Raw genomic sequence first — 144,179 nt, forward strand, 5'->3', positions numbered from 1 at the left:
CACTTGAACCATTTACACAGCCTGATGAAATGCCCAACCAAGGAAGATGTTAGCAAAGGCCGTGGAATTGACTTTTCACTCGTCAATTGCATTTGCTTGATAGTTTTTAATGTCGATTTAAGGAAGTCTATATCTCAACAAAGATCGCTAATATTTCACACATCAGCATACATCTCAATAGAGATCGCTAATTCTTCAAACACACAAATTTTAAAGATTGCATCAAAATAGCATTTCATTCAAATACCAGAAATATCAGTTCTGAGAAATTCAAGGAAAATCAAATCTATTCCTCCAAATCAAAGTTTTTCGGACCCTTACAAAGCTTCATTTTTTAACATAAATAGCCCTAAATCTTTTAACTCTAACCTAGAGTCAAAGAAACCATATGCTTTGAACTTTATAAAACTAAATAAACAAAAGCCACAAATAGGATGACAACTCATCCATTAGTCGATCAAGACTCTGTTGTGGAAGAGGCAACTGTCGATTTGTCCTGCTTTTCCACAACACCACGCACATTACGCCACTCCACATGCGCTGCTGAAAAGTTCAAGATAACCTGAAAGTATGGAAGTCCAATATGTTGGATGCATAGCTTCCAAACCCCCTTATCCATATTCACCTGCGACACTTTAGCTTTATATGCATCCAAGTGATCATAGCAAACTGTGAGCATCGACTCTATTCTAGCCACCTTTAAAAAATCATCCGTGGTTAAAGATTTCGTTTCCTTGATGAGTTGTACCCTCTCTTTGAAGATCTTTGTCATGTCTGCAACTCCTTCAATTGTCTGGGCATCTTTTTCATGAGTTGGATATCAATGCACTTTAGATCTTTCTGCATTGTGTCAATTAGATCTTTCAACCATTTAAGTAACCTTGCATATTCCTCATGGTCTTGTTTGATGATAGAATTTCTCCACTCGACATTTTTCCTTAACACATAAAGCACATTATCATCCAAATTTTCAACAAGTTTCTTGGTTAAGAACTTCATCACGCCAAACTTTTTCACATCATTCATTTGTGCTAACATCGCCACCCACTTGGTCCTTTCCTTCTCCCAGGTAACAACTTCTAGCTCTAACTCTTTACTCACGGTTTCAGGATCTCCATACACTTTAACCAGGCTGGCAATATAATTTGAACACTGTTGTACTATAAAATTGAGCCATTCATCGAATATCTCTGCTACCATGTGGCTCCTCTGAACCTGATCTAACAACTTTTCGTTCACCAGTGATTTGTCATCCGGTACAGGGGCTGAGGGCTTGGATGGTGTATGGCATTGATGTATTCTGCCATTTGAGTGATGACCTGTTTCAGCTCCTTTTTATCTTTCTCATCCTTCCAAGACCTGGATATCATCCTCTTTGTGGAGGATTCCAGGTGTTTAGCGTCTACTGCCCTCGAAGCAACCCCCAAATCAATTTTCTCCACTGTAAAATCATCTTCAGTGGCCTTCTCTGAATCTTTGCCTGAGATGGGTTTTGCTACATCAGCCACCCAATGACTTGTTGCCTTGTCCACTTCCACCATTGCCTGCATTTTGAGCTTCTTTGGTTTAGCTACCTTCCCGAGGCACTTTCTCACCATATCCTCCATGGGAATTGTGATAGGGACAACATTATGTTTCTTCCCAAATGACGCTCCTATCCATCGGGGGAGTGCTGGGAGTTTATTTAGAAGGTGGAGGTGTCTGAGCATCCAAGGAGTCAATTATAGTCAGAGTACTCATTGGGTTTGGCTCTCCTTCTAGTTCTATGCTTGTATCCACATCTTGCATTGGAGAGTTATTCAATACCTGTTGATCCATTATCACTTTGGTTTCTTCAGTCGGATCCAAGTCTACAACAATTTGGTTCACCACTAGTTCTTTGCTCTTCTTCTTGCTCCTTGAGTGAGTAACTCCGATTGCTAAAGATTTTATTGGGGACCTCTTTGACCTTTTGGGTTGAACCTCTTCAATAATTGGCCTTGCGTCACCTGCAATATCAACAACCTTGTTAGAGGTAGAAATAGGAAGGTGAGTGGTAGCATGCGGACCAACTATTAGTTCATGGGAAGGCATGATTGATCCTTTTCTAAATTTCTCATCCCTTAGCCATTTTTTTGTTTTCCTTATGACATTAAAGGTCCTGGCCTGAATGTTTTCTTCTTCTCTCCTGTCCCAGTCAATCTTACGAATCGACTGTCCTTGAATCTTCTCACTGAATTCGGGATCTAAGATATCCTCCCCTATTTCTTCCTGCATACCAGTCACATTAATGGACACTTTCATGGTAATCACTTGCTGTAAAGTGAACCTTGACCATAATCTCTTTCTTACTTCCAACTCGTCACTACAATTTTCCCAGTAGTCCTCCAGCTGGGGTTCATGAAAGAAATGGTCATCCATATTCAGGTTTTCCACAACATACCCCCTGTTGTCAAACTTTCGCCTGGCAATGTAAGGCTGCAAATTCATTTTCTTAAATTCCAACTCTAAATTCAAAGCATCAAACACCAATTTAAAACTGTAATAACCAAGTTCAATTGGGAAAACAACTCCGGAGTTACCCTTTGTTCCTAGCTTTTTGTCAATATGAGCCAATTGTCTGCTCACTTCAATGAGTATGTAGTTGTCAAAGGCATATCTAGGTAATTTGAACGGTTCGCCCTCAAAACCGCCCACTCAAAGATAGGTAAATCTGGGAAACTGAATGAAAAAGCTTTCATATATGCTAATCAATTCCATGGTTTTAGCCAACATTCTTTTATTAACATCACCTTGCAATTCAAAGGCCAACCCCCCTGCAAAGACAAAATTCTTTGCATATTTTTTTTGTTGCAGTAAAGGGTAATAGTCATAGACCTTCATGCCATCCACCCAAGGCTAATTATGCATTCCTTGCCAATCTCTAGTACATGCCAGTATGTAGAATACATATGAAGACATGTAGAAGCTAGACATACCCACAAAATTTCTCAAACCCTCATGGAGTCTTTCTGTAATCACTTGTGCCCAGTCAAGGTAATTTTCACTTGCTAATAACACCTGGATATAGAAATACATCCAATCCTCCCAATAAAAGGAGTGCGAGTTCCCCTTGAGCCTGTGTTCAGCAAGATAACAATATCTCATACTTCTGTAATGAAGGTTTCTCTGGTAAGGGGATTTGGTAACCGAGACCCACCCTTTTGCACCTTCAGAAACTAATTTATTGCAATAACACTTCTATATGTGCTTTTCCTTTCTGAGAAAAATCCATATGAAGTCCCAATTGACCAATCCTCATATGGCTCCTTATGTGGAATCCCCATTGAATCCATTACTGTCTCACTGCTAATCTCCACCAACAACTCACCGCTACTTGTTCTAATGCATATGCTATCAGTGTCATATCTGTTCATGCACGCTATTACCAAATCTGGACAGGGAGCAACGGTTGGAAAGGTTGTAGCTTAAATCTGACCACTTCTTACTATCTTCTCCATCATCGAACCAACTTCAGGGTTTCTGGCCCTTTCTAAGAAATCTCCCAGGTTGGCTTGAGCCAAAGAGGTGTCGTCCAACTCTGGAAGTATTCTCACCAAGCATGATGTCCGACCGAGTTTTGGAAGTATGGGCCTCATTGAGGCCACTTTTACATTAAACAACAATTCCTAAACATAATAGAATTTTATTCCAAAACAAAAGATCTCTCCTACTCTGACCGACCTTCTGAGTAAAAACACAATAGAGGGAGATTATCAAAACTCACATGTAACCACCATGAAATATGTGAAACCCTCAACATAATGGAGCTGAAATTACCTTCAATTTCTCTGGCTCCTTCAATAATAGCATCTACAACTTCTATAATTTTGAGAATTCACAAGTCTTTTTAAAACAAACGGGAAAACAGCCGAGAAAGATCTACACACGCCTCATAATGATTCATTCGAATGTGTGAGGTAACAGTGATATGAGAGGAACCTGACACTTTCTTAATTACCTATCAACTTCACACAAATGGTTTGTACTTTTCATGATTTCTTTCTAAATTTAGAATTTTAAATTATGAGATGTCGGGAATATTCCTTTTTGCCATGCCACCTTCAATGTCATTAAGATCTTTATAGCCAACTTCGAATGAACCTTTTGAACCTTGAAACAACTCACGAAGAGTTCAATGGTTCAAGTTTAATTCGATGAGACAAAACAAAGAGTTCTCAACCTGCGGCTCAAAACAACACCAGGAACGAGCAAAGACCTTTATCAAACAAAAAGGGAAATGTTGAACCTTGAACCTCGAACTGATTTTTAAACAGTTCAAAGTTCAAGTTCAAAACCGACTTAACACATTCACACTTGCTCATTGAATAACATTACATATGCACGACTAACGCAAAATGGTCAGTTGAACCTTGAACCAAGGGTTCAAAGTTTAATACAAATTACAACAATATGCTTGCCTTACCATAATGGAAAGCCACAAAAAACATTATTTAGAGCGTGCGTTGAACCTTGAACCTTTGAACTATGAAAAGGTTCAATGACTTAGGTTCAAAGAAAGGAAACATAAGGCCGAAAGAGGAAAGAAACACCAAAAGTGATCTATGAGTTTCAAATTTAATGGAAATTTGAGGGGATGTTAAAATTGGCTCTGACTAGGGACTGGGACGACAAGGGACCTAGACATGAACCCTAGGATCTCCGGTTTCGCAAACAAGCCTTATTCAAAAAGGACCGAAACAACACAAAAACGGAATGGAAACAAAAAACTAAACAAACCAAAACTTATGTACAAGACTCATGAGGGACTCGCGTTTACAACTGATATAGCTTCAAATCCTGCCCATTATAGGTCAGGGGAAGAACATAACCATCTTGATATGCTAATTTGAAAGAGTTAGGGCCTTTTACCTCTTGAATTACAAAAGGTCCTTTCCATAAAGATATAAACTTCATATGCATCCCTTTTGGTTCCCTTCATTTGTCCCAAAGCAAAACCTAATCACTGAACATGAATTTTCCTGGCCTAGTTCGCCTGTCAAATATTTTCTTGACCCTCATTTGATGTTCTATGATCCTCAACTAGCTTGTCTCTTTCTTCATCAATCCTCATCAGATGCATAATCCTTTTCTCTAGGGAATCCTGAAAATATACATCCTCAATGATAGTCTGTAACTTGGAAGCCGCAAGTTCTAAGGGAAGTTCCACTTGAGCACCCACGCCATATACCAATTCAAAAGGTGACATTCCTATGGTTCTTTTTGGAGATGTATGATATGCCCAAAGAGATTCATACAATCTTTTGTGCTAGTCTTTAAAGCTTTCACTCACCAATTTCTTCATAATATTAATGAGATTTTTATTACTCGACTCCGCCTGGCCGTTACCCTGAGGATAATAATCTGAGGGCTGAGCGAGAGATATCCCATGATCATAACAAAACAATGAAATCTTAGCTGAAGAGAAGTTTGTTGCATTATCAACCATAATTTTCTGAGGAACTCCAAATCGAACCAGAATATTTTCTTAAAGAAAATTATAAACAATCTTAGAAGTTGTCTTCCGTATTGGAATAGCTTCAACCCATTTGGTAAAATAATCAGTGGCTGTTAGTATGTGTGTATGCCCTGCACTTGAGGTAGGCATCAAGGGACCTATAAAATCCAAACCCCACTGTTTGAATGGTTCATCCACAACTACTGGTCGAAGAGGTAAGGCTGCAAGCTACAGTTTACCTGTGAATATTTTACACTTTTCACACCTCACTACCCATGCATATGCATCTTTGAACATACTTGGCCCATAATAACAATTTCTCAAGATCTTGTAAGCTGTTACTATTGATGAGAAATGACCACCACATGATTCATCATGAAAGGTCTTCAATAATGACTCTTGAAGTGACTTATCCACACAACGCAAGAAAGTTCCATCCAACCCCTTTTTGTACAACACATCATCAAAAATGACATATTTGGCAGCCTTTAGTCTCAGGTTCCGTTTTTCTCTTGGAGAAAGATGCACAAGACAATCCCCATAAGTTAAGTAATATGCAATGTCTACAAACCAGGAATCTTGAAGCCCAACAAATAAGACTAAGGGCATCTCCTCAGTCGTTTCATTCTTGCTTTCAACAATCAACTTACACAGGTGTCGTCCCCTCACTAATTTTGTTGGTTTAATGTCCAAGTTAAACTCCTGAATCTTAGATACCCATGAGGCTCTATTATTCATTCCTATATCCCGTTGTGTCAAAATGCTCTTTACTGCTAAATGCGATGTATAAACAATTGCGTGAGAATGAAGAATATAGTACCTAAACTATTTTACAGCTTTCACGACTGCGTACGCTTTCTTCTCCATCGAGGAATATTTCAATTCATGTTTCTTCAGGGGAACACTCATGAAGGATATTGGAACTTCTTCATTATATTCATTCTTTTGTAGCAAAATCCCTGACATAGTATACTCCGAGGCATAACAATAAATAATAAAATCTTTCTTAAAATCTAGTTTAACCAGAACAGGTGCCTGGGCAATGGCCTCTTTTATTGATTCAAATGATTTCTTCCCCTCTTCATTCCATTTAAATGCTTTCTTTTCACTCATCAAGTTTACAATGTATCGAGTGGTTTTCGCAAAATCCGGAACAAATCTCCTCAGAAATTTACCTGTCCAAAGAAAGATCTGACTGCAGTTTTGTTTGATGGTAGACTTAACTGTTGAATTGCCTTTACCCTCTCAGGGTCTATTCTCACTCCTTCTTTAGAGACAATGTGACCAAGCAATTTACCTTTTTCCACCCCGAATACTGACTTTTTTGCATTCAATGACACTCCATGTTCATGACATCTTTGCAACACTTGCCTCAAATCTTTCAGGTGATGCTTTCTTCTCTTCGGGAAGACAGTTAAATCATCAAGATATACAACAATTATCTTGTCTTTCAAATGACCAAAAGATAAGTCCATAGCCCTCTGAAAGGTCATCCCTGCATTGATCAGACCAAATGGCATCCTGTTATAAGCGAAAGTACCCTAGGGAGTAGTAATGAAGGCAGTTTTATGTTGGTCACTTTTTGAAACACTGATCTGATTATAACCAGAAAATCCGTCAAGCATGGACATCATTTCCAAACCTTAAACCGTTCGCAAAATATGATCCATAGCAGGTAATGGGTAATTATCTTTGAGACTGGCATGATTCAAGTTCCTAAAGTCTACGCAAATTCTTATTTCCCCATTTTTCTTCCGGACTGGGACAATGTTGTTTATCCGTGTAAAATGGTGAATAGGGTATATAATCGTGGCCTTCAACATTTTATCTACTTCCTGAAATATTGCTTCAGCTACTTTAGGATTAAAAATTCTAATATTTTGCTGGAAATGACTCACACCAAGTTTCAAAGGAATGTGATGTTGAAATTTTCCCTCGCAGAAGTTTTTTAGGTCATCGTAACACCAAGCAAAGACATCTTTTTATTCCAACAGGAGAGCAATGAACCTCTCTTTCTCTACATGTGTGCAACATTTTCCTAGATTTATATACTTGGGATCTTCCTCAGTGCCAATGTTAATCCTTTCATAACCTCCAACATCTTGAACTGCATGAATCTGTTCATCTTTTCTTTTCTTATAAGCATCATGGCGATCAAAGAGACGTTCTAAAGAGACCAACCCTTTAGGAATCTTATTTCCTTTTAACTACATAACCCCATCAGTTAGCTCTTTGGCTCGCTCTGGTGAAAACTCTTTGCATTATGCATCTGACCCTTCAAAGAATGTACTAGCAAATGTTTCTACACACTGCATGAAATTGTTAATTTGTTTATCATTTTTGAAGACCCGCCAAAACTCAAAATTATCAGGTACACTAGGCCGATATATCAACTCAACTCGATAAGTATCATTGGTAAATTCAAGTCGAGGGATCAATAAAGAAGTTGGTATTGCTAAAGAATCCACTTCGAAGTTTTGTTCTCTGGGAATGGCCTCAATAGAAAATGCATCAAAATCTTCAATTTCATCCCAGACTCTATTTCGGTAATGCTTCAATCTCTCATTTTTTACATTGAACAATCCTCTGACGTGTTTCATAATCAACTCCGCATCTCCCTTGACTTGAAGAATCTTTACTCTCAATTTCTTCGCTTCAGCTAATCCCAAGAATAAAGCTTCATACTCAGCTGTATTGTTTGTGTTCTTGAATTCTAGTTTGAAAGAAAAAGGAATGTGAATACCAGAGGGAGGAATAAGAACTACCCCTACACCAGAACCTGACACCACACAACTCCCACCAAACTCCATCAGCCATAAATTTTCTTCTGCCTCTGGTTGTGACACTTTTTTCGCAGCTTCATTATTAGATAAAATCATGTAATTTCCAAATTGGCACTCATGATACAAAATTTGAGCCTTTGGGTCATCAGAGGGAAAAATGGCGAACTTAGATTTAGATTCAGGTAGCAAAATGACTCGTTGTTTTCCTATAGGAATAGTGGCTTGAGACCAATCCATCTTTATCTCACCTCCTAAGTCTCTACAGAATGTACGACTTAGGAACATGCCATAGCTGGCAAGGATATCAGCTATTAGAATAGTTAGCTTTATTCGAGTGAGCTACAAGGACTACTTGAGCATCTTTGATCTGTCCTAATAGGGGTATTTGTTTGTGATAAAATCTGAAAAGATTATAAACCCAAAAAACTAGTGCAAATGAATAGATATCTAAACTATGAATGCAAATGATACGAAATCAAAGTAGCAACACAGAGTTAGTCTCCAAGAGAGTAATGCAAATGCTAGAAGAAAAATAGCATTAAGAGGATGAAAAATCAAGAGATAAAAAATACAAGCCAGGTAGCATGCTTTTATAGACCAGGGAGAGGGAAGAGGTGGCAATACCGACCAATCAAGAGCAACCATCTCTCGGACTAAAGATAGCAAGTATCTTCCCAAGATAGAAAATGGATGCACACATGTAGGAAGGTGACACCTCACAACCACTCACCTAATTAAGCATGATTTATTAACCTAAGAAAGATTAAAAGAAGTGTAGAAAAAACCTAGGAAATAAAAACCTACACTAACACCCCCCATAAGCGAAGCTTAGGTGGATGTAGAAATGGGTCCCGACAAATCAAGCCTGATGAGGTACCCATGTACATAAAATTCCCCCAAAAAGAGAGAGAAAAGAGACCCCCCCCAAGAGTAGAGAGAGTCGAGACTCCGAGTGAGAGGAAGAAGCCCCCCAGAAGATGAAGCATCTCGCTGATAGGGAGGCAGGGCAAGGTGGTTGCGAAGTGGCTAGAATGTTTACTAAATGAAAGGTTCTTGTTGTTTCACGGTGTGGACACCAAAATCAGAGTGCAACAAGCTAGTAGGAAACCTAGCAACTCTCCTTGTTCCACCTCCCTAAGTCAAACACTTCCTAGTTGCTCAAGGGCTTCAACTCCATTGTTTTAGTATTCCTTCACAAATGCTACAAAACCAGCTTATGGAGTCAAACTCACCAAATGTGTTGGATTCATGCAAGGTTCACTTATTTCAACTTGATTTGTTGGGTTTTTTTGCTTTACAACCTTCTTTGTCATACCCGATTTGACAAAATCCAAGTTTTAGGCCTAAAACGGGCTACTAGGAATTAGCCCTCCTTTTGGGGTTTTGTGCTCGCCCTGCTCTAGCGATGGACTTCCAGAAAAAAAGAAGTTGATATTCGAACACCCTTTTGGGATTTCTTGAAGATTTTCTAAGTCTCAGGGTCCCTTAGGCCTTCTCCGTGACTGTCCCAAAAATGGGTGCAAAAGGAGGGTTTGCAAGGGTTTTAATGGCAAAATCAACTATAGGCAAGAAACCTTCAAAGGTGAGTCAGGAAACCTTAGTCCTACCATTTCACATACCAATTAGGCCATAATAAAGTAGATTGATACCTTCAAAGGCTAGAGAACAAGATTTCACAAAATGCACATAAGGAGAGTGCAACAAATGACAACTTTTCCATTTCTTGCTTTCTACAAACACATCTTTGCTTAAATATAAATTACATTCAATCATGTAAAAATGTCTATCGTTAGAGACAAAAGAGAACCATCATTAGCCCTGCACAAAAGCATTAGGCAATTTACAAACATTGTTTCATTCACTGTCAAATCTAAATATCACTGCACTTTGCCCTTTCACTGTTTTTTCACACTTTGACCTGCACTTTACCACTGTCAAAAACACCTTTACAAAGGTCTGATTGGTGCCTTTCTATCACTGCTCTATCCTTAGTTTTTTTTAGTCCTTCATACTTGCTAATTGGAAGAGGAAGAATGCAATAACAACTTCATTTAAAATGCTAAAATCAGTCATAAATGACTGTGATAGCCTGTTGGGCGTTACAACTTTGCCTAAAGAGATCATTGCTTGATCTTGGCAAACACAAAACCCATGGGTAGGATCTAACACCACTCCTTTTCCTTGTTTACAAACAAATTGAGAAGAAACCAGGCTTTACACACACCAATATATGGTGGAGAGCAAGCAATTGAGTGGATACAAACTCCAAAACAGTGACTCACTGTTTTTGTTACAATTTACACAAACTGAAAATGAAACCTTCCTTCTCTTGGCTTAGAAAGACTCTTAGCTTTCATCTACAATCTTGGACAACAAGACAAGTCTATCCATCTGATGAATGCATTTGCTATAGAAGAGCAAAGCATCAAACTTCTTCAAAGACCCTAGCCAAATGGCACACTTGCCTAGGGCTTCATGGCCACAAAACTCTTTACACCTGCACTTTTGAAATCAAAACAAGTATGTACATATCTTACAAGTTGACCAATTGGTTCTTGGGAAGCCATGATCATTTAGGGCCTCAAGAAGCCAAGTTGGTCAAGCATCCTTGCCAATTTCCTAGACAAGGCAGTGAAACTATCAAAACCAAATATTTTTGCACAAAACTCAAAACTTGATGAAATTAAATGCCACCAAAGGGAAAAGATTCAGGAAAAATGAGAGAACATGAAAATGCCAAAATAGTACGGACAAGTACAGCAGGCGTACGGACTGCTGCTCACTTGGAGTCAAAACATAGTGAAAAACAAGGAACTTTTAGTGCAAATTCTCAAATGCCTAATAATTTCGAATGAACAACCCTTACAATCATTCAAACAGGAGATTAAATACCTCTCCCAGTTGGTTAGCCTCCTGTAGGGACTGGTACATGTCCAAGAGCACTTAAATTTGACATCTTGATGCCTAAATGACAACTTTTGGTGCCTAGAAAATGCAAGGTTGATCTCAAAGACCTACAATCAACTAAGAGCACTACTCACACCTATAAACCAAGCATAAGACATGTCTAAGCACTTTCAAAACAAAAACCACATTAAAACTCACTTTTCCATCATTTTGCCAGGCAACTCCAAACTGGCAACTTTGAGCAAAAAGATGAAAACAAGAAACCAAAACCACACAATGAGTTCAAAATTCATCCAAACAACCTAGAACAACTTCAAAAACATCTTAGACAACTTTCCAACTTAAAATTAATAAAAACCAAAATTGCTATCAAACTTGAGATGAAAATGAGACCTAGGTGCTCCTGCACCATACTCCCCTGGTGACAAAGAAGTCATGTGACTCCTTTGGGCAAAAAAGAGTGAGGAATACCAACCTTGTTGAAGCCACTTTCAGGTATCCAAGTGGCTTCAGAAGCTAGTTGATCTTTCCACTTGATCAAATGTTCAAGGTAGTCATGCTTTCTAGTCTTCTTGATGATTCTGGAATCGAGTACCTGTTCAGGAATGGGAGAAGAAGAAGAGGAGAGAGATAGATCAGAAAGGGAATGTGAAATGTCTGAAGCTCTTTGAGTCTCTTTTGGAGGCTACCCCTTGAAAGGTACCAAATCTGCAACATTAAAGATAGGAGACAAGGAAACATCAGCAGGTAAATCAATCTTATAAGCATTTGGACCATACTTAGCCAAAATCCTGCAAGGTCCAACTCTTCTCATCTGTAACTTGGTAGGAACTCCCTTTTGCAATCTAGACTTGTTGAGATGCACCATCACAAAATCTCCAACTGAGAATTGGACATCCCTCTTTGAAGCATCCACCCTTGCCTTGACTCTTGCTGTGGTGTCCTGCAAAGACTGCTTAACTTGTTCATGGATCTCTTTTAGAGATTGTGCCATATCCTCTGCTGTCCCACTAACATTTTGCAAGTTAGTCACATCATGTAACTCAAAAACACCTCTTGGATGCATACCATAAACAATCTGAAATGGACTCTTACTAGTGGATCTGTTTACACTGTCATTATAGGCAAACTCTGCTTGTGGGATGAGCTGATCCCAGCTTTGTCCATACTCCTTGGTGAGACATCTGAGTAGATTACCCAATGTTCTATTCACCACTTCTGTTTGGCCATCTGTCTGTGCATGGTAAGCTGAGCCAAAAGACAAGTTAGTACCCAATTTCTTCCACAAAGTCTTCCAAAAATGACCCAAAAACTTAACATCTCTATCTCATACAATGCTAAATGGCAAACCATGTATTCTGACAACTTCTTTAAAGAAAAGGAAAGCAATATGACTAGCATCATTAGTAGTTTTGCAAGGTATAAAGTGAGCCATTTTACTAAATCTGTCAACAACCACAAAGATATTGTCATACCCTGCTTTTGTCTTTGGTAAACCTACAACAAAATCCATGCTGATGCACTCCCATGGCCTAGAAGGAATGGGAAGTGGCTGATATAAACCAGCATTAGTGCTATTACCTTTGGCCTTCTGACATACCATACATTGTTCAACATACCTTCTAACATCTCTCTACATCTTAGGCCAGTAATAGAAGTGTTGAACCAACTCTAAGGTCTTGTTGAGACCAAAATGGCCACTCAAACACCCATTGTGTTTCTCTTGGATAAGGTTCTCTCTCATGGAACCTTTAGGAACACATAGCTGTCCTCCCCTGAATAACAAACCATTATGCAATTTATAGTCAGCATACTCACTATGGAAATGATTCTCAAAAGCAAGACAAACTTTATAAGCAGCAGCAAAATCATCATCATTAGGATACAAATCTTGAAAGCAATCAATACCAATACTCTTAACTTGGATCTCCTGAATAGTCAACAATCTCCTACTTAAAGCATCAGCTACTTTGTTACATTGGCCTTTCTTGTGCTTAAGAGTAAAGGTATATGCTTGTAGGTACTCTACCCATTTCACATGCCTATGGTTGAGTTTATCCTGAGAATTCAAGAAATTGACTGCTTGGTTGTCTGTATACACACCAAATTCTTTAGGAAGCAAGTAATGCCTCCACTTCCTGAGTGCCTGCACCAATGCATATAACTCTAAATAATAAGATGAATACTTTTTCTTTGCATCATTCAGTTTTTCACTAAAGAAAGCAATTGGTCTGTTATCTTGACTCAAGATTGCACCTACTGCAAGATGACTAGCATCACATTCTATAGTAAAGAGTTTATCAAAACTAGGAAGGATTAACACTGGCTGTGTAGCAACTCTAGTTTTGAGTAACTCAAACCCCTTATTGGCTGCTTCTGTCCATTGAAACTTGACCTTATGACCACCCTTTATTGTATCTAACATGGGTGCACAAATCTCACTGAAACCTCTGATAAACTTTCTGTAAAACTGGGCTAGACCATGAAAACTCCTAACTTTACTGGCTGATTGTGGGGTTGGCCAACTTGTTATGGCTGCAACTTTAGATTGATCCATCTTAAGATCTCCACTGGACACAACAAAACCAAGATAGACTAGCTCTTGCTACATAAAATCACATTTCTCAAGATTTATGGTTAACTGCTCATCAGATAATCTTTGTAAAACAATGGCTAAGTATTTCAAATGCTCCTCTTTAGTCTTACTAAAAATGAGAATATCATCTAAGTAGACTACCACAAACTTACTGAGAAATTCCTGCAATACTTCATTCATTAACCTCATAAAGGTACTGGGAGCATTAGAGAGTCCAAAAGGCATAACCAACCATTCATAAAGACCCTCATTTGTTTTGAATGAAGTTTTCCACTCATCACCCTCTTTTATTCTTATATGATGGTAACCACTCTTTAAGTCTATTTTTGTGAAATACCTTGCACCCCCTAAACAATCCATCAAATCTTCTATCCTAGGAATAGGGAACCTGTACCTTATTGTGATTTTGTTGATAGCTCTAGAGTCCGTGCATAGTCTCCATGTGCCCCCTTTCTTAGGTGCTAACACAGTGGCTACGACACAAGGACTTATACTCTTTCTTATTAATCCTTGATCCAATAACTCTTGAATCTGTCTAGCTACCTCTTTGTTCTATTCAAGAGTCATCTTATAAGTTGCTTTGTTTGGCAAAGATGCTCCTGGTATAAAGTCAATTTGATGACTAATGGCTCTAGGAGGGGGTAATGTTGTTGGTTGTCCATCACTGATGATTCCCTTAAAGCTATCAAGAATTTGTTGCACTTCTTGTGGGATCTCAACTTGTTTTTCTTTCTTCTCCTCCTTAGGTTTCACTACAAATGCATAACCAATCCCATCTCCCTCTTTCATGATTTGGATGAACTCTTTCCCATTGACTAATAACACTTTAGGTGCTTGTGGTTTGTTGTTCTCTGTCTCTTCACTAAGGGACTGAATTTTGTAGACAATGCCATTCTTTTGAAAGGAATATGTGTTTTTTTCACCATCATGGTGTGCCCTTCTGTCAAATTGCCAAGGTCTACCCAATAGTAGATGGCAAGCATCCATAGGAAGGATGTCACATAGTATCCTATCCTTGTATTCACCTATGTTGAAGTCTACCCATGCTTGTTCAATAACTAGGACATGTTGCCCCTTGTTCAACCAGGTTACCTTGTAGGGTTCACTGTGCCTCATTCTAGGTAGGTTCAATTTGTTGACTGCCTCCTCTGAGATAATGTTATCTATGGAACCTGAATCTATAACCACCTTACATACCTTGCCCAATATTTTGCACTTTATCCCGAACAATGCTCTTCTCTGAGACACTTCACACTTGTGAGGTTCTTGCATCAATACTCTCCTCATCATTAGACTCTCACCATCTTCGAGTGCTAGGTGCATTGCTAGAGTTCTTGTACTACTTCCTTCCTCCTGAACATAGTTCACTCTCTTTTCACCTCCATGGGAAGAACTAGGCTTTTCTGGACACCTATAAGCAGGATGACCCAATTTCTGACAGTTATAGCATTTCATTGTGGAGAAGTAAGAACCTCTACCTGGGCCACTAGACCTACCCCTTCGTGGGTTGCTTGATCCCCTACCCCTATAATTGGGCTTGCTCTGAGAATCCCCGCTTTGCTCTATAAGCTTAGATTCTCCCTGGGACCTTTGATCTATGTGTCTTCCCCCAAAACTGCCTCGATGGCCTCTACAATCTCTGCCTCTTCCTCTACCTTTGTTATGCTGCTCTTGCTTTTTCCTACTCCTTTCCTCTACCTTGAGTGCAAGTTGATAGCACTTTTGGACTGTTGTAGGGCACAACAAACTTAACTCTTCCTGTATGTTCCATCTCAAGCCATTGAGATACCTAGCAACCTTGACATTTTCATCCTCTTGGATCTTCAACCTAAGGCATAGCTTCTGAAACTCCTCAGTGTAGGTATTGACATCTAATTCTTTTTGCCTAAGGTTTTGCCTTTTCCTATGAAGTTGTATTTCATAGTCCTCTGGAATGTAAGTCTCTTTGATCTTGGACAACATTCCCTTCCAAGTTGCTATGGGCTTTTTGCCCTCTTTCTCATGTTCATCCTGAATGAACTTCCACCATGTTAAGGCAGCTCCTCTCAACTTGGATTTAGCCACCTTCACTTTTTGGGCCTCTGTCACACCATCACATTCAAAATAGTTCTCAAGCCCCTCAATCCACTCCATGACCACTTCTGGGTCCATTTTACCACTGAATAGTGGGACTCCTTCTAGTGTTCTCCCACTCATAGCCTTCAAGGCTTTCAAAAAGGGTTCATTCTCTATCACAGGGTTTGGTATAGGGGTTTCATCCTCTATAGCTAATAGCTTACCCCCGCCTTCTGTTCTCTCTATCTTATTGTTGGCTTCATCTGCCTTCACTTCTACTTCACCCAACTTCTACTCTAGGAGGTCTAGCTTCAATTTGAGTAACCTATTTTCTTCTTCCTGGTCTTCCACTTTCTTTGCTAATTCTGCATTTGTCACCATGGTTGCCAAATTGCTTCTTGTTCCCAAGTGTAATTGAGCTCTGATACCACTATGATAGGGAGGCAGGGCAAGGTGGTTGCGAAGTGGCTAGAATGTTTACTAAATGAAAGGTTCTTGTTGTTTCACGGTGTGGACACCAAAATCAGAGTGCAACAAGCTAGTAGGAAACCCATCAACTCTCCTTGTTCTACCTCCCTAAGTCAAACACTTCCTGGTTGCTCAAGGGCTTCAACTCCATTGTTTTAGTATTCCTTCACAAATGCTACAAAACTGACTTATGGAGTTAAACTCACCAAATGTGTTGGATTCATGCAAGGTTCACTTATTTCAACTTGATTTGTTGGGTTTTTTTGCTTTACAACCTTCTTTGTCATACCTGATTTGACAAAATCCAAGTTTTAGGCCTAAAACAGGCTACTAGGAATTAGCCCTCCTTTTGGGGTTTTGTGCTCACCCTACTCCAGCGATGGACTTCCAGACAAAAAGAAGTTGATATTCGGACACCCTTTTGGGAGTTCTTGAAGATTTTCTAAGTCTCAGGGTCCCTTAGGCCTTCTCCGTGACTGTCCCAAAAATGGGTGCAAAAGGAGGGTTTGCAAGGGTTTTAATGGCAAAATCAACTATAGGCAAGAAACCTTCAAAGGTGAGTCAGGAAACCTTAGCCCTACCATGTCACATACCAATTAGGCCATAATAAAGTAGATTGATACCTTCAAAGGCTAGAGAACAAGATTTCACAAAATGCACATAAGGAGAGTGCAACAAATGACAACTTTTCCATTTCTTGCTTTCTACAAACAAATCTTTGCTTAAATACAAATTGCATTCAATCATGTAAACATGTTTGTCATTAGAGACAAAATAGAACCATCATTAGCCCTGCACAAAAGCATTAGGCAATTTCCAAACATTGTTTCATTCACTGTCAAATCTAAATATCACTGTACTTTGCCCTTTCACTGTTTTTTCACACTTTGACCTGCACTTTACCATTGTCAAAAACACCTTTGAAAAGGTCTGATTGGTGCCTTTCTATCACTTCTCTATCCTTGGTTGTTTTTAGTCCTTCATACCTGCTAATTGGAAGAGGAAGAATGCAATAACAACTTCATTTAAAATGCTAAAATCAGTCATAAATGACTGTGACAGCCTGCTGGGCGTTACAACTTTGCCTAAAGAGATCATTGCTTGATCTTGGCAAACACAAAACCCATGGGCAGGATCTAACACCACTCCTTGTCCTTGTTTACAAACAAATTGAGAAGAAACCAAGCTTTACACACAGCAATATATGGTGGAGAGCAAGCAATTGAGTGGATACAAACTCCAAAACAGTGACTCACTATTTTTGTTACAATTTACACAAACTAAAAATGCAACCTTCCTTCTCTTGGCTTAGAAAGACTCTTAGTTTTCATCTACAATCTTGGACAACAAGACAAGTCTGTCCATCTGATGAATGCATTTGCTATAGAAGAGCAAAGCATCAAACTTCTTCAAAGACCCTAGCCAAATGGCACACTTGCCTAGGGCTTCATGGCCACAAAACTCCTTACACCTGCACTTTTGAAATCAAAACAAGTATGTACATATCTTACAAGTTGACCAACTAGTTCTTGGGAAGCCATGAGCATTTAGGGCCTCAAGAAGCCAAGTTGGTCAAGCATCCTTGCCAATTTCCTAGACAAGGCAGTGAAACTGTCAAAACCAAATATTTTTGCATAAAACTCAAAACTTGATGAAATTAAATACCACCAAAGGGAAAAGCTTCAGGAAACATGAGAGAACATGAAAATGCCAAAACAATATGGACAAGTATAGCAAGCATACAGACTGCTACTCACTTGGAGTCAAAACATAGTGAAAAACAAGGAACTTTTAGTGCAAATTCTCAAAATGCCTAATAATTTCGAATGAACAACCCTTACAATAGTTCAAATAGGAGATTAAATACCTCTCCCAGTTGGTTATCCTCCTGTACAGACTGGTACATGTCCAAGAGCACTTAAATTTGACATTTTGATGCCTAAATGACAACTTTTGGTGCCTAGAAAATGCAAGGTTGATCTCAAAGACCCACAATCAACTAAGAGCACTACTCACACCTCCAAACCAAGCATAAGACATGTCTAAGTACTTTCAAAACAAAAACCACATTAAAAACTCACTTTTCCATCATTTTGCCAGGCAACTCCAAACTGGCAACTTTGAGCAAAAAGATGAAAATAAGAAACCAAAACCACACAATGAGTTCAAAACTCATCCAAACAACCTAGAACAACTTCAAAAACATCTTAGACAACTTTCCAACTTAAAACTAATAAAAACCAAAATTGCTATCAAACCTGAGATGAAAATGAGACCTAGGTGCTCCTGCACCACTCGCAGCCCCAGCAAAGCTCGCAAATGAAGGAACTTGCTCTCAGTGAAGGGTTTGGTGAAGATATCAGCAACCTGCTTGGAAGTCGGACAATAGAAAAGGTCGATGACGTGGCCATGGATGAGCTCTCGGATGTAGTGCATGTGGATCTGGTTGTGTTTGGTTCATTGATGATGAAATGGATTCCGTGAGATCTGAATGGCACTCTGGTTGTCACAAAATATGACTGATGGCCATCTGATCTGGATACCAAACTCAGTGAGGAGATTTTGAAGCCAAATGGCCTCAGTGGCAGCATTCACAGCCCCCCGATACTCGGCCTCAGTAGAAGATAGAGCAATAGTAGACTGCTTCTTGCTCGACCAACAAATAGGACCTGAACCAAGTGAGAAGATGTAACCTGAAGTAGATTTGCGATCTTGAGAATCGCTCGCCCAATCTGAATCTGTGTATCCCACCGAGTCAAGCTCAATGCCCACTGCGTAGTGAATCCCAAAACTATGAGTACCCTTAATGTAGTGAAGGATTCTCTTGGCTGCTTTCCAGTGCAGCTCATGAGGCTCCTGCATGAATCGAGAGACCATGCCTATAGCATATGAAATGTCAGTTCTCGTATGAGTCAAATAGATGAGACTCCCAACAAGCTGTCGGTACAAAGTGCCATCAACAAGTAGAGAAGAACACTGAGCCTCAAGTTTGACTCCAGAAAGAAAGGGAGTCAGAGCAGGCTTACAATCAGCCATATGAAACCTCGAGAGCAAATCTAGAGCATACTTGGATTGGTTGATGGTGATCCCAGAAGAAGACTGGTAGATCTCAATCCTGAGAAAGTAATGCAACAAGCCCAAGTTAGTCATCAAAAACCTATCATGAAGGGCATTTTTGATAGCCCCAATAGTGGATGAAGAACTCCCTGTGATCAACAAGTCATCAACATATAGAACCAAAAATAGGAGTGAATCATCCTGTTGCAGAATGTAGACATTGGGATCAGAATGGCACCGAGTGAACCCAATTGATAGAAGGAAGGAGTCCATCTTGGCATACCAGGTCCGAGGAGCCTGTTTGAGGCCATAGAGATACTTCCAAAGACGACACACAAGTGAAGAATCCTGAAGGAACCCCTATGGCTGCTCCATGTAGATCTCCTCCTGAAGGTCACCGTGAAGAAAAGCACTCTTCACATCCATCTGGTGCACTTCCTAAATTAGCTGTAGCAATGGCAAGAACAAGTCGAATGGAATTCATTCGAGTAACTGGCGCAAAAGTCTCAGAGTAGTCAATACTAGGAACCTGGGAGAATCCTTTGGTGACCAAGCGAGCCTTATACTTGTCAACCAACCCGTCTGCTACAAGTTTTGTCCGATAGATCCACTTACATCAAACAAGTTTTCTTCCCTTAGGAAGAGGGATGAGATCCCAAGTGTGGTTCCTCATTAAGGAACTATACTCCTCCTACATAGCTGTATCCCACTCAGGAATACCAGAAGCCTCATGAAAAGACTATGGATTTGAGGCAGTAGCAATGAAGACATGTGGAGCACCCTCGAACTATGAACAAGTCCGCCTGGTGTCTGATGGATCCCCAACCCAATCACCTGCAGATTGCAAGGTCTGTCTAGCCCAAAGTGGACCGAAAGATGGAGAATCATCAACCTCTAAATGATGACTAGGAGAGGAAGGAGGTGAGTCCTCTGAATCGCTCTCTGCATCAGAAGTGGAGGTTGAAGACTGCTCAGGTAAATTTGAATCATCAGAGGAGCTGTCATGTATCGCAAGTGACTCCAATGCCAAAGTAGAAGGAGTTGGAGAAGTGGTAGAAAGTGAGCTCGAGGAGCCCTCCTCAAATTGAACACTCCTCTCAATGAACAACTCATGTGTAGTAGGGTGGAGCAAACGATAACCCTTCACACCATCAGGATAACCTACAAATATGCAAGGTCTGCTCTGCGGATCCAAGGCCTTGAGTTTCTCTACAGGAATGTGGGCCCATGCAGGAGAACCAAAAACTTGAAAGTGCTTAACTGATGGTTTTCGACCACTCCAAGCTTCAAAAGGAGTGACTCCCTTCAAGGCTCGGTGAGGAACATAGTTCTAGATATAACAAGCACAATTAATGGCCTCTACCCAATACTGTGGTGCAAGAGATCTGGAGTGAATCATGCAGTTCACCATTTCCTTCAAGGACCTATTCTTTCGTTCTGCCACACCATTCTGCTGAGGATTGTATGGAACTGAATGCTGCAAATCAATTCCCTCTGAAGTGCAAAAGCTCTCAACCCGATGGTTGACATACTCACCACCATTGTCAGTGCGCAAAACTTTGATGGCTTTCCCGGATTGCTTCTCTACAAAAGTTTTGAAGTCCTGAAACTGATCAAATACCTCAGACTTTTGTTTGAGAAAGTACACCCAAGTATATCGAGAAAAGTCATCAATGAATGTGAGGACATATCTAGCCCTGCTGAATTAAGGATGCTGGAATGGACCAGTCAAATCACTATGAACTAACTCCAGTATCTGTAAAGCTCTCCATGCCTTTCCTTTATCAAACTTTTCCTTAGGATGCTTACGAAGTATGCAACCTTGGCAAAGACCACTTGAAAACTGAACTGAAGGCAACCCTGTGACCATACTCTGTTGGTTGAGCTGATGCAAGTAGCGGAAGTTGAGATGGCCAAACCGCTCATGCCATTAATCTACTCACATCATTAGAATGAGTGAGCAAAACATTCGAAGGAGGATCAAGAGAAAAGTGAGAAAACAGATAGAGTTGTGACTGATGATTTGCTCTCCCAACTGCAACTGTAGAATCACCGTGCAACTCACGAATCTCCACTGAATCAGGAGTGAACTCAACCCGCTTGCCTAAACTTGTGTGAGTGATCTGGTATACTGATAGGAGATTAGTTGATAATGTGGGCACACAAAGAACATCATCAAATGTGCCATCCCTCACATCAACATACCCTCTCCCACACACCTCAATAGGAGTGTCATCACCCATCAAAATAGAAGGCATAGTACATGGCTCCAAAGATGCCAATTCTTCCTTAGATGAAGCCATGTGGTGTGAAACACCCGAATCAAGAACCCAAGTGGATGGTGAAGAAGCAAATGCAACAAGGGTCTTGCCCTTTCCTTTCCCCTTGTTGTTTTCTTTTGCCTTGTTAGACCCCTCACTAGAACTCTGTTTAATTAACTCAGGAACACTGATATTATTCTTCTCAAGAATGTGTGTCAAGTGATCAATTTGTTTCTTTAGACATTTATGTTCATCATGACCAGGTCTTTTACAATAGGCACATTGGACCCTCTCCTTCTTAGGCTTGTCGCCCTTGGAAGATTGGGTCTCATTAGTTGCTTTTAAAGCAAGTGATGTTTGATCCTTCTTCTTTTTGCTATTCTTTTGTTTTTTATCCTTACTATTGTTATTACTACTTTGTCCTTTCTGTTCTTTTGTGCCTTGGTTGGCAGCCAGGGCATGTGACTTAGAGGACTTAAGAGTGCCCATCTGAATTAGCTCATCCTGTTCCCGAGTGAGAGAGATAGCAAAATCATCTAGAGATGGCACGGTAAATTGGGTATCAAGTGTACCCTTAGTAGCATAGAAGGTAGAAACAAACACAGAATATTCTGAATTTAGCTTAGAGAGAATACTAAGAATCAATTGTTCATCTTTCTTTTCAATTCCACATTGTTTTACTGCAACCTTGGTGATTTCAATTTAGTGAAGAAATCCTGGATTGTGTTGAAATTGCCTGGACTTAAACTAATTAGTTCATTTTCCAACATATGACCCCTCATTGAATCTTGTGTGCCAAATAGTGTTTCTAACTTTTTCCAGATTTCATTTGACGAATTTAAAGACTCAATATGAAAGAGAAAGTCAGGAGAAATAGACAAACACAATGTTCCATGTGCCTCATCACATTTGTTAAACCACTTAGGCTTATCTTCATCTTTAGTAGGTTCAGTTTCAAGCCCCATAGTTATCCTATGTAATCTAGCTTTCCTTAAGTAGATCATCATGCATGATTTCCACTCAAAGTAGTTATATGGAGTTAGGATAGGCACTATTGTTTGATCCATGATGAAGAAGTGCAGAAAAAAAATGCCGAAAGGAAGAGAACACAATCAAGACACCCCCCCCCCCGCTCCCCCCTTTTCACTCAATCAAAGACCCCCCCAAAAAAATTATGATATTTGGCACTTTATATTAGTGCATTTACAACTACCACTAGCAATAAATACTAAGTGGTCTTGATTTCAATGCATTACAAAATTCTCATGAAAAGCATATGCTAAGAATGAACTTTTGGCATAATACCCCCCCCCCCAAAAAAATAAAAATAAAAAATAGCACCACTACAATCTACACGAAAAATAATGCACTTTCAAAAAAAGAATCACCTCGATACGAGGTCATATGTGAAAGTTATGATCCTTCGAAGTTCACAAAACAAGAACTGTGTAGTGTCACGATTGAGAATCTGCAATTTCGGAAAAATCTCTACATCAAAATCAAAAAACTGCTGCACTAGTGTATAGAGCACAAAAAAAAATCTAGAATAAAAAAAAATTTAATGGAAAATGGAGTCCGTATGAACAAGAACGAAGCATTTGAAAACGGCCTTCAAAACTGCAACAACCAATAAAGAGGGGTCCTGCTGTAACTTTTTGAGTGCGTTTCTACAAAATATACAGTTTGCATGCAAAAACTAAAAAATACCCAGATGGTTTTTTTGTGTTGCGAACAAAACCGAGAAGGCGTTTTTTCTATTTGATGTATAGAAGATGTAGATCCAGTGTAAATAGAATGACTTTAGATATAAAAAATGACCCCAACAACCAAAAAATGGCATGCAAAGGATGAATCAACTACCAAAGTCAAGAGAAAGAATGTTGGAACCTGCAATATTGATTGAAAACACCAAATATGCAAGATGGTTGTCAGATTTGATCTTGAAACCCCAATTTTGCAACAGTGTATGACGATCTCTGATTTTGGTGAAACGAAAGCCAGATTTTGACTTTCTCAAGCCTCCTGGATGCGTTGGAACAGCCACAGATGCTTCCAGTATAACCAAAAATGCTGTAATCACCCAGATTTCATAAAACACATGTGCAACCCCCAGCGATAAAAAAATTTCGTCAAACTTTTCTGATTCTCAAGATCATCCAAAGATGCAAGAGAAGAGTATACTGGGTTTTTTGAAAAACTATAATAAGATTTATTACCCCCCCCCTCGAATCTCTCAAATATGGAAACTAAAATCTACTCTTGCACATAGAATAACTCTGATACCATGATAAAATCTGAAAAGATTATAAACCTAGAAAACTAGTGCAAATGAATAGATATCTAAACTATGAATGCAAATGATACGAAATCAAAGTAGCAACACAAAGTTAGTCTCCAAGAGAGTAATGCAAATGCTAGAAGCAAAATAGCATTAAGAGGATGCAAAATCAAGAGATCACAAATACAAGCCAGGTAGCATGCTTTTATAGACCAGGGAGAGGGAAGAGGTGGCAATATTGACCAATCAAGAGCAACCATCTCTTGGAATAAAGATAGCAAGTATCTTCCCAAGATAGAAAATGGATGCACACATGTAGGAAGGTGACACCTCATAACCACTCACCTAATTAAGCATGATTTATTAACCTAAGCAAGATTAAAAGAAGTGTAGAAAAAACTTAGGAAATAAAAACCTACACTAACAGTTTGGAGTCCATTGAATAACATCTGCCAAAGGTTTTTGTCAAGGATAACCCCAATGCTTTGGCTACTGCAAATGGCATGATATTATCTGATGCACTTGAGTCTATAATACAATTGTTTAATTTATGACCATTTATGAACAAAGATATATAAAAAGGCTCAGGTTTTGACTCGAGGATAGACAAAGTATCATCTATTTAAGGGCAATTATTTCAGGGGTCATTTCATGAGCAACAGGATAAGATGAAACATCACTTTCGGAAGACAATGTTGCATTTACTGACTGTTGTGTTCCACTGGCTTGTAATACACTACTTCCTTTTACAAACTGAACAAGTCTATCCAATTCTTTGGGATTTAATTTAAGATACCCAGCTGGTGTAATTTGGATAAGAGAAGATTTACAAAAGTCTACAATATCAAATGAACCTTCCATTTCTATAGATTTTACCAACTGAGGTTCTTGAGGTTTATGATCATTATTATGAAATCTGGAAATAATTTCCTTACATTTAGAATTCACAACAAAGGATGAATAAACACCCTAAGGTTTTACGTTATGTTGATTCCTTGCGAGCACAGTACATGAAGGATCCTCTAAAGTAATCAAAATGTCACCTCCTCTTTCTGAATCTGACTCGTACTCTAGGAAGTGGATTTCAGAGTCGCCAGGTTGCCTAGAAGATTCTTCTTCACTCAATTCATTTAAAATCTCTTGAGAACTAATTAGTTGCGCATAACGCACCATTTCAGGATAAGAATTGCCATCATGCTCATCTGTAAGATGAAAAACACACATACTCCCCTTTGGTGGTGGGGCTTCAATCGCCAATCTTTGTTGGGTAGGGGGCAATTGTAAAGATTTGTTTCCAATCCCCAAAGATTGATTTGTATTCTTCCTAGGTATGTCTTAATAAGGTGATGAATAAGATGTACTAGCTTAAGGTAGTAGTTATTTAAAAGTTATTACATCATTCATCAGTCTCTGGATTACAGGATTTGAAGAAGTGGAGGGTTGAGCATTGGGTATTTGTACTTCTCTCTTCCATTTTCTTGCAGTGATCAAATCATCCTTCAACTCAACAACAAGTGTTTTGATATCACTTAGGGTTGAAACTCTATGTTTGTGGATCAGGAAACCTATCTCTGAAGGCATGGAATTTATAAAAAAAATATTTTAGATTGTCATCCAAGGGTTTCTGATTGACAGGAATTTTATGTACAATCTTATCAAATTTTGCTACAAAATCCCTCATGGATTCCGAAATTTCTTTTTTTAACTGGGCCAATGGAGCCAAAAGAGAGTGTTCGTCCTCTGTTAATTTGAACCTTGCCTCAAACCTTGTTTTCAAACCCTGCTAATTTGTTATTAGACTGTTTGGCAGGTGATAGAACCAATTTGCAGCTACTCTAGTTAGTGTTTGTACAAATAGCCTCATTACAACATCTTCATGTTGAACAACTATTATACCGCAAGCAACATTGAACGCATTCAAGTGTTCATCAACTGTGGTCTTCCCGTCACCACTAAAGTTTGGCAAGTGATCTCTCGATCTTTTGGGTAGGGGATTCAAATTTAAACCCAAGTTCAGAGGACCTACTGCAGCTCCCCAAGGATTATTTGTTACCATTGGAAGGATGATATCGAGAGGGGTCGGGTTGATTATACTAGGTAAATATATACCATGCAAGGTTAGAGCCTGACAAATTGAGGATACAGCAAATGCAGGAGACAGAGAAGGAGGTCTACATCTTGCTCGTCTCTGAGATGAAAAGGTGGGCTAGAAATTTAGGTTCCGCAATTCTTGAAAAAATAGAGTCAACTATCCCTTCCCGCCTTTGAGACCTAGTATATCTTCTCGACTCCAGTCTGTTTATAATGTAAAACTTTTATGGCACCCAAAAAGATTCTTAAAAAAAAAATGACAATCCAATTCTTGATATCTTATAACTAGGCGACCAGTCTTGTGATTCGACTCGCTAACAGAGTCGCCAAAAATCTGTTCGTTAACAAATTTGTCCTTTCTTTAATTTATATATATATATATATTACAATATTGACTACACCCTTTATGAAAGGAAAACAAATGAACCAACAGTTGGGTGAACCGAATTAAGGTTCATCCTCTACATTAGAGGGCAACTCCTCCTGAGATTTACAAAGAATTTTTATGCAGCTAATTAAGAAATGAATACACTTTTCACCAGAAAGTGCAAAAGGCATACACATTCATTCATCAACACAAAAGAATGTGACAAAGATCTATCTTCAAGTGTAGAGCTCACAAACTTCTATTTCCGCATATGTTCATTCAGTAAAATTAAAATAAAGTAAGCCTAGTGCAGTGTAAATACTGATCGTTTCTCACTCCTGCGTCACAGGACAAGGGGGATCAGTGCCATTCAAACAACAATGAAGATTACTTGTAACCGATTAAAATCAATGAATTCACAAACACAGAAAGATCTGGTAACGAAACAATATATTTCACACATCAGCATATATCTCAACAAAGATCGCTAATCCTCCAAACACATAGATTTTAAAGATTGCATCAAAATAGGATTTCATTCAAATACTAGAAATATCAGTTCTGAGAAATTCAAGGAAAATCAAATCTGTTCCTCCAAATCAAAGTTTTTCGGACCCTTACAAAGCTTCATTTTTTAACATATATAGCCTCCAGGCCAATAGTTTGTTATGAAATAACCCTAAATCTTTTAAATCTAACCTAGAGTCAAAGAAACCGTCTGCTTTGAACTTTATAAAACTAAATAAACAAAAGCCACATATAGGATGACAACACATCCGTTAGCCGATCAGGACTTCGTCGTGGAAGAGGCAACTATCGATTTGTCCTGCTTTTCCGCAGCACCACACACATTACGCCACTCTAGATGCGCTGCTGAAAAGTTCAAGATAACCTAAAAGTATGGAAGTCTGATATGTTGGTTGCATTGCTTCCAAACCTTCTTATCCATATTCACTTGCGACACTTTAGCTTTATGTGCATCCAAGTGATCAAAGCAAACTGTGAGCATCGACTCTATTCTAGCCACTTTTGAAAAATCATCTGTGGTTAAAGATTTCGTTTCCCTGATGAGCTGTACCCTCTCTTTGAATATCTTTGTCATGTTTGTAGCTGCTTCAATTGTCTGGGCATCTTTTTTCATGCGTTGGATATCAATGCACTTTAGATCTTTCTGCATTGTGTCAATTAGATCTTTCAACCCTTTAAGTAACCTTGCAGATTCCTCATGGCCTTGTTTGATGATAGAATTTCTCCACTCGACATTTTTCCTTGACACATAAAGCACATTATCATCCAATTTTTCAATAGGTTTCTTGGTTAAGAACTTCATCATGCCAAACTTCTTCACGTCGTTCATTTGTGCTAACACCGCCACCCACTTGGTCCTTTCCTTCTCCCAAGCAACAACTTCTAGCTCTAACTCTTTACTCATGGTTTGAACATCTCCATACACTTTAACTAGGCTAGCAATATAATCCGAACCCTATTGTACTATAAAATCGAGCCATTCATCAAATATCTCTGCTACCATGCGGCTCCTATGAACCTTATCTAATAGCTTTGGTTCACCGATGATTTGGGGCCAAAGGATAGTGTCATCTGCGACAAGGGCTGAGGGCTTGGATGGTGTATGGCGTTGATGTATTCTGCCATTTGAGTGATAACCTGTTTCAACTCCTTTTTATCTTTCTCATCCTTCCAAGACCTGGATATCGTCCTCTTTGTGGAGGATTCTAGGTGTTTAGCATTTACTGCCCTCGAAGCAACTCCCAAATCAATTTTCTCCACTATAAAATCATCTTCAGTGGCCTTCTCTGAATCTCTGCCTAATATGGGTTTTGCTACTTCAGCCACCCAATGACCTATTGCCTCATCCACTTCCACCATTGCTTGCATTTTGAGCTTCTTTGGTTTAGCTACCTTCCAAAGGCACTTGCTCACCATATCCTCCATGGGAATTATGATAGGGACAACATTACGTTTCTTCCCAATTGACGCTCCTAGCCATCGGGGAGTGTTGGGAGTTTCTTTAGAAGGTGGAGGTGTCTGAGCATCTAGGGAGTCAATTACAGTAAGAGTACTCATTGGGTTTGGCTCTCCTTCTGGTTCTTTGCCTGTATCCGCATCTTGCACTGGAGAGTTATTCAATACCTACTGATCCATTATCACTTCGGTTTCTTCAGTCGGATCCAAGTCTACAATAGTTTGGTTCACCACTGGTTCTTTGCTCTTCTTCTTGCTCCTCGAGTGAGTAACTCCGACTGCTGAAGATTTCAATGGGGACCTCTTTGACCTTCTGGGTTGAACCTCTTCGATAATTGGCCTTGTGTCACCTGCAATATTAACAACCTTGTTAGAGGTAGAAATAGAAAATTGAGTGGTAGCATGTGGATCAACTGTTAGTTCATGGGAAGGCATGATTGATCCTTTTCTAAATTTTCGATCCCTTAGCCATTTTTCTGTTCTCCTTATGACATTAAAGGTCCTAGCCTGAATGTTTTCTTCTTCTCTCCTGTCCCAGTCAATCTCAGGAATCAGCTGTCCTTGAATCTTCTCACTGAATTCAGGATCTAAGATATCCTCCCTTGTTTCTACCTGCACACCAGTCACATTAATGGGCAATTTCATGGTAATCACTTACTGTAAAGTGAACCTCAACCATAATCTCTTTCTTACTTCCAACTCATCACTACAATTTTCCTAGTAGTCCTCCAGCTGGGGTTCATGAAAGAAATGATAATCCATATTCAGGTTTTCCACAATATACTCCCTGCTGTCAAACTTCTGCCAGGCACCGTAAGGCTGCAAATTCATTTTATTAAATTCTAACTCTAAATCATAGCATTAGACACTAATTTACAACTATAATAACCAAGTTCAATTGGAAAAACACCTCTGGAGTTACCCTTTGTTCCTAGGATTTTGTGAATATGAGCCAATTGTCTGCTCACTTTAATGAGTATGTAGCTGTCAAAGGCATATAGGTAATTTGAACGGTTCACCCTCAAAACTCCCACTCGGAGATAGGTAAATCTGGGAAATTGAATGAAAAAGATTCCATATATGCTAATCAATTCCAGGGCTTTAGCCGACATTCTTTTATTAACATCACCTTGCAATTCAAAGGCCAACTTCCTTGTGAAGACATCATTCCATCTGGTGAAATGCTCTGCATATTTTTGTTGTTGCAGTAAAGGGTAATAGTCATAGACCTTCATGCCATCCACCCAAGACTAATTATGCAGTCCTTGCCAATCTCTAGTACAGGTCAGTATGTAGAATAAATATGAAGACATGTAGAAGCTAGACATACCCACAAAATTGCTCAAACCGTCATGGAGTCTTTCTACAATCACTTGCACCCAGTCAAGGTATTTTTCACCTGCCAATAACACTTGGATATAGAAATACATCCAATCCTCCTAATAAAAGGAGTGTGAGTTCCCCTTGAGCCTGTTCAGCAAGATAACAATATCTCATACTTCTGTAATGAAGTGTTCTCTGGTAAGGGGCTTTGGTAACCAAGACCCACCCTTTTGCACCTTCCTAAGCCAATTTCTTGCAATAGCACTTCTATATGTGCTTTTCTTTTCAGAGAAAAACGCATATGAAGTCCCAATTGACCAATCCTCATATGGCTCCTTATGTGGAATCCCCATTGCAGCCATTACTGTCTCTCTGCTAATCTCCACCAACAATTCGCCGCTACTAGTTCTAATGCATCTGTTATCAGTGCCATATCTTTTCAAGCATGCTATTACCAAATCTGGACAGGGAGCAGCGGTTGGAAAGGCTGCAACTTCAATCAGACCACTTCTTACTATCTTCTCCATCATCGAACCAGCTTCAGGGTTTCTGACCCTTTCTAAGAAATCTCCCAGGTTGGCTTGAGCCAAAGAGGTATCATCCAACTTTGGAAGTATGCTCACCAAGCATGATGTTCGGTCGAGTTTTGGAAGTACGGGCCTCATTGAGGCTACTTTTACATTGAACAACAATTCCTAAATAGGACAAAATTCTATTCCAAAACAAAAGATCTTTCCTACTCTAACCGACCTTCATAGATGAAAACATAGTAGAGGGAGATTATCAAAACTCACATGTAACCACCATGAAATCTATGAAACCCTCGACAGAATGGAGCTGAAATTACCTTCAGCGTCTCTGGCTCCTTCAATAATAGCAGCTACAACTTCTACAATTTTGAGAATTCACAAGTCTTTTTAAAACAAACAGGAAAATAACCGAGAAAGATCTACACATGCCTCATAATGATTCATTCAAACGTGTGATGTAACAGTGATATGATAGGAACTTGACACTTTCTTAATTACCTATCAACTCTGCACAAACGGTTTTTACTTTTCATGATTTCTTTCTAAATTTAGAATTTTAAACTATGAGATGCCAGGAATATTCCTTTTTGTCGCGCCACCTTCAATGTCATCAAGGTCTTTATAGCCAACTTGGAAGAAATTTTTGAACCTTGAATCAACTAGCGAAGAGTTCAATGGTTCAAGTTCAATTCGATGAGACAAAACAAAGAATTCTCAACTTGCGGCTCAAAACAATACCAGGAATGAGCAAATACCTTTATCAAACAAAAAGGGAAATGTTGAACCTTGAACCGATTTTTAAATAGTTCAAAGTTCAAGTTCAAAACTGACTTAACACGTCCACACTTGCTCGCTGAATAACATTACATAGATGCGACTCACACAAAAGGGTCGGTTGAACCTTGAACCAAGGGTTCAAAGTTCAATACAAATTACAACAATATGCTTGCCTTACCATAATACAAAGCCGCGAAAAACATTACTTAGAGCGTGCATTGAACCTTGAACCTTTGAACTATGAAAAGGTTCAGTGACTTAGGTTCAAAGAAAGGAAACATAAGGCCGAAAGAGGAAAGAAACACCAAAAGTGATCTCCAAGTTTGAAATTTAATGAAAATTTGAGGGGATGCTAACAATCTCATCGACAACTTTTGAAAGTGCCAGATGTTTCAAAAATTTGAATGGATAATGAACCAAAGTGCATCCTCACTTCATCAGTGATTTATGAAAACGCCACCACTTGCCGATAAAGTCCTTATTGCCGACAACTTTATTAGACTCCCATGTTGCTGATTCTTTCCTTTTTATCTTGGCATATGATGTTTTGGATTTGAAAAGTTAATGATAACATTCGACTTCTAATTGTAGTTCTTCCATTCATCCACGTGCACCTAAACTCATCAAAACCTTTTTCTCCTTTTTCTTTTTTATGTTCCGATCATGTGAGTATCTTATGACTAAGAATTGTAGTAGCTTGCAAAGATAAGAGATAGGTGATTTCAACAAACTCATCACAAGACTCAAAATGAGGCTATTGATTGAAACTTCATGGTTACAAAACTTGGAAACATTCTTACAAGATGCACATAGTTGACTAGCCAGTTATTGGATTTAAAAGAAAAGTTCAAAATTTGGATAATTGAAAATAGGGGCAACAATTCCTCATGACCATATTCTCCCGACTCAGCTTTTGACATTGTTCTTTAAGGGAACCTTTTCTTCATCGTCCCAATTTTGTAAAAGTTCCTTCCTCCTAGCTTGGGCAGTTGACAATCTCTCCTTGCAGAGTAAAAATGAATTCCTTCATAGATCTCAACTCATCTTGCAACTTCATGTTCCTCAATCTTTCAGCATCATAGTCTTCAAGAGCTACTTGAAGTCCCTTCCTTAAACTGATCTCCATAGATTCCAAAAACAAGATCTTCCTCGAGTTGTTAGACTTCCTTCGAGGAACCAAGCTCTGATACCAATTGTTGGAAACCAAGAATACTGAGAGAGGGGGGGGAATCAGTGTTCTACCAAAATGGAGAAATTTAACCTTATTAATACAACAACTTATCAACTGGTAAACATAAAAGAATATAACAGTAAGAAACAATGTAATCACAAAGATGAACACCATAACACCATAGATTTATATGTGGAAAACCTCAAAGAGGAAAAACCATGGTGGGATTGGAGACCCACAATATCTATCCATTGATCAGATGAATAAATATTACAACAAGGGGCCTGCGCATGCAGGAATACCAACAACCTAGAGTACACTGCTCATCACAAAAGGAGTCTCACTAACTACATAAAACATCAAACAACAATCTGGAATGAATATTGAACTTCAAGAATAGCATCTACCATGCCTGAGTACAGTTCGGGTTAAGCTCAATACCAAAGGCCTAAAACCTCTTCCACAATCCCAGCTCAATCACCTATGATCGACCAAATCCTCTACATGAATGATTATTACATTATTCGCTCGCATTCATCCTTTTCATCTTCACATATGATCTACAATGAGATCTTACATTATATTTTTACCAAACCGGAACCTAAACAATTAGGTCGACCACCTAATAGATAATACAATAAATTCATAATATAAACCCATAATCTAATGATCAACCAAGTCGGCTTAGGTAAGAAACAATGTATACCAATCCTTAAATCCCGCCGGTAACGCATTGGGAACATCCTCTAATACGTTACAGAAGCCGGTCCATAACCTAGATAAACCGGGACCCAATTTAGGTCCACACATGTTAAAGCAATGATCCCAATCAACCAAGTCTTGAACATGATCACCATCAGCATCCCAAATCTCTACTAGAAGCCGCACCAACACCACTTATGCATAACATCAAAGCTCTGTTGGTGAAACCCTCGCCGAAACAACAAACCAAGCTTGCTAGCATACAAGGTAGCATCCGATCACCAGATCAAAACCAACTGAATGTGATACACATCAGGGACACATGAATGACTAATCCAAACCAATTCCTCAGACCAAAGCATACCAGAGCATACTGGATCAACATGATCTTGCCAAACATCCTACCGAGACCAACCAGATACCGGTAAACAACCAAAGCAGCTAGTGTAGTCGATGTTTGCAAGTGTTGCCATCAATGCAACACATAATCAATTCCTCCAAATTGCCAACAATATATACACATACACATACACATATGTATGTATGTATTTATATATGTGTGTGTATACATACATATATACATACATATGTATATGTATGTATATATGTATGTAAGTATGTATATGTATGTATGTATGCATATACATATATGTATGTATATGCATATATGTATGTACATACATACATACATATATATATATATATATATGTATGTATGTATGTATGTATGTATGTATGTATGTATGTATGTATATTTATGTACATATATATATACATATACATATACATATACATATACATATACATATACATATACATATACATATACATATACATATACATATACATATACATATACACACAAAAAATGTAAAGAGAAATAAATTTGTCCAACAGTGAAAAACACTTTAGTGGCGCCTTGGGCAAGTACCATGGTGAAAATTGGGAAACCAACGTCATGTGTAGAGACTTCGCTCCTCTCGCTTTCAGTATGCTACATCACCCTTCCACTTCATGCTCATACTCCCACTCCATAATAAACCTTTCATCCCCGTTATGGCTTGCTATTGTTCTACCAAGGTCATCACCTCCCATAATAAAAAACCGTTTCATCACCTTCCTTCACCTAAAATACTTAGGTCCTATCTCTAACTTGTGGCATATCCTAGACCTAGTGTTGGAATTGGAACCTTGGCACCACATGTTATGAGGAAATTTTCTTTTCTATCTTCCTTCTCAGGGCCACAATCTACAATAAAATTCCACTTGCATCGCCAATTCACAATAAGTTTTTGTCTTTCTTCATAATAAAGCATTCATTTCATGGATTGAGAGACTTTTAGATTAACCTATGCAACATTGTGCTTCAACCAAATAAACCTTTTGATTGATACCAAGGCTTATCACAACTAACGATCTTGTTTGCCTTAACATTATTTATCCTTTATTAAGATTTATCAAAAGTAGAGCAAGTCTAAATTGTGACAAGAAACATCTATGGCATGAGGATCTCATTGGTTGTTGGTTTAGCTTTTTTTTTTTTTACTTTTTTTTTTTTTTTGACATACTTACTATGCTACTCAAGGATGTCTATGGACTAGAGTGGTCGGGATGGGGCATGCTCACATAATTGTTGCTTATGGTTTGTTCTCTAGTAACACTATGGCTCGTTTGAGGATATGATAGTCTATGATCATCGAGGGCCTATGATTTTGGTGTGAATGAGGGTATTCCTTGTTTGTGAGTGTCTTCTCTCCATGCAAATATAGTATGTGGATTATTTGGGTCTAACTCATATCTAGACAGTCACAACTGCTTGCCATAATAAGCTTAGTGATGATAAAGCACTTTATATTTGCACAATATCCCATCAATCATTTATCTCTTATTCCTTCATCAATCCATCCTTGCTCCTTTCCTTTATGGCCAATCGATCATCTTCCCAAAAATGTTAGGGGGCATGCATTGCATTACACACCATCCTACATCACCACTTGTTAGGACCACATATCATATAAAACATCTCACATAGTATCCCATATTGGATCCACAATAGATTAGCTCATAATCATAGATTCATACATATATCATTTATAAGCATCATAGATAATCATCATAGAAAAATCATACACAAATCTATCCATAGTATCATAGGATCATAACACATAATTCATACCCAAATCAAGTAGTACTCTCAATGCATCACCATGACATAAATCATAGCACCATAAGAACATCACATCATAGAATCATATATAACATAAGTGCATCCATGATCATCATAGAAATCCATCACATAAGTGTTGGCATGATTGGCATAACTGATGCTGATGGAGAATGTTGATGAACCGGTAAAGGATTGTTGGTAATGATATAGTGATGAAGAGATTGAGATTATTGACTTAATGACTTTGATCAGTTATTTGTGTTGTCATTGTTGGCAAACTATGTGGCAACTATGTTTTTCATGTTTATTTTGTCAGCTAAGTCTTTTTGTTCTATCGGAAATGCTTACCAATAATGAAGACAGTGAACTGGGTATTAGGATCTTAACCGGTAAACGTGGAAATGTTTTGATTGGTTCTCAAGCTTGGTGATGAGTCAAGTGTTGAGGTTTGGAACATGTATTTGTATCATTGTAATGTATCTTTGACCAGAACTGCATCATGCTTTGATTATTGAAAGTCATGTTTATGATTTCTGTTGTATTTTCTGTAGGGTTTAAGAAGGGTCTTAGAACTGGTAACAAATTCTTTTAACCGATGATGTTTTATGGTTTGGTGGTGATTTATATCATGTTCAAATGTTGATGGTGATATGGAAAAACCCGCGTGAAAAGATAAGTTGATGTTTTGGCACGATTAAGGATGGAATTTCTTGGGAAACAACGAAGAGCATAGTAGAGTGTTTTATGGGCTTGATTGCTGATCGGATCAAGTTGTTGTGATGAGTTACAATCATTCAATGCCTGGTATTTTCTTGAAAACTATTGTAATGATCTAAATGATGATCTGTATTGTAAATTTATTTGGATTTTGATGTATTTAGGGTTTTGTAACTGACTAAGATGTAAATGTTATTTAGGTCGATATAGTTGATGTTTGTTGTGTCGGTGATTTGAGAAAAGAGTGTGAAGCTGAACCAGTGTGGTGTATCTGCCAGAGTGTAGAAGATTGGAGCTGAATTGGATCTGAACAAGCAAGCAGTTAGTGCTATTTCCAAATCATTCATCTTTTATTCCCTAACAGTTGCATCAGACAAAATCCCTTAACCGGGTAGGTTCTAACAGGCCTTAAATTGTAAATCCTTTAATCGGGTAGCTCAACATTTGAGTCTTAAATCCTCTTGCGATGTTGCTTCTAACAGGGCTCATCATAGAAATCCCTTAACTGGGTGACTCCTAATAGGGTCTTCTCCTAATAGGGCATCATTGTAAGCTCCTAATCGGGCTAGGCTCCTAATAGGGCACATTCCGAAAGAGTGCATAATTCTTGTGGGTACCAATTCCCACTGTGGGTTTTCCCTATTTGGGTTTCCACATGAAAATTCTGGTGTGTTCATGTGGTGAATGTTTTTGATGTGTTATTTTGATTTACTTTTAGTTTATGCATGTTGATGAACACTTAATGAGCAGTAGTGATAAATCAATTTAACTGTTGGATATCAGTGATTAGTGGTACTGGTAAATAGTTTATTACTGGTTTGTGATTGGTTTGGTGAAGTTTTATCAGTTTAAGTTTAAGTTATCAACTGTTGTTAATACTAATTCACCCTTCTTAGTATTAACCAAATCCTCTCAGATTAACAATTGGTAAATGAGCATTAGGTTCTTTGTGTGCAAAAGCTTAACAACTTGAGGAAAAGATCCTGAGAAAGATGATGAAGAAGGAGGGTCCCAAGTTTGCCAAGGACAACTACTGGATATGGAGTGATTAGATGAAGATATATATCAAAGGAATGGGTTCTCAGTTTTGGCATCACGTGACAAATAAGTATTTGGCTCCTACTACAAGTCCCTTGACACCTGATCATCTTAAGGAGCAACAAGAAAACATTCAGGCACTTGAAGCAATCATAAGTACTTTATCTGACTCTGAGTATATAGATGTTCATGGATTAGAGACTTCATTTGAAGTATGGGAGAAATTAGGTTTCATTTATGGAGGTGATGAACATTCATAAAGGGCTAAGGAAGAAAGTCTTAGAGGTAAATTTGATGATATGAGAATGGTTGATGGTGAGAATATAGCACAATATGGACAAAGGATTAAGGAAGTTGTAGGTGGTATTAAGAGTGTTGGAGGTAAAGTTGAAGAAGATATTGTTGTCAGTAAGATGCTTAGAACTCTCTTACCACAATATGCTATTAGGGTATTTGCAATACAAGAATTGAGATATGTTTCTAAAGATAAAGTTACTTTTGATTCCCTTATTGGTAAATTGATTGCATTTGAATTAAACAACTTTGACAATAGTGTTTCTAAGTCATCTGAATTTGATTTTAAGGCTTCTATAACCGATACATTTGTGAAGAAAGGAAAGGATATTTGTCATAATCATGATTGCAGGTCTAGTCATGGCGGTAGCAGAGGAGATGGTGATGACGAAGATCATCTGATGGAACTTGAGGCACTATTGGCTAAAAGATTTCCTAGAGGCATCGGTGAGTACAAACGTAAACTTCCTCTTAAGTGTTTTTCCTGCAATAAGATTGGACACATTGCTGCAAATTGTCCTAATGGTGATAAAAAGGAAAAGTTCAGGAAATTTAAAGGAAAATGAAAGAAACATTGCTATGTTACAGTGGATGAAGGTTTGACAGATGAGGAATCTGAGGAAGAGGATAATGAGGAAATTTTCTTTGTTGCTGTGAAGGAAGATTTAACTGATGAAAAAGCTTTGGTATCACACATGGATAGCAGTGACGAATGGATAATAGATAGTGGTTGCTCACACCACATGACTAGTGATAGAAACAAGTTCACATCTCTTGAAGAATTTGATGGCGGTGTAGTAAGGTTTGGTAACAACTCACCCTGCATAGTTAAAGGTAAAGGATCTATTTCATTGAATGGAAAAAGTAATGCAAATGATGTATTTTGGGTAGATGGATTAAAACATAACTTACTGAGTGTTGGACAATTAAATGATAAAGGATATCTCCTTGAATTTAAGAGTGGAGTGTGCAGGATCCTTGGAAGTAAAGGAGAGTTGATTTCTAATGGAAAGTAGACTAGAGGTAATCTTTTTTTATCTCAATACTAATGTGAATAGTTGTTTAGTAGCTAAGATTGAAGACAACTGGTTATGGCACAAGAGGTTTTGTCATGTGAACTTTGACAATTTGATAAAGGTTAGCAAATCAAGTATCGTGAGAGGTATGCCCCAGCTTGTGAAACCGAACAGTGTGTTGTGTAAGGACTGTCAGATGAGTAAGATGACTTCTATATCTTTTAAGAGTAAAATTTTTTCTTCAGAGCATATTCTTGATCTAGTTCACACTGATCTATGTGGTCCTATGAGGACTAGAAGCTATTATGGTGATAAGTACTTTATGATTTTTATGATGATTTTTTAAAGTTGATGTGGGTAACTTTTCTGAGAGAAAAGTTTGAGGCTTTCAGTAAATTCAAGTCATTTAAAGCTTTAGTTGAAAAGGAAACCGTGAGGAGTTCGAAATGTTTGAGATCTGACCGGGGAGGTGAGTTCACTTCTGATGAGTTTGTGAAGTTTTGTGATGAACATGGAATTAAGAGGCAAATGTCAGCACCCAAAACTCCACAACAAAATGGAATTGCTGAGAGAAGGAACAAGACAATTGTGGAAGCTGCTAGAACAATGTTCATACAAGGTGAAGTACCTAAGATGTTTTGGAGGGAAGTAGTTAGTACAACCGTTTATACTTTGAACCGGGTACTTGTTAAGAAAGGTATTAATAAAACACCTTATGAACTTTGGAATGATAAGACTCCTAATGTCAGCTACTTTAACATTTTTGGGAGTAAATTTTTTATTAAGAGAGATTGTGTTATTGGAAAATTTGATGCTAAGTGTGATGAGGGAATATTTCTTGGATACTCTACCAAGAGTAAAGCATTCAAATATTATAACAAAAAAACTAAGAAGATATTTGAAAGTGTAAATGTTAAGGTTGATGAATTCTCTAAGAAACCTGATGAGACCAGCAGATCTGAGCCTGTAAATGATGAAGAAAACTTTGTGTTTATAGAACCAAAAGTGCAGAACAATTATGAACAAAACAATGCAGAAATAGGTAACCGGTAAATGAAGAAAGCGATGAAGAAGATGATGAACAAGAAGAAGAAGGCACAACACCGGAATCGGTAATACCAAGGTATGTTAGATTAAATCATTTAGAAGACCAAATTATGGGAGATAAGAATGCTGGTGTACATACTAGAAGGAAAATTAGAGAAAACTCTTGTCTGATTTCTACTCTTGAGCCTAAAACAGTAAGAGAGGCATTGAAGGATGATGACTGGATTAATGCTATGAATGAAGAATTGGATCGGATAGAGAAAAAAAAGACCTGGGCACTTGTTCCCAAACTGGAAGACAAGAATGTTATAGGTACAAAATGGGTTTTTAGAAACAAGTTAAATGAAGATGGCAAGGTTGTAAGGAGTAAAGCAAGAGTTGTATGCAAAGGCTATGTAGAAGAAGAAGGAGAAGACTATGGTGAAACCTTTGCACCAGTGGCAAGATTGGAAGGTGTAAGAATGTTACTTGCTTTTGCTGCTTTTAAAGAATTTAAGGTATATCAGATGGATGTTAAATAAGTTTTTTTGAATGGTATCTTGGAAGAAGAAGTATATATAGAACAACCAGATGGATTTGCATTAAGTGAAGATGAAAATATGGTTTGCAAATTACACAAGGTACTATATAGTTTGAAGCAAGCATCGAGAGCTTGGTTTGAAATATTGGATACACATTTGATCAAAATAGGATTTCAGTGTACCATCGAGGACGATAACATATATTTAAAGACTGATAGAGACAGAATGTTGATAGCATAAATTTTTGTTGATGATATAATTTTTGGTGGTGATGATGATTTATGTATGGATTTTGCTGAGGAAATGAAGAAAGAATTTGAAATGTCTCTTATTGGTGAGATTAAATTTTTCATTGGGTTGTAGGTCTAACAACTGGATGGTGGAATATTTATCTGTAAAACTAAATATGTAAAATAACTACTGAAAACTTTTGGCATGGAAGATTGCAAACCAATTAGTACACCGATACTGTTTAGAAATTTTAAAACTATAAGTCTATCTACTATACCATGACTACCCAACCTGATAAACTATTATTTCATCCCTAAAATTACAACATGTAACCCTCCCATACAAACTGAATATAAACATTTAAGATAAAACTATTACCAAAAACAAATGAAAATTTAAACTTTCAAAGTTTTTATTTGTTTCTTGCCCGAGTCGTTGATCCAGTAATCTTTAGGAGAAAATTTCATCCTATTGGCCACATCCTTTTTGGCTTCCCTGGATTTCCATAGCTCCACCTCTTTCTCTCGAAGGTAGTCTTTCAAGTTTTCTGAACCTAGACGGGCTTCCTTAGTCCTCGCCTCTTGATTCACTCCATCTCGCCATAGCCTTACTGTCTAGCATTATCCCCTCACCAAAGGGTTTCATAAACCTCGACCTACCACAACTCGAGCCATCAAAGAAGTTAAACCATACAATGAAGGATCTGGCACACATGCCTTGGCAACCTACACTACCTCCTCCTTTGTCCCAAATTGTAAACCCCATGCCACCATCATGGAGATGATGTCCATATTGGTGCGATATTAAAACTTAGAGAGTAGATATTCCTCTCCCAACAGGGTTTCAATAATATGTAGGAACAAATCATCATCAAACTTAAAAGTTCCTCCAAGTCTCTTCTTCAAGACCTTCCCAAAAAATGCCAACTACTGTTTTATTAAGTGAGGTGAAAAATTTGCTTCTATGGGTGCCACTTGTGATGTATATCTCTTGCCTTATGTCGCTCTCTGGATTGTTCCTCTCAAATTCTATGATCAAATGCCAACTCATTCTCCATCTTGCTTTAAAAAGACACGTCTTATAGTCCCATCCAATGTTGCTATTAATACGCCCTCATTTCAAGGATGTCCTCCTTCGGTCCTTGTAAAAACCATGAATGCATATATCATGTCACCTTCCTCACGGCCCATGAGCAAGCACCATGTCAATGGGTGAGCAGAGTTTGGCAACGTACCAAAGCCTAGCGCATTAAATATGCGCACGAAGCCAGGCCAACATCATCCTAAATATGAACAAAATACATATTGTCACACAAGCCAATTTTTTTTATTAAAAAAAAAAACATTCTTCAAATTCAAACAGTACAATCCACACATACCCCACCTCTCTCCCACCCCTTCACTGCTCGAAGGTCCAACTCACATCCCATGTTGGACAAAACATCAGCCTTCTAATTGCCCTCTCTTCGAATATGTGAAATTTTAAATCTTGCAAATTTTTAATTTTTTTCACCAATAATTTAAATTATTTTGTTAATTCTCCATCATTGTGAGACCCCTTTTGCAATTGCATTTGTTACAATTTTTGAATCCCCTTCCAAGTGTAATCTTGTCATTGAAAGATTTTCCGCTAATATAGTGGCCAATAGTGCCATTCTTACCTCTGCTTCATTGTTTGTTCCTTCTAGTAAGTGTTGCGCACCTTTGGACAAGACTCTACCTTCCTCATTGCTTGCAATACACCTTGCTCCTAAAGTCCCTAGATTTTCTCTTGATGCCCCATCAAAGTTAATCTTTACCCATCCCGCCTCTGGTTTACTTCATACCCTCCCTTAATGTGGGACACAAATAGGATTTACCCTACCAAGCCCATTAACAACCCAATATTGTGGAGGTCTTTACACATCTATCCGTAGCTTATTCAATCTTTCAGAATATATAATGCATCATGTCCATTTATTACCCAAACTCATGAGGAATTCTTATCCAATTTAGTCACTCTTAGAACCACTCTTGCATACAATAGTATTGCAACATATTTTTGATTTCATTATCCCTTTAAAAACAATTTTTGAAACTTTAGTTTCACACTAGGTCTTTGCACCATCCTTTTGTATCTTGTTTCAAGTTTTAAGCTCCAAGTTACTCTTATAAAAGGTAGTGATTAATGAATTGATTGCATATTGTTTTCCTTACTTCTATTAAAGATAATTGAGTCAAATTTAGGGGCTTATTATAAGGAGAAGATCCTCACTTACTGAAGCTCCCAAAGGCTTTTGTTAACATTTCCAATCTTTTATTGTAGGTCCAATCATTGAGGTGAATCTTTGATTGCATACATGGAAGATGTATAGGTCACAAATTCATTTCTATGAGTTAAAGATGATTTTGAGACTTATAGTTCAGATCTACATCCACATATTTGATTGAGTTCTTTTTCACACTTGTGGATTTGATCCTAACCAAAATTTGACAACAATTCAATTCATCTTTCAATATTCTTCTTCAAACAAATCCAAGAATAAACAATCCTAAACTATAATTTATAAATAATGATCAAACATTGGACAACTACTCATTAGTCATTGAAATAAACTCAATATGTTCATACTTTAATTTTTCCAATTTTCTAAATTTTATCATATAATCTATCACAACTATAAATTAAATTAACTAAATTATATTAATTAAATCCATATTAAAATTTTGTTTCTAATCTTATATTTTGAGCAACTTAGTTCAAATTATGTTTTTTATGTGTGAATTATTATTTTAATTTGGTTGAGGTCTTTACACATTTGCCCCAGGCTTATTTCATCATCTAGAATATATAATACATCATGTCCATTTATTATCCAAACCCATGAGGAATTCTTATCCAATTTAGTCACTCATAGAACCACTCTTGCCCCTATATTAGCATTCAAAGATATTTTTGATTGCATCATCCCTTCAAAGATAAGTTTTGAAACTTTAGTTTCATACTAGGTCTTTGCACCACCCTTTTGTATCTCGTTCCAAGTTTTAAGTTCCAAGATGCTCTTATAGGGTAGTGCTTGATGCATTCATTGCATGCTGTCTTCCTTACTTTTATAAAAAATAATTAAGTCAAATTTAAGGGCTTACCATAAGGAGAAGATCCTCACATAGCAAGCTCATGAAGGTAACCATTAACGCCATTAATCTTTTATTATAGGTCTAATAGTCGAGGTGAATCTTTGATTGCATTTTCGAAGGAAGGTCTCAAGTTCATTTCTACAAGCCACAAGTTCATTTCTATGAGTTAAAGTTTGTTTTCACACTTAAGTTCAAATCTACATCCACATATTTGATTGGTTCCTTTTCACACTTGTGGATTTGATCCTAACTAAATTTTGACAACAATTTAATTCATATTTCAATATTCTCCTTCAAACAAATCCAAGAATAAACAATCCTAAACTATAATTCATACATTATGATCAAACAATAGATAACTACTTAATTAATCATTGAAATTAACTAAAATTTTCTAAATTTTATCATATAGTCTATCACAACTATAAATTAAATTAACTAAATTCATATTAAAAAGCAAGGCCGCATTGCAACATAGTTCCTACCAAATTCTGTCAAAACACTTTTGTTCAGTAAATTGAAATTCAAACCCGGAAAAACCAATGTCAAGTTTCAATAGAAAGTAAAAACAAATTGTGTAAAGATTATTTGGTACATGAACATTTGTTTTTTATTATTTTCATTGATTATTTGGAGAGTTTTGAATTTTGTGTGATAAAAAAATAAAATATTAAATTCATCAAATAACTTCATTATAAGCTTTGATATTGATAGTTTCACCTATGTTTTGAGTAAAATATTGTAAATATAAAGTTTAATTTTATTTTAAAAATATTTATACAAATAATAATATCAAGAAAAGAAAAATATCAAATATTATATATATATATATATATATATATATATATATATATATATATATATATATATATATATATATATTATTTTTCTTGATTGTCAAATCCATGAAATAACTTCATTATATGTTTTGATAGTTATACGTATACTAGTATTTACTACATTTTCAAAACTATTTTTTTAATAAAAATAATGAATAATATTTTTTGAAAATTAAAATTTATGTATGAAGATTAAATAACCATTACTTTGTCATATAGATTATTTTAGTTTTAGTTTCTTTGTTATTCACGTTAAAAAGGCATCCATATTATCCTAAAATATAGGAATAGTTGTCATTGCCGAAAATTCGGTAAATAAGTTAGTATACGTGTCATTAGAAACAACCTTATTATGCCTCCACAAAATGTGGATTTTTATTTACTTGACATAAAAAATGGTCATTTACATAAAGCTAAAACATTAAAATTGATTGTATGACAAATAATAAAATATTTTGATTGGTTCAAATAAAATAATTTAATCAGTAATTAATCACTAGTTAAAAACGTAGCCTCTCCTATAATTTCATGCGTTCCATTGCATGGAGCAACTAAAAATTGACTTCTTTACAAAAATAGACCATAACATAAGAAAAAGTCAAAATTGTGTCAAAAATAAGTATTTGATTTAATGACAATAAAATTAGTTTTCAAAAAGCGACATATTCCAAACATTTAATCCAACTACAAGAGATTATCTATTGTTTTAGGATGTTATTTAATCTTAATTTAATTTTAATATTCATATTTTTTAAAGGGTCAAAGCCCGCCAAAGTCGACCTAAACTTAGTGAAATTATTATTATTATTATTATTTATTATTTTTATTATTTAAATAATGCTGCTGGACTTTGAATAGAAAAAAAGGAAAGATGTTTTAAGAAAATAAATACATTTAAATGGTTCGTTGAAATTATTTTCCCCAATATTTTTAAGAAGAGCGATAAAAATCAAATACGGAAAAAAAACAACGTTCGGAATTAATTTATCCGATATATTTACGGAAACGACTTTGTTAACGACGAAGAAAATAACAACAAAAAGCAGAATAGAAATGAGTTGGACGAGATGATACCGAAGAATGCGATGAAACAACGTTACAATATAAGCTGTAAGGAAAATACGACAAAACTCTCTGCGCGCCTGCAATCTTTCCTGCGATTCGAACACGCAACCGAGTTTGCCTCCCACAATTCATAGCGTTGTTCAATTGCTGTGCATCGTGTAGTGCAGAAGAAGGTAAAGTTATCCTGCAAATGGCGCAGCAGTCGCTGATTTATAGCTTTGTTTCGAGGGGTACTGCTATTTTGGCCGACCACACGGATTTCACCGGAAATTTTACCTTAATTGCGTACCAGTGCCTGGAAAAGCTTCCTACTACAAACAACAAATTCACATACAATTGTGATCGCCACACTTTTAACTATCTCGTTGAAGATGGATTCAGTAAGTACAATGCTTTGATTTTAATGGTCAATCGCTTCTTAAACGTCTGGAAGATGAAATTTAACGGTAACATTTTTCATTATTAGGATTTTGTTTTTGTTCTGTTTGAAATTGAAGGGTTTAGTTTGGTTTTCGGCATGCTGGACGGGTATTGTATACGTAAGCTTACTCGCTGCGTGAAATTTACTGTAAACACTCGTTATTTCTCAATGGAAGACGCCACTGTTGGTTTTTGAAATTCTCTGCTGGTATTAGTATTTATTTATGCCGTTAATTCCTAAGTGCTTTCTAAACTTATGAAATTTACTGCAAGATTCTTCATTAGCCGGACTGGTTACTCTCGAATGTTGGGCAGGAAGAGGGTTTCTTCTATTTTTCGGCGTGATAAATACTTATTTGTAGAAATTAGCGCACAACTTTCGTTCATGTTGTGAAATTTACTGTAAATAATCATTATTCTTGGTAGATACAGACTCTGTCAATTTACTCTAACGTACTCATTATTTCTTGGTGGAAGAAGCCAATGTTCGTTGATTAAATATCTCCCCAGGTGCTTTTCTTTATTTAACATCACTCTGCCCCAGCAATAACTCTTAATTACTTTTCAAGCCTCAGATTGATGAAATTTACGCAATATTTTTCATTATTTCTCAGTGTAATAAATACTCATTGCCGAAATTAGCTAACTGCGCTGTTAAATATACTGTAAATAATCATTATTCTTAAGGGAATAACAAGTGTTATTTTACTATAATACTCATCACTCCCTGTCGTCAGTGTTCTTGTTTAATTCTTCCTCGGTAGTTGTTTTATTAAAAATTGTTCTGCCCAGCATATAACTCTTAATTGCTAGTTAAGCCTCTGATTTATGAAACTTAAGGCAATATATTCCATCACCAGGACCACTTTTTGTTAAACGTTGGATAAGGGTTTAGGTTTCCCTTATTTTTCTTTAAATATAATTTTAAATACTTATTGTAGAAATTGACTATTTATATATTTTTGTGCAAGTTTTGAAATTGACTGTAAAAGATCAGTGATAATTTTAATATTTCTCCCTCGTTAATAGGCTTTATTTCTTATTGTCTGCCCCTGCTATTTATTTTGCTTTTTACGCGTCAGTTTGCCTAAATTGATATCAAAATTTGTCATTATTAAGAATCTAAGATTGATGTCTGCTTAAATTTGAATAGGAAGTGGGTTTTGTTTATTTTATCAGCATGCTAAATACGAATTATACAATATGAAATTAATTATAAATGATCGTTATTTTTTGACGGAAAATACAGTGTTAATTTTTGAGTTTCTTCCCTGCTAATAATCTTTATTCAAATCATGTTGTTCTGCCAACATTTCTTATTTTATTTTGAAGCCTAACTTTCATGAAATTTCTCGCAATATTTTTCATCACTAGGATTGATTGTTGAATTAGAATAGGGTTCCATTTATTTACCAGCATAGTAAATACTTAATGTAGACATTTGCTTGCTGTGTTTTGAATTTTGACTGTAAATAATCAGTATTTCTTGTTTCTCCCTTAGTAATAGCCATTATTGAAATCATCTTGTCCTACTAATGATTTTAACTTAATTTTTAATTTTGAAACCTTGCTTCCATGAAATTTATGGCAATGTTTTTCATTATCAGGATCTTTCTGTTAAATTTTGGATAGGAAGATTGTTTGTTTCATTCTTCAGCGTGATAAATATTTATTTGCAGTAGTCAACTAACTATTTTGTGCAATGTTGGGATATGGTAAAAATTATAATTCTCGATTGCGAAAGCCACTGCTAGCTTTAGTGTGTACTTCTTGCCAAAATGGACAAGAAATTAGTTGATGAATAGGAATTGAAAAATATGTAAATAAACAATAGGACATATATAACTGTCTCGGTCAATTTGAATGTACATGTAAAGATGAACTGTGGTGTATGCCCATGCATTCTTTGTTCATATGGGTCTTGGTTTCAAGCTTCACGCTTTGCTAACCTTTGGTACTTGCCCTTGTGCATTTGTCACGTGCAGAACTAAATGAATCTATGTAATTGAAATTTTGAAATCTCTGTTGGCTAACAAAAAATGCTTGCTGGACTCTGGACAACTTGTTTTCATGGGAGGGCTGGATCACGAAATTGAACTCAATTGAAATCATAGTTTGTCTTTTTGTTCTGGTTATTAACACATTTTCAACGTTTAATATTTGTTAGGTTGAGATTCCAAGTGGAAAGTTGTTATGTTTATATTGGTACTGAGAAACTCAAAGGGGTGGAAACGTTTTACAAGTTTGAAATGTTTGTCAAATTTTTTTGGTTAAAAAACTAATTTGAGTGGGCCTGCTGGTGAGGGCGTGTGTGATACATAAATAAAGGTCATTGGTTCAAATCCGGAGGGTGTAGGATCGTACAACTAGTTGAACAATATATAAGGTAAACAGAAAAATGCTAAAAGGGTGGCGTATACTCCAAATTGGTCTTTGGCATGGTAGTGACTCAAAATATATATATGTCAAATCTATTAAATATGTCATTTTATACAAAACTATCGTAATTGTCGAAATTTGGCCAATTGGCAAAACATAGCATGCAAAAATACTTTTTAAGTCGGGTACAAGAACATGGCCATGCCACATGCACACATAAATGGATGTGTATATATATGATGATGATTTTTAATGTTCTTTAGACAATGGTTTGCAGGATCTATTAAAGTGTCTAGAACAATGTACCTTCAGCCTCACTGAAAAGTATATTCTTGGAGTTCTTCTAATTTTATCATTGGACTGTTCCAAGTGTTCAATAATGAAGTGCCTTTCATTATCATTTTACCCTTCAGTTCTTAAATAGTGTTCGATAATGATGTGTGCTAATATGTAAGCAAAAGCTCGTAAACAAAGTAATGAAATAATAGATCATATCTAACAAAGCAAAATTGCGAAAGATGAGTTTTAGGCTTTTAGCACCCTTAGGCCAATCTCTTGGATTTATCAAGATCATTGTTTTCTGTTTTGACAATTTTTTTAGATTTTAAAAAACATATCCAACCTTTGTTTGATGGTCCTGTTTTAAGAGTTCATGATTTGGGTTATTATTGCAGATATCAATGTATTTGTGTCTGATATCAGTGTATTATACACAAGTTTTGAGGAACTGTGTATCATCTTCATATTCATTTTACCCTTCTTGCAGAAATTTTTCTCCTACAGCATTTTTTTGAGTGTCCATCTACTAATTTCACTATATAGCTCATGTGAATTAGTTTTTGGTTTTGGGATCATTATTCTCTTTTGAAAGCTATGTCCCTGTATCAGCCAACAACTTAGGTGTACCAGGTATGATTCATTTAAAAATCAGAATCAGGTTCAATTCACTTTTGGATTCATCTAGGTCACTGTGTACAGATTCATTTGGAATTGTTCATGAATGTACATGGGCAGTTCCAGCTATGTTGAGGTGATTGCGGATGACTCCAGCAGCGAGAAACAATTTCAATGCATTTTGTTTGACTTCTGTCCATCAAAATTGCGCTCTAAACCCTAAACAGATGATTATTTTCACTGATATTTTGTTTTGGCAAGTATTAGGTAAAAACAAATAGTGTGTTTTGTTTGACAAGTAAACATCAGCAAAATAAGATTCATAGCTGCAAAGAGGAAGCAAAACAACCCTAAACAGATGATCATTTTCACTGGTATTTTGTTTTGACAAGTATTAGGTAAAAAACAAATAGTGTGTTTTGTTTGACAAGTAAACAGCAGCAAAATAAGATTCATAGCTGCGAAGAGGAAGCAAAACACAATAAGCAGTGTCACAAATTATCTCTGATTCTTTAGCCATATTCACTTTTTGAGGAGTTAGATTGCCAACATACTTTTACTGTGAGTGGCAGTGGGGCTGCTTGTGGTTCTTGTAATTTATGTACATCATCTAATGTTAGTGGTGTTGATGTTGGTCTTGATGAAGACATATATGAAACTGATTACTGATTGCATTATTTTAATAGTGAACAATGAATAAATTGATATTGCATTAGTATACTGTATTTCAAGTTTGTAATATTTATGGTAATTTTGTTAGCATATGCATGATATGTGGTATTTTGAGCTTAATTCCTGCATTTAGGCTGCAAATATGTATATATTTGTGATATTTATATTTGTTTTGTACAGATGCACCTAGATCATAACCCATGCCCCTCCCAATTATTTTTCTGTACTGACATACTGTACTCATACATCTGTACCCATAATTGATTCTGATTTGGAAACTTAGTTTAAAAGTTTACACCTCATGTTGGTAGGATGGACACTAAAGTTTAGTGTTAACACTTTGTTATAATAAGATTCTTCCCCTATCATTCATTTTTTTCATCATTCCATATGTTGTCGGGTGCTTTACTTTCAACTTGATCTTATTTTTAGATATTCCTCATTTGAGAAAGTTATATTGTTGGTAGATGATACAAAGCTATTTTTAGATGTAAATGGTTTAGGTATAATTTTTGAGCAATGATGAGAAGTCTATTATATTCTAAGTTAGTCAACATATGTTTGTATAACACATATTGTTTAGGGGTTCACTTTCAATGAACAATATACTAGCTTCCATTACAAATACTCTTGTTCCTACGCCCCCCAAATTTCTGTGATGGGGACGGGTGATGTGTTTCCAGTATCATTTTTTAGGGGATGAATGATACTTATTAAAAAAATAAGGAAAAGTTTAAAATATAAAGAAATTTTAAATAATCATATGGCATTTATCATAAATGTTATAAGACCTTAATACATAATATTAGACTTGAATTGAGATTTCACTTGAGAATTGACAAGCAAATTAGCGAAATTTAAATGTTTTCACTATCGGTTTTCATATATATTATATAAGAATTACAACAAAATTCCCAAAGGTTGCAAGTTTCAACTACAAAATGACAAAAACATAGAAAATATATAGTTGTCCCTAATCAACCTTTGCCTCTGGTAGGTTTACATCAAAATTGGAGTTCTAGTTCGAGTCATTGCCACAATGAGGGGCTGCCTTATGCAACAAAACCCCAACCAATCCTTGCTATGCCTCCTCATCAACTTGTATAGCATATTTAGGATCAACATCCCAATGTGAGGCTCAAGGTTGGCGATATTTAGGGGTTTGCATATGACCGTCTAGAGATAAGGTTGTTCCTCTTGACTGATTGGATGAAGCTATATGTGGACCAATTTCTATTTGCAATAGAGGAATTGGCAACTTGTGAAAGGAGGTATGCAACAAGTATCCTCGACTCTAATTCATCCTTGCGATGTCACATCCACCATCTAATAGGGTTGGTTTGAGCTAACATAGCTCTATTCATCTTCATCTTTGGTTTGCTGAAGGTTAGACCATGGAGATTGACAAAGGCAAGCCATTATGTGCAAAGTAAAGAAGACTCTTCATCAACATACATTTTTTTGAAGTGCCTTCATGAGCCTTACTTTCACATCTTCATCATGAGATGGAGGTCTAGGCCTAGTTACATACCATTTGAGATTTAGAGAATAGGTTGTCATATGAAGTGGGGTGTTCATAGTGTTCCATTGCTATGTCAAAATGAGCCTAATATTCTCCTTATAGAATCCCAAAGTAGGATCCTAGGTATAAATGGCTTGCTTCATTCAACAAAGAATGCCATCAAAGGTCTCATAAATCTCTTTGACTCCAAGGCTAGGAGAGTTTGTATTAGCATATCTCATGACTTGCATAACCAGTTTGGTGAAGGAGTGAACATATCTGCAAGTGCAAACAAGTCAAAAATTATTTAAGAATTGAAGACTTAAATGACATAGTGAATGTTATATAAAGAATGAAAATAATTTGTCAGTTAGAAATATTAATAAATTACTTTTTAAAAATTTAATAATAAAACTATTAATTGCTTACCTTATTTTGGACCACCAATCATCGTCAACGATCTTTTGTTTCACGTTTCTTCTTTAGGTGCGCTTACCTCTAGCCATCAACTCCACTTTGAATCAACCACTATTAATTGTAGTGGCTCTTGCAGTTCAACCATCCTTTCTAAAAAAATGAAGTAGTTGGCATATCTAGTATCCATGTGCTTGAGGAATTATTTTCTCAAAAAAGTCTTAACAAAGCAAGTGAAGCATGATTGTTGCAAATGAACAAATATATATCTCTAGCTTCTATCACCACTGCCTTCACCCAATCTATCTTCCTGATGTCCAATGTATTGTTGAACGGTTGAACACAATATGGGGTCCACAAAATGTGCTTGTAGGCTCCCTCCACCATTAAGCCTACTAATTTACATATGCAAGTTGAATCAGTCATCACTTGTACAACATTAAAGGCTCCAATTTTTTTAATGGCATCCTTCAAAATTTGAAATTGGAAGTTTCCATCCTCCTTCCTTGGAAAACCAATAGCTCTTAGAAAACAAGAGCTCACTGAACATGTGACAATGATAGTGATAAGTGGCTGATGTTTGATATTGGTCCACCCATCTATGATGAAGTAGACATCCCTTATCTAAGTTTGCCTCATTTCTTCTATCAACACACTCACCTTAGAATATTCTGTATCAACGAGGTTGGTGTGTAGTTTATGTTCTCTAAAGGCAACAAATAAGGGACCAATAACTATCACATCTTTGAACATTTGTTTGAAATAGGGAGAACGTACCACATGAAATGAAATTGTATGACCATTACAAAATTTTAGTAGTGGAAGACTCGACTGTTAGGAACCGGGAAGGACAATTGAGAGGGGGGGGGGGTTAATCAGTTGTCAGTAAATTGCAACCCAAAACAAATTATTCCAACTTAAAACTCAGTGCCAGTAAAACAGATTAATAGTTATAGTATTATCGGTACAACTTAATGCATGAAACAGAAAGAGAAACAACATCCACAACACATGACACAGAGATTTTGACGTGGAAACCCTGCAAGGGGAAAAACCACAGTGGGAAACCTTACCCACAATCAGATGATACTACTGCAAATGGTAAGTGAATACAGTAATGGGGTCTGCACATGCAGAAAGGCCAACCGCCTAGAGCTCACTGCTCAATCACAAAATTAGGAGTCACACTGACTACACAGTTGGATGGTTAAATCCAATAACAATGTACTGCTTCAATTTAGCATCTTCAATGCCGGATTCAATACAGGTTTAAGCTCTGCGCATGAGGACCAAACACCTTCATGACCTTTAACAACCTTCCTTCAACCTTCAGATGATATCTGCGTGATTCACACAAGGATCTGCTTATTTTTCGTTCTTCACAATGATCTCAACACATATGCACACTCTTCTTCCAAATAAGATCTTACAATTATTTATACAAAACCTAAGACCTAATGGTTAGGTCGGCTCCTAAAAGATATTACATTTAAATCAATTACAAACTAAGCCTTGGTGCAATGCAATATGTCGGCCTCAATACATTTACACATTATTCAATCAATAAATCATTTCCAAATCGTGCCATGCTGATCTGGAACATGTTTTCCTATGCCGGTTCATAACCTGGACCTATCTGCCGGTTAAGGCAAATATGTGAACCCGATCAGACCAATATGCAAAACGCCAAATGCAAACATCCAATCCATGTCTTCGACATAACCAAATGATCTCCAGATGATAACAAGTCATCATCGACTTCCTGAGCTGTCGGTGAAACATATACCGGTAACTGTGCATAAGCCAATATCCATACCGGGACCACAATGTGCCGGTTCATCAACAAACCAATACAACCAGTGCCAAATCAACAATGTAGACCTCCAGAAAGATAAGTGTTGACATCAATGACAAAACAATGCAACACATGACGAAGTCATCCATAATACCAACATCTACTACTTATCATGATTGTGCATTAAATAACCCTACAACACTAGTAATTTTTTTCTTTCTCTTGGTAGAAATAGAACTCTCTCCTCTATGACTTCTGACATCAATAGTTTTGGTAGGCAATGACACATCAGTTTGCATACTCTCCTTTGGAATTCCCTTCTTTCTTGCCTCCCCCTCTATGTGTAACCTAGTTACCTTGGCCATCTCAAAAAGAGTTATAGCCTCACAAACTTTTACCTCTAGTTCACTTTTACATGAAAGATAGAGAATGGACTCTTGTATATGATGAATAATGATGAACTACCAAGGTCCTAACCGGTATTGAGAGGGGGGGGGGGGTGAATCAGTACATACAAAAACTTGCTCCGACACTTTGACAAATCAAAACATAGATAACCTGTTGTCTTCACCACTGTACTTAACCATAGCAATACCGGTTAAACATAATTACTTCAGACAGCTAAACCAGCTAAACAAAAATACTTCAGGCAACATTCAACAGATCTCAAATCTTGATAGCTACTTCACCAGATTAATCATGCATGAGTTGTACCAATAAAAACCACAACCATTAGACAATGCATGCATATCTAACTTAATCAAAAACCACTCAATCATCACATGAAAAGCTCACAACCCATAACACACAAATTTTTCACGTGGCAACCCAAATGGGAAAAACCACGGTGGGGATGAATACCCACAAGCTTGTTTGTGAACTCTCTTGAAGTCTGCTCTGTTAGGAGCCTAGTCCGGTTAAAGACTTTACAATAAGGTCCTATTAGGAACCGATCCGGTTAAGGATCACCCGGTTAAGGGATGGCTATATACCTTGTTAAAGGTTGAAACCCTGTTAAAGGTTACCTCGCTAGAGGATTTAAAGAATTCAATAAACTTGAGTCACCTGGTTAGAGGATTTACAACAAAGCCTGTTAAAGCTACCTGGTCAAGGGATTTACCTTCTGTTGAAATGGTTAGAAGACAAAAGGTAAAACTCCGATCTGATAACAACACTCCTTGCTAAGGTAGATCCTTTTTAGTTTCTCTCTTTTGCAATCACACTCTGCAGATTCCTCACTCTGGTTTGGCAAGTATCAAATCTCCAACATGCGGACACAAACACAACTTTTGCCAACCACTACAATAACAAAACTCATTGACCTTATAGACAACATTTAGGTCGGTAGCATAAACCCTAAACCCTAAACATTTTAGGTTTACAATTACAAGCGGTCCAATCCTGACCGTCAAATACATTACATAGAATGAAACGATCTAAAACAGATCTCAAGTCATTTTGCATCGTCCAATCTTCACCGCATCTGGAAAACAGTAACCCATCACACGCTTTTCACATATTGCTAAGAAAAACGCACATTCCCGACCTAGACATTCAATGCATTCAATCTTCACATGCAAGATCCTCAAAGAAATCTTTCACGTGCACACAATTGACGTGGCATCTTGATCCTTATCCTTGTTCTTAACTAACTCATCACAAAATATCATTGGTTGCACCGCACAAGCCAAACCGGAAACCCTAGAGCTGAACTGAGACTACCAACCGGTAGTCACACTTAGTGAATTCCGACACCGGTCCACACATCCGGTTGACCATAACTGCTTCCGATCTTTATACCAGTGCATACCGGTTCACCTGCTTGAGCACTTATTGACATCAATGACAACATACATTATCACCGCTTCATCATATGCCAACAATATAGTTGCCCCCATAATTATTCTTGCCCGAATGACAGCCATACTCTACTCCCCCCCCGATTTTTTTTTGTCTTTGTCTATGCATGTTGCAAATTGTAAGAGGTATTTTGGGGTTAAATGGGCCTTTTGCATAGTTTTTGAGGAGTTCAGAAGGGCATTCAAATGAATTATTTGAACTTGCAGTCCTTGCCACACTCCCACTCCTAGAAGAACTCCCACTGGCAGCTGTACTTCTATGATCTCTAGTTCTTTGTTGCATTTTAATTTCAATCTCTTCACTCTCACCACTTCCATTTCTGCTCATTCTGTTTTTTGTTAAGAATTTAAAACAGAACTGCAAATGCAAACATATAACCAAAAAAAAAACCCTCTAAGTATTTGAAACTTAAAAAAATTTAAAAAACTAAAAAAAGTGCAAAGGAATTTGAACAAATGAATAATTGATGGTAAACTTACCTCAAATGATGTGGATTTGATACTCTATTGCCTTCTTTCCATTGTTCTCTTCTTCTCACTGCTGTTCCTTCCTTTTCTCTTCTTCACAAATTGGAAAATATCAAAATGAGTTTGTTTTTTAGTTTTTAGTTGTTTTGGAGGCTGTTTTAGGTTTAGGTTTAGTTTAAAGGGGCAAATGGGTCCTTGTGGGCCCAACCATTCCTCCCTCCCTCTTTTTTCCTCAAAATTATATTTTTTTTAAAGCTCCCCAAAAGTGCCTGGTCATGGGGGATGGCTAGCCACCCTTGACATACCCAGGCACCCTTTGGAAAATATCTGATGTCTAGGGGACATTTCTAGAATTTGCAAAAAAAGGGGACAATGTGGGGATGTTTCCTATCCATCTCCACATCCTGAATGTGCTCTATAGGAGACAAGGTCACCCTTTGGAAAATATCTGATGTCTAGGGGACATTTCTAGAATTTGCAAAAAAAGGGGACAATGTGGGGATGTTTCCTATCCATCTCCACATCCTGAATGTGCTCTATAGGAGACAAGGTCATTTTGGGCAGAGGATGCATCCCTGAGGAGCATAGCCTTATTCATGCATTCCCATAGTCTCTTAAGATAATTTATGGAGTTCTATTAAAGGGACCCCTCCCTTAAGACAGTAACATATAAACAAGAAACAATTACTGAACAGCATAACCAGGGAAAAGAACAAATTAGCATATACATACCCAGCCAAATGCATTCGCATACTTTTTTTTAGATATTGCACTTCAAGTTCCTTGGAAGTATAATTCATATCTTACATGTCAGGCAATTGTTCCGTATGTGCTTCAACAATGAACTGGGTCATCTCTGTTCATTGTTGAAATTCAGTGCTGGTCATCAGTTTTGTTGGTTTTTTAGTCTCAACATGCGCTATCAGTGGTCCATTACTTATTATTTGGGGTTAAGAATGTCAATGTACTCATTATGATTGTTACTAATCTTTAACTCCCACCATGTGGCATGTATCTGGTGAAGTGGAATCAAACCACAGCTGCTTCAACATTTAGAGAACTATCTCATATTTTCTACTTGAAATCCTTTATACATCTGCAATATCTCTATCAAGAATTCCAGTATGCTGCATCTTCTTTCTCTTCCCTAGACTACTGATTGCTATGGGACAATTTTGTGGTTTTTTATCTGCCACCCGTGTGGGCCTCGCAACTGTTGTTGGTCTTATGTTTTCCTCGATAGTTTGTTAAGAGCACAAATAGAGGTCTGCTATGAATGATTCAAGGATTGAGAATAAATCTTGTTGACAGTAACAGCTTTTGCTGTCTCATTATTTCCATCTCAACATGGTAGTACTTGTGATTTCCTTGACAGTTTTTTGAAAGCATGCATATGAAACAGTTATAAATTATTTAGGGACAGGATAGGTAATTAACCGAATATTTGTCAATTGAATACAATTTTACTAGCCATTTTTCCTGGATTTTGCAGCATATGGTGTTGTTGCAGAGGAATCAGTTGGACGGCAAGTACCAATGGCCTTCCTTGAGCGTATCAAAGAAGATTTTAAGAAGAGATACAGTGGTGGAAGAGCTGAAATAGCTATTTCTAATAGCCTTAACAAGGAGTTTGGGTATAGTTTTGTTTAGAATGATTTAATCATAATGTAGTAAAATTGAAGAAATGATACTAAAAGAATTATCCTGTATACTCTTTGATCTGACATTTATTTTGATCAATATTTCAGACCTAAATTGAAGGAGCATATGGACTATTGTGCGGAGCATCCAGAAGAGATAACCAAAATTTCCAGAGTGAAAGCTCAGGTTTCAGAGGTTAAAGGTGTCATGATGGAAAACATTGAGAAGGTAAAATTTTGCTGTATGTTAGAAAGGTTTTTGATGATTTCTTGCTTTCATCTTGGCTGAGTTTGTTTTTCTTTTTATTTTGACGGGTGAACCTGCTGTGTTATGAAATTACTTATCAAATATAGGTTTAAGCCTGACAGCATTTCATTTGGCTTAATAACTTTTTATCAACTGTGCAACCAATTGTGGACCATGCCTATTTTAATCAGTTCTAAGGTTTAATGTCGGCATGACAAGATGCTGTTACGTCAACTTACAAGTCCTGTCATCTGGTTGGTCCCTTTGATGAGTCGAAACCAGTTTCTACATTGTCACTGATATTTTTGGTCATTCAAAATTTGTCCTCTAATCTATATGATATTTGCCTTTCCTAGAGGATGGGATCTTTGTAAATCTCTATTTTTACATACAGGAATCAAAATGTTCCAATTGTCACATAAACAGTAAGTGATTGTGGAGGCAGGAACAATATTTATGCTTTTGAATTCCTTAGATTCTTTGAACTTTGATGACAACAAGCTGGACAGGGAGGAATAAATCTGGCTGATGGAGTGTTGGAATTCTTAGAACACATTGAGAATGAAGCAGTGTTTGAAAGTGGCCCCATCTAGTGATTGAAAACTTTGTGAGTAACCTGCAGGCATGCGAATGCTTACAAGCTTGTTGGGTCTAGCAAGTTACTCACAAGTCCTATGAGTGTCCTCACTTGATGGCATGGAAAAATAGGCAGTGGCTTGAAAGCAGAAAAAAATAGTTTTCTTCCTCATTTGTGACTTGTTATGGTGCCTCACTTCTTGATTTCATTGCATTGATGTTTAGGTGATTGTGACTCATTATAATGATCTTTGACTTGTTCAGCAGATTTATTGATCTGGTTTGAAAGGTATGTGTTGATGTATTTTTTATGACACTTCGACGACATAATAAAAAGTATTATATCCTCTCTTGAACAAGGAAACCTCATATGCTAAACAATGCAATCAAGTAAGGCAACCCCAAGGTTTGTTTTGTCAGGTCTTGACGTGCAATTTGGATAGATTCAATGTATTTGATGTGATATTGCTTTTTTCACAAAGGGACTTACACAATTGTTCTAGGATTTTACCACTTCTTTCACAAGAAAAACTCTAGCAATTCTAAGCTCTAAGACTTGAATAACTTATGATTTTACAATTAGGCTCTTGAAACTAATATTAACAAAGACTTTGAAATAAAATGCAAAAGGAATGAGGGTCTAGAAATCTTTTCTACTTCTAACAATGCAAGAGATTACTATTGACTTAGTCAAACCAAACCGCACTTTGCTTCGCCATGAGATAACAACTACACAAAGATGATGCAATCTTCTAAGGTATGCAAATGATTTTCAAATCACTTATACACATTAACACCATAAGCATGCAAATCAATGAGCATAAAGCAATCAAAGTTAAGCTATTGAAATAATTTTAGACTAACCATGCACTGCAATTTGCAATCAACAAATCACAAATTGTATGAACATAAAAGCTTTCACCATAAATCAACAACAATGTTTTCTCTTTCAATTAACTTGAGAAGTAGGAACCTATGCTAACATTCAAAACAACATGTGCTCACCAAGCTGCAATGAGTTTGTAGTTATTTTGGCAGTATCTTAGAAACAATTCCACAAAAGTCTCTTACTACAAATGAAATGGGCAAGCCTTATATAGAGCTCCCAATTACAACCAAGGCCCTAGATTGATTTAAAATCAATGGCCAAGATAATTAACTTGAGAAGTAGGAACCTATGCTAACATTCAAAACAACATGTGCTCACCAAGCTGCAATGAGTTTGTAGTTATTTTGGCAGTATCTTAGAAACAATTCCACAAAAGTCTCTTACTACAAATGAAATGGGCAAGCCTTATATAGAGCTCCCAATTACAACCAAGGCCCTAGATTGATTTAAAATCAATGGCCAAGATTAAGACAACAAAACCCTAAAGAAGGGTAATTACAACTACCACCTTATCAACTAAGCTGACCAATGAGATAAAAGATATCCCCAACAACACATGGCAAATAAGAAAATCCCATGTTGACTAGGAATCTAGGATTACAACAAATTATAATTTAGGATGGCATGCCCTTTATCTCTTTCTTTGATAGCAAATTCGATGAACTTGGACATGATAATTTTGAGCACATCCATTGGTGCACTTGGCATATTCTCCACTTTATAATCAATGATTGCCAAGTTAGTAGTACATGTGGCCAGAGTCTTTTCCCATTCTGTTCCCAATTCTTAGATACCATTCATGAAAAGTAGAAATGAAGCAACATTTTCCATATGATCCTCTCGAATAGAATTTGTAGCCTTAAAGTAAATACTTTGCATTTTGTTCTTTAGGTCCTTTACATTCATGTTTCCATCATCACTCATTTCTTGATCAAACATTGCTTCCACTAAAACAAGGATTCTATCTTGAATATCCTTGACCATCTATATTTGAACGTAGTCATTCTCTACCCTTTCAAGGATCTCCCCTTTCATAATCAAAGCACAGTACCAACTGTGGAAATCACATGCTTGGTTCATCTCCATCACATTTCCATCAACTAAAGTCTGTTTAGAAATGCTCAGTAATACATGTAGACATGGAATAGTCTTCTCTTTGACAAATGGAATTCTTGACATAACGCAACTATGGCTTGAATTCTATCCAAGAGAGCAACAACTCTCCCATACACTTGAACCAATTCTTCCATGAATCCATTCGCTCTATCCAAAACACTTCCAATCCATCCTTTTATTGCTTGAGCCGTTGACCTCATTCCCTCCAAGCCCTCAATTGATTCTTTTGGAAGTGTTGCAGGAGGTACAAATGTTCCTTCAGCCTATTGGACTGGATTGATCAAATGTTGTATGTAGTTTCTCAATTGCTTGTTTTCTACCTTCAACTGATTCTTCTTTTCTTCCTCTTTTCTCAATCTTTCCTTAATGGTCATTACAAAATCTTCCAATTCCTCAACTTCCTATTCCTTTGTTGTTGGCCCCAAATCAAATGTCATAACATCATATTCTTCTGGAATGATATCTTCCTTTGCCTTATCAACCTTTGGAATTGCAACTTGGATTTTGCGAGACTCAAAACTTTCCTTTGTAATGTTGGAGTATTTCTTTGCTTTCTTCTTTTCCATAGTATTACCTATCCGCCTTAGAAACTCCTCTAATTCATCTATTGAATCACTTTCTATTATAGATTTCTTCTTCATTTGCTTCCTCAACCATTTAGGAATTGTCGATTGTTCTTCATTCTCATCTAGTTCTTCTTGTTGTTGAACTCCTCGCAACATTGATATCATCCCTTTATTGAAATCTTCATTCAGAAATCCCATGTTTGGATGTCCTAGGATTTCTTCAATCGAGATTGCTTCTTGATCTTTTAGTTGATTGTCAAGAGGAATGTCTACTCCTTGAGAAGAACTTCTTTCTTGACTCTTTTGTTGAATGTACTCCATGGACTCATTTACACTTTGTGTATCTTGCACACTTGGAGTTAATCCAACTTCTCTTTGTAGCTCATTCTCCGCAATAGATTTTGCATTCTTGTCCATGAAAATATCAACCTCCTGCAACAAAGAAGCATTGGTTGATGAATGGGTTGTTCCTGACTTATATCTTTTTTGTCTTGGTTCTTCACTTGGAACTTCTTTCCTTTCTATCTTTCTGGACTATGAATTCTAAACTATGTTCTTCCCTTTTTAATGATTTCTATCCTGCTGTCCATCTCTATCTTCTTTGATTTTGACCTCTTGTGATTCTTCAGTCATTTCATCGTCAAAGGATCGTGACTCCAAGCCCCTCATCAAATCATAGGTTAAATGAACATTTTGCTCCTTCAACTTGTTAACCTGTTGACTTATCCATCTCCTTGTATTTTGTTGAACACCCAACAGGATTGAGAGGGGGGGGGCATGAATTAGTCCAAAACTTCAAAAACAGTTATTAATTAACTTATTCAATATCAACACCATCAACACATCAAGCAGAAACACATAAACACATGAACACTAGATATACGTGGAAAACCCGAATAGAGAAAACCACGGTGAGAATCTAACTCATAATATGATTAACGATGTTTACAACATTTTAGATTTGTAGCCAAGGAGCACCAACACTTGAAGGACTTGTAGAACTAAGGTGCACTACCTTAGGCAAGATACAAAACGACTTGTGCAGCTGAAGAACACTTCTTCAGGACAAGATACAAGCTGCTGCCGAAGGACTCACTGTCAATCAGCAATGAATGAAATAGATGAACTAAAAATGAGAAGGATCCTGCTGATCATGAAATTGTCCTTAATAATAATCAAGTGACCAATAACATGGCAAACATCTCTGATAATCTCCATTGTCACAACTGTCTGGCAGAATATATCAGCTTCAAAACTCTTCCCAAACTGACTTTCACTTTACCACAAACTCAAATTTGCTTGCAAATCATTTGCATACACTTCTCTCACAATTCAATTCTCATCCATACTCAATTCATCCTTTTGCACATCTTATATATGAGATACAACATTGAAATCCTAAATAAGGGTTGACCAAGACAATATTATACAAAATAAGCCACCCGGACCAAAAATACTTACATTGGTCCATTCCACGAGAAAGAGGGAACCGAAACATATCATAATACATAATCCCATGAACAATCTGACAATCGGCACACACTAGCACATATTCCAAAAGATGTTACAAAACATAAAATGTAGATATAATCAATCAGTTGGCCATATAATCACTTCCAATACAAAATACTCCATGCGGGGATCCTCCACAAACCAAAGTGAGACCCAAATAATCACCTCAACACATCTTCCAACACATATCCAGATCAAAAGAACATGATCCACTAAACCGCAATGCAATTAACAACATATCCGGAGGGCACCAAAAGCATTCCGAACCACCCTAAATACGTGATGGCGCAACCAACACTAAAAGACTATCCAGACCAAACTCTATCCAGATAACCAAGGTCTGTTAAAGCATATTCAGACCAATATCCATCCGGTAACCAAGTTTGACATCAATGACAACCATACAAGCTCATGCTTCTAACATATGTGACGTGATTGGTCCCATCAACACATCAAGATTTATTATTTCTTGATCAACCCGATTAAGTGTGGAAGGGGCTTATCTTTTTCTTCTTCAAAATAATGTTGAACCTGATTGCCATCCTCAACCTGATCCAGAATGGGAAGTATTTGACCAACTCTAATCATCTCCAATGATAGCTTGGAACACATTTTCCTCTGGTTTCAAAATTATCAATTGCATTTGCCTAGTGATCTTCAAGTTGTACCTTGTGCCTATATTTTCTTCCACTAAACACACTGATATTATGAAAGGGATCAAAGTTTTCTCTTGATTTATGAGTCACAAGGTTGTAGAATTGTAATTCCTCTTCTGATTTCTCCGCTGCTTGCATCGATGGACATACTTCAATTGACTTTCCCATTATGATTGGGAAGGTTACCCTGGCCTTGCACTTCTTCCATTGTATCTTGTCGTATGAGGACAATTGCCTTGTCACCTCTAGCAATATCATCTTATCAGTTGGATATCTTGGAAGCTGATAGGATAAGATGAAAATTATTGCAATCTGATATAGGTGAATTTAGGAAATTGAATATACCATGAGCCATACTTTTTTCACCAAATTCATGTCTTGTTGTGACTATCTCTTGTGAAGACCTCCTTGTAGTGTTCTAACAATATGCATTGAGAAGGCATCATTGACCCTTTTGAAATGAGAGATATTGTGCAAGTGCAATTGAAAGTAGCATTCATATACTTTGACTTGTCCTTCACCATTTCCCATTGGTCCCCTGTATGTTAATCCTTTGTATCTACAACTTCTTTCCAACATGTAGATAACATATGAACTCATATAGAATGATTGGGAATGCTCCAAATTCTTCATCTGATCATCTAGATTGTCACTTATCAACTTGAACCAATATAATGTCCCCTTTTTGGGATCACCTTATACTTTGCCTTAAATTCATAAATCTAGAATGAAATAAGGGCAAAACATAGTTAGAGATATAATCTTCATTCTATTTTTTTGAAATCTGCAATGAGTTTAGACAAGAATGTAAATATAACACATGAAATGCATCCAATCCTAGGTTTGGGATATATATGTATATATATACACAACCAATATCAACAGTTACATGGAGACTCAACCATAACGAGGGTTGGAAGACATGATGAGGTGTCCCAAGTATCCTCTACCCTAGTCCCAACAACAAGACCTTATCCTCTATGGCCTCATGTGGTCCTTAATGGTCCTTAACCATCATCATGAGGTGGAGTACTGGTGCAGGAGCACCTAGGACTTAGGCAAATTAGCTTTCACAATTTTGGCTTGTACTGACCCTAGCCAAGTCAGTACTGAATAAGGACTCTAGGAGGGTCCAAGAGTTAGTATTTTGTGTCAATGTAGGCCTAGGTTGAGTTCATTTTCCTTAGGTTTGCATTTTTGTGTAAATAGTGAGTTTGAGTAGCCAATTGACCTTTTTGATGGTCAAAAGTGTCAAAACTTGGTACAGGCATTAGGGAGGGCTAAATAGGTCTTAGACAAGTTTTAAAAGTCATTTGTGATGACTTGGAATAGGTCTTGTAGGTTGGAAAGACCAAAAGTGCAAAAGTTGCAAAGTTGCAAAAAGTTGTCATGACAACTTTTGTCTTGAATTGGTTAGCGTTGGAGTTAGGGATTGTTTAACGCCCTAGGAGGACTCCACACATGGGAAACCTATATATACCCTCTCTTGCACGTTTACCAAGGTTGGAGAAGTGTGTGATGTAAGTTCAACAACTGAAACTACTCATTTTCCGTCTTGTTGGCAGCATGTTGGCTTGATTTTACTTATTTTGCAATTGAATATGGATTGAATCCATTGATCTAGCAATGGATTGAGTTACTACTGTGTGTTATTGTGTTGTTGGCTCGATTTGGAGTCTTGTAAATATTGTTCATTGGTGTTTTCTTGTTCAAGTTTGCAAACAGCCAGTTTTGGCTTGTAAATAGCAATTTTCTTGTAAATATGGTTGCCCCATGAGTTCCACATGTGCTGCCATCACGGCTTGTTGGGACATGATGGGAAACCCTCTGTATAGTGTACATATGCAGGTTCAAGTGCTGGAGAGGAGTTTAAGTATGACTGTCACCTTATTCTAGGCGAGTCCAGGAGCAACCCGACTAGAGGAGAAAAGGTGAAAATTAAGTGCTAAGTGCAGGGGTGTGTGCCAAATCACCATTTCAGAGTTTGGAGGGGTTCATGGAGTTGGGGCAGACTTGTCCATGGAGGGAGAAGCTTTGACAAAGCCTTTTGATGCCAAAACCCCAATTTGTTCATTCACTGCCGGTTAAGGGCCTTGTAAACCCTTCAAAACCCTCATTTTGGGGTTCATACATTGTACGGTGAAACCAGTGGCCAAAACCACAAAAATCCTTTAGGGATAGGTTTATCTTTGAAGAAAATGCAAACTTATTTGGGGGTCCTTTGAATTGTTTTCACCCAAGCCCTAGAAAACCGGATTTGGAGGCCTAATTAGGGCTAATTCCTTGTAGCCCTTTTTTAGACAAGATTTTGAAATCGGTAAGAAATCTAATGATTGCAAGCCACTAATGGACCCCAAATGCATACAAAACATGTTAGTAGACACCTCCACACCTCTGCAACATCTTACAATGATAGGAGGTCATTTTGACAACTTAGCCAAGAAGCCATAATTGAGCACCTGAGAAGCACTGTGAATTGGTAGGGTTCTGTTGTGACCATTTCACACATCGCCCCATTGCAAATGGGGACCCTTGCTATTTTGCTTTTTAGGGTTTGTTTTCTAGGTCTTTTAGGGTTTTGTCCGTTAGCCTTTGCATTTTGAGTGTCGCCAAGGGGATCACATGGATACCAAGTCCGGCTTGAGTGATGTCTTGATCCTGAAATTTTGTCTAAGTCTGAAAGTCCTGATCCTGAAATTTTGGCTAAGTCTGAAAGTCCAGATCCTGAAAATTGGCTAAGTCTGGAATGTCCTGATCCTGAAATTTGACTTAGTCTGAAAACTGAAAAACCTCAAAAAACTAGATTTTGCAATATAACTCCTGGAGGTCTGAAACCACTCTCAAACATCCTGAAAGTATATATGGAATATAACTTAAAGTATAATTATATTCCATAAAATTATCCTGACAGAGAGTTCAAAAGGTCAAATTTCGCTCCTAACCCTCTCAAGAGGTCCAAAGCAAATCTCGCCCCTGACCCTTCCAGAGGGTCCAGGGCGAAAATCAATCTAGGACTCATTTCTTGCCTTATTTGACCAAATTTTGATTTGCAAAGCATTTTGTTTGGACTTTGAGATTGATTGGAAACTTTGAAAATGATGAATTTTTTCCAAGATTAGAAATTTCGCTCCTAACCCTTGCTGAGGGTCCAGAGCAAAATTCATTTTAGACTTCATTTGCCACCTTGTTTGAGCTTGAAATCTTGTTCCTAGCTTTGAAAATGATCTTACCTCGCCCTGTGAAGTAGTTTGAAACTAAAAGATTGAGCAATTTAGCCTAGGTTGTAAATTTCGCTCTTGACCCTCTCTGAGGGTCCAGGGCGAAAATCTTATTTAAGTTTATTTTAGCACTAATTTTGGCTAACTTGTTTTGTGCAGGGTCTCCCGGAGAGAAGATTAGACATCACTTGATGCAAATTGAAGGTTGGAAAGCATTAAAGATGATGAATTTTGGGCAACAAATCAAAATCGCTCCTGACCCTCTCTGAGGGCCCAGGGCGAATTTCTTGTGGACACACTATTTTATCCTTTTTTGGACATGAGAAGTTATTCATAGCATGAAACAAGATAACATCTTCCTTAGCCAAGGAATTTCGAGATGAAAAGTGAAACAATTTGATCATGATGGCAAAAAGTGCTCCTGACCCTCACCGAAGGTTCGGAGCTTGATTTTCAAATTTGCACTGTACTTGCAGGATCAAAGTGATTTTATGATTGGAAGAGATCAAGGAAAGCATGTTCTATCCATTGAATATAATTTGAGTGGTCAACAAAGGAGGAAATCAACCCAAAAAACAAAAGGCGCTCCTGACCCTCATTGAAGGTCCAGAGCGATTTTCTTGAAAGACACATTATTTTATCACTTGTTGGGCTTAAAGATTTATTCATAGCATGAAAAAGGAAAGTTCTTCCTTATCAAGGTGATTTAAAAGGGAAAGGTGAGAGAAAATAGCTTAAATTTGCAAAAGCGCTCCTGACCCCCACTGAAGGTCCGGAGCTAGATTCTAAAAGTGCAATTTTCTTGCAAGGACAAAACAAGTTTTGTGATTAAAATAAATGGAAGAGGGTGTGTTCTATCTGTTGAAGATAATTTGGAGAAACAACAAGGCATGGACAAGCTTAAATTTGCAAAAGCGCTCCTGACCCTCACTGAAGGCCCAGAGCGATTTTTCCAAAAAACTACAACTTTTCTTCAAAATTGTGCTAAGGCAAGGATGAGATAAGGCAAAAGGACCCCAAGAAACTTGATGAATATTATATTGCCTTTGAAAATTGAGGATTTTAGTCACAAAATAAAAAATCGCTTCTGGCCTTCACTAAGGGCCCAGGGCGAAATTTGTGATATCCTTCATTTTCTACATTGCTTGAGCGTTGAAATTCTTAACGAATTCACCAAATTTGCTAATTTTGAGCCCTTTGGAGATTTTGAATCAAATTCACATTAAATTAAGGCATTTTGAATTTAATAAATTAATTTTTAAGCCTTGAAATTAATAAAAATTCCCTTGGAGGCATTTAAAATTAATTTTTATTAAATTAAAATTAAATGTGGAGCACACAAGGCCTTATTTTCACTTATTTTGCCAAGTCGGGCCCCCCTTTTTTTTGGAAATTTATTTATTTTTAACCTCTTTTTGCCAAGTCGGCCTAGAGGGAGCAAAGGGGTGAGCGCTCTATATATTGGAGGTGTTTTTTCACAATTCAAATCATTCAATCATCCTTTCAAGTGCGAATTTGGAGAGCTAATTGAAGGTGCGAAATCTAGCTGGAGTGGAGCGAATTTCTACTAAGTGTGGAGACTAAGGAGGGCAAAATTCATCTTGAAGGCTATTGGAGAGGTGAATTTCTTGCTAGATTGGAGGATAATTTCCAGACTTTTGAAGGCATTTGAAGGCGAATTTCCAGATTTTGAAGAGGCTAGTGGAAGGTGAAATTCTTTTGAAGCTAGAGGAGGCGTGATTCATCCAAGAGGAGGCTATGATCTACACTTTGCCAAGCGAAATTCATCTATTTTTGCATCATTCCTTAGAGTTTAATACTCAAGGGAAGGCATCAAATGGAGATCCCGGAGTTGGAAAATCAAGCCAGATCAAAGACGGTCTCCTCCAAGAAGATCAAGCAAGGATAAGGGCGACCTCCTCCAGTCAAGCATCGACAAGGACGACCTTCTTCGATCCAGCATCATCAGGATAAGGGCGACCTCTTCCAGTCCAGTATTCCAGGGCGAGGTACATCATCATCCTGCAAATCAAGGACACAAGAAGTCAGAGCAAAGGGTTCGTTGAAGAAGCAGATAGTTTCAGAAGAGTTAATTAAAGCTAGCTTCTCAGCAACATCAAGTTGAATATCTACCAAATTAAAAGTGTCTGACGAGTTGGCATCCTAGTCATCACTTCTCTAGTTAGATTGATCCACCTCAGCATGTCCAGATTCAATGTACATAACTCATGGGAGATGGCATAAACTTCGATGTACCTACCCCAGCTATCCATTGGTCGATTTTTCCAAAGAAGACATGTGTCCAATTAATACAATTTTATCATTGGTCAAGCATTAAATGTTATGTAATGGTTGTAACAAACCCTAATTAGGGTTTTCATTATTGAATCTTGGCCATTGATCTCAAATTGATCTTAGCCATCGAATTGTATTGTGGGCTCTATATAAGCCCCGACTCTTCATTTTGTAAAGGCAGTTAGAAAGAGTTAGAAAGAAGTTAGTGAATAGAGAGTACTTAGAAGGTGATTAGTCAGTTGATAGAATAGCAATTAGAGTAGAGTAGAGAGAGAAGGCAAAGATTGTTGCCAAGATGTTGTTGTAAGAGACTTGTAAAACTTCATTGAAGAAATGGTGAAATTTATGGGTCGATTCGACAATTTGCATGGTCTCTATACTTCTCATATTTGATTTTGTTGGTGTAAATAATTATTCATCTTGGATATTATTACACTTACTTAAGTTTACTTAGGATAATGCATTTTCATAGTAGTTTGGGTATGAGACACTTGGGTGTTTGTGCCACATTGGGATAGTGTGTGTAGATGAAATTCCACCTTTTATGGTGTTGTTCTTGTTGTTACACTCCACTCTTGTTGTTACACTCCACATTCAGTGGGTGATCCACCTCATGTGGACTATTATATTATTTCTCCTACCTACCCACACCTATTTCCTACCTACCCTTGTTTCTTATTGAGCCACATGTCATGTTTGTGTGCTCACATATCCCTAGCCTTGCCTATATAAGCAAGCTCATCTACATTGTATGTAACTATTGAACAACTATTGAATCATGTTATTGATCATTTTCTATTGATGAGAATACAGTTTATTCTTGTCCCATATTATGTCTCTATTTTGTACATTTCATTGAGCTCTTGATCTTGGCAAAATCCAACATGGTATCAGAGCCATTGGGGCTTCATTGATTCGTCTTGAAGAGGCATTATTGCAACGTCAAGAGGCAGATCTGAGGAGCAGCATCTTTTGGAGGCGTCCTAAACCAGATCCGACCCCGCCATTGCGTCCAGAAGGCCGTTTCCATGAATTTTGGTTATAAAGTTGGTCTATTTTGGTGAGAAAATTTTTTTCTCCAATTTTGCTAGTATCGTATGGATTTTTCAATTTTTTTAAATATATTTTTCGAAAAAAAAAATATTTTCGGAAAATTTTTTCAGAAAAAAAAAAAAAAAAAAATCTGAAAAAAAATAAAATTGAGAAGTCAAAAAAAAAAAAAAAAAAAAAAGTTTTTGGGGGGTCCACAGACCCCCCCTGTGACCCCGTACCCTGCAGGTATGTCTCTGCAGGCGCCGCCGTACTTGTCGCCGCAGTTTGCAGGTCTGTAGCACAGTACACCGCCGGCCGCACAGTACGCCGCCGGGTCGCCGGCGCCACGTCCGCACCTGCGCCCGCCAAAGCCCGCAGCCGCTGCCGTTTCGTCCTCGCCGACGCCACCAGACTTTGCAGCTTCCACCGGCACCCACAGACTCCGCCGGCTCCTTTCGGCGACTACACTCTCTCCGGCCAAAGACCCCGCCACGCGGACTGCCGACCTGTCACCCAGACCGGCGAATCCCGCATCCGCCACATGGCAGGCGGCCACTGGCCCGCGGGTACAAACCCTTCCACATCAGCTTCCGTACACACAGTCACCATGCCACGCAGACATCCGTACGGCTGCCACATTAGCAATCAAATCAGCCTGTCACGTCAGTATCCGTACTGCCCAGTCATCCGACCAGTCAGCAGTCCGTACGGTACAGACGTCTAGTCAGCAGAGGGCGACGTTTTTGTGACGGTCATACGGCCGTCAAATTTAACATAGTGACTTGCTGATGTCAACATTTTTCAAAAATTTGGCAGGCCCCTCTCATTTGCATTTTTGATTTTGCAGTTCAACTTCAAATGGCCATAACCTGCTCATTTTTGCTCCTTTTTGGGTGCAATTTTTTTTGAAATGGGCTAGAATTTCGTGCTCTCCGCAGTGGTGAAGAAATTTTTTGATTTTGATGCACTGATTTTTCAGAAAATGCAGTTTTTGGTGACTGTACCTGAGTAATCCCAGTTTTTGTAACTTCAGAGGCTTCGTTTGGGGTCATACGACCTCCTTTTCAGGGGCCGTTTTTTTTGAAAGTGCGTATTTTTTCGTCTACTTTCACATGATGCTATCAGATTGATGCCATTGTAAGTAGAAATTGTACTTTCAGATTTTGGCCATTTTTGGCTCTTTTGGTACTTGTATATTTGCTTGAATCTCAGTTAGATTCATTGCACTATTGATTGAAGTCTCTTGTATCTCATTTGAGAAGTTGTAAAATTTGCATCATAAGTCCACTTTGCCTTGTTTTGCAAGTGGCTCATTGTAATTGCACTAAGTATAAAGTGCCAAAATCATCACTTTGGGGGGGGTACTTTGATTGAGTGAATTTGGGGGGGTGTTTCTTGTGTTTTTGTACTCTTCTATTCCTTCCTTTATGCTACTATGGGTTCTTCTAAGTTTCCTCTCTTAACTCCTCATAATTATGCTACTTGGAAAATTGATGCATGGAGTAAACTTATGGAAAAAGGACTAACTCATTACATTGATGGAACTATTGTTGCTCCCACTGATCCTAAGGTTGATCCAGTTGGTCACTTGGATTGGCTCACTAAAAATATCATGGCAATTGGTACCTTAAGAAAGTATGTATCAAAGGATCTCATTTTTCATATTGAGAAGTGTACTCTAATCAAGGATGCTTGGCAAAAGTTTCAAGACTTGTATGGTCAAGTTGATGAGATTAGGGGATATCAAATTGATAGTGATCTCACCATGTTGGATCCCAAGAACTTTGATACTATACAAGATTATGACACCAAGGCAAATGAGTTGAGGGCACAACTCAAAGATTGTGGCATTGATAAGAAGGATACTCAATTGATCTTCAACTTGATAGGCAAGCTTCCACAAGAATATGCAACATTTGTTTCTAGTTTCCAAACCCATAGGATGACAATGGGTTTAAGCTACACAATGCCTACATTTGATGCTTTCAATGAAATGTTGATGATGGAACAAACTAAGTTGATAAGCATGGGCATTATTAAGGCTTCTAAGTCTCAAGCATTAGTGGCAAATCAAGGGAACAAAGGAAATCAAGGAAAGGACAACTCAAACAAGAAATGGCAATCAAAGCCTAAGGACAAAGCATCATCCTCTCCACAACAAGGAGATACATCCTCTTCCAAGAGGGATAGTTCACCAAAGAGGGAGAAACCTACTTGTGCCTATTGTAAAAAGTTTGGTCATGAGGAGCATCGTTGCCATTTTAAAAAGATTGATGAGCTCACACATATCATCAAAAAGCATAACATTGATTTGCCTAATGTCTACAAGAAGGATGATTCATCAACTTCCACTTCCTCACATTCAAAAGGAAAAGGGCAAGCATTCATGGCTTCTACAAGTGGGAAGACTCACTCTTTTGGAACAAGAAAAGGAAAAGCTCTATGTGCTACTATCAGTCATGATTCAGAGAGATGGCTTCTAGATTCAGGGGCTTCTCATCATATGGCATCTTCGCAGTCCATGTTCTCTACATTTGAGCCTTGCACCATGCCACAGATGTTGATGGGCAATCATACATACATGGATGTGATTGGGAAAGGATCTATTGACATTGGGGATAACTCCTTCAATGATGTGTTGTGTGTACCCCACTTGACAAACAATCTCCTTTCTATCTATCAAATCACACATGGCGCAACTAAGAGAGTTGTGGAGTTCACACCTGACTCAGTTTTCATTAGAAACTTGGAGACTAGAGCTATCATTGCGACTGGGGTGGTTGATCATGCATTTCGGTTATACTCCTTTTCAGATTTTGTTGATGATGATGATTTCACATTTGATGATTCTACACATGATGATCACACTTATTGTGATGGTTCATATTTTGAGGAGAACTTTGGGCACTTGAACATGGGGATTCTCACATGTGACCCCATTCTTGAGCCTTGTATTTCATCTCCTCATATTGATATCACATCACCTATTGCACCTAATGATGCAGATAGTGCGACAGTTTTGCCTTCATGTGATTCAGTGCAGCAGGATATTCATTGTCTTCCAGCTTCAGATTCATGGGATGATTACTTGACAGATATTACAGGTTTGTTTATGGAATCCTACATTGTAGATTTGGGAGACATCATTGATGACATTCATCTTCTCTTTGATGAAGGTGATCCTTCTTCGATTGTTGCGAGGGAACACTCTGACCCTCTTGTTCATTCTCTACATGATCATTCTTTCGAGGTTGACATGATTGTGGATACTTATGTAGACTTAAGTGCATTCCCCTAAGTTGCACTTAAGGGGGGGTGTTGGTGTAAATAATTATTCATCTTGGATATTATTACACTTACTTAAGTTTACTTAGGATAATGCATTTTCATAGTAGTTTGGGTATGAGACACTTGGGTGTTTGTGCCACATTGGGATAGTGTGTGTAGGAGAAATTCCACCTTTTATGGTGTTGATCTTGTTGTTACACTCCACATTCAGTGGGTGATCCACCTCATGTGGACTATTATATTATTTCTCCTACCTACCCACACCTATTTCCTACCTACCCTTGTTTCTTATTGAGCCACATGTCATGTTTGTGTGCTCACATATCCCTAGCCTTGCCTATATAAGCAAGCTCATCTACATTGTATGTAACTATTGAACAACTATTGAATCATGTTATTGATCATTTTCTATTGATGAGAATACAGTTTATTCTTGTCCCATATTATGTCTCTATTTTGTACATTTCATTGAGCTCTTGATCTTGGCAAAATCCAACAGATTTCATGTTATTAGATGAGTGGAAGAAATGTGCTTGATTGATGGTGAAATTCGTATATCCATACTACTAGCAGTTTGTTGATTGCAGACTTGCCTTGTGTAGTCAACTGGAATCATTCAGCTTAAGCTTAACTTCAATTGTCGCTTCTTCATTGATATGCATCAGCCTGATGGTGTCTATGCCGGTAGTGGTGATTTGAACATCATAAAGCTTTCCTTCGAAGATCGCACTAACCTTGTGGAGATGTTCTTGTGATGTCAAAACAAGACTTAGTTAGAATTTCATCAAAGATCATTCATTTCTCCTACATTCTTAGTATTAGGATTAGATCCTTTCCTCGCCCTCATCTTTTTTCCTTTTTCCAAATCTAAACCGGTAAAATCTTGTGATTCCAGCAAATCAGACGTTCAGTCATCAATTGTAAGTCCCCTTGTGATTCCAGCAAAATCACATCACACCACAGAGAGCTTATCCACACGTAGAGATCCTACAGCAAAGAACCTTGAAGTTATCCCGATTGATCCTTTTCGCGACATCTTCAGCATTCGGAGACTTTACTCAAGAGAGGATAAGGTACCCTTGGGTATTTTATTCTGTGTTTGATAGTGTACAAAAAACACGTTAACAGGTTCCTAGCCAAAACACTTGAAGCAAACACCTTAGAAAGAACAAGAATCAAGTCCTAGAAGAGATTGAGAAGGACTTGAAGGTCTAGAGAGCAACTAGGCCTGGTGAGTTGGTGCAATTGAGCAACACCAGCTAGGTGAAGTGTTGAGTAAACTAGGTGAACCCCATCAAGTACCTAGTGAGGGCTTTACACCGTTCCCCTCCATCCTATCAACCTCTCATCTCTTATGATTGATCCTCTTCAACAATAAGGTGCCTTTGACCCTCATTTAGTCATCATCCTAATACCTTGACGATTTTACTTCTTGTATTTGTGAGCCATGGTGGAGAAGAGGGGAGAGATTGTGGAGAGTGCCCTAGAAACCATCTCTTCCTAAACCCAAAGACTGCACCCTTTGTACTCCTTTGGCCTCTATGGGCTCATCATGTCCCACTTTGAGGTGGCGTATCTAGAAGAGTGTCCATACACCATACCCCTCTCACAATACTTTCACACTTCCCTCACCATGCTTAAAATTGGAAAATATTTATGTTCACTATAATATTAATCATTGATTAACTTTCTTAACAGCGTTATGTTGTATTATAATTTATCCAGTGAATGTTATCAATATTGATAGTAATTTAATGTTATAAGCTTGTTTACAATACCATAACAGCTTGTATTAACAGTGTTGGCTTTAGATTACTATATTATGTTGATAACATTAAGTTAATAGTATCATTATGTATCATCAGAGCTGAGTTGTGCTAATATTATTAAATTGTATTAAATATTAATTGCATTAACAGTATTTACTGTATTAACAATATTATATTATGTTAGCAGTGTTAATATTAACAAGGTCAGATTTATTATTAGTGTTAATTATATTGTTAATATCAAGCTGAATTAACAGTCCCATATTCATACTTCACCAGTCCGTATAGCTGCTGTATTCCCCTCCTATATTATCTCCTCCTATTTCGTGGTGAGTCTGTGTGCTGTCCCTTACCTTTCTCTTATCCCCCTCCCAAGTGAGAGTATGCTGTGCTACATAGGAGAGGGAGGGTCAATGGTATTGAAGACCATTGAACGGTTATGACCTCTCCCAAAGACCCGTTTCTTAATACGTGCCTCACCAAGTTCATGGGTCGTGTCTATTCCTAAAATGCAGATCGCTGCTTTCAAAGCATTGATTATGCTAATTAGTAAATTATTAATAATAATAAACATTGATCGATGTGGGGAAGGGATGAATAATCTAATAATAAACTTTAATAAATTGAGGATATTCACTCACATACCTTAATAATAAATATGAATAATAATATTAACGATGAACATTAATAAACATGAAAATAATAAGCATTAATAATTAATGATATTAATAATAAATATGAATAATCAATGATATTAGTAGTCCAAGGGGTTGAGCTTAGTTGGTTAAAGCATTGAGTTCTCAATGTGGAGACCCAAGTTCAACTCCCATGAGGGACACCTTTGTGTAGAATCCTAAGTTGTGACTCTTGGTCTTCCATTGGTTGTATTTGTCACATTGTTTAAAGTGGATTTCTAAGTTGTGACCCTTGGTCTTCCAATTGTTGTTTCTAGTTTGGTGCTCGAAAGGAGCTAGTATTTGTAATAAGTTTGCTCGAAAGGAGCTGGTATTTGTAATAAGTTTGTAACGTGGATGCTCGAATGAGCAAAAAATGAGCTTTTGATTCTATGATACTTAATACAAAAAATGATATTAGTAATAAACAAGGGTGTTAATAAAAAAAGGATATTAATAATAAATATTAATAATCAAGGATATTAATAAATGAATTATGGATAAATTTATTGTAAGTAACACAATAATCTTTTGATCAAATGGGAATAATTGAAGCAACGAATACTATAAATGAATATATTATGAGGGACATCACAACCAATTAGTCATCTTAACTCTGGTTGATATCTCTTCAATGTAATAAAACATCCATGTTTCAAAGGTAGACGCTTGAGGGCACCCCATAATACTATTCAATAATGTGACAAGGTCTCCATACTCTTGCTTGAAGTCTGACCTGAGAAGTTTCTTTGGTAACTTGGTGTGATGAATTCTTGGTTTCTCCATCCAAGTGCTTTTGATGATCTCTGCACAAGTGTCAGCTCCAATGTTGTACAATCTTAATGCTTTCTCCTTTGTCTTATAGGTTGTGGAATTGTATGTGGGAATACCAAATGTCTCCACAATTGCTTGCTCAATAAGATATGCTAACACTTTGCCATTGGAGTTACAATTCTCCTTTGCCCGAGATCATAGTGCATAGCACATTCTACCATCAACTCGGTCCATTGTATTGCAGGAGGGAAATAGGCAGCTTGCACAATTCCATTCAGAGTCATCCTCCTAGCCATCCTCGAGGGATTGTGTCCTTCATATCCATACATTCGCCTTTTGAAATCCTCCATATTGATGCGTTCTAGGTTGTTGTCACTAATGTTCCTCCATCGTGAGACGATCTTGGAATCGGGAAGCACTCCTTTGAAGTCACTTTTCATTTGAGTTTGTCTTGAGGCGCCTCCAGCTCTAGCCCCCGACTTTTACCTGAAAATAAAACACCTTAAGTTACAAGAATGAAAGAATGCTAAACTGATTTCAAAGTATTCAAGTAGAAATGCAAGAAGTAGTTATGATGAGAGCATGGAAACTTCAACGAATTCTTGCAATTGAACATATGTAAAAGGATTTTTCACATAATAATTGCTAGTTAATCTCTTAAAATCTTTCACCTCCTTGTTAAAATCTCACATTTCTTACCCTTTGCACGAAATTTCATATAATTTGAACCTTGTAAGGTTCTTATTATACCCCTAACAACCTGGAAATTAACTTGAAATGCCTCCTCATGTTGATTTCAGGTCTGAAAACGTCAAGTTTGTTGATGGAAATTTTCCTTCAATCAGGGTGAAAATCTGAAAATTTGTCTTCCTTAATGTCTGATCCACCTTAAAACATGACTTATTTTGATGCTGATTACTTCGGGTCTGCTGGACTGTGCACTTGAAACATGATAAAATTGCCTTGGAAATCTTCTCCAATCTGCTGCAATTCACACTTTTACTCTTTACAAATTTGCTTCTACTCTTCTCAAAATTCGCACTTGAACTGTTTTTCAATATTTGAACTGCAGTTTCTGCTCCTAATTTGCACTTATTCTGCCTTAATTTGCACTTGAATTAATTTGGAAATGTTTGAAATGAATTGCAATTGTGCTTTTATTTATACTTGCTCCTCTGTACTTCCAAGTAGGTTGACCTTCTCAGTATTTATTAATATTTAAATTGTTTTTTTTATCCTTACAAGGCCGACTTGGTACTTTGTTTGAAAAAACTCCTTAATTTCCTAAGGAGGCCGACTTGCCTTTCTTGATTTGCAATGTTATCTAGGCATATCCTTGGGCACAAATTTGAAGGGGAGAGAGAAACTTTACTTTGAGTGGATTTGAATACCTCCTAGGAAATGATGTGGGCACAATTTCACTATGTAGGTGGAATGGTGGGCTTCCTCCTTGTGCCTTAGCCGACCTACCACATACCTTGGGTGATATTTCACCTAAGAAAGGAAATATTGAGGGTGTGATTTCACCTAAGAAAGGAAAAACTTGGGCACACTTTCGCATGAGAGAAGGAATTTATGAGCGCAATTCCTCATAGACGAGTAAATTATGAGTGCAATTCCTCATATGAGTGGAAATTGAGAGCACATTCATATGTGTGACAAGGAAATTATGGGCTCGTTTTACCCTTGTCAAGGAATTTGAGCGCATATCCATGTGAAGGAAGAAATTTTGGGGCGCAAATTCAACATGGACAAGAAATATGTGAGTGCAAATTCACGTAAGGTAGGAAATTTCTTGCCTTGGAATGGAAATCTTGAGCACTAATTCATCATGGAGAGGAAATACTGAGCGCTAATCCAAATAGGAGGTGGAATTTGTGACATTTCAATGCCATGGAAAGGAAATCGCTTGTATTCCATGACTTGGAAATGGAGTTTCTTTCATGATTCATGATTTTCCATGATTTCTCTTGGAATTTCCTTGATTTTTTCTCTTGAAATTTCATCTTTCAACTTAGGAATTTTCCTTTATTTTCTCTCCTATCAAGGTTAGAAAATCCGACCTTGGCAAGGAATTTTCCTTGTCTAAGTATCACATTCCTTGGAAATGTTTCCTCATTTTCCACATTGAGCATTTTCCTCGTTTCACTTTTCCTGACAACTTTCCTTAACGACATTTTGCAACATTTCTTGCATTTGACAACTTTTCTTGTCTTCGAGAACTTTTCTATCTTGCGAATTTCCTTATCTTGAATTGCATTTCCTCACATTTTAAAGGTCGCGTACCCAAGGATTTTGGACTTAGATTTCCAATCGTAGAGCTTAGAAACCAAAACATTGCTAGACTGACAAAACCCTAAGCAAAACCTAAAACCCTAAAGAAAACAAACTAAGGAAAGCAAAATCAAGGGGGGTCCCCATTTGCAATGGGGCGATGTGTGAAAACATCACAACAATATGTAACTCTATTTTTTTGTTTTTGCTATTTTTTCTTTCATTTTTGTTGTATTCTAGCACTTCCAGGGTTTTATTATTTCTTTTTTTGTTTTGTTTTTCCTTTTCTTTCCTCTTATAGAGCTAGGGTTTACAATTTTTAAAGTTGATTGTTTTTGCCCTTTTTGTAACGGTTTTCAACTGTGTAGATAGAGATGGTGTTTGCATGTAACCATGGCAGTGGCAAGAGTCAAGACCAAAGATCCCACATAGGGGCATGGCACATTGGGTACAAATGTTGGAATGGCCATGTGGGATTATATTTGCTTGAGGATGAGATTACCTCAATAACACCTTGCACAAATCCTTGGCCAAGATGTGCATTTGTGTAATTTGTTGAAATTGAAGATCACATGAGTAATGAAGGTTGTCCATGTTTTGCACAAGGAGAACATCGAGGAAATTGAAGTTGTGATTTATCCTAATGCTCCTAATGTTGTGATAAGGTGATTGATGGCATGTGACGGGATATTTCAATGGGGTGCAGCCTGTTGGAACCTAATACATTTTTGAGATAGACAATGCCTCATAGAATTGTGCAAAGATCTATTGTGGGCATGTTGCATGAATGGAAGATTATCATCCTATGTACATGCTTGTGCATTGTTACACAATCATAGCAAATAGATAATGATGCAATTGACCATTTTTCCTTGCCCATCTATTCAGGGATGACATGTTTTAGATCAATCTATTTTGTATCAAATACATCTCATAGGCTTTGTGAGAAATGCCTTACAAACCTTGGATTATGGCTGGACACAATGGATACTGTGAATCTGAAGTATAACCACACATGGTTGAAGAAGAGATGTGTTGATTTTGATGCACTGATGTTTTCTTGTATGCAATCATGATACCATTTTCAAGAAATGATCCATGATAACAGCATCGTTTTGGCACTTTGTTGTGGGTAGACTAGAGAGGAAATCCATAGTGATGCCATCTCATGGTTTAGCTTGAACTTAGAATGATGTATACATTTCAAGCTTTTTGTAGGTGCATTAGCAATGTAACACCAAATACATTGTTTGATGAGGATAAAATAAATGCTAGTGTAGATAATGTTTAGTTTACATAGTGTCATGCGATCTTTGAATGGTGTGCCTCCCAAATTTGTTGTTGGCGAGGAGTGCCTAAGGAGACACGAAGATACGTAAGCTTGCAGAGCAGCTGTTTGGACAAATAACAAATAACAACCAATTTACCTTGTGTGAGAGTAGTTAAGGCTTGCACAAAATATGGATTAATTTAGTAAAGAGGAAACTAGTTTGAGAAGTTGTGGCCTCTCGTATTGAGCACTATGATGAGCTTTAAGATCAAAAATTGGTCTAGATAATTTTTTGTTGCTTTTGTCTTTTTTCAGCATGTGTTTGATGACTAGATGAAACAACTTGAAGTATCTCATCCACTTCACGTGGTGCACATTCTCCATCTTTTTCTATATTGAAGTGGCTTATGATTTTTTTTGAATGATTGTATCCTTCCAATGAATGTAATGCTACCATTGTTTGACAACTTGCATGGTGACATACAATTTCTTTTTGTAGGTGGAGTAGCGATGTAACATGTTGAACATTTTTGAGTGATATAAGATCACATGAAAATATAAGATCACATTTTCATGTTGGGTGAGAGTTGCACCAAATGCATTATCTAATGCTTCTCGCCACAGATATCGATTTTTTGACTTGAAAAACAACTCTAGTTGAGTATTTCATGTTTTCCCTCCATTTATTAATAAAGTATGCATCTTTTGATTACTCGTTGATTTATTTTGATTTTTCATTAGGACCCAACTTTCACTATATATGTGACTCAATAATTTTTCCAATCATTTTGCAGCAAAAAATTCTTCTTCCAAAGTGATTTTACTATTATTTTTTCAAGGTTTTGAAACCATTGAGATACATGGAGAGCTTTGAACAAGTTTGAAATCTCCAGCCTCCACATACTTGCTTTTCTAAAACGATTTACCATGTTTATAACTGGTTATGGGTTGTAAAAAGTTTATGCCCTAATTTAGTGTTTAGGATAAGGGTTAGGATTTTTATAGTGTTTAGGGTTAGGGTATTTACCATTTATAGAATATTAAAAATAAGTAAAAATCTTGATGCTAACCTGGAATGTTGAATAGAAGTATTTTTGGTTAGGGTTAGAGTTTTCTAGAAAACTTTACACAAAAAACTAAAATCCTAATGCTAACTCTACTCTAATGCTAATCCTAAGTAAAAGTTAGTTTTTTTAAAAAACCTAAAGCCCTAATGTAATTTCAGCCATTAGGCTTAGGGTTGGGGTTTTAACAAAAGCTAAACCCTAAGGATAACCCTAGATGCTGAATTTCAATATTTTGGACTAGAGGTTAGGGTTTTAACAAAAACTAAACCCTAAGGATAACCCTAGATGCTGAATTTCAATATTTTGGGTTAGGGTTAGGGTTTTTAACAAAAAACTAAAACTCTATACTCACCCTAAATGTTGAAATGGTTGGGGTTTTAACAAAAACTTAAACCTTAATATGAATCCTACACACTGAATTTAGGTTTAAGGTAGGATTTTTATAAAAAACAATCCTCTTACAAAAAGTTAAGATTTTAATGCTAACCCTATACAATGATTTTTAGTGTTTTAGGGTTAAGGTTACAAATCTTAGGATATTGTACAAAAAATTAAAATTCTAACCATAAACGGTGATTTCTTTGTGTTTAGAGGGCTAAGGTTAATGTATACTTTCTAGCCCCCCACCCCAAAGTTAGTATTTCACAGTTATGTTTAATTATAAATGTTTAGCTTTATTTGATTGTAAAGTACTAAAACCATTTAGGGGAATTCAAACTACATATTAGCAAAAAATTAGTTCTTAATCCCCTCTATTGTGCACCAAATACAACATTTGGCAAGATTACTCTCTTGTACCATGTTGGCAAGGTATAAAAAGGTTGTGAGGCACCATAGATGTAATTTGAGTCATTTCTAGACCCATATATCCATTATATACCACTTAAATAGCCCTAAAACAACTCTAATATGCCTAAATGAGCTATAGAAGTGTAAAATATAGATAATTAAATGTTATTATGAAAGGATATGATGGAAAGGCATTATGAAAAGGGATAAAGAGGCTGTATAAAGAAGGGAAGTGGTAGATAAGAGAAGGAATCATATATTAAATATATGTGAGAATAAGAAAGATGATAAGTGAGAGTAAAGCATGAGGAATTAATTATAAGGCATGTATAAGGCATGTATAAGCCATTAAAGTATATTGCTATAGAATCATATATTAAATATATGTGAGAATAAGAAAGATGATAAGTGAGAGTAAAGCATGAGGAATTAATTATAAGGCATGTATAAGGCATGTATAAGCCATTAAAGTATATTGCTATATGATTTTATGGTTGTATAGATGAATGTACGTAATTTATTATAATTTGGTTTATACTTATTACATATCTAAGTTCTTTCTTTTTATTCCATCACATCAAGTTTTACTACATATAATAGAATATTAAACTTTGGACATCAGTCAAGGTTTTTCAGTCAACATTTGGTTCCGTTGTTGGGACCTTGGTTGTTGCAAAAAGAGGGAGATCATAATAAAGAAAGAAATTACAGTTAAAAATTTGAGAAGCGAAAAAATTGGATTACAAAAAGAAACATACATGGTGAAACTATTTATTATGGAAAGGTGGTTATACAAAATAAGCACTAGTCCTTAGGGAACGAGGCACTAAAGTGATGGCATAGAGAAGGGAGGAGATCCAAAAAGACATGTCTGTTGAGACAAATTAGGGACAATGCTTAGGGAGTAAAATGATTAAGGGATGCAGAATGGATAAAGTGGTAAAGATTTGCAATCAAATTGAGAGAAGTTTTTTTGAGTTAGCAACCTTTTCGAATAAATAAGATTTATTAGAAATAGGATAAGGAAAAGGGGCTGCAATAGCATTCAACTGTCTCTAATTTATCACTATTCTTTTCTTTGCTCTCGTTTGTTCTAAATGTTTATCGACCATAAAGGAGATTTTGAGTCCTTAATAAACTTCTTTTTTTTAAGTTCTTCAATTGCTTGGGCCATGTCCTGATAGTCATGTGCTGGTATGGGTATCTTTTTTCTTTTCTTCATTGTTTTCCTTGGCTGCATATTTTTTTCCATGGTTGGCATTTCTTTCTCCTAAAATCTTTGTGGATCTTCTGAGCAGGTATTTTCAATAAGCTGCTTCTTTAATTCTAGTAATGGCTCAACAGTCTGGATTTTCATTGTAGTAGGATATTTTCAGATGCATAGATTAGCCCTTGGAGTATTGATCTTTTCTCCATTAAGTGTGAACATGATGCTTTTTGTAGTACATCCATAAGGAGTGTATCCATCAACGAATTGTTACCTAACAATACATCACCAGGCATTTTATCTAGTGCAAAGAAATCATAGTTTAAACCCCTTCGTTCAATGGACATCTTCTGCTGATGTTCATATTTGTCACAGATAAATTTCTTACCTTGGACATCTGTTGCTGTATAAGCAGTCTTTTGGGTAAGTTGTTCATCATGGAGAGGACATACTGAGCGCTAATCCAAATAGGAGGTGGAATTTGTGACATTTCAATGCCATGGAAAGGAAATCGCTTGTATTCCATGACTTGGAAATGGAGTTTCTTTCATGATTCATGATTTTCCATGATTTCTCTTGGAATTTCCTTGATTTTTTCTCTTGAAATTTCATCTTTCAACTTAGGAATTTTCCTTTATTTTCTCTCCTATCAAGGTCAGAAAATCCGACCTTGGCAAGGAATTTTCCTTGTCTAAGTATCACATTCCTTGGAAATGTTTCCTCATTTTCCACATTGAGCATTTTCCTCGTTTCACTTTTCCTGACAACTTTCCTTAACGACATTTTGCAACATTTCTTGCATTTGACAACTTTTCTTGTCTTCGAGAACTTTTCTATCTTGCGAATTTCCTTATCTTGAATTGCATTTCCTCACATTTTAAAGGTCGCGTACCCAAGGATTTTGGACTCAGATTTCCAATCGTAGAGCTTAGAAACCAAAACATTGCTAGACTGACAAAACCCTAAGCAAAACCTAAAACCCTAAAGAAAACAAACTAAGGAAAATATACCAGGGGCGCCGCCCCTCGACCCTGCCCTGTACTGCGACAGGGAGCGCACCTGGGGCGCTGCCCCAGGACCCAGTTGGAGGCGCTGCCCCCAGACCCCCAGTTTATATTTTGAGCTCCAATACACTTTTTCGAGTTGGGCGAAGGGCATCTGAGAAGTCATGGTAAGTGTGGGTTGTTCCATACGGTGAGAAAGAAGCCTGACGCTAAGCATTGGCGGGAAGCCATAAGTCGTAGAGGGAGACGGATTTGGAGGGTGCGACCAAACAGAGTTGTGGGAAGGCATTGTAGAATCCGCGCAGTCGTACGACAACATGGAGTTATTCAGTTCAGTTATTAGCCTTTGGGGAGTGTGATGGAGGATTTGAGGTGTCTCCTAGCCTTTGTGCCAGCGGGTTGTGGCCACCTCCAGGCAGGAATGGTACGCTTTGAGGAACTTGGAGTATGTCTCGGTTGGACGTGAGGTTGCCTTGGTGGATGCATAGAGGGCTTGGGAGGAGCTGACCACTAGGTTGGAGGCAGTACTAGTGTGAGACTTAGTTCAGCGTACCTAGGAGTTGGATGCCGAGAGGGCAACGCGGGTGGCTATCGAGGACAAATTGGCTAGGGAGACAGTATCATTTGAGTAGCAGTTGGTGGACGGTGAGATTGAAACGCGTGTTTTGTAGACAAGTTTGGTTTAGGCACAGGAGGACTTTGATGTCAAAAGAAGCAATAATGGTGAAATCCGCACTTGAGCATCGGATGGTAGCAGAAAAGGATTTTTCAGGCGAGGACGCAACAAGTGTATAAGTTCTGGGCTCGACTGGCGTTAGCAGTTCTATTTAATGTCATCTCTATTTTGTATTAAGTCGTCCGGAGACGACTTCTTTTCTTTTGGGGGGGATGATGTTGGCGGCAATATTGTACACGGAAATAAAAGTAGTTAATTAAGTTGTAATTGTGTTGGTTAGTTGGCAACTGAGGGGTGGCAGTTGCGGTGCGACGGTTGGCGCTCGCACCCCCTCGGCATCTTTATATACTTCGGAATGTAACTTGTAAACAACAACGACTAGGAAGGGAATAACATCTGATATATTGCATCTGATATCTATGGCATTATTATTCGCCATATGATTTCCACGCTTAAGTCCCAGAGCGCTGAATGGAAGACAAGAAGGGAAAGCAAGAAAAGAAAATTCCTCCATATGGTCATTCCAGCACCCAAGATTGGAATTCCAAGCAAGGAAGAAATTGAGAGAAGGAAAATCCCCTCAAGGAAGAATTCACAATTCCCCTCCTAGGCGTGGAAATTCACCAAAGAATAAAGAAATTTCAAGACGAGAAGAAAAATTGGCCAAGTGAGAAAAGTTTTCTCTAACTTGAATCTTGGAGCTAAAAATGGAAAAATTCCTAAAAATAGGAAAGGTGAAAAATTGACTTAGTGTTGGAAATTCCTTACTTCAAGAAAAAATTCCACGAAAGGTGAAAAATTGACTAAGTGTTGGAAATTCCTTCCTTCAGGACAAAATTCCAGGAAAGGTGAAAATTTGGCTAAGTGATGGAAATTCCTTCCTTCATCACAGAATCCTTGGAAAAGGTGAAAATTTGGCTAAGTGTTGGAAATTCCTTCCTTCAGGACAAAATTCCAGGAAAGGTGAGAAATTGACAAGTGTTGGAAATTCCTTCCTTCAAGATGGAATTCCAAGCAAGGAAGAAATCACACCGAAGGATGAATTGAAGATTAAATTTCTAAGGCAAGGAAGGAGTCAAGGATGAATTGAACAAGAAATTCCCCCCCAGGAAATTTTTTGAAAAATCCATTTTTCGGGCATAGAAAATCGTCTGAATTTGAAAATAATGATAGATTTGGATCTGTGAGAGAATTTCCTCTCTTGGACCTTGGAACCCTAATTTGAAATTTTTTTCCTATAAAATAGAAAATGTGCAAAATTGATGAAAAAGCTTCCCTGGAACAAGGCGAATTCGAAATTTCAAGAAAATTCTTCATGGATTAAGTTTTCTCTCTCCAGGGATTTTCTCTCTCCAGGGATTTTCTCTCTCCAAGGGTTTCTTGCCAAGTGACAGCGGGGTCAACGCATGCCGAATTGATGGAGCACCTCTTTGCATGTAGTCGCCACATTTATGTCATTATGACAGATTCTTTTGCATGCAGCCGTCACATTTAGGAGAAATGGGCATTTATGGCAGCTTGGGCGATTTTTTTTGCATGGAGGACTATTCAACGCATATTGGGCAAATTTAGTAAAGAATGGTGCATTTAATGCATTTTGGATACCAATTGTTATAGGCTGGAATTAATTGTATATGGGTATTTATTGAAGATTCCCACCTTGTTGCATCATGTGTGAAACCCTAATTATGGTTTGCATGTCCTCAAGGCTTGAAGCCTATATAAAGGGGTGACACCCTCATTTGTAAAGGAGGGAGATTTGTATGAAATTGTTGCGATAAGTTCTTGAGATAATAACAGTGATGCATTGTTCTCTGATGGTGTTTACGTAAGTTATTTTTCAAACCTTGCATGGTTTCACCTTCCTCACTTAGAGTAGAAGTAGTATAGTGCTTTGATTTCAATGGAGAATGTAATGGTGTTTGATAAATTTCCATGGTTCATACTTTTTGCATCTTGTTGATTATAAGTTGCATTGTAAAGTTAGCTTGAGCCACCAAATTTGTGCTAAGTTCGATTTTGAATAGTCGTTTGGATTGCGCTGTGTTGGGTATTCAAATGCACTTTCTCAATGTGAAAATCCTTAAACATCCTCAGAAGATTGCACCGGTTCTTGCGGAGTTGTAGTTAAACTTTGCGAAGCAGAGCTTGGTTTATTTGGAATTTGTCCACTAAAGCATTATCTATTGATATCACTGCCCTTAAGAACAGATTTAGATCCTTCTAACCCTTTCCCCTTTAATTATAGTCCATTCCAATTCAGTTCATTCAAAGTAGAAGCATCACAAAATTGCTATATCCCATGATGAAGTTCCAACCACAACAAAGAAGTGAAAGAACGATCCAAACGTAAGTCCCCTTGGATTACCGGCATATCACATCAAGCCAACTGAGTCACGTCCATTGCGGATAGGAACCTTGGAGTCGATTGTTTGAACTCATTGCAATCTTAGCATACAATCGTACTTTGATCAAGAGAGAGTAAAGTGACTGTTGGGCAACTTTATTCTGTGTTAGGCACTGTCATAAAAAACACGTCAACATGTCCCAATCCCTATATGCTCTCAATTTGTCCACATTATGATTTGAGTGATTATAAAGGGAGAGGGTTTATGCATTTCATGCTAACATTTGTAAAAAATTCAAATAATTGGTTTTGATACATTACACAATTGTGCTCACAACTAGAATGGCTTTATGGCTAGGACAAAATGCAAATGGCAAGAGTTTGAAGATTAGGCATTGTTCTACTAAAATCTTTCTACCACAAATCTACAAAGACAACTTGTATAACTTTGAAATGCTTTATTAAACTTTAACTTAAATAAACAATAAACTAGAATTAAACATATATTCTTTTCTACTTGGCTTTAGAGTGGTCTCCTATAGATGCATAAAGGTGATGAAACAATCTTCCCATTGCCTCATGAATTTGTAAGTCATCATGTATGATGCCTGAAAGGTTCTCATTGGCAACACCTCTCGATACAGGTGTGAAGGCTGCCCATAATCTTGTTATCTGCTTTGAATGATTTGGAGAAGAAAAAATTAGGGCTCAAACAGTAGGCAACAACATAAATATGTTAGTGGAGTTGTTCTACCTCTAAGCAATGATATGCCAGATGGGTTCAATTTTTTTCTGTTGGTTCAATACAAATGTTGAATCACCTCATTGGCTTTGACCATGGCATCATATAGATGGAGTTTTTGTTTCCATCCACCTATTGTAGAACCTTAATCAATTGTTTTGACACTTAAAAATGAGAGCATACAAAATTGAAGTAAAAAAAATTAAACTAAATCAGAAATTAAAAAAATATCAGAAAATTAAATTATTAGAAATTTGACAAAATCAGCAAATTGTAACATTATAAAATTTAATTTTCTTTTCTTTTGATTGAAAACTTGCCTTGAAGGTCAACATGTTCTTGACAAATGTAAAAAAATGCTCTTCATGACTCTCTTTGCTTTGGCCTTCCTATGATAAGGACTTTGCAACCACCTTTCGGTCACAAACATGCACTTAAGTTTGGGTAACGCAGCTGTGATACTCTATGAGGGAAAATTTGTTGCAAACAAGCAAACCAAATGACTCTTCAATGTGCAAGCTCCTCGCAATGAATGTGCTCCCTCATGAGATTCAGCACCCATGTGTGGTTGTAGATGTATTTGTGACATTCCTTGCATCTTAAATCACATTTTTGATTTTTCACATAAGTTCTTGATATCCTCAAGGAGAAGGTCCATGTAGTGGGTAGTGTTTTCCAAGTTTTAGTAGGCAAAATATTAGCAGAGGTTGTCAGAAGTGCTAGCCTATTTTACCTCTTCGGTTCAAAATAGCCTTTAGGCAAATTTTGCTTGCTCATGTTGTTTCAAAGGTCTTATGTTTGGTTAGTTCAAGAATTTTTTTCAACATTTCCTCTAAGGTTAATTTATAAAAACCTTCTTGTTCATGGTATATTGTGACTTTTCACTTTGGAAAGGATACTTTAACACTTGTTAAGGTTTTGAAAATACCTTATTGTTGTCAAAAGGAAGAACCACATGTATCTTGCTAAGCTCACGTTGCATGAAGTGGAGGGAGTTATGTTTCAAAAAACGTTTTGAGTTCAAAACGAATAAGTCGACCTTTCTAGGGTTTTTGCTATATTTTAAGTTTCTTTTCATGAGCTTTCAATCTATCATGGCGGCCAGAGGTGTCTTCAAAGTTTCAATGGAGAGGTATCTAAGAGGTTATGCTGGTTCTAACATTCCTTCATTCAGATTCCATCTTGAAAAGTGCTTGCAATATCTATAGTTGCTGTTGTTTTCAGTTTAAATGATATGAGATGCTAATACAGGGCAGGCTCACGTGAAAATGCCTCCATAATGAGCAGCAAAGGGTATCAAAATGGTTGTCTGGCTCCTAGGAATCATTTGCCTTCAATGATGCAAGTGCATGCAAAGGTATGCATGTGAGATTCATTAGTTTGGAGAAACGAAGTTTATCAATCTGTCAAAACCCTCGTATGATTACTGTCAAGATTGCCAAACCCTGTCACAAGGCTTTGTCAGGTGATGATAAATATTGAATCTTGTTTTGAGGGTTTAATATTGGTTTTTGAAGTCAAAGCATTGCATGAGGTCTGTCACAAGGGAAGGTTATCTGTGAACAGTGAAAGTCCTATACAATGTGTAGCAACCATATGCTTCGTCTTTTCTTTTTTTTGAGTTTTGTTGTCATTGTCATTGCCAAACGGGCAAATCATGGTTTGATTAAGTTACAAGAGGGTTGAGTCAAGTTATATGTCCTGTCAAAGGTTTTCATGAGCAAGGTTACTGTGTGAAGCCCAAGTTTACATGAGCACAGTTCATAGACCAAGAGGACAGAGCAAGCTCTAAGAGCAAGTTTTTAACCAAGAAAGTGGAGGAAAAGATAATGATAGAGTCTTTAGCCGTAAGAAGGCCGTCAAATGGATAGTGGTCTAAGTCTTTAGCCGTAAGAAGGCCGTCAAATGGATAGTGGTCTAAGTGCGAATAGCAAGGCAGAGTAAAGAGGGTTTCATACCTTCCAATCCCTATCCAAAACCCTAGGAGAAAGGTCAGTCCAAGGGTCAAAAGGTAATCTGATTGAAAGGAAAGCAAAACAGTCCTATAGATGAGGATAGTTTTCCATGAGAAGTTCAAGCCAAAGCATCTTTCAAGTGAGTGAAGAGCAACAAATGACACACTGTTTTTAGCCAAAGGGAGATAATGTCTCATGACAGATGAAAGAGATTAACATGAGAAGGAATGAGTCTTTGTGATAGTGAGCACGCAATGCTAGAAAGGACAGCCAACAGAGGTCCTATATAACAGTCAGATAAGACATCACAATAGCTAGCCAGTGGTAGAAGTCATATTCATTAGAGAATATCATGGCTTAAAGGGAAGCATAAAGATCAAGAAGTGATTAATAGCCATGAAAACCACAAAAATTTGACAGGATAGATATATGATGCATGCTAAGTGAAGTCAGGACAACATGTTCACTGTTTACACCCACCACACAAGCCAACACAGGAGGCATGAATACAATCATGTACAGTAGGCAGTATCAAAGAGAGAAGTCGACAGTGCGACAAAATGAACAAAGGGAACATTGATATAAGGTGGTTGTGTGGTGATCAAGAGGTGAGTGGCATTTGTTATGCCAGGGTGAAATGAATAAGTGACATGCCTCTACTGTTCTGGTTTAGATCAAGGGCACCTTCTAGTTCTCATAATTCTTTGATCATCACTATAGTGTGCTACCTCAAGCCTATTATGTGTATTATTTGTTGCACTATCTACAAAACAGTTGAAGGCAAAATGTAACCACGTGCTCCATTTGGTTAATGTAGATCACAATGGTTATTAAAGGAATTAATGGAGTTTGGAGTTTGTGTCTTCTCTAAGCATGAAGATAAGAATGATTGTCATCAGAAAGGACAGTGTCAAGGGACAACACTAAATAAACAGTGATTATGGCATGAATGAGAAAAAACAGACAAAGCAAGATGGGCAGGGTTGAAGCAACAGTTACAAGGATGAAGATGATAAGTCATAAAAAAAGATGAGTGCATGAGAATAATGTCTTGGAAGTCCAGCATAGCAATGACAATGCAAGGTGCCAAGTGACAGTCATAAGGTCATGATGGAAGACAAGATTGTTAAAAGTAAGAGCACGAGCTTCCATAAGCCTATTAACCAAAACTTTATGGTGAAATCTTCTATCAAAAAGCAGTCCATGGGTTGATAACTTAATATACAGTTAACAGAGTTGTGGAGTAACAGTGACCGGTGACCATGAGACCTTCAAAAAGACAGCTCCCAAGTTTGACAATATTGAACAAGTTGAAATGACAAGTGTGGGCTGAGGTATAAGAACGAGGTTAAAGTGTCTATGAAGGTAAGTTCTTTTGAAGATTTCTCATGACCAAGTGGATGAGCAATGATAAGGACTTAAATGCATTGAAAAGTGATATACCCTTGTTCCTAGATTCAGAGTTATACATATTACATAGACTACATGAGGTGAAAGAAGATAAACCAATTAGAAGCATACAAAATTCATGAAGGCAGAGTTCAGTCTAAAGGGTAGAAGACAATGTGAAATCTTGGGGTTGGGTTGTGTTGACGTGTTTTTTGTACACTATCAAACACAGAATAAAATACCCAAGGGTACCTTATCCTCTCTTAGAGTAAAGTCTCCGAATGCTGAAGATGTCGCGAAAAGGATCAATCAGGATGACTTCAAGGTTCTTTGCTGTAGGATCTCTACATGTGGATAAGCTCTCTGTGGTATGATGTGATTTTGCTGGAATCACAAGGGGACTTACACTTGATGACTGAACGTCTAATTTGCTGGAATCACAGGATTTTACTGGTTTAGATTTGAAAAAAGGAAAAAAGATGAGGGCGAGGAAAGGATCTAATCCTAATACTAAGAATGTAGGAGCAATGAATGATCTTTAATGAAATTTTAACTAAGTCTTGTTTTGACATCACAGGAACATCTCTACAAGGTTAGTGCGATCTTCGAAGGAAAGCTTTATGATGTTCAAATCACCACTACCGGCATAGACACCATCAGGCTGATGCATATCAATGAAGAAGCGACAATTGAAGTTAAGCTTAAGCTGAATGATTCCAGTTGACTACACAAGGCAAGTTTGCAATCAACAAACTGCTAGTAGTATGGATATACGAATTTCACCATCAATCAAGCACATTTCTTCCACTCATCTAATAACATGAAATCAAATATGAGAAGTATAGAGACCATGCAAATTGTCGAATCGACCCATAAATTTCACCATTTCTTCAATTAAGTTTTACAAGTCTCTTACAACAACATCTTGGCAACAATCTTTGCCTTCTCTCTCTACTCTACTCTAATTGCTATTCTATCAACTGACTAATCACCTTCTAAGTACTCTCTATTCACTAACTTTTTTCTAACTCTTTCTAACTCTTTCTAACTGCCTTTACAAAATGAAGAGTCGGGGCTTATATAGAGCCCACAATACAATTCGATGGCTAAGATCAATTTGAGATCAATGGCCAAGATTCAATAATGAAAACCCTAATTAGGGTTTGTTACAACCATTACATAACATTTAATGCTTGACCAATGATAAAATTGTATTAATTGGACACATGTCTTCTTTGGAAAAATCGACCAATGGATAGCTGGGGTAGGTACATCGAAGTTTGTGCAATCTCCCATGAGTTATGTACATTGAATCTGGACATGCTGAGGTAGATCAATCTAACTGGAGAAGTGATCAATCTAACTGGAGAAGTGATGACTAGGATGCCAACTCGTCAGACACTTGTAATTTGGTAGATATTCAACTTGATGTGGCTGAGAAGCTAGCTTTAATTAACTCTTCTGAAACTATCTGCTTCTTCAACGAACCCTTTGCTCTGACTTCTTGTGTCCTTGATTTGCAGGATGATGATGTACCTCGCCCTGGAATACTGGACTGGAAGAGGTCGCCCTTATCCTGTTGATGCTGGATCGAAGAAGGTCGTCCTTGTCGATGCTTGATTGGAGGAGGTCGCCCTTATCCTTGCTTGATCTTCTTGGAGGAGACCGTCTTTGATTTGCCTTGATTTTCCAACTTCGGGATCTCCATTTGATGCCTTCCCTTGAGTATTAAACTCTAAGGAATGATGCAAAAATAGATGAATTTCGCTAGGCAAAGTGTAGATCATAGCCTCCTCTTGGATGAATCACGCCTCCTCTAGCTTCAAAAGAATTTCACCTTCCACTAGCCTCTTCAAAATCTTGAAATTCGCCTTCAAATGCCTTCAAAAGTCTAGAAATTATCCTCCAATCTAGCAAGAAATTCGCCTCTCCAATAGCCTTCAAGATGAATTTCGCCCTCCTTAGTCTCCACACTTAGTAGAAATTCGCTCCACTCCAGCTAGATTTCGCACCTTCAATTAGCTCTCCAAATTCGCACTTGAAAGGATGATTGAATGATTTGAATTGTGAAAAAACACCTCCAATATATAGAGCGCTCACCCCTTTGCTCCCTCTAGGCCACTTAGCAAAAAGAGGTTAAAAATAAATAAATTTCCAAAAAAAAAGGGGGGCCGACTTGGCAAAATAAGTGAAACTAAGGCCTTGTGCGCTCCACATTTAATTTTAATTTAATAAAAATTAATTTTAAATGCCTCCAAGGGAATTTTTATTAATTTCAAGGCTTAAAAATTAATTTATTAAATTCAAAATGCCTTAATTTAATGTGAATTTGATTCAAAATCTCCAAAGGGCTCAAAATTAGCAAATTTGGTGAATTCGTTAAGAATTTCAATGCTCAAGCAATGTAGAAAATGAAGGATATCACAAATTTCGCCCTGGGCCCTTTGGTGAAGGCCAGAAGCGATTTTTTATTTTGTGACTAAAATCCTCAATTTTCAAAGGCAATATAATATTCATCAAGTTTCTTGGGGTCCTTTTGCCTTATCTCATCCTTGCCTTAGCACAATTTTGAAGAGAAGTTGTAGTTGTTTGGAAAAATCGCTCTGGGCCTTCAGTGAGGGTCAGTAGCGCTTTTGCAAATTTAAGCTTGTCCATGCCTTGTTGTTTCTCCAAATTATCTTCAACGGATAGAACACACCCTCTTCCATTTATTTTAATCACAAAACTTGTTTTGTCCTTGCAAGAAAATTGCACTTTTAGAATCTAGCTCCGGACCTTCAGTGAGGGTCAGGAGCGCTTTTGCAAATTTAAGCTATTTTCTCTCACCTTTCCCTTTTAAATCACCTTGATAAGGAAGAACTTTCCTTTTTCATGCTATGAATAAATCTTTAAGCCCAACAAGTGATAAAATAATGTGTCTTTCAAGAAAATCGCTCTGGACCTTTAGTGAGGGTCAGGAGCGCCTTTTGTTTTTTGGGTTGATTTCCTCCTTTGTTGACCACTCAAATTATATTCAACGGATAGAACATGCTTTCCTTGATCTCTTCCAATCATAAAATCACTTTGATCCTGCAAGTACAATGCAAATTTGAAAATCAAGCTCCGGACCTTTAGTGAGGGTCAGGAGCGCTTTTTGCCATCATGATCAAATTGTTTCACTTTTCATCTCGAAATTCCTTGGCTAAGGAAGATGTTATCTTGTTTCATGCTATGAATAAATTCTCATGTCCAAAAAAGGATAAAATAGTGTGTCCACAAGAAATTCGCCCTGGGCCCTCAGAGAGGGTCAAGAGCGATTTTGATTTGTTGCCCAAAATTCATCATCTTTAATGCTTTCCAACCTTCAATTTGCATCAAGTGATGTCTAATCTTCTCTCCGGGAGACCCTGCACAAAACAAGTTAGCGCGACACAACCGTCGCGACTCCAACTACCTACCCGTCGGCTAACTAACCGACCGCCGTAACTCATTATTACCGACGACAACATAAACATAATATAACAACATAACATAATGATTATTCCCGTCAACATCATCCCCCCCAAGAAAAGAAGTCGACTCCGATGACTTAATACAAAATAGAGATGAACGGCAGGAACTATTGACGCCAGTCGGGCCCGGATCTTATATACTTCCTGCGTCCTCACCTGAAAACCCTTTTCTGCTACCATCCGATGCTCAAGTGCGGATTTCACCAATATTGCTTCCTTTGCCATCATAGTCCTCCTGTGTCTAACCCAAACTTGTCTGCAAAACACGTTTTTTAGTCTCAGCTTCCACCAACTGCTACTCAATTGATACTATCTCCCTAGCCAATTTGTCCTCGATAGCCACCCGTGCTGCTCTCCCGACATCCAACTCCTGGGTACGCTGAACTAAGTCTCACACGACTATTGCCCCCAGCCTGGTGGTCAGCTCCTCCCGAGCCCTTTGTGCATCCACCAAGGCAACCTCACGTCCAGTCGAGACATACTCTGCGTTCCTCAAAGCGTACCAGTCATGCCTGGAGGTGGCCACAATCCGCTGGCACAAATGCTAGGAGACACCTCAAATCCTCCATCATACTCCCCAAAGGCTAAAAACTGAACTGAATAACTCCCTGGTGTCATACAACTGCGCGGACGTGCAATGCCTTCCCTCAAACTCTGTTTGTTCCCAACCTCCAAATCCGTCTCCCTCTACGGCTTATGGCTTTCCCGCCAATGCTTAGCTGCAGGCTTCTTTCTCACAATACAGACAACCACAACACTTCTCGTGGTCTTCTGTAGCTCAAAATAAACTGGGGGTCTGGGGGCAGCGCCCCCAACGGGGTCGAGGGGCAGCGCCCCAGGTGCGGGGTCGAGGGGCAGCGCCCCCGCCGCCAACACCAATTTACACCCCTCAAAACCATACGAAAGTCCATGGCGCACAACATTTCAGTGATATTTTAAGATGCCAAAAACCCTTCTTTTCCACTCTGAATTTCCAGTGTCCTGGCTTCAAACTCCAGCAAATCATTTTAAATCTGGCCGTCGTCGTTTTTTTTTGTTTTTTTGTTTTTTTGTTTGTGGCACTGAATGTCCCCGATGGCACCCCGGCCATACAACCTCCCTCTACGGTCAACAACAACACTGACACCTCCAATCGTGCGGCCACCTTCTCGTGCGGTCGACACCCTTCTTATCGTACGGACACACCTCCGGTCAACAACAGCATTGGCACCTCCAATCGTGCGGCCACCTTCCCGTGCGGTCGACACCCTTCTTATCGTACGGACACACCTCCGGTCAACAACAACACTGGCACCTCCAATCGTGCGGCTGCTTGGTCTACCTGTGGCGGTCGTTTTGCCCTTACGTGGCTGTGTGGATTGTGCGGGCTTGGTCTCTTTTTTTCTTTTTCCTTTTGCGGCTGCTGCGCGTTGGTGTGCGTAACCCTTGCTGTGCGTGTTGATCGGGTCGTGCGGTGCGTGGTCGGGCCGTGCGGTGCGTCTTCCTCCTCCTTTATCCCTTGCTGTGCGGCGGTGTTCGGTGTTGTGCGGTGGTCGGGCTGTGCGGTGTGCGGTGGTGGGTTCATGTCTTGGCAACAACCTTCGGTGGCTCCCACCGCATGGTGTGACCGCCACACGATGGTGTCATCGTTGGTGGTTCCACCGCACGGTGGTGTCACCTTGGTGGTTTCACCGCACGGTGGTGTCACCTTGGTCCCACTGTACGGTGGCCATTTTCCCTTTTTCTTTTTTTTTTGGACCGTACGGTCGCTGTCGTACGACCGTGCGATTTTTTTCAATTTTTTTTTTTAAATTATAAATTTTTGATCGTACGGTCGCATGCCATACGACCGTACGTTTCTTTCTTTCTTCCAACTGTACGGTCATCTGCCGTACGGCCCCGTACGGTGGTGTTTTTTTTTGGAGTTGTCTAGAGAGTCTTCGACTCGAGTCCCCTGTCTCTGGGATCGCTCTTCATCCTTCTCGGTTTTGCTCGCCCAAAAGTCTCCTGCTTTTGTCCCGTGCCTCTCGAGTCGCTTGCCCGGCCTCTTAGGTCCCCTTCCATCCTCTCGGGTCCCCCTTGGGGCTCTCGGGTGTCCGTCTGGCCTCTCGGGTCCCCTGCGCGCTTCGCGTGGTAGGGTTTCAATTTGGGCCCGTTGGTGGCAAGTCTATTTTCAATGGCCATCGGGAGACCTGGAACCACAAATTCTATAGGGACCACGGTCTCCTTCCCGTACATAAGAAGAAGAAGGATAATAAAGATTTTGAAGACTGCGGTCTTCCATACAGGGTTCCAATCGTGGCCAACACTCTTCGGATTATCTACGTCGCCAGGGTTTGGGGCGTCTCCCTTCCAATATTCTTTGTATTCCGACAAGTACACCTCTGTTGGTTGCTCTGGTTCCTCTACTTTGAGCCTGTAGCTTTGGAACATTTCATAATCCTCCATTTGCCAATGGAAGAGCCCGTTAAGTGAGCATACCTCATCTTCAGAACATCCCTCCAATTCGAGCACCCCTTCACTGTTCGGCTCCATCGCGTTCTTGCCCTTGCTTTCATCGGGACCCCCTTCCCCTTTATTAAAGTCCTCTGAGTCTGAGTCGGAAAAGGCGAGCTCTTTGCCAACATCTTGGGTGTGTAGGTCAATGGTATATTTCCGCCCTCCCTTCTCCATGGAAAGTGTATTTTTCTTCCAGTTGTGGTTTACCCTCGCATTGATCAACCACGCTCTCCCCAGGATGGCGTCATAGCCTTTCTTCTTCGAGGGAATAACCACGAAATCTAACAAGAATGGTTGCGTACCAATTGTCACTTGCTGGGCCATCAACAGGCCGAGTGGCTTAATGCCGTGTTGGTCCGCTCCCACCAAGTTGAATGTGGGTGGCCACAGGGTGGGCTTCCCCAGCCGCTTCCATTTTTCTTCTGGTAGTACATTCACCCCAGATCCCCCGTCCACAATGGTGTCCTTCAGAATGGTCCCACGGATACCCATTTCTACCACAGCTGGGTGTTTACCACTGCTCAAGGCTAGTAACATCGGGTCAGTCGAAGGGCTAACGGAAACCTCCACCTGTGGTGCACTCGACGATGCGGTGGCGGGAACCCGTACCTGTGGTGCACTCGACGATGCGGTGCTTTGCACATTGGTGAGGATGGCAGTCCTCAATTGTGGCATAGAGTCTAGAAGGTCTTTTACCTTTATCGGCACCTCCATCTGCAAGATTTGCCCAATGATGTTATTTTCCGCTTTCGTATGGGATGATGTACTCGCCACCTCGTTGTCCCGTCGTTCGGTCGTCATCTCACGTTCAATAGTGGCCTTTGCCTCCCGTAATCTCTCCTTCTCCGTACGGGGGTCGAGATAAGTGGCTTTTTTCATCTGGGCGCGGGTGATCGCCAATACTTCTTTCTCACCAGTCTTCTCAGCCTTCTCAATGTTGAGGAGATTAACCCCTGCTTGCGGGCAATTTGCGTCCTCATGGTCGCCTGGCCCACACCAACGGCAGAGGTGCTGAGGGGTGGCTTCCTTCGTGCAATCATGGGCGAAGTGCCCCCACTGAATACAGGCCCTACATTGGATAATTGGCCGGCCCTTGGCGTCATACTGGATACGGCTTCCGTTATTGTTATTGTTGCTATTCCTTCCGCCGCCGCGTCTGTTGTCCCGGTATCCTCCAGATGATGCCGTTGTGTTAGTATGTTGGTCGGTACCCGCTGGTGCGGATGTTGTGGCCTGCTCCGTGAACAACACCTGGTTCATTTGCGTACTTCGGGTTTTCATGTTATATGGGCACTCCTTGGTGGAGTGTCGCATCACTTGGCAAATCTCGCAGAATGCCTTATTTTGGCAAGTACCCTTTGTGTGCCCTTCCTCTTTGCACTCAGTGCACCATATGTCCCCTTTGTTCCAACTAGTGCTTCTCATTATTTTGAATTCTTTTCTCATTCGCTCCATGTCTTTCTGGAGCGCTTGCACCCGTTTGCCAGCCTCGTCATCGCTGCTGCTTTCCTGTGAAGAGTCATCATCCTCGGATGAGGATTTATTACTTTTCTTCTTCTTTGATGTTTTGTGTTCGCTCTCCAGGTCCATCGCCCTATTATAAGCGTCGTCATATGACGTCGGGGGTACAATTTTCATCTTCCTCCGTAGGGAGGAATTCAACCCTTCAACGAACCATCGTTTCTTCAATCCATCTGCAGGTTGGCTTTCCATTTTACCCAAGAGTTCTTTCAGCCTCCGACTGTATGCCCGTACTGTCTCCCTGGTACCTTGTTTGGTACTGTATATCTCCGTTACAATTTCATTGTCATCACGGAGCAACCGAAACTCCCCCGTGAATTCCTTCTGTAGATTGGCCCACGTGGCCACTTTTTGCTTGTCCACATCAGAGTACCAATCTATGGCAACTCCTCGTAACGTGGCTGGGAATTGCTGTACCCAGTCATCCTGGTCTGTTACTCCGTTGGCGGACCAAATGATTTCACATGTACGGCAGTGCCGTAAGGGGTCTTCCTTGCCCTCCCCTGTGAACTTTGGCAATTTTTGTTTACTCGCCATCCCACCGCTGGGTCTCGCTCCTCTAATTCCTTGTGTGCTTGTACCTGGCGATCCTCCGCCTCCTGCAATTGAACCTCCACTCGTGGGTCCTCCGGAAAAAGTTGCTTACACCGAACCAAACAAATTGCCTCCCGTACGGTACCCTTGTGCTCCCTCGGCACCTTCGGTCCCGTTGTCTCCCTCTGGTTGTCTTCTGAAATGGACAAATTCTTTAGCAAGTCTCTGGTAGCGTCGATCAAGTTTAGACTTTGCCTTGTTTGTTCCACCAACTCTTCGCGGCTTCTTACCCTACGGTGGTATTCTGGCGAACTGTAGAGTTCTCCTTCGGCACCCTCCGTGACTCCTTTTGGCAGCCCTACAACAGTGTAGACAGTGTAGTTCTCTCTGTCTATCTCTGCCTCCGCAACCTCCGTGACACCTCCTGGGTTCCCTTCGGGCAACCCCTCGGTCGGTCGTCCCTCGGCAAGCTGCCTTAGCCTACGCCTTCGTTCTATCTGCTGTTTGAGATTCAACGTGGTTTGTGCCACTTCCCATTCGTCACTCTGTATCTTTTTATTTTTGTCCTTATTTAGTCTATTGGGCATAAGTCACTTCCATACACAGCAAACACACGCCATGCACACAAAAAAACTTTTATTATTTTTATTTTTATTTTGCCTTTCGGCCACAATTTATATCAGCAGTGTGTCGGGATTATTACAAGGTTCAATTTCCTCCTGGCCTGGCGCCATCTCGTTCCGTTTCCCGTCTGCTGTTCTCTTCGTAGCGTTGCAGGATTTGTTGTCGTCGCTCTTCCTGGGCAATCTCCTCCAGGCGGGCCTGTTGTGCCAGTGATGCCTGTGCAAGCAGCCGGGGGAGGTGGTTCATTAACCGGTTTACTGCCGGGCTAACCTCCAGCGCTGTCCACACGGCGCTTGTTGGGATTTCTGCCTCCGCCGCTTCTCGTCGAACGTATGTCTAAATGGCTACCTGGAGCAAAATTGAAAATTCTCGCGTTGCCGTGTCTTCTCCTATGTAAAGTTCTGTCTGCGCATCGTCGGCCTCCGGGTTTACTTCACCAACGGGTAGGCCCATTGTGTCTGTGCGCCATCCGTGTCTTCCGTTCCCGAGTTCGTCTAGGCAGCGGCGCCAAATGTTTGCCCTCTCGGGTAAACGGTTAAATGCAGAAAGTAAATGCACAGAACATAATGGAAATATATTAAATAACCAGCCTCTATATTAATTCCACAGTCCATGTACAATAAGTGCTTATAACATTACATCTGACACGACTAACATGATTCTTTTGAAGAAAAGGTACACAATATATAATACCCGAAGGGGTGCGACACAACCGTCGTGACTCCAACTACCTACCCGTCGGCTAACTAACTGACCGCCGTAACTCATTATTACTGACGACAACATAAACATAATATAACAACATAACATAATGATTATTCCCGGCAACAAAAATTAGTGCTAAAATAAACTTAAATAAGATTTTCGCCCTGGACCCTCAGAGAGGGTCAGGAGCGAAATTTACAACCTAGGCTAAATTGCTCAATCTTTTAGTTTCAAACTACTTCACAGGGCGAGGTAAGATCAGTTTCAAAGCCAGGAACAAGATTTCAAGCTCAAACAAGGTGGCAAATGAAGTCTACAATGAATTTCGCTTTGGACCCTTAGCAAGGGTTAGGAGCGAAATTTCTAATCTTGGAAAAAATTCATCATTTTCAAAGTTTCCAATCAATCTCAAAGTCCAAACAAAATGCTTTTTAAATCAAAATTTGGTCAAATAAGGCAAGAAATGAGTCCTAGATTGATTTTCGCCTTGGACCCTCTGGAAGGGTCAGGGGCGAGATTCGCTTTGGACCTCCTGAGAGGGTCAGGAGCGAAATTTGACCTTTTGAACTCTCCGTCAGGATAATTTTATGGAATATAACATTCAAGTATAAGTGACATTTCTTATACTTTAAGTTATATTCCATTTATACTTTCAGGATGTTTGAGAGTGGTTTCAAACCTCCAGGAGTTATATTGCAAAATCTAGTTTTTTGAGGTTTTTCAGTTTTCAGACTTAGTCAAATTTCAGGATCAGGACATTTCAGACTTAGCCAATTTTCAGGATCAGGACTTTCAGACTTAGCCAAAATTTCAGGATCAGGACTTTCAGACTTAGCCAAAATTTCAGGATTAGGACATCACTCAAGCCGGACTTGCTATCCATGTGATCCCCTTGGCGACACTCAAAATGCAAAGGCTAACGGACAAAACCCTAAAAGACCTAGAAAACAAACCCTAAAAAGCAAAAAAGCAAGGGTCCCCATTTGCAATGGGGCGATGTGTGAAATGGTCACAACAGGTTGGCATGCCATGAGATTTGTTTCAAGTGGTCAAGGGTATCATAAAGGTCTGTGAGCAAGAATAGGTATTTACCTCAAGGAGTATGACAAGGACAGTCTTTGTTAAAAGACAGTCCTGAGATGACAATCTTCCAAGGACACCTACTGTAGCAGATATGAATGTATGATAGAAGAAGTCAGTTTACATGCACAGTGGCTGAATAGGTTTAAGGGTCTACGAAGGCATGAGGAAGGTCACAAACATATAAAGTCAAGTTTCATACTGCCCTACAGACATGTGCAAAGAACATTTTATGTCAGTCAAAAGTTTGCAAGGTAGTGAACAGAGGTTCCAAGTCAACAGTGGACAAATGCTTAAAGAGAAAAGTCAGTGAAAAATACCATGAAAGTGACATGACAGTAAGAGAAATACTTTACAAATTGTGAGAAGCATCAGAGTCTAAAGATATGATAGTTCTTCAAATTATGGTACATTCATGACAAGTATAGGGCAATGCATGGACAGTCACAAAAGTAAAGTACAGTGATACCTTATGATGAATCCAGGAAAGTGCCAGAGTATCAAAAAGAAAAGTACAGTGATAAGATCACAGTCATGCTAAGATACAGCTGCCATTGAGTAAATGGCAGTCCTTGGAACGTGATAGTGTTTTTACTCACTTATGTCTTGAATCATTGAAAATAAAAACCTATGATGAAGCCTAAACAGTCACATGAAAATGAGGACAGTCATTATAACAATAGCCCGAAGCTTGTTGACAGTGATAAAGAAACAATGAGTGACAGTCACTTAGAGAGAAGGTTATTAATGACAGTTCATGGAAAGATGTGATGACAGTAAGAGACTTGTTTTGGCAAACAAAAGGTTAAGTATCTTTGTGGAAGGGGCAGTTAACAGTGGGACACTACTGCAAGGCAAAGCTATGAAATCCTTATTAAGGTCATTAGCCAAGTATTCCTAGATGGAAATGTGTTAAAAGGACTTTACAAGACAGCGTTGTAAAGTGGATAGAAGCCTTATGAAAAAGAACTTCATAACAGTAGGTGGTACTGTTCCAAGGGTTTAAATGATGCAAACAACAAAATGACAATCCGCATTGTAATAAAGGAAGCAGTTCCATGCCAAAAGACATGAAGAAACAGTCATGGCAAGTATCCAAAATGAACAAGTCAAAGCAAACGAGCAGAGGGACTGTCTTGGGTAGATATGCTATGACAGTGTGAAGTCTTGTGTCTGCAGCAGAGGACAGTTGGAAACATGACAGTCTCATGATCACAAAACTTGGATGACAGTCTCATGATCACAAAACTTGGATGACAGTCTCATGAAAGGGGCAGTCCTTATGGCATAAAGGCTGAAGAGAGATCTTTGAAAGAAACAAAAAATGAAGATAGACCTTAAGGGTAGCAATCTACCAACCATAACAAGGTTACGGAAAGTGCATAACAGTTCATAAAACTTGGATGACAGTCCATGTGCAAGTCTCTAAAGATGACAATAGAAAGGTAAAGATAGTGAGAGCTTGTGTAGTGTTATGGAACATGAAAGGTCTTGATATGCCTGGGTAAAGATCTCATGTTAGGGTGCAGTGATGAGAGGGCTCATGATAAAACAGAATTTAAGTGAAATAAACAAGGTCTTGATGGCAGTGAACGGTGGCAACTGACAGAGTAAGGTGCAGTCAAGAAGTATGGAGAATGGTGAACACAAGAGAGTAGGTTTTTATGACAGGTTTTAAGGGAAGCAAATTCAGTCAAGAGTCAAGACAGAGTTATGAAGCAAAATCAAACCAAGAGCCATGGCAGTGGCAGGTGAAATACAAGGTTGCAGGCCTAATACCAAGTTTATAAGCATAAAGGGAGTTGAGATTCTGAAATTTCCTGTAGCAAAAACCCAATAGCAGAAGGATAGTATGAAGGAGCTACAGCTGAGTAACACATGTCAAATATTGATCATGGAAGATATCCTATTCCCTCCTAGGCTTGTTCTCATTTTTAACCTCTTTTATATGTGCCCTTAATATATGCAATTGAGGCGGCAATAATTTTAAGGAGTAAAGGTCAACAACCAGCAAGTGGAGAGCATCAAGGGCAGTTTGGTGACTTGTCCAACAATTTGAGAGGATTTAGGAGGCAGTTTGGCCCAGTTTAAGGCAGCTGAGAGCATCTAGGAGTTGTTCGAGTCTTGGTTAATAGATAAGGTCAAAGCAGCAAGTTTTCTTCATTTAATCACCATCATGGAGCACTTCAAGGGGCTGAAAAATAGGGACAACTCAGCTGGACGCCCAGGAAGGTTTGACCCAGCCAAATCAAATTAAACACATACCTTTCTTTTCTTCAACACGTTCCTATTGTTTAGCAAGCTATTTGACAGCATCTTAGAAGGCCTAAGGGCAGATTCTCATTCAGTTCTTGAATTTTTGGATGAAGGATTGTAACCTGAAACGTGGCTCTTTCTTGACTATTTCTGTATTGCAACTCAATTTCAGACAGAGAAACAAGTATTTTCAAGCTTGTATGCAGTTGTAACACCCTTTTGATCAATAAAGATAAGCTGTTTTACTTTCTTAGAGCTGTTTCATTGTGAAAATTTCTTCAAGATGGTTGATGTAGTCTTGTGGTGATGTCTTTTTCCCCTTGAATTCTGTCCTATCTCCATTGCCTTTGTGCAGAAAGATATGTATTTTGCAGGTCATGACTTGTGTTTAACCAACTAAGGATAGAGTTTAAGTTGTGACAACATCTCCAGCTCCTTCTAAACGCTGTCCTTGACATATTGAACTTAGTTATGAAACACTTTTGCAAAGACATAAATTTTTGAGTTGTATGTGTTGTGGTTTCAGTTGTTGATCATATTGTGTGTCCAAAATAGCAATATGGGTATTGAAATTATTTTGGACCTTGGTGCATCACCTTGTAGACTTGGGTTTCATTTCATGTTTCCTTCACCCCTTTTCTCAGCATGCAACAGTAGTATAAGTTAGAATAGGTGAGTATCAAGGGAACCAACCCTTTCTGGAGGTTGATCTCAAACTATCAGAGCCCACACTGTGCGAGATCATCCCTTGTTTCATGAGGTAGCCGAGTTGATAACGCAGCAAGGATTCATACTTCATTGATATTAGGTAGTACAAAGGCTCCAAAACAAAGCAGGGTGTCTTCCTTCTAGCATTTTACAAGCTAGCACATATGTAGCTGCATTGCCCTGTAACTATTTGGATAATGTTCTTCATTCTCACCTCCATAAGCATCTCATTTGACAATTTGCACAAGGTCTTGAGATTTTTACTTCATTGGAGGTATTGATTTACTTCAAGAACACTAATTGTCCTCTTCAAAGCCACAAGGAAGTTGATTGAAGTTCGGTTCCTATCATTTATCCACTTTTGGATGAAATGTTGCTGTCGTTCTTTTGTCAAAATTATTTTTTGTTAATCTACCAGTAGGTTTGTCTTATTGACCACATGCTGTGATAATGGCTTGGTGAACTCATAACGGCTTGGTGCCTTGAACCTTTTCCTGCTATGGTCAATGTGGTGACCAACTATTCCCAATAAGGACTTGTTGCAACATTAAATGGGATGTTGTATCATAAAAAAATGGTACATGCCAACTTGGCCTCATGCTGCAATTCTCTATTCCTTGCAACACTTTCCAATGAAGGTTGCACACCAAGAGTTTTATTTGGAGCTATGGCTGTCCACACTGCCTAATCTCTGTATTTGTGGCCCAATGGAAGAAGCAAATGCCTCTATATCTTACTCTTATCTTGTAGAAGTAATATTTGCTAGTGCCTCTACTATACTCTTTTTTTCTACTTCTTTTGGTCATAAGATGCAAGCCAAGTTTTCATCTCATTCTCAACCTCGTAAACCATATGCGTAAATGGCTTTACATCTTGGCTATAGATTTGTGCAAGGTGATATTTGAGGCGATTTATATCTCTTCTTATGTCCATTCTACAATATTTGCAGATTATCTTGCCTTATGTTGTTCTTGTTATTGCATATTTGATATTTCCAAGTAGGTTACCCACACCCAGGCTTGCCACTGCCTCTTCTACTTGTTGATGCCATTTTTTTTCGAAAAATGAAAATAAATCCCATCAAAATGAAAAAAAGGGGAAAAAAATCAAACAAAACGTTTGCAGCAATAAATACTTCGAAAAAAATAGAAAAATAAAAGTAATTATTAAAAAAACCTAACAGTAATAATTTAAAAAAAACAACACAAAACATAAAACACTAGCATCTGCTCCATGTTTGTAAAATTACTCCTGTGCCTTTGAATAATTGCTTGTCTGTGAGCAAAGGCAGTGTTCAGTTTTGATCAGATCTGCTCCACGTTTGCTTGGAGCAGTAGTATCCTTGCTCTAGGTTGAGGACCATCTCATATCACAAGAATGATAAAAGGAAACAACCTCAAACAGACTCACATGCTGAAGCTTAAATATTCAAATGCCCAGGATTTTTACTGAAATGAGTTATCAAAAACTGGTTCTCACGAAAACTCATATCTTGATTTAGGTGCAAAGTCTATTCTTATGATATTTTGAGATTGCAAAGTAGTTTTCTTAACTGGTACAGTATCAGATTGCAGACTTCTGGAAGCCGCTTGATACTCTAGAGTTAGACTTTCCTGTTAAATGATTTAGATGAGACAAGATCAGTTTATAACTTCAGATGGTTATCAGTTATATTTGTGCTGATTTGACTTTGCTAAGAACTACAGATGGATAATAACATTTTTCATTTTTGTTCACATAGAAGACACAAATGTATCTAGATAAACAACATTAAGGGAGTTGCAGAGATTGACCGTATGATAATATAGCGTAAACACAGTACTCAGAACATTCTCAAATCTCCATGGTTTGAAATTTTGAATTGATATTACTTTGTATGATGTACATTCTAAGAAATGTGGATAAAAGCTGTTAGAAATAAATCTGTTGGTGGAAGATTGTTGTTCATTGCAGTTGCTTTGATTTTATGACATGGTGAGAAACCATTTAAGACGGCATTGCCAGTGCTTATAAATGAAATTTGTGAGCTGCTTTAACTTCCAAATTGTTATAACTGTTGTGCTACAGCTTATTTTCTATTGTATACATCTCACTAAAGACATTGATCTAAAATTGGGCATTTGCAGGTCATTGATCGCGGTGAGACAATTTCTGTAATGGTAGACAGGGCAGATAACCTTCGAACTGAGGTTAGGATGTATTTTCATTTTTAGAGGGTTTATGTTGTTTAAAGTTTAAACAAAGGAAAAGTTCTTACAAGCAATATTCAGCAGGTCTGAAAGTTGTCTGTTATGTTTGCAGGCAGAAGACTTTCGGAGAACCGGTACTCAGATACGCAGGAAAATGTGGTTCCAGAATATGAAGATGAAGCTCATTGTTCTTGCTATTGTCATCGTCTTGATTCTCATAATATGGCTCTCTATATGCAAAGGATTCAAATGCTAGCACTTTGTATTGACACGATTTTAGTTTTTGGTGTAAGGGTATGCATAGCATCTGTATTCTTACTATTTCATACCATATTGAAATCAGTTTTCTTGGGAGGGGATTTTATCTGCCATTTATTTGTGTTTAAATACTATTATTTCGAATTTTGTGCTTTCTGGTGGTGATGTTGTATATCCCTATGATTATAGGAATTGCTTAGTAAATGTATTTAGTGTATATTATACCAAGGCTTTGTTTCTGTTTTCAGTTTGTAGAAATGACCTCAATACTTTGAAAACAAAAATTTGATTAAAGTTTGATCATGAAAAACAGGCTGCAAAACTCTAGGACAAGAAAGTGAATTACCTAGCATTTTTGGATTTCTAGATTTTGAGCTGTTGCAAAGTTTTATTTTAATTTTAAATCAGTTTTCATGGTAACGAATGCAAATGAAAAAGATAATCTTTCCACTGGGTGATGTATTTTTTCTTTCTTGTTTCAATTTAAATTCCAGTCTCTCTTTGATGTTTATGGGGCACCTAAAATTTGTATTCATTATAGGTTTTCATTTTCTTTTGTATTTACTCAAGTGCAGGGGTCCCTGCTCATCATGGTTTATGTTCTGCTTCCTAGGTCAAATTTATTCAAGTATCTTCTTCTCTATGTTTTTTTGGCTTGCTATGCCAAGAATTGAAGTTTTGCAGATTTCAGCTCTGCACTTCTTCTGTAAATCCTTTTCATTGTTAAGATATGCTGTATAAAAGTAAATGAAAATTGATCATTAGAAATTTTTTTAGGACAAGAATATGTACATTTGCATAGATCCATGTAGGTTCATGGAGAGACTATTTGAGATTCTCCGTTGTTTTCAAGATTATCAAGATTCAACCTTTATTTTCAAAGCCTTATTTTAGGATCACTAACTTTGACATTTTATAGTTGTTTGTTCTGGCATGGGTCGGAGTGAATGTGGACAATTCAGAGGCATCCGAAACATCCAATTCATTTATGGCCAGTGTATTTCTGGCAAAGCTTTCTACTGGGAAATTACAAAAATATTCAAGCTTTTTTTTGATATTCTAATTATTTCATCTTCAATATTTAAAGTATTGTTAATTTGGAATTACAGAGAAATTAAATGTAAATATGAGAGAATTGGAATTTGAAAATCTTGAACCACCCAAGGAGAAGCCTATAAATACTGATGCAATATTGTCCTGAAACCTGCAAATTATTTTATGTAGGAACTGAATACTACTTAAAGAAGTAATGTTATTTCACATGCAAGCTATTTGATATTGTTTACGCCATCTGATTGCTTTCCATCCTTCAAAACTTGCTTTTGATCCCATTCTTTCAACATTATAGTTTGACTGGAGCATCATTTCACTCCTTCCACCTTTTTGCTAGTATTGTAGCAACTCGCTGTCTTTCTGTGTAGATTTGGTGACCTTTGTGGTTAACAAAATCCCTAACAAAAATCCAACGGATTAGTTGTTCATAATTTCATACCATAAATGTTTTTCTTAAAATACTTGTCCAAAGCTAGTTACGATTTATCCATCAAATCATTGAATAATAGCATTACAATTTATCATTTATAATTTTGGTCAGCATGAACAATAACCTAGTATTTCACTTGTTCAAGTCATTAATTGTATCCTATGTTGCCACAAGTTCATCTTCAATCAACTTGTAGTTCACGTTATGTTTCTACAAGATATTTACATTAGGATTCACATGTGCAACATGTCTTCCCTTGAATAATAGCTCTTAACTTTTCCAATATACGGACATTTGTCTTTGTTCCTTTAAATATAAAGAGCTTATAGCCTTTCCTTCTTTTTCAGTTCAAATTTGTCTTCCAGTTAACATACAGTTTTCTTCCACGTGAGGTGGATAGCACATTTTACATTTTTGAGGTTTTATTCACTTTCATTAGAAATTATGTTTAAAATTGCAAGGATGAAAATAATGAGCATGTAACCGACAAGCAAAATGATGACCAAGAAATGCATCGAGAAATCAAAGACAATTCGGAAACAAGAGTCTCCTCTGCTGGTTATTTGCTGAAATGGAAGATGCGTGAATGAAATCTATAAGCTGAAATGGAAGATGCGTGAATGAAATCTATCCATGCTAGTTATCATACGTGACTCAAATCTCACCTTAAAAATCTTTATCACAGGCTAATAAATCCCTAGTGCATAAGTGGCATAGTATCCAATCCTAACTTAGAGGGGTACTCTCTATTCCTTGACAAAATTATTCCCCAAATGTACCTTATGGGGGAACTCATAAGCATCATATATGCAATAAATTATGGTTGCATATTATAGAGGTCATAAGATATGCACCTCCATGTATACTTAGAGCCCATTTTAAGGTCCTACCATCTATATATATATATATATGCCTCTCATTTATTAACACACCTAATCGTATTCATATTTATGGTTCACCTTGCCCCCCAGCTTGCTCCAACATACTCTCTCAAATGTTGATCTAGAGTTATGATATAGTGCAATATGAGTGGAGTAATTGATTAGAAGATAAGTCAAATTGGTGTAGATGACAACAATCTTATTGAGTTGCCCTCTAACACTTAACACATGAAGAGATGACTCACCTTGAGAAGGATTAAGACAAATTGAGTTTGTGGGACATGCCAATGCCTTGTGGAAGGAAAGCCATATAGGTGATCCAAACAACTAGGATGACTACTTAATAGTTGAAAATTACTATCCTAGTAGGTTTGACTACAATTGAAATTGCAACTAAATTATAATAGATAGATTTTTGGTGATGTGTTCTGTTGTGGTCAAACAAATTATCTACGGTTAGATCTTGGAGTCAAAATCTAGAATGAAGTGGGTGTTGTTGGGGGCTTTTTGAGATGCCTAGCTTCTTTGAGATTCTCTTGCAACCAAAGGGGAAGCCATACTAATATTCTTGGATCCTTTTATATTTTTAGATTATAATTTGTGCATTTGAGTGCAATCTAAGAACTTGTCTGAGTGTTGTGTAGTTGCAAGGTCTAAGATTAGTATCCTAGTGTTGTTTTAGTTGTTTGAATATCAATTCACATTGCAAAATGTCCTTGAAGCCTCAAGAAGCTAGCAAATACTGTAATAAGCATTTGATGATAGTGGCTCAAGGGGACTTGATTCCATTCATGTAAGTTTTCACCCACATTTGGTTTCTTCAGGTCAACCTTATGTTAGTATTTGTTTTCATGGCATCTCTGTACTATTTATTATCTTTTTTAATGTTGTTTGGATGAGGCAATTTCATTTCTAGTAGTTAAAGGATAGTATTCAAGTTTAACTGCAAAATAATAAATTTCTTTAATTGATTGGCACATTTAAGATTTATGTTCATAGTTTGAGATTGGTATACTCACCTTGATTATGAATTGGTAGCAAGTGTGCATATAATCTTGGTGTATAGCTGAGTACATGTTGTAGTTCTAGGACTCGCAAGCCAAGTGACCCTAGCTGAGTCTCAGGGATTCAGGACTCTCAAGGGACTTGTTTTAGGTGAGACTCACTAGAAACTGGTTTTTTGCCTTGTCTTGCCGAGTCCCGAGCCGTGCCTAGTCCGCGTCGAGTTCGAGTCTCGTTTCTATGGTAGATTTACAATAATGTTCCAACATAGTACTTGTAGAGCTCTGCTCTTCATTTGCCTTGCATAACATGCTTTGGTATGCGGCAACTTGTGTATTCAAAATAAGCCTCAAAGTGATTCTAAGTGGTTGATGTAGGTCTGAGATCGATGTTTCTTGCTGTTTGAAAATTGTTAGTCCTAGTCCATTGCACCATTGGTTGAAGTTTCTGAGCATCAACAATAGACCCACAACATATTGAAATATCATCAAAAGAAAACAAATATCAGGGGAATTTTGTAGCTATTGATTCTTAGCTAGGAATAACCTACACGTAAGGATCTCGCAAGCTTTAAAATTTATTTTATTGATCACAAGGGCATACGTTAATAGTGTGCAACATTTCAACCTTGTTAGTATTGATAGGTTCCCTTTATTGGGCCATTGTGTAATGGTTGTTGAATTAGAGGTAGTGGGTCCCGCCTATATAGAAGGTTCATATTAAATAATATAATAAAAGGGAACTATAGATTGAAGATGCAAATTAGTACACACAATATTTTGGTTTGATAGTTTGACAAAATCTTTCCATTGCGAAGGGTCCAGGTCGGCTCCTAGGTCCTGTGTGATTGTGCCTCTCTCTATCTTGTGTTTTTTCTTTTTTGCTGCTATGGGTTCTCCTAAGTTTCCTCTCTTAACTCATAATTATGCTACTTGGAAAATTGATGGATGGAGTAAACTTATGGAAAAATGACTAACTCATTATATTGATGGAACTATTGTTGCTCCCGCCGATCCTAAGGCTGATCCTGTTGGTCACTTGGATTGGCTCACTAAAAATATCATGGCAATTGGTACCTTAAGAAAGTATGTATCAAAGGATCTCATTTTTCATATTGAGAATTGTACTCTAATCAAGGATGCTTGGCAAAAGTTTCAAGACTTGTATGGTCAAGTTGATGAGATTAGGGGATATCAGATTGATAGTGATCTCACCATGTTAGATCCCAATAACTTTGATACTATACAAGATTATGTCATTAAGGCAAAAGAGTTGAGGGCACAACTCAAAGATTGTGGCAGTGATAAGAAGGATACTCAATTGATCTTCAATTTGATGGGAAAGCTTCCACAAGAATTTGCAACATTTGTTTCTAGTTTTCAAACCCATAGGATGACAATGGGTTCAAGCTACACAATGCCTACATTTGATGCTTTCGCTGAAATGTTGATGATGGAACAAACTAAGTTGATAAGCATGGGCATTCTTAAGGCTTCTAAGTCTCAAGCATTAGTGGAAAATCAAGGGAACAAAGGAAATCAAGGAAAGGACAACTCCAACTAGAAGAAATGGCAATCAAAGCCTAAGGACAAAACACCATCTTCTCCACAACAAGGAAATTCATCCTCTTCCAAGAGGAACAATTCACCAAAGAGGGAGAGACCTACTTGTGCCTATTGTAAAAAGTTTGGTCATGAGGAGTGTCGTTGCCATTCTAAGAAGATTGATGAGCTCACACAAATCCTCAAAAAACATAACATTGATTTGCCTAATGTCTACAAGAAGGAGGATTCATCAACTTTCACTTCCACACATTCAAAAGGAAAAGGGAAAGCATTCATGGCTTCTACAAGTGGGAAGACTCACTCTTTTGGGACAAGAAAAAGAAAAGCTCTTTGTGCTACTACAAGTCATGATTAACGGAGATGGCTTCTAGATTCAGGGGCTTCTCATCATATGGCATCTCCGCAGTCTATGTTCTCTTCATTTGAGCCTTGCACCATGCCGCACATTTTGATGGGCAATCATACATACATGGGTGTGATTGGGAAAAGAACTATTGCCATTGGGGATAACTCCTTCAATGATGTGTTGTGTGTACCTCATTTGACAAACAATCTCCTTTCCATCTATCAAATCACACATGGCACAACTAAGAGAATTGTGGAGTTCACACTTGGGTTAGTTTTCATTAGAGACTTGGAGACTAGAGCTAACATTGCGTCTGGGGTGGTTGATCATGCATCTCGGTTATACTCCTTTTCAGATTTTGTTGATGATGATGATTCTACACATGATGATCACACTTCTTGTGATGATTCAAATTTTGAGGAGAACTTTGGGTACTTGAACTTGGGGATTCTCACATGTGACCCCATTCTTGAGCCTTGTGTTTCATCTCCTCCTATTGATATCACATCACCTATTGCACCTGATGATGCAGATAGTGCAACAGTTTTGCCTTCATGTGATTCAGTGCAGCGAAATATTTCATGTCTTCTAGCTTCAGTTTCATGGGCTGAGTACTTGACAGACATTGCAGGTTTGTTTGTGGAATCCTACATTGCAGATTTGGGAGACATCATTGATGATATTCATCTTCTCTTTGATGAAGATGATCCTTCTTTGATTGTTGCGAGGGAACACTCTGACCCTCTTGTTCATTCTCTACATGATCATTCTTTCGAGGTTGACATGATTATGGATACTTATGTACAACAGTTGGATGAGATCTCTTTATGCTTAGAGGAGACATGTGAGTCTTTGAGACATGTTCTACATTCATCTCTTTAGATCTTGGAGTATCTTTTTCAGTAGTGTGGAGCAGTTCACCACCTTTGGAGGGGGTATCTTTCAACATCGACATGGGGACACTTGAGCAGTTTTCAGAGACTTCATTCATCATGAGTTTTTTTCATACATCTCCCCTTCATGATTGGGGAGACTTCATGGATACACCTTTGGTTTTGTTTCTTCCTAAGGGGAGGAATATTGTTCAACATTCATGGAGCAGTTTCTTCATTCATTTTGAGCTTCTATCATTGGTGCAGATTCTACATTGAGGGGGGGCTACCTAGCTTCTCTTCTTCTCTCATATGGGGGGGACTTTTTCCTCACATGGGGTTTTGTTCCTAACATGCTTCTATGAGAGTTCTCTTGTATAGTTTTCACCTCTTTTTTGGGGGAGGGTTTTTTCCCATTGGGTTTTTCTCTCTTTCCCTGCTTTGTGAGAGATTTCATTGCATTGGTTTTCATGCATTTGCATTTGTACATGGGTACGTAACATGGCCTCGTAGCAGGGACCCATCTTGCATTGCTTAGTTGCATTGTAGACTTAAGTGCATTCCCCTAAGTTGTACTTAAGGGGGGTTGTTGGTGTAAATAATTATTCATGTTGGGTATTATTACACTATACTTAAGTTTACTTAGGATAATGCATATCATAGTAGTTTGGGTATGAGACACTTGGGTGTTTGTGCCACATTGGGATAGTGTGTAGGAGAATTTCCACCTTTTATGGTGTTGATTTCGTTACTACTTTATCATATCCATTTATTGTGGAGTGATAATTCCACCTTCGGTGGGTGATCCACCTCATGTGGAATATTATATTGTTTCTCCTACCTACCACACCTATTTCCTACCTACCCCTGTTTCTTATTGAGCCACATGTCATGTTTGTGTGCTCACATATCCATATAGCCTTGCCTATATAAGCATGCTCATATTCATTGTATGAAACAACAATTGATGATCTAGTTGATCAGTATTTTCTCTTGATATAAGACAGTTTATTCCTATCAATATTTTATTCTCTCTTATTTGTGCTTTCCATTGCCTCTAGATCTTGGCAAAATCTCACAGTTTGAATTTGACACTTAAATAGTTTCAATCTCATGCATCATGCTAAAGTTTTATAAGTAAATTTAACTACACATCGACTTAGAAGTAGGTGGTTATTTCAATATTTCTTCTCCTTTTCATCTTTAATAAATTAAAATCTCACTTATTGAATGCCAAATGAAGAATTGGGTTTTCAATCTAGAGGTTATCTCATTGGTCAGCTTCCATGCCATGATATTCCCATGTCAATACATATTTATATGAAAGTGTAAATTTGGATATCAATAGTTTTGGCACACTTGTGGTATAAGTAGATTCTTGATATCTATAACATAACTTAGATACAAGAAAAAACCAATTTTTTGAGAAAAAAGGCCTATGGCCAAACCATTTGCAATTACTCAGCTTAGTGTATTTGTTCCACCATTGATTCTAAGTCATAAGAGGAGGAACACATGGTCACACTCACCACCAACTTCTTGAATGAAAAGACAAGGAACTCTTAGGAATTACATTCCCTAGAGTAGTAATAGCCCCTTTGAGAGACCAATAGCTCTAGATACATGGGACCCTATTTCTCCCAATGCTTTGAAATCATTTACCAAGTTCATTTGAGAAGATTTTAAGACTCCTAAAGAACACCTTAAAGATGTTGCGTACACCTATAGACTTCATTCTTTAGCTAAGCAAAATGTAGCTTTGAGGTTTCTTACAACTTCCTCAAGGGAAAGTCTCTTGAAAGGTATTGATTATCGACTCCTAATTATATAAAATTATTCGATCAATTGGGAGATGCCTTATTTGAAAGGTTTAAAGAGAAGGGAGATGATTCTTCCTTGTTATCGTAGCTAATCACTATAAAGTGAGCTCCATAGAAAGATGCTATTGACTTGGGATAGAATACCCACAATTATACACCTACTTGTGAAAATGGCACTTGTGTTTTTATTTGAAAGACTTCAATTTATAATAATTAGTAATGATTCAATCTTTAGGTGGCTAGAGTCTCCTTGGTACTTACTATTTAGTAGTAAGAGAAGGAAATAACCTTATTAATGTTGAAAGGCTACCTCCTAGAACTTTCATTTCCACCTCTTGAATAACCACCAAAATCAAGTCATTTGACATCAAGTGCACAATTTGTCCCACCATCCAAGCGCAACTATCCTTAAAATCCACTAATCCTTCCTGAAATGAATCTCGAGACATATGATCTAAAACACTTGTTACACCATTTCTTGAATGAGATCATTTTATAATGCAACAAGTAACCTATCCCCAAACATCTTTCCAAGGAAATCAAGGTTAACATCCTCCCATTCCAGCCTAACAGATTCCATAATTAAAAAAGCTTGGGGAAAAGCTCCATACAACTTGTAAGTCAAATCGAATCTTTACCTAGCCCATTGTAGAAGATTCTTCCTAATCCTACAAGAAATTTAATCCCTAGGCAAGATAATTTTGTAGAATACCCAAACATGTGGTTTTTTGTTTTTGCAATGAAATACATTCCTCAAAGCCTTGTCTAAGAGGAATTTTACAAGTTTTTGAGCAAACGAAAGCTACTATGAGGAGTAGTGTGGTGTTACATGAATCATCATATCACTTTGCAAGGGTAAACGATACTATTTTAATAGCCCAAATACAAGGCATGTATCTAGAACAAGAGGAATAAAGCATCTCCGAGCAAGCATTATTCTCATGGATAGAAGATGAAGCAATCTTTGCAAATGGCGCTAATGCTCCTAGAAATTAACAAGAACAACTGGATTACTTTGTAAGATCCAAACGGGGCATGGTGGAGGGTTTTATAATAGAGGCCTGGCACCAACCTATGATCTAGCAAATACCAACTACCCAAAACTTAAGTCTCGGAGTACAAAAGTAGGAACCTTTCCAAGCACTTCTTGGTGTATCAATTCACGTAGTTTATAAACCAAGGTACCAAGGGAATCATATCTATGCCATGGGAACTCAAATTGCAGGACCACTCGATGTAGTTGATTAGTTGAAGAAAACGTCAAGTAGTGTCTCATTGTGAGACATTTTGGCAATCCTTGAGCAAAAGAGTTTGCTACAAGAAGCTTTGAAAAATATAAGACTTGAGTAAGGCTATTGGCATAGTCTCTGATGTTGGAGAGAGGATAGTTGACAAAAATAACTGCACATGTCAATCAATCCATGGCCCTTATAATGTTGGAGTAGAGAAGTAATAAAAAATCCATTCCCATTTTATTAACATTAAAAATTAGCAAGAAATTGTAGCATAATTCCATGATAGACTTTGGTGTGATCACCATAGTCATGCCTAGGAAAATAGTGGATTTTTCAGGTCCAGAATATGGACACCTTAAAAAAGGGATTATGTAATTAGATGGCAAAAGGTTTAAATTGTAGAGATCATAAAGGATCTTCCTCTTACTCTATATGCATGCCCAAACATCATTGTGCTTTAGGATGTTGTGGTAAGTAACAATCCACCAAGTTGTGGTTTGTGTTTATCCAAATATTTTATAGCTAAATAGGGGACTACCTTTCCTTAGATTGGTCTCATCTAATTTAAAAAACCCAATATGGATCTAAAATGAGAGTATTGTTAGATCTGTAAGGAAGTTAAGTAGAAGAACAACTTCCTACACTAACCTTGAGAGGAGGGTAATGCAAAACTTTTACAAATTGTTACATCAGTTACAAAAACTTAACATAAATAAACATAATATCATGCATACCACAATACAACAACATAATGATTTACGTGGGGGAAACCCTTTTGGGAGAAGAACCCCACACTCCAAAAGAAGCTTAATATATTATTCAAGAATCAATAGCGGATTATAATATACTTGCAGAGCAAGCTCTTCACATGAGTACCACTAATCAAAGACTCAAAGGTAACTCAATAGCTATATGACTCTTACACACAATGTCTGTCTCACACATCTCATATATAGGAGATACAATACAAGAAACTGTCAAACGATATTACAAAACCATGGGCTAAAACCACCCAATAAAGGAGAGCTGACCTTATCTCGATTCTAGATGTCCTATGGCGTCTCAAAACACACATAACCATGTGTTCCTTCCTTTTATAGCTCATTTATGTGTCTGATGAAATTTTATATTCTTATTACAAGAGTCCAAACTTCTGGATGCCATAACTTGTGAATCAGGTGTCCAATTGACGATCCGTTTGATGCGCCGGAAAGCTTGCGAAGTGCTCTATCACCTCATAACCGGCTATGATAGTTACACCCACTTTTTAGGGAGTTTTAGAGGGTCTAAAGTCCTCAAAATTAAATTTAAACCTTTCATCGCACCCTCCAAAAATGAAAACTTTAATATCTTCAAAATTAGCTATGATTTTGCGACGAAAATTTACTGGCATGCTTATCTAGCCAATCCAAAGCTTTGGGGAGAATTTCATGTTAAAAAAAAACTTACTATAAATAGTAACCTCATGTAAATGCAAGGTTGAGACACCATTTCCCAACATTCTCCCACTCGTTGAACACCTTGTAAGAGAAAAGGGAGTATCAACACAAAAAATTAATTGCTAGGGGCCATGAGGCCCATAGACTCTGAACATCATCTGAACGTCTTTGTGCTCACATCGTTAGTTAAAGAATTTGCAACATTCATCAAAGTCTCCACCTTAACCAGCTTCATCCTACCATCTTCGATCGTATCTTTGACAAAATGATACTGAACATCAATCTGTTTGGTTCGGGCATGAAACGTTGTGTTCTTAGCTAGGTAGATTGCACTTTGACTATCACAATAAACTATCACTGTACCTTATTTTATTCTAATATCTGAACATAGTCTATTAAGAAAAATGGCTTCTTTACAAGCATGAGTAGCTGCCATATACTCTACTTCTGTAGTGGACAAAGTAACCATAGCTTTTGAATTACTTATCCAACTAATTGCACCACCAAATAAAGTAAACACATAAGCATAGGTGGATCTTCTGCTATCAATATCACCTACCCAGTTTGAATCCACATAACCATGAATATAAAGGGAAATCACGTCTCTAACCAAATTACCATGATAACACAAAGAATACTCTGAAGTACCCTTCAAATATTTGAAGACTCTTTTGACTGCATCCCAATGAACTCTACCAGGATTAGACATATATCTAGAAAGAACTCCCAATGCTTGGGCAATGTTTGGTCTAGTATAGACCATATTATACATCAAACTTCCAATTGCACTCTGGTAAGCCACTTTTCTCATGTCTTCCATCTCTGATGGAGATGTAGGATAATTTGAAATAGATAGTTTCATTCCAACAGTAAAAGGAAAATACAATGGTCTACAATCCTACATGTTGAACCTATGTAAAACTAAATTCACATACCTACTGTTGGTCGTAAAATGGGCTTTGTACTACTTGTTAAGCTACGTTGGTTAATTATGTTAGTGTCGTCGAGGGTAGTTGTCTGTTGCACGATGGTTCCCCACGGGTGGTAACCGCAACCCTCGACCGTGTCTTTATATATGCTCTTGTACTTGTTGTTGGAGACACAGATGTAGAGAATGATTATTGTACTAGACATTTTGGCATTAATGAAAGCATTGCTCTGAGTTTCTGGTTACTATTCTATCTTATGGTTATCATTGGACTGTTGATATGCAATATTAATAACACACCCCATGGGGTAAACATCTGGCGCCGCTGCCTAGACATAATCGAGAAAGGAAGGGGCGGTTGGCGTATAGACACGATGGGCCTACCCGTTGGTGAGATTAACCCAGAGGCTGACGATGCACAAACGGAGCTCTACGACGGAGAAGACACTGCAACGAGGGAATTCTCAGTCTTGCTTCAGGCGGCCATCGAGACCTATGTCTGAAGAGAGGCCACAGAGGCTGAAGTCCCAACAAGTGCCGTGTGGACGGCACTGGAAGTTAGTCCCGCAGTGAATCTGTTGATGAACCACTTTCCCCGGTTGCTTGCATAGGCATCACTGGCACAACGAACCCGCCTGGAGGAGATTGCCCGTGAGTAGCGACGCCAACAGGTCCTCCAACAGTATGAAGAAAACAATTGTCGCTAGGAAGCGGAGCGTGATGGTAAGAGGTGAAGGGGAAATTGAACCCTGAACCTCCAAGAGGAATAAAGAACATTCTATACTTTAATAATGGTGCCGTACTACTGACATAAATTGTATCCGACGAGATGAATTAATAAAGAAGTGTTCTATTTTTTATGTGTGTTTCTATTTATGAAGATGTACAGGAATTAATGCCCAACTTACTAAATAAGGACAAAAATAAAAAGATACAAAGTGATGAATGGGAAGTGGCCCAAAGAGCGTTGAATCTCAGACAATAGATAGAATGAAGGCGTAGGCTAAGGCAACTTGCTGAGGGACGACCGACTGAGGGGTTGCTCGAAGGGAACCCAAGAGGTGTCACGGAGGTTGCGGAGGCAGAGATAGACAAAGAGAATTACACTCTCTACATTGTCATAGGGTTGCCCAAAGGGAACCTAGAAGGAGTCACAGAGGGTGCCGAAGGAGAACTCTACAGTTTTCCAGAATACCACCATAGGGTAAGAAGTCGCGAAGAGTTGGTGGAACAAACAAGGCGAAGTCTAAACCTGATCGACACTACCAGAGACCTACTAAAGAACTTGTCCATTTCGAAGGACAATTGGAGGGAGACAACCAACCAGAGGGAGACGACCAAAGGTGACGGTATGGCCGAAGGTGTCGGGGGAGCACAAGCGTACCGTACGGGAGGCAATTTGTTCGGTTGGGGGTTAGCAACCTTCTCCGGAGGACCCACAAGTGGAGGGTTAGGTATAGGAGGCGAAGGTGGAGGATCACCAGGTACAAGCACACAAGGCACCAGAGGAGCGAGACCCAGCGGTGAGATGGCAAGTAAGCAGAAGCTGCCGAAGTTCAATGACGATGGAAAGGAAGATCCCATCCGCCATTGCTGCACTTGCGAAACCATATGGTCAATGAACGGTGTTACCGACCAGGACGAATGGGTAACACAATTTCCAACAACTGTAAGGGGAGTGGCCATTGACTGGTACTCCGATACGGATAAGGCCAAAGTCGACACATGGCCCAACCTGAAGAAGGAGTTTGACATAGAGTTCTGCCTCGTAAGAGATGACAATGAAATAGTAACCGAAATCTATGGCACAAAGCAGAACAAGAATGAGATGGTTCGAGCCTATAGTCGGCGGCTCAAGGAATTGTTGGGGAAAATGGAGAGTCAACCAATAGATGGGTTGAAAAAGAGATGGTTCGTGGAGGGACTAAAACACTCCCTCTGGAAGAATATGAAAATCATTCCACCAACCTCGTACGAAGATGCATATAATAGAGTGATGGATCTCGAGAGCAAGACCAAGACATCCAAGAAGAAAAAGAAGAAGGATAGCTCGTTCGAGGATGATGACTCTTCCAAGGGAAGCAACAACGATGGTGAGTGTGGCAAAAAGGTGCAAGCCCCGCATAAGGACATGCTGAGGATGATGAAAGAGATGAAGGTTATGAAGGAAGGTCTAAGCAAGACCAACGAAGGGGAACTTTGGTGCACGAAATGTAAGATGGACGAGCACACGAAAGGCTCCTGCCCAAAGAAGGCCTATTGTGATATATGCCAGTGGATGGGGCATCCCACCAGGGAATGCCCCTACAACATGAAAACGTGAAACCAACAAGTATTGCTTATGCAGGAACAACCAACTACATCGGGCGGTGCCGACAACTCACAGGCGAACAACAATGCAACATCGGGAGGCTATCGAGATAACTGATGGGGAGGACGAAACAACAATAACAATAATAACAATACAAGGAGCTAGATCCAATATGACTCCAAAGGCCAACCAATGATACAATGCAGAGTGTGCAGCTAGTGGGGTCACTTCACCCGAGATTACCTGAAGGGAGAGGCCACACTATTTGTACAAATGGTGTGGACCGAGAGACCACGAAGACGCCATCTGCCCAAAGTCCGACGTCAACTTGGTCAATATCGAGGAAACCAAAGAAGCGAAAGTGCTGGCCGTAACCCGTGCCCAAACCAGACAAGCAATGCGCCCAGACCTAGAGACAGAGAAGCGAAGGGTACGAGAAGCACGAGAAGAAATTGAGAAAGAGATACGAGAGAGGGCGAAGGCAAAGGGTGCGATGGGTACTTCCAACCGATTGGAGGCAGAGGAGGCTATACTAAATTAAATTTTAAAATTGGAGGTTCCTGTGAAGGTACACGATCTCCTCCAGATGATGCCTCAATTATGAATGACGTTGCTGAATAATCTCTCCCAACCATACACCAATACCAACCACCGCATGGATGTTCCTGGGGGGTCTGCAATAGACCCCAGGCTGCTGGCAGTTAACATTGGAAGGACCCCAACCATTGTGGAGATGGGTATCCTTGGCACCATTCTAACCGATACCATCGTCGATGGTGGATCGGGAGTGAATGTTCTTCCAGAAGAAACCTGGCGGAAGCTGGGGAAGCCGACACTGTGGCCATCTACATTCAATCTAATGGGAGTAGATCAACATGGAATCAAACCCATCGGGACATTGATGGGCCAACAAGTTACCATCGGGGTGCAACCCTTCATACTGGACTTCGTGGTAATCCCACTAAAGAAAAAAGGGTATGATGTGATCTTAGGGAGAGGGTGGCTGGTGGCAGCCAAGTCCACCCACAACTGGAAGAAGAACACTCTGTCTATGGAGAATGGAGGAAGGAATTTTATCATAGACCTTGGGACACAATTGGTTAGTGAGGAACTGGCATCATCTTCAGAATCAGAGGGTGAAGGAGAAGGCGACCCGAGGGATGAAGGACAAGGATGCATGGAGCCCAATGACGAAGGGATTCTCAAACTAGGAGAGTGCTTCGAGATGAGATGGGGTCATTGAGTGGGCTCTTCCACTGGAAGATGGAGGATTATGAAATGTTCTAGAGCTACAGGCTCGAAGTAGAGAAACCAGAGCAAGTAATAGAGGTGTACCTGCCAGAATACATAGAATATTGGAAGGGAGACGCTCGTGTGAGTGAAACCACCGCACACCAGTTCCCAAAGGAAAAACCCATCAAGTATCAAGAGGTAAAATTGAAGGAGACAAACCTCAGTGACGTAGATAATCCCAAGATCATTCATGTTGGAAACGATTGGAACCCTGTGTGGAAGGCCGTAGCCTTCAAAATCTTTCTTCTTCTTCTTCTTCTTCTTCTTCTTCTTATGTACGGGAAGGAGACCGTGGTCCCTGTAGAATTTATGGTTCCAGGTCTTCAAATGGCCATTGAAAATAGACTTGCCATCAATGGGTCCAAATTGAATCCCTACCATGAGAAGCGCGTAGGGGACCTGAGAGGCCAGAAGGACACTCGAGAGTCTGGAGGGGGACCCGAGAGGCCAGGCAGGCGACTCGAGAGGCACGGGACCAAAGCGGGAAGACTCTCAGGTGAGGAAAATCGAGAAGGATGAAGGGCGATCCTAGAGGCATGAGACCTGAGCCGAAGACTCTCTGGACAATTAGATTAGGAATTTTTTAAAAAAAAAATAAAATAAAAATAAAAATAAAAAAAATCGATGGCCATGGTGGAACCACCGTCAGGGGGTGGTGCACCGTACGGTGGACCACCGTCGACAGAGGTCACCGACATCAGAATACCACCGTAGGCTTGAAGGAGCACGGCGACGACGTCGGTGGTTTTTAAAAAAAAAAAAGGGTGAAAGGAAAAATACCACGACACGATAGGGATAAATGGTGGTGATTGCACGTGAAAAGAAAAAATGCGCCAACAACTCCTCACCCTATTCTTCTTTTTTCAAAGTCGATGCAATTTGTTGTGTGCTCATTATCAATATAATTACTTTTAACAAGTGCGAATCTACAAGTTATTTCTTCGGCAAGTAAAATCTCCTTTTGTCACTTGCGTTGGGCAAAGTATAATTATTTCCCCTTTCTTTGTGAAACACTGAACTGTCACTTGCGTTGGGCATATGGAAGGAGGACCGTACGGTGTGTATGGTGGACAATTGGTTGTGTTGTCTGTACAGGGTGGTTCGTATAGTGGAGGGATGTCCGTACAGTAAGGAGGGTGTTGACCATAGAGGAAGGTGGTTGTACAATTGGAGGTGTCAAGGGTCAATTTTAGTGCTATTGTTGACCATACGGGGAGGTTTTTGTATGGCTAGGGGTGCCATTGGGTACATTACAAAAAAAACAAAAACAAAAAATGACCAGATTAAAAAATCATTCGATGGAGTTTGGAGGCAGGATGCTGAAAATATTAGAGTGGAGAAGAAGATTTTTGGCATCTTAAAATATCACAAAAATGATGTGCGCCATGGACTTCCGTGTGGTTCTGAAGGTTGTAAATTGGTGTTGGCGGCGGGGGCGTTGCCCCTCGACTGGACCCTGCGAGGGGCGCTGCCCCTCAACCCTGCTGGGGCATTGCCCCAGACCCCGCAAGGGCGCTACCCCTCAACCCCACTGGGGGAACTTCCCCCAGACCCCCAGTTTATTTTTGAGCTACAATACACTTTTGAGTTGGGTGAAGGGCATCAGAGAAGTCACGGTAAGTGTTGGGGTTGTTCCATACTGTGAGAAAGAAGCTTGAAGCTAAGCATTGGTGGGGAAGCCATAATCCGTAGAGGGAGATGGATTTGGAGGTTGCGAACAAACAGAGTTTGAGGGAAGGCATTGCAAGAACACGAAGTTGTACGACACCAGGGAGTTATTCAGTTCAGTTATCAACCTTTGGGGAGTGTGATGGAGGATTTGAGGCGTCTCCTAGCCTTTGTGCCAGAGAGTTGTGGCCACTTCCAGGCATGAATGGTACACTTTGAGGAACTCGGAGTATGTCTCGGTTGGACATGAGGTTGCCTTGGTGGATGCACAGAGGGCTCGGGAGTAGCTAACCACCAGGTTGGAGGTAGTAGTAGCGTGAGACTTAGCTCATCGTACCCAGGAGTTGGATGTCGAGAGGTTAGCATGGGTGGCTATCGAGGACAAATTGGCTAGGGAGACAGTATCATTTGAGTAGCAATTGGTGGAGGCTGAGACTAAAAAGCGTGTTTTGCATACAAGTTTGGTGTAGGCATAGGTGGACTATAATGTCAAGGAAAAAAAAGAACTCCTTGCAGAAGCAATAATGGTGAAATCCGCACTTGAGCATCAGATGGTAGTAGAAAAGTGTTTTCAGGCGAGGACGCAACAAGTGTATGAGTTCCGGGCTCGACTGGCATCAACAATTCCTGCATCTTCTTCATTGGCGGTGCAACTACCTCCTTCAGGGACGCTCCCTCAGCTCCTTCTTCTCAGTGATTTTCTTATTGTATATAGTGTACATCATCCCCATTTTGTTGTGTTAGTCCTGAGTTTTTGTCCTTGTCGTTCGGAGATGACTTTTCTTAGGGGGGGATGATGTTGGTTGTAAAATGGGCTTTGTACTACTTGTTAAGCTACGTTGTTTAAGTATGTTAGTGTCGTCGAGGGTAGTTTTCCGTTGTACGACGGTTCCCCATGGGTGGTAACCGCAACCCTCGACCATGTCTTTATATATGCTCTTGTACTTGTTGGAGACACAGATGCAGAGAATGATTATTGTACTAGACATTTTGGCATTAACGAAAGCATTGCTCTAAGTTTTTGGTTACTATTCTATCCTATGGTTATCATCTAATTGTTGATATGCAATATTAATAACACACCCCACGGGGTAAAAACTTACTTTGGCCTAGCCATAGCTTTCTGTTTACTCCATCTCTTCTAATTTTCATCCCAAGAATGTGTTTCACTGCACCAAGATATTTTATTTCAAATTTAGCAACAAGCTGAGACTTTAGTTATGAAATCATACCTTTTCCTTTACCAATGAATAACATATCATCAACATATAATGCAATGTACAGAAAATGATCACCATTAGATTTATAATAAACACAATGATCTGATTTAGAATGCTCAAATCCCAAACTCAACAAATATGTATCAAATTTTTGGTACCACATCCTAGGACTCTATTTGAGGACATACAAAGATTTCTTCAATTTACAAACTAAATTACTTTTACCTTTCACCACAGTGCTCTAGCTGTGCCATATAAATATCCTCCTCCAAATCACCATGAAGGAAAGCAATTTTTACATCCATTTACTCAACCTCTAAATCATAAGCAACAACAATAGAAAGAAAAAATCTAATGGATTTTATTTTTGCAACAAGAGAAAATATATCACCATAATCAACACCATCAGCCTGAGAGTAGCCTTTTGCAACCAACCTTGCTTTATACTTCTCAATGCTTCTGTCTGAACCAATCTTTTTCTTGAACACCCATTTACAACCAACAGGTTTCCATCCTTTAGGCAATGGTACAAGATTCCAGGTATCATTCTTTTTATTGATTTTGATAGTCTTTGGTAGACTTTCTTGAAGTTTTTCATGTTCAGAATTTGGTCAAAATATCAAGTTTAAAAAAAATAGGTACCAATTTTTCACAATTTTAGAATAATCATATCATTATTGCTTTGTAAACCCTAATCTTGGTGACAAGAAGCTACATTTTTAAAAATTATTTATGTAATTGTAATTTGTGTTGAAAATTGTTAAGAGGCGTGGTTTTCTAGCTCTCATGGTTTTAGCATTCAACCCCTTAATTTTAATCCTAAAGGTTGTACCTCTTCCCCTTCAAATTTCAATTTTTGGAGTAGAATATTATGTAGAATAATTTATAAGGTTCACATTTTAAAATTTATTATTATTATGATTCCTTGATATGATAACCCATCCTTGCCTCCAATGTCTTTTCAATCTCTTTTTTTATGTTGACAATTTATTTTTGGATTCATCTTGTAAGGTTGGTTCTATACTTGTTTCACATTTGACTTTAAATTGATCTTCATCTTTCTTAGCAATACGTGTACCCCTTTCATCTTATGCTATTTCCTTATGGATACATCCACACAACCTTTCAACATCTCACCCATTTTTTTCATTACTTCATAACCCCAATATTTTTAATTGTGGCAATCTTTGGGTTTGCCTCATCGTCATTATTTACCAACTTGTCTTTAGAGATAGTTTGATAATTCTCACTCTCATTACCACTTTTCATTTTAACAACTTTTCACATACCTTCTAAGGTTGACACTTTCAAATAATCTCTTTCCTATAAATGTAGGAGCACTTGGCTCTTGAAGCAATCTCACATCAACATAAATAATAGGTATTTTCTTCTTTAGTTTTGTGTGATTTTTGCTTAGCAGATTTTGCTGATTTTTTTTCCTAGAAGGTTTTTATAAGAAGAACATGGGTTTGTAATTATGCTACATTTCTAATTCAAATTGATAGAAATAGTCTTTAATATAAATGGGCTACTACAATAACTTTTCAATATGCCACATGATGACTATGTGTGTCATATAATGACCTTGTTAATGACCTTTAGTGTCTTGAGGATGCAAAAAGGAATATAATGGTCTTATATATATTGTCAACCCATCATTCATAGCTTTTTCATTCACTTGAATTTAGCCTAAAACTCACTTTTAGAGATTCCTTACGCTATCACTAGTCTTGCATATTGTCCCTACATGTTTCCCACCATCATGCAAGTATTGCCTTTAATATGTGGACTATTCAATTTCTAAACATTCTTCTCCCTTCGGTATTACTTCTTTGAAATTGATGATATATTTTTTTCACTTTTGTAATGTCTGTTGGCATATGTGCAGAGTATGTTGACATGATGATATTGTATGTTGTCATTGATGTCAATATGATGAATAGTGAACCGATATAGTAAAGTAAGCACTTGCAAGAGAACCGGTATATGTGAAAAAGTGAAGCGGTATGGCTGTCCAAGTGAACCGGTATGTTAAAATGTGAACCGGTATATGTGAAAAAGTGAAGCGGTATGTTTGTCCAAGTGAACCGGTATGTGGGAATGTGAATTGATATATGGAATGTTTTGTATCAAGGTTACATATGGTATGACTACCGGCTGGTAGTCTTAGCTTCAGGGTTTCTGGTTGAAGTGTTCTATGCCTATGTGATTCAACCGATGACATTGTGTGATGTGTTAGCATTGTTATGAAGAACATATTGTGTTGCCATGTCAGCCTTGTGCGCGTGAAGGATCTTGCATGAAGGAGATTGATCCTATCTACCTCGGGAATGTGCAAAGTCTCTCTAAACAACGGAGAATGCGTGATGGGTTATCAGCCTCCAAGAAGCGGTGAAGAATGAACAATGGAGAACGTCTTGAGAATCTGTTCAAGATTGTTGTAATCAAAGCAATATGGTCAATGATTAGGATTGAACCAATTGAATTGCTTAACCTAAATGTTTAGGGTTTAGGGTTTATGCTACCGACCTATCTATTTCCTATAAGATCGATGTTGTTTTTCATGACGAAGTTGTTGGCAAATGTTGTGTGTGTATCTAAGTGCAAAGATACGTGATTCTTGCCAGACCAGATATGATAATAGATACCTGCAGAGTGTGAGTGTAGAAGGAAGGAACTAAAGCGGATCTGCATTGGCATTGAGTGCTGTTACCAGATCATTGTAATACCTATTGACCTCTAACCACTTCAACAGTTGGAAAATCCCTTAACAGGGTAGCTTTAACCGGCTTGTTGTAAATCCTTTAACAAGGTGACTCAAAATCATTGAGTTCTAAAAATCCTCTAACAAGGTAACCTTTAACAGGGTTTAACCCTTAATTGGGTATTTTAGCCATCCCTTAATCGGGTAATCCTTAGCAGGATCAGTTCCTAATAAAACCTATTGGAAAGTCTTTAATCGGACTAGGCTCCTAACAGAGCAGACTTCAAAACGGTTCAAAGAACAACTTGTGGGTATTCATCCCCACCGTGGTTTTTCCTAGTTGGGTTTCCAAGTGAAAATATGTGTGTTATGTGTGATGATTTTCATATGATGCTTTGTTATTATCTGTTAAGCAGTAAAGCATGTTGAACCTATAAGTCTTTTCTTTTCTATTAAAGTATTACTAGTGTATGCATATGGGTGAAGTGGAAATAAGATGTTAGATTGTGTGGAAAGCTGAGTTACTAGTTTATGTCTTTCACTATGTTTAACCGATAGTAATTTGGTTCAAACCGGTGTTATTGCTTGCTAGTCAAAGTGCATGGTTCTCAGTCAAACCGGTTCAAGGAAAAGTGTTTTTATCAGTACTGATTCACTCCCCCCCTCTCAGTACCGGTTTGGTATTAACTGTTCATCATTGATTCATCAATTGGTATTCGAGCATCCTCCAGGTTCTCTGTGTTGTAAGCTTAATCGCTTGAGGTAAAGATCCTACTCTAATGATGAAGAGGGAAGGTCCAAAGTTCAACAGAGACAACTTTAAAATATGGAAGGACAAAATGAAGATATACATCAGAAGCATGGGTGCTCAACATTGGAGCTATGTTGAGAATGCTTATGTTATCCCTACCGGTACTCTCACCGATGATCAAAAGAGAGAGATTCAGGAGAATGGGCAAGCCATGGAAGCCCCAATTAGCAGTTTATTTGACATTGAGTTTATTGATGTTTAGGACAAAGAGAATCCCAAAGAAGTATGGGATGCCCTTGAGAATATCTATGGCGGTGATGAGCATATGAAACAAGCTAAGGAAGAAATCCTTAGGGGAAAGTTTGAAGACATGCGAATAGTTGAAGGAGAGACCATTCAACAATATGGAATAAGAATCAAAACTATTGTTGGAGATATCAAGAGTGTAGGTGGTAAAATGGAAGATTCCATTGTTGTTAGCAAAGTTTTGAGATCCTTATTACCGGTCTATGCAATAAGGGTTGCTGCTATTCAGGAGTTGAGGTCTATAGACAAGACAAAGGTATCCCTCGACTCCATCATTGCAAAGTTAACAACTTATGAGCTAAATAATTATGATGGCAGTATTCATAAGACTGAATCAGCTTTCAGAGCATCTGCTACACCATCTAGAAAAGGCAAAGAAGCTAGTACCAGTGGTGAACCAAGACAAAGTAGAGAAATGGATGATGAGAAGATCCTGATGGAATTTGAAGCTCTTCTTGCCAAGAGACTTCCCAAGGGAACCGGTAAGTATAGAGGTAAGCTTCCTTTGAAATGCTTTTCTTGTAACCCGATAGGACATATTGCTGTAAACTGCCCTAATGGTGACAACAAGGATAAACCAGAGAGGTTCAAGAAGTTCAAAGGAGGAAACCAGAGAAACTGTTTTGTAGCAATTGATGAAGGTGTCACTGATGAGGAATCAGAAGATGAAGAAAATGAAGATATTGTGTTTGTAGCGGTCAAGGAAGATGTGTCAGACAAGAAGGCTCTTGTCTCCCGCTTTGATAATTCCAATGAGTGGATTATTGACAGTGGCTGTTCTCACCATATGATTGGTGACCGGAGTAAGTTTCTATCTTTGGATGAGTATGATGGTGGTGTGGTTTGTTTTGGTAATGATGCACCATGTATGGTAAAAGGCAGAGGGTCCATCTCTCTAAATGGAAGAAGCAGTGCTGACAATGTGTATTGGGTAGAAGGTCTCAGGCACAACCTTTTGAGTGTCGCTCAACTGAATGATAATGGACCCACTTTGGAATTCAGAAATGGAGTGTGCAAAATCAAAGGAAAGAATGGTGAACTGATGGCCACCGATATGCAGACCAAAGGTAACCTATTTCAGCTAAATGCTAATGCTAGTACATGTCTTATGGCTAAGTTTGAGGATAGTTGGATATGGCATAGGAGACTTTGCCATGCAAACTTTGACAATATTGTGAAGGACAATAAGATCAAGGCAGTTAGAGGATTACCTATGCTGAGCAAACCGGAAAATCCTTTATACAGAGAGTGTCAACTGGGGAAAATGTCTTCCTCAACCTTCAAAGGTAAACCTTTACTGCAGACAATTTACTTGATCTTATGCATACTGATTTGTTTGGTCCTATGAAAACTAGGAGTATGCAGGGAGATAGGTATTTTATGATTCTTATTGGTGAGTGCTCAAGAATGATGTGGGTCACACTCTTGAAGTATAAATTTGAAGCTTTTGGAAAGTTCAAAGCCTTCAGAGCACTTGTAGAAAAAGAAAGCGGTAAGAGGATTAAGTTCTTAAGAACTGATCAAGGAGGAGAATTCACTTCCAGTGAATTCAACCAATACTATGAAGAGAATGGCATCAAGAGACAACTGTCTCCCCCTCGGACTCCACAACAGAATGGCCTAGTAGAAAGAAACAACTGAACTATGGTTGAAGTAGCTAGAACTATGTTGATCCAAGGAAAGGTTGCTCACACCTTTTGGAGAGAAGCGGTGAGCACTGTAATCTACACAATAAACTGGGTACTCATCAAAAAGGGAAAGGATAAAACACCTTATGAGTATTGGACTGGTAAGGCACTAGTGGTAAGCTACTTCAGAGTGTTTGGTAGTAGATGTTATATCAAGAGGAGTGAACATCAAAGCAATTTTGATGCTAAATGTGATGAGGGAATATTCCTAGGGTATTCCACAAAGAGCAAAGCTCTCAAATGTTTCAACAATAGGAGTCAGAGAATTGTTGAAAGCATCAATGTTAGAGTTGATGAAACCTTTGAGAAATATGAGGAAACTGGTAGTGAGCAAGTAGGAGATGAACTGATAGTAACCTTCTGGGAACTGGTTGCAAAATAGCCAAGCACCAGTAACAATGCTCCTACATCGGTGGATGCTGATGCTGATGAAGAAGAAAAGCAAGAGGAAACAACTAAGATCATTCCTAGGTATGTAAAGCTGAATCATTATCCAAAGCAGATCATAGGAGACAAGGATGCAGGAATTCTTACAAGAAGAAAGATCAGAGAAAACTCTTGCATGATCTCTGAATTTGAGCCTAAAACATTTAGAGAGGCACATGATGATGAAGATTGGATCAAGGAAATGGAAGAGGAACTTGACCAGATAGAAAAGAATGGTACATGGTCTTTGGTACCCAGACCAGAGCATAAAAATGTCATTGGCACCAAATGGGTTTTCAAAAAAAGCTGAATGAAGATGGCTCAGTGGTTAGAAACAAAGTCAGATTGGTGTGTAAAGGATATGCCCAAGAAGAAGGAGAAGACTATGGAGAAACCTTTGCTCCAGTAGCCAGATTGGAAGGAGTTCGTATGCTTCTTGCATATACAAAATTCAAGGGATTCAAGGTATATCAAATGGATGTAAAGTCCACATTCCTGAATGGAATACTATAAGAGGAGGTGTATATAGAGCAACCAGATGGGTTTTCCCTATCAGAAGACAATGACATGGTGTGTAGGCTACATAAGGCATTGTATGGACTAAAGCAGGCACCTAAAGCATGGTATGAATGCTTGCACTCCCATCTTGTGAAGATTGGATTTGAGAGAACAAGTGAGGATAGTAATATCTACCTGAGGTTAGAAGGAGATCAGATTATGATCTGTGAGGTATTTGTTGATGACATAATCTTTGGAGGAGATGACATGATGAGTCATGATTTTGCAGATGAGATGAAAAAGGAATTTGAGATGTCACTTATAGGGGAGATTAAGTTCTTCATTGGACTATAGATTCAACAAATGAAAGATGGAATCTTTATCACTCAGTCCAAATATGTCAAAGAGATGTTGAAGACCTTTGGCATGGAAGACAACAAACCGGTTCGTACACCAATGGTGACCGGTTGTAAATTATCCAAAAAGGATGACTCAGGGTTGGTAAATGAGAAGGAATACAAATCAATGATTGGTAAATTGCACTATGTAGTACATAGCAGACCAGACATTGCACATGTAGTGGGCATTGCTGCACAGTTCCAGAAAAGCCCAAGAGAATCCCACTTGGTAGCAGTCAAGCAGATTCTGAGATATCTGAAGGGAACTATTGACTATGGATTATGGTATCCATATAGTAATGATTTCAACCTGAAAGTGTTTATAGATGCTGATTGGGATGGTAATGTGGATGATTGGAAGAGCACAACCGGTGGTGCATTCTTTCTTGGTGGAAGACTAGTCTCATGGATGAGTAAGAAATAGAGCTGTATCTCTCAGTCCACAACAGAAGCAGAGTATGTTGCAACATTGCACCCAGACAATTTGGATGAAGCATGTATTAAATGGCTTAAAAGTTCCTGTATTTGAACCGGTAAGTATATTTTGTGACAACACAAGTGTGATTAACATCTCTAAGAATCTGGTTTTACATTCTAGAACCAAGCACTTTGAGCTTAAGTATCATTTCTTAAGGGAAAAGGTTCAGAACAAAGAAGTTGTACTGGAACATGTTTCCAGTAAGGAGCAGTTAGCAGACATATTCACCAAGCCTCTACCAAAGGCTACCTTTACCTATTTGAGAGGTGAATTAGGGGTGCTCCCCCTTCAAGAGGTGAACTAAAGGTGTGTGCTCCACATCAGTCAGGACTTACATTGATATATTTTTCTCAGGATTGGTGTGTTGAAGGATGCTACTCCGTAGGGAGAGCAACATAGTATTACCTAGATGCTTATGCCTTCACTTTGGCATTGTTGTCAAAGGGGGAGAAGATGTGAGGCGAGAAGATATCTGCAGTATTGGGGGAGAAGATGTGAAGCTCAGAGATATCTTTGTATATTGTCATCAATGCCAAAGGGGGAGATTGTTGGCATATATGCAAAGTATGTTGACATGATGATATTGTATGTTGTCATTGATGTCAATATGATGAAGAGTGAACCAATATAGCAATGTAAGCACTTGCAAGAGAACCGGTATATGTGAAAAAGTGAAGTGGTATGGCTGTCCAAGTGAACCGGTATGTTGAAATGTGAACCGGTATATGTCAAAAAGTGAAGCAGTATGTTTGTCCAAGTGAACCGGTATGTTGGAATGTGAACTGTTATATGGAATGTTTTGTATCAAGGTTACATATGGTATGACTACCGGTTGGTAGTCTTAGCTTTAGGGTTTCCGGTTGAAGTGTTCTATGCCTATGTGATTCAACCAATGACATTGTGTGATGTGTTAGCATTGTTATGAAAAACAGATTGTGTTGCCACGTCAGCCTTTCGCGTGAAGGATCTTGCATGAAGGAGATTGATCCTATCTACCTCGAGAATGTGCGAAGTCTCTGTAAACAATGGAGAATGCGTGATGGGTTATCAACCTCTAAGAAGTGGTGAAGAATGAATAATGGAGAACGTCTTGAGAATCTGTTCAAGACTGTTGTAATCAAAGCAATATGATCAACAGTCAAGATTGAACCGACTGAATTGCTTAACCTAAATGTTTAGGGTTTAGGGTTTATGCTATCGACCTATCTGTTTCCTATAAGGTCGATGTTGTTTTTCATGATGAAGTTGTTGGCAAATGTTGTGTGTGTATCTAAGTGCAAAGATACGTGATTCTTGCCAGACCAGATATGAGAATAGATACCTGTAGAGTGTGAGTGCAGAAGGAAGGAACTGAAGCGAATTTGCATTGGCATTGAGTGCTGTTACCAGATCATTGTAATACCCGTTGACCTCTAACCACTTCAACAATTGGAAAATCCCTTAACGGGGTAGCTTTAACCGGCTTGCTGTAAATCCCTTAACCGAGTATTTTAGCCATCCCTTAACAGGGTGATCCTTAGCAGGATCGGTTCCTAACAAAACCTATTGTAAAGTCTTTAACCGGACTAGGCTCCTAACATAGTGGACTTCAAAAGGGTTCAAAGAACAACTTGTGGGTATTCATCCCCATCGTGGTTTTTCCTAGTTGGGTTTCCATGTGAAAAATATGTGTGTTATGTGTGATGATTTTCATATGATGCTTTGTTATTCTCTGTTAAGCGGTAAAGCATGTTGAATTTGTAAGTCTTTGCTTTTCTGTTAAAGTATTACTAGTTTATGCATATGAGTGAAGTGGAAATAAGATGTTAGATTGTGTGGAAAGCTGAGTTACCGATTTATGTCTTTCACTGTGTTTAACCGATAGTAATCTGGTTCAGACCAATGTTATTGCTTGCCAGTCAAAGTGCAGGGTTCTCAGTCCAACCGGTTCAAGGAAAAGTGTTTTTATCAGTACTGATTCACTCCCCCCTCTTAGTACCGGTTTGGTACTAACTGTTCATCATTGATTCATCAATGTCATCATACTTTAACACTTTAATTTACTTTTACCTATTATCAAGATCTTTTAATTTATGTTGTTTTCTTGACCTAAATGATCTTTCTTTGTCTTGGTCTAAGACAACTCTGTTGAACTTACTTTCCATGAGCTATCAATGGCTTCCATATCCCATGGGTTCTACTCTCTTCCATCAACAAATTAGGGGTAAGTGCACAAAGATGGTGGTAAAAAATGGGGGTATAAGTGGACACTTTTTTTTTCTAAAATCAGGTAAACCTGAACTTGGAGGCAAAATTTGAAAGTCATCCACTCAAGATATGAAGATAATCAAAGAACAAATATTTTAGTACTCTGAATCTAGTTTCCAAACTACTAAACTTTTTCAAAATTGGATAAGATTAAGGGGGTCAAATACTTCGCGCATGAAAAACAGACCTTGTTTTTTTTTTCTTCTGAAAAACATAACATAGTGTCTGACGTGCGCATGAAAAACGTCATAGTTAGATTTAGTATTTTGACAAATCCTTTGGTAGAAAGATAGTTAAGAGTGAGCACTAGAAGATGTGTATTTTTTTGAAATTTTTTGTTGAGTATTTTTTTTTTTTTTTTTAATGATTTTTCCAATCGAGCACATCCTGAAAATTAGGTACCTATTCGTGCGCGAAGCATAAGTTGCACTAAACAAACTGAAAAGACAATTTTTTTTTTTAAATTGTAAAGAATCAAGTGAACTACAATAATATATAAATTTTTTAAATTTGGATAAGTATATCAAAACTTATTCAAAAAATGGTGCCCCTATGTCTGCGAAAACTATGGAGACACTGGTAAAAGAAATTCAATAACAATATGTTATTGTTGTTCAAATTGAAAAAAATTATATGGTTAGAAAGCTCAGAAGGTGGGTGAAAATATGGTGGCAATTTTAGAAATACCCACTTGATGAAGTGTAAACTTGATGCTGACAAAGTTGATAAACCAAGTTTATAAAATAAAACACGTCAAAAATGAGAGAAATGGAGGGAAATCAAACTTCCAAACTGTAGCTTTGTCATCCAGGCCTATTTCCAATCCTAGATAGTCAAAAGTGCGTACGAGGTACTTATGGTTAAAAAACGCGTACGAGGTACTTACGGTGCAAGCAGCGCGTGCACGCTCTTTTTACTATAAACAATGCGTACGCGCTATTGTATAATATGATATTCTATATATAATATGTGTATATACATATAATATATCTAATATATAATATGTGTATAATATGATATTGTATATATAATATGTGTATATACATATAATATATAATATTTATATATATGTATATATATAATATATTAAGTATATATATACACATGTAAGTGTATTGTCCCCCCCTCTCAAATGCATACAAGGTGCCTCTCTCTCTCTCTCCCTTCCTCCATACCCCATCCCTCTCTCTCTCCCTCCCTCTCTCCCCTTCTCCCTTCCTCCATACCACATCCCTCCCTCTCTCCCCTTATCCCTTCCTCCATACCCCATCCCCCTCTCTCTCTCTCTCTCTCTCTCTCTCTCTCTCTCTCTCTCTCTCCCCTTCTCCCTTCCTCCATACCCCATCCCTCTTTCTCTTCTTCTCTCCCTCCCTCCCTCCATACCCCACTGCAACTGCGTCTGCACTTCTATAGAAGTAAGTGAATTTATTTCTTGTTTGCAACTTCCTCTTTGATTTTTATTATGTATGCTCTCCTAAGAAATTGATTGATGGATTTGTGTGTATAATGAATAGGAGGTGTAGTCACATAAATCTGTCCACTTAATTAAAATGAATATTTAGTATTTATTTGATTATTTAACCATCAATCAATAATTAATTAAATTAATATATTTAATTAATTCATCCTAACCCTCTTCTCCTATTAATTAAATAAATTATTCAATTTATTTGATTTAATTCACTTAGCCAAATTCAGACCATTAATTAAATAAATAAATCATATTTATTTAATTAAATTTTCTCTCACATTTAAATAAATTAATATTTATTTAAATTCCCCCAAAATCCCACCTCTCACATTTAAATAAATTAACATTTATTTAAATCACCTTTATCCTCTACCCACTTGCATTTTCCTACAAATGCAAGTTGCACAACTATTTTAAATAAATCATTTATTTAAATCACCTTTATCCTCTACCCACTTGCATTTTCCTACAAATGCGAGTTGCACAACTATTTTAAATAAATCATTTATTTAAATCACCTTTATCCTCCACCCACTTGCATTTTCCTACAAATGCAAGTTGCACAACTATTTTAAATAAATTATTTATTTAAAATCCTATTTATCCTCACCCACTTGAAACCTTTAATGGTTTCCCTTAAAGTCTTCAAACTTAATGGCTTCCTTCCAGAATCTTCTCAAACCTTTAATGGTTTCCCTTAAAGTCTTCAAAATTTAATGGCTTTAAAGTCTTCAAACTTGATGGCTTCCTTCTATAGTTTTCTTAAGCCTTTAATGGTTTCCCTTAAAGTCTTCAAACTTAATGGCTTCCCTTAAAGTCTTCTTAAGACTTTAATTGCTTCCCTTAAAGTCTTCAAGCCTTTAATGGTTTCCCTCAAAGTCTTCAAGCATTTTAATGCTTTATCTTCCTTTTTCTCATTTAAATAAATTAATATTTATTTGAATATTTATCCAAATGCAAACTACACCATTTAATTGAAATAAATGATTTTATTTTAATTGAAAATACCAAAATTCTTCCCACTTGCATTTTCCTACAAAATCCACTTGCATGCCTAAACCCCTTCTAGATTCTTCTAAACCTTTCCTAATTAACCTAATCCATCCCCTAAATATTGTCACATTCCTAAGCAAATTGAAGTCACTTCTCAAAGACTCCAAAGTCTTTGAAAATCAATTAATGCTTTGTGTGTTCAACAAATTAACCTCTAAAGGCTTCCAAACCACTTATGGCTCTTACATGACCATTAATGGTTAATTCCACTTGCACCCATGGTTAAGGACTTTGACCCCTAACTTAACCCTCATGTGACCCATGTGTCTCTTCAAAGCATTTATTTCTTTGACTAGGGTAACCATCATGTCCCCTCAAGCATTTAATGCTCCTTATCTCTCCTCTCAAACCTCCTCATGGTGACACTTGTCAACATGGGATTGGGTTGAAAGTCTCACATGGATTGAATATCTTTCAATCCTAACCCTTGTTAAGATTACTCAATCTTAACCCTTCATTTCCCCATTTCTTCTATAAATAGAACCTTTCTCCTCAAGCAAAGAGGAAGCATTAGAGTATTGTTGTTATACTGGTATTAGCATAGAGCTTTTTCATAGCATCACTATCTACACTTGCATAGCATTTGCTTATCATATTCAACCATCTTGAATCTCCATATGGCATCCATGGCTAGTGCTAAAAGCTGAGAGCTACACTCTTTTGGGACTTGGAGAGGGGAGAAACAAGGGAGAAGCATCGAAAGGCATCATGGAAGCATCTTAGGGAGGCTCTTCTCCTTTCTTTTATTTTGTTAAACTTCTTTCATGCTTTTTGAAATCTCTTTTGATATGTTTGGAATGGTTTTTAGTTCTTTGTTTTGTTTTTATGCTTGAAACTAACTTATTAACATTGAACTTTGTTGTTGCCTTGTCCCCATTTCCATGACATCAGGAGGAATAGGGTTTGAAATTGAACCACAGGTGTATTACCGTGACAAACAAGGAAACCTGCAACAATATTCTTCTCGAATGTGTTTTTAATGAGCAGAGCAAATGTGGAAAATAGTGTCAACAAAGCAACATGATGAGTTAGAGTACCTACAATATGTTTTTCAGAAGGAAACAATTGGTAGGAAGAGAAAGAGGGAGAGTAACATAGAAGATGTTATGGAGAATGACAGTGGTGGGTATGCGAGAGTTCCCATGTTGTTACACAATGCCTGTCACCTAAATAAATAAAGTATGCATGGCAGTGGTAGTATATGATGATCATCACTTGTCAAACGACTTGGAATGGTACATACCCATGAAATAAATCAAGTGTGTAATTCCTATAGTCACAATCGAGATTAGTCTTATAACCTTGCAAATTTAATAGCATCATATGTTTTAGAACTTAGGCAATACTCTTAGGGTTAGGTCAAGCTCTTACACTTGCTTTTTAGCGAAGCTTCGTTGTTTGTTCGCTTGGAGTCTCATTGTATGATGTTCTATTCATAACTTTAAATTTAATATATCATTTTATTAGCCCACCATATGACCCCTTAGGTGTCATTAGAGGTCGTATTGTTTCCTAAGAGGTCAAATGGTGTCATGTGACCCCTTAAGACATCATATGACCCCTTAAGACACCATATGACCCATAACAACACCATATGGTGTCCTAAGGGGTCATAGGATGTCATATGACCCCTTGGGACACCAATGACCCATAACAACACCATATGGTGTTCTAAAGGGTCATATGGTGTTCTATGACCCCTTAGGACACTATTTGGTGTCGTTATAGGTCCTATGGTGTGCTAAGGGATAATATAGTGTCATATGACCCCTTAGGACACCCTATGACCCCTTAGATGTTGTTAGGGGTCATATTGTGTTCTAAGGGTCATATTGTGTCCTTGATTTGATATCTCTTCCTCTCCCTCCCTCCCTCCCCCCCCCCCCCTCTCTCTCTCTCTCTCCCTCTCTCCCTCCCCTTCTCCCTTCCTCCATACCCCAACCCTCTTTCTCTTCTTCTGTAATTTCTATAGTCACAATCGAGAAGTCATATGGTGTCCTGCGACCCCTTAAGACACCACATGACCCCTTAAGACACCATACAACCCATAACAACACCATATGGTGTCCTAGGGGTCATAGGATGCCATATGACCCCTCAGGACACCAATGACCCATAACAACACCATATGGTGTTCTAAAGGGTCATATGGTGTTCTATGACCCCTTAGGACACCATTTGGTGCGTTATAGGTCCTATGGTGTGCTAAGAGATAATATAGTGTCATATGACCCCTTAGATGTTGTTAGGGGTCATATTGTGTCCTGGATTCGATATCTCTTCCTCTCCCTCCCCCCCCTCTCTCTCTCTCTCTCCCCCCTTCTCCCTTCCTCCGTACCCCATCCCTCTCTCTCTCTCTCTCGCTCTCTCCCCTTCTCCCTTCCTCCATACCCCATCCCTCTTTCTCTTCTTCTCTCCCTCCCTCCCTCTTTCTCTTCTTCTGTAATTCCTATAGTCACAATCAAGATCAATCATATGGTATCCCGTGTCCTTTCTCTCTCCCCCCTCTCTCTCTCTCTCCACCCTACTCTCCCTCTCCCTTCCTCCATACCCCTTCTTCTCTCCCACCCTCCCCCCTCTTCTCTCCCTCTCTCCCTCCCTCTACCTCTCTCTCTCTACCTTTTCTCCCCCCCCGCTCTCTCTCTCTCTCTCTCTCTCTCTCCTTCCCCTCCTTCCCCCCTCTCTCTCTCCCTCTCCCTCCCTCTCTCTACCTTCCCTCCACCCCCTCCTCTTCCCTCCCTCCCCCCTCCCTCCCTCCTTCCCCCCTACTCTCCCTCTCCCTTCCTGCATACCCCTTCTTCTCTCCCACCCTCCCCCCTCTTCTCTCCCTCTCTCCCTCCCTCCTTCCCTTCCGCGCCCCCTCCTCTCTCTCTCCCTCCCTTTTCATTCACATCTTTTCTACTACCAATAGCACGTACGGGGTATTGAAACTATTAGTTCACTACCCTGCCATAAATTTTTTAAGGTGTAGGAGCACGCATGTGATACTTGTTACTTGTAAGCGCATAGAGGGTACTGAGCCCATTATTCACTACCCTGCGATAACATTTTTTAGGCTTAGGAGTGCGTACGCGCTACTTATTAGTATAGAATGGGAAAAAAGAATACTGTTGGGCTTGGCAACATTTTATGGACTAACAACATGTACACAGTTATTAATGTAGTGCGTACGCGGTACATAGACATAGTTTTAGTTGCCCAAGAGCCTCAACGGCCTCAAAAGAAGTTTTTGAGGTCGTTGAAGGCCCCACTGGAACTGTGTCTGCATTTCTATCACTATTTTATACATAGAAGTAAGTGAATTTTTTGTTTTTGCCACTAGTACATTCAGAGCTGATTTCCGACGGTCGATTGTCGGATTTGCGACTAATTTCGTTGGAGTGCTGATAAAATTAGCTGTCAAAAACTTAGTGTCGGATTGGTTGACGATGCCATGCCCGTCAGAAATACGACAATCCCATGGACTCTGCCGACGGTAAAAAAAAGTCGTTAGAATCAGTAGATTTTGTCGCAAAGCCGACGACGATTTGGAACTTCGCACCGACGGTGATGTTGTTTGTTTGATGCTTTTGTCATCGGTCCATTTGGAGACATCAATGACCGCCTGACGATGAAGTGCTGTCGCACGTACAACATCCTCGTCAGATGTTTGTGTGGTTTGAGTCGGAAGTGTAACGACTCCAGAACATTTCATTGACGAGAATGTTGTGTGTCTGACAATTACATCGTCGGTTGAAAGCTTGGTATTCGTCGTAATTCCGATGATGATAATTTTTATAAATTTTTTATTATTATTATCCAGTCATTGATATGTACAATGAATGATATTCTATCCCCACCACCTACCAGTAGGGGCATAGGTTTGAGGCTAATATGAGGTGCATGGTTTCAAGCTAATATGATCAGGCGCACCATGGTTGAGATGGTCCAACTCCCTAGTCTCACTCTACGACTAAGCTCATGCCATATCTAAATCAAAGACATCTCAAATACATCGTCGGTGGAAAGCTGCAAAATGCCATTTTCATACATAAGCAAGACATACACAATTGGGTACAATCACCAAGAGAACGGTAAAAAGTGTGTTTGAGATCATTGTCCTAATTATGGTGTGGTCACGAAGAGATCACCATAAATTTGTCAACCTCTTCGTGACCACACCACAATTAGGACAATGATCTCAAACACACTTTGTTCTCTTGGTGATTGTGCCCAATTGTGTATGTCTTGCTTATGTATGAAAATGACATTTTGTAGCTTTCCACCGACGATGTATTTGAGATGTCTTTGATTTAGATATGGCATGAGCTTAGTCATAGAGTGAGACTAGGGAGTTGGACCATCTCAACCATGGTGCGCATGCATATGTATATAGTTTTGTGTATTCATTAAAGATTTTCATTTAATTTTGAGCATTTTGGTTAGCAAATCAGGGGTGCACTTTACATTCTTGTTGTTATCCAATTCACTTACTTTAGCTCTGTTTCTTTCTTCAGATTTGAGGTCTAGAGCTCCTCCCTAAGCAGAGATTGTTGGTTATGTCTCCCCTGCTTTGGTTGGAGAGTTTCTTGCTATCTCTGGTAGTTTGCCCTCAGAGTTCAGCTTCTCTATTGGTCGGATTTCTATTTTCCCTACCTTCTTCTCCAAGTGCTCCTCCTCTTGTTTCCAAGATTTTTCCTTTGCCTTCTACTCAATGGCCCTTGGTTGTGCCTTCATGCCCTCTTAATGTCTTCACTGGGTTCCTGTTTCCACAAGGACATTTCCTCCCCCAAAACTGTTTGTTTTTGAAATGGGGACACCTTCAGAATATAGGGACTTGGATGGGATGTCCCCTTGCCACCCCAGTGCAATCCAATGCCATCATCTTTGAGACATCTCTAGGACATCCTTGAGACGTTCGAGGGACTCTGAAGAGCCTCCTGACCATCCCAACAACTGATAAGTGATTTAAAAAAAATTAGAACTTTTTTTCAAACTCCATGCCCAAGGTCAAACTGTCACAGCCTATGGGCCCCACCCAAACCCCACCAACTTTATAAAACTACCTCCTATTTTTGTTTCAACTCACAAAAGTAAAGAGCAAGAAGCTGACAACTATGAATGTGAGAGTGAGAGTTGCAGATGCCAGGTGAAAAAGTGAGAGTGCAAAGCAAGAGGGTCAAGGAGAAGTAAGAAGAGAAGTGATGCCAAGTTGCCAATTTGTAATGGTCTACCTCTGTTTTGAAACCAATTTCTTTTGCACGTTTTCAACTATGCTTCTTGACAAACAATTTACTTGAATGCTCTACTGCTAATTTTTAGTTTGTCTTTCTGTATTTTGTGAATGCCAATGTTTGTTTGTTGATACTTTTGAGATGACATTTTGGCAAACAACATGCATGCACTGAAAGGGTTTCAATTTGGAATTGATAGTGCAAATATCACTTTATAATAATCAAGATTTGCATTCACTGAAATGATTTTAATCAACTAAAGAGCAATATTCATGACTTACAAGTAATAAAAAAAATTACAAGGATGAGGCATATTCATTACTTACAAGTAATAAAAAAACTTACAAGGATGAGGCATATTCATAACTTTTGCAGTCCCATCTTGGATATCAACACTAGAAGCAACTCATATTGTTCATGTACAGACAAGACAATATGGGAGTTCATTATACCCAACAAATTGTGGTGTTGTTGTTCGTGTTGGCTCTGTTGGACCCTGCAATTAAGATTCAATATACATTGTTCAATAAGATTAACTATGCAACATAATGAAATATTGAAAAGTGTGTTATCCTGTTGAGCTTCGCTTGGTTTCGAGAATAGTTTATATTCTCTACTTAACAAGGCCAACCACGTGAAGGTGGAAGCTCATTTGGCCCCTCCCCCCCCTAACATCACTCTAAATTCCCCGTTAACATCTTATAACATTCATTCATTCTTTCTACCATTAATAAAATATAGCATTCATTCATTAATATCACATAACGTTCATTAACACATAACATTGATTAACATTAATTAACATGCAACATTCATCAATATTAATTAACACATATCATCCATAACCATTAATTAGCACATAGTTACATTCACTAACACATAAAAATCAGTCATTATCAAATAAGTTAGATTACAATCATTTCTTTCTTTGTTTTTTCTTTGAAGTTATGAAAAGACTAAGTGGAACATCGGTTTCTTCATCATTTCCCCCCTCTGCAGATGTTCCGCCAACTGCTCGTGATCTCGATGTATGCCCAGTCCTATACTGAGGACGAGGACATTGAAGCGAAGGGGGGGTCCTCTGCAATAACAAAGAAATGGGTTAAATTCAATTTTTTTTTTTATTATTGTTACAAGTATTTCATTAATTTAGAGAACATAATTGTTGTGCTCTTTACCTGATGGGGCCACATCATTTTGTGTAGCCTCAACCTCAACATGTTGAACACCCTCTAGATCATCTGGAGTTGAAATACTAAAGGTTACATTAATGCTGAACACCAATTGCAATTATATCTGTTTAAAACAATAACAATGGTCCTCTTTACCTGAGTGGGGAACATCACGTTCTTGATGTTGTGTACCCAGATCATGCTCCACTTGCTCACCACCGACTACATGCTCTAAAATATTAACAAAAATGGTTACATTAATTACTACTCTAATTACAAATTAAGATGTTTAATTGTATTAATAGCTAAATAAATAAATTTTAATAGAAAATGAATACCTCCACTACTGGGATGCACATCCGGACCTTCATGTGCAGGTGGTGTTTCACGAATAGCAGGCTGCATTCCAATGACATGCACATTGTTATCATTGCTTGCTTATTTAAAATAAATATAGTCACTTTATGCTGGAACTCAACATCAATTAGATTATTGGTAAAGTATTCAATTTGAAACAACTTGCATTTAGCATATTTACCCGTGTGATGGATGTACTTGAATGTTGTCTATGCCCACTCAATTCTCGTAGCCGATCAGCCACGACTGAATAGCCTTGTTGGTAGGCAATTCTCTTGTCATCTTCTGTGGGTGCTCTATTGAATTCAGAGCCCTGCATTTTTGCTTGGTACCGTGAATTTTGCTTGCATTGTTTGATTAAAAAAAAACGTTTGCAATTTATTAATATTTTGATGCAATATTTTGTTTACATGAGATACTTATAATTCGTGTAGCAAGTTTCATGTAACCACCAGAGCCGAGTTTGTGTTGCTCGTGCTTTTCTTGCCTTGCCTTGGTTGCCTTTGACGTGTCACTCAGTCTATAAAAAGTTTGAAATATGTTAGATTATATAAATATAAAGAGTAATTAATTAGTACATAATTACATTCTTAATAGTATCCTGTACCTTCTTCTGGCGTCTAGTGGTGTATTTCCTTTTTTCCTTTCAATTCTCTCCTTGGCATCCAAAATTAGGTCCTTCCACTCCCTCTCTGGAATCATGGGGGGATGCTCGTACTTTAGGTTCCTCTCCAAATGGGTCCTGTATTGGTCCCTCACATACTTTAGATATGTGCCAACTTTTTCAAGGAGCTTGGTTTTGTCAAAGTTGTCATTTCCAAACCACTCAACCATTTGGTTTGTCAATTCATCTTTTAACCTTTTTTCTTGGTCATTCCACCTTTTAAAGCAAAAACAAACCGGTTAGATTCAGAAATGAACTGAAGCTACATTTATTACACTTCAAGAAATGGATCAAAGGAAAACTATTCTAGCAATGATATGAAATCAAAAGTGGATTAGGGTTAGTTCACATATGATGCACCACCTTTTACATATGGTGGGCCCAAATATCTGTAATGCAATGTCACTAAGATGTTTATAGAAAATATCATTGCCTACAAAAAATTCATGGGATCATTAGTCCAAAACGAGTGATCATAAAATAAATTACAATTAGAGTATATATAATAATAATTTTAAAGTACCTGGAACCTTTTGTATCTTTAAGGGAATCATTTCTTCGTCGCTCACCACCAATGTGGCCAGCAACGTTCCCGT

At 38.3% G+C, this 144,179-nt stretch overlaps 1 pseudogene across 1 annotated transcript; it reads left to right on the forward strand.

Annotated features, from left to right (window-relative positions):
* The first annotated feature begins 44,834 nt into the window (after window positions 1-44,834).
* LOC131027400 (vesicle-associated membrane protein 721-like) lies at window positions 44,835-106,322 on the forward strand (annotated as a pseudogene). The gene is made up of 5 exons (XR_009102490.2): window positions 44,835-45,256; window positions 56,771-56,912; window positions 57,027-57,147; window positions 105,774-105,836; window positions 105,949-106,322. The product of XR_009102490.2 is annotated as a vesicle-associated membrane protein 721-like (transcript).
* The last annotated feature ends 37,857 nt before the right edge of the window (window positions 106,323-144,179 follow it).

Source organism: Cryptomeria japonica, chromosome 1 (genome assembly GCF_030272615.1).
Source record: "Cryptomeria japonica chromosome 1, Sugi_1.0, whole genome shotgun sequence".
Taxonomy (NCBI): domain Eukaryota; kingdom Viridiplantae; phylum Streptophyta; class Pinopsida; order Cupressales; family Cupressaceae; genus Cryptomeria; species Cryptomeria japonica.